The 113461-nt window shown below is 33.5% G+C and overlaps 15 protein-coding genes across 23 annotated transcripts; 6 read left to right on the top strand and 9 right to left on the bottom strand.

Moving 5' to 3' along the window:
- Positions 1–1516: 1516 nt before the first annotated feature.
- LOC111020278 (acyl-CoA--sterol O-acyltransferase 1-like) lies at positions 1517–3045 on the bottom strand. Its single transcript, XM_022296894.2, has 2 exons — positions 2697–3045; positions 1517–2377 (listed from the first exon to the last, which is right to left on the bottom strand). Exons 1-2 carry the CDS (start codon positions 2968–2970, stop codon positions 1545–1547), a joined length of 1107 nt encoding a protein of 368 aa, XP_022152586.2. The 5' UTR covers positions 2971–3045; the 3' UTR covers positions 1517–1544.
- A 6418-nt stretch (positions 3046–9463) lies between these two features.
- On the top strand, positions 9464–10740 carry LOC111020333 (acyl-CoA--sterol O-acyltransferase 1-like). Its single transcript, XM_022296977.2, has one exon. The coding sequence runs from the start codon at positions 9530–9532 to the stop codon at positions 10622–10624; it is 1095 nt and encodes a 364-aa protein (XP_022152669.1). The 5' UTR covers positions 9464–9529; the 3' UTR covers positions 10625–10740.
- A 3276-nt stretch (positions 10741–14016) lies between these two features.
- On the bottom strand, positions 14017–15345 carry LOC111020279 (acyl-CoA--sterol O-acyltransferase 1). The gene has a single exon (XM_022296895.2). It carries the CDS (start codon positions 15145–15147, stop codon positions 14101–14103), a length of 1047 nt encoding a protein of 348 aa, XP_022152587.1. The 5' UTR covers positions 15148–15345; the 3' UTR covers positions 14017–14100.
- A 5855-nt stretch (positions 15346–21200) lies between these two features.
- On the top strand, positions 21201–23276 carry LOC111020251 (Protein kinase superfamily protein). The gene has a single exon (XM_022296860.2). The coding sequence runs from the start codon at positions 21505–21507 to the stop codon at positions 22867–22869; it is 1365 nt and encodes a 454-aa protein (XP_022152552.1). The 5' UTR covers positions 21201–21504; the 3' UTR covers positions 22870–23276.
- Positions 23277–29686: 6410 nt separating this feature from the next.
- Positions 29687–44333, bottom strand: LOC111020369 (transducin family protein / WD-40 repeat family protein). Its single transcript, XM_022297021.2, has 22 exons — positions 43730–44333; positions 42884–42938; positions 42651–42773; positions 40118–40214; positions 39699–39735; positions 39484–39589; positions 39341–39398; positions 37962–38059; positions 37676–37795; positions 36661–36703; positions 35348–35469; positions 35145–35272; positions 34489–35041; positions 34236–34328; positions 33495–33680; positions 33205–33418; positions 32393–32481; positions 32110–32274; positions 31406–31528; positions 31019–31301; positions 30331–30569; positions 29687–30251 (listed from the first exon to the last, which is right to left on the bottom strand). The coding sequence occupies exons 1-22, from the start codon at positions 44044–44046 to the stop codon at positions 30156–30158; spliced, it is 3345 nt and encodes a 1114-aa protein (XP_022152713.1). The 5' UTR covers positions 44047–44333; the 3' UTR covers positions 29687–30155.
- Positions 44334–47992: 3659 nt separating this feature from the next.
- Positions 47993–51736, top strand: AGL15 (AGAMOUS-like 15). Of its 4 annotated transcripts, none has more exons than XM_022296913.2 (8): positions 47993–48753; positions 49794–49869; positions 50125–50189; positions 50279–50378; positions 50482–50511; positions 51146–51187; positions 51285–51445; positions 51596–51736. In XM_022296913.2, the coding sequence occupies exons 1-8, from the start codon at positions 48572–48574 to the stop codon at positions 51681–51683; spliced, it is 744 nt and encodes a 247-aa protein (XP_022152605.1). In that variant the 5' UTR covers positions 47993–48571; the 3' UTR covers positions 51684–51736. The 4 variants fall into 4 exon arrangements, with proteins under 4 accessions (XP_022152605.1, XP_022152603.1, XP_022152604.1 ...); XM_022296911.2 differs by having other exon boundaries at positions 47996–48753; positions 50476–50511; XM_022296912.2 differs by having other exon boundaries at positions 47999–48753; positions 50482–50517.
- On the bottom strand, positions 50862–53684 carry LOC111020287 (UPF0496 protein 4). Of its 2 annotated transcripts, none has more exons than XR_015792842.1 (2): positions 52270–53684; positions 50862–51801 (listed from the first exon to the last, which is right to left on the bottom strand). XR_015792842.1 is itself a non-coding variant. In XM_022296909.2 (2 exons), the coding sequence occupies exon 1, from the start codon at positions 53254–53256 to the stop codon at positions 52327–52329; it is 930 nt and encodes a 309-aa protein (XP_022152601.1). In that variant the 5' UTR covers positions 53257–53683; the 3' UTR covers positions 50862–51801; positions 52322–52326. The 2 variants fall into 2 exon arrangements, 1 of the variants encoding a protein (XP_022152601.1); XM_022296909.2 differs by having other exon boundaries at positions 52322–53683.
- A 7716-nt stretch (positions 53685–61400) lies between these two features.
- Positions 61401–64538, bottom strand: LOC111020370 (Plasma-membrane choline transporter family protein). The gene is made up of 5 exons (XM_088127572.1): positions 64291–64538; positions 63821–64138; positions 62518–63432; positions 62089–62322; positions 61401–61991 (listed from the first exon to the last, which is right to left on the bottom strand). The coding sequence occupies exons 1-5, from the start codon at positions 64447–64449 to the stop codon at positions 61818–61820; spliced, it is 1800 nt and encodes a 599-aa protein (XP_087983698.1). The 5' UTR covers positions 64450–64538; the 3' UTR covers positions 61401–61817.
- A 2868-nt stretch (positions 64539–67406) lies between these two features.
- On the bottom strand, positions 67407–73329 carry LOC111020267 (protein RETICULATA-RELATED 4, chloroplastic). Its single transcript, XM_022296876.2, has 8 exons — positions 72737–73329; positions 71620–71688; positions 70229–70360; positions 69947–70000; positions 69794–69838; positions 68997–69136; positions 67910–68035; positions 67407–67806 (listed from the first exon to the last, which is right to left on the bottom strand). The coding sequence occupies exons 1-8, from the start codon at positions 73244–73246 to the stop codon at positions 67758–67760; spliced, it is 1125 nt and encodes a 374-aa protein (XP_022152568.1). The 5' UTR covers positions 73247–73329; the 3' UTR covers positions 67407–67757.
- Positions 73330–76134: 2805 nt separating this feature from the next.
- Positions 76135–79347, top strand: LOC111020374 (large ribosomal subunit protein uL1c-like). Its single transcript, XM_022297026.2, has 7 exons — positions 76135–76593; positions 76997–77176; positions 77274–77328; positions 77904–78031; positions 78453–78536; positions 78626–78751; positions 78844–79347. Exons 1-7 carry the CDS (start codon positions 76228–76230, stop codon positions 78979–78981), a joined length of 1077 nt encoding a protein of 358 aa, XP_022152718.2. The 5' UTR covers positions 76135–76227; the 3' UTR covers positions 78982–79347.
- A 430-nt stretch (positions 79348–79777) lies between these two features.
- SIG4 (sigma factor 4) lies at positions 79778–83760 on the top strand. 3 transcript variants are annotated; one of them, XM_088127782.1, is made up of 6 exons: positions 79778–80354; positions 81331–81561; positions 81904–82044; positions 82469–82669; positions 82920–83027; positions 83184–83760. In XM_088127782.1, exons 1-6 carry the CDS (start codon positions 79896–79898, stop codon positions 83460–83462), a joined length of 1419 nt encoding a protein of 472 aa, XP_087983908.1. In that variant the 5' UTR covers positions 79778–79895; the 3' UTR covers positions 83463–83760. The 3 variants fall into 3 exon arrangements, 2 of the variants coding, with proteins under 2 accessions (XP_087983908.1, XP_022152696.1); XR_002602659.2 differs by having other exon boundaries at positions 79780–80354; positions 82469–83027; positions 83184–83225; XM_022297004.2 differs by lacking the exon at positions 82920–83027 and having other exon boundaries at positions 79785–80354.
- An 871-nt stretch (positions 83761–84631) lies between these two features.
- On the bottom strand, positions 84632–87290 carry LOC111020358 (uncharacterized). Its single transcript, XM_022297010.2, has 5 exons — positions 86826–87290; positions 86389–86466; positions 86015–86114; positions 85686–85828; positions 84632–85121 (listed from the first exon to the last, which is right to left on the bottom strand). Exons 1-5 carry the CDS (start codon positions 87129–87131, stop codon positions 84912–84914), a joined length of 837 nt encoding a protein of 278 aa, XP_022152702.1. The 5' UTR covers positions 87132–87290; the 3' UTR covers positions 84632–84911.
- A 1149-nt stretch (positions 87291–88439) lies between these two features.
- Positions 88440–93094, top strand: LOC111020359 (receptor-like protein EIX2). The gene has a single exon (XM_022297011.2). It carries the CDS (start codon positions 89475–89477, stop codon positions 92550–92552), a length of 3078 nt encoding a protein of 1025 aa, XP_022152703.1. The 5' UTR covers positions 88440–89474; the 3' UTR covers positions 92553–93094.
- Positions 93095–93240: 146 nt separating this feature from the next.
- Positions 93241–100594, bottom strand: LOC111020346 (WD-40 repeat family protein / notchless protein). Of its 2 annotated transcripts, XR_002602658.2 has the most exons (14): positions 100300–100594; positions 99667–99748; positions 99473–99562; positions 99264–99389; positions 98724–98851; positions 96569–96768; positions 96043–96106; positions 95534–95644; positions 95136–95273; positions 94380–94522; positions 94259–94313; positions 93949–94005; positions 93631–93858; positions 93241–93519 (listed from the first exon to the last, which is right to left on the bottom strand). XR_002602658.2 is itself a non-coding variant. In XM_022296994.2 (13 exons), the coding sequence occupies exons 1-13, from the start codon at positions 100456–100458 to the stop codon at positions 93775–93777; spliced, it is 1437 nt and encodes a 478-aa protein (XP_022152686.1). In that variant the 5' UTR covers positions 100459–100594; the 3' UTR covers positions 93241–93774. The 2 variants fall into 2 exon arrangements, 1 of the variants encoding a protein (XP_022152686.1); XM_022296994.2 differs by having other exon boundaries at positions 93241–93858.
- Positions 100595–103501: 2907 nt separating this feature from the next.
- Positions 103502–108107, bottom strand: LOC111020326 (cycloartenol-C-24-methyltransferase). Of its 2 annotated transcripts, none has more exons than XM_022296971.2 (15): positions 108035–108107; positions 107860–107875; positions 107622–107739; positions 107098–107164; positions 106916–106989; positions 106737–106821; positions 106600–106655; positions 106304–106358; positions 106044–106091; positions 105702–105785; positions 105449–105565; positions 105271–105354; positions 104862–104987; positions 104571–104668; positions 103502–103862 (listed from the first exon to the last, which is right to left on the bottom strand). In XM_022296971.2, exons 3-15 carry the CDS (start codon positions 107702–107704, stop codon positions 103799–103801), a joined length of 1041 nt encoding a protein of 346 aa, XP_022152663.1. In that variant the 5' UTR covers positions 107705–107739; positions 107860–107875; positions 108035–108107; the 3' UTR covers positions 103502–103798. The 2 variants fall into 2 exon arrangements, with proteins under 2 accessions (XP_022152663.1, XP_022152664.1); XM_022296972.2 differs by having other exon boundaries at positions 108030–108048.
- Positions 108108–113461: the final 5354 nt, after the last annotated feature.

The raw sequence follows: 113461 nt of genomic DNA on the forward strand, positions 1-113461 counted from the left end.
TTCATCTCTATCTTATTTGACTCAAATTTATATGTTACATCTTTTTAAATTGACAATTTTTAAAATTATGCAAACCTTTTCATCATTATTTTGTTTGACTCAAAACTTTTAAATACTTCCCTTAGTTTTCAAATCTTTTGTTTAAGATCCTATGCATCATATTGAGAAACTATTTTAGTCAACTTAGAAAATTATTTTAAAAAAAATTGAATTCATTGCTGGTGACATAAGTATATGTGGTTTTAAACAATTATCCTTGTAGATACATATTTATCAAATAAATAAACAAAAGATGTATTTGTCATTAGTTTGTAAAATAAAATAAAAAAAAAAGAAGCTTTTTGACGTAAAATTTTTGCAATTACAAATTACTAATCTTTTTCTATTGCTTCCAAACGATGTATGTCGTTTATTTTCTTTTTGAAACCTGTAAGTCAAAAAATATTAAATTAATCTCAATGTTTTTGCTTTCTTAGATTCTTCACTTAATTAGATTTTAGTGTGATAATATTTGACCAGGTATCACTCAACGCGATCATAATTTAAAGGTTTAAATAAATATTATATTTTGAAAAAAAAGAACATACGTTCGATCTCTTAAAACCCATTTGGTAACGTTTTTGTGTTTCATATTTCACATTTTTTAGTTTCTTAGAAACATTTATTTAGTAACCGTTCGCGTTTCTCGTTTTTTATTTAAAAAAATGATTTCAAAATTGTGTAGAAAAACATAAAATTACGTTGGGTCAGTGATAAGAAGAATGAATTTTAAAAATAAGGGATTGAATGAAAACTATGGTGTATTCCAAAAACATATATATACAACATAAAAAATATTGAATATTTAATTACTTAAAAAAAATTTTCATATAAAAATTTTATTTTTTAATCTCAAATTTTAGAGAATGAGAAACAACAATAAATTACTACCAAACATGTTTTTACTTATTTTTTTTTATAAAAAAATATTTATCAAAAATAACTCTATTTTTATTTATTAAAAAAATAATAAACGAGAAACAAGAGCGATATCAAACAAACCTTTGATTTTTACATTTTTTTCGTTTGTCCCTAAATTCTCATAAGCTATGATTAAGTTTGGAGAACTAATTTAATTTAATCCTTGACATAATTTTTTCGGTTCTTTTAGTGCTCACTCTGGCAAAATATGTTCCATAATTTTTCTAAACATTTTAAATAGAAACAAATAAAAAGCAAAATGTACCTACTAAAAACATTTTTAAATACATAATTAAATACAAACAAATCAAGCTTGTAATGAAAAATACTCGTTTGGAACCTGACCACTAAATATTTGACAATGCATTATTATTTTAAAAAAATTATATTTTTACATTTTTCTATCTTAATTGTTAAATATTTACGGTCGAGAGAAAAAGATTCATCTTAGAGCGAGCATTTTCTACCTGAAAATTTAACTTGTTAATATATTATTATTATTATTATTATTATTATATATATATATATATATATATGATTTTTTTTCTTTTCGAGGTGCTGGTGAATATTTTATTGAAGATGCCTCATGTGGCGAGAAAATAGAAACGACTAGGAATATTGTTCTTTACAAACGTGCCCAAGAGCGCGTACTCTTCAACCACCCGAACATCGGCCCTACAGTCGTTGATGAACGGCGGAAAGAACAGCCAAAAGCAAGTCGAGAAGAAGAATCCGACCGTCAGAGGAACGGACACCGCCGGAGGAAGCGGCGGCAGCCGCCACTTCTCGATCCACAGCCTCTTCACCACCATCTCCGCCGCCAGACAACCGCCGTGAAGAACGAAAAACGCCGAGATCTCCCACGACGGCGGCCACGCGCGGGACATGTAGAAGAACATGAACTCGTGCATCGCCGCCGACGCCAGAAATGTGGCCGCCACGGCGGCGAGTGGGGCCCATTTGGGTCCGAGGAATCTGGCGGCTGCGCGTAGGGCGGGGCGGTAGACGGCGGGGCGGAGGATTCCGGTGACGGCGAGGTTCCAGCGCCTTCCCCAGAAGTCCTGGAGCGAGGTGGTGAGGTAGGGGCGGTGGAACATGGGGTGGAGCTCGACGACGCCGCCGAGGGAGGAGCGGACGGCGGCGGCGGCGGCGGCGAGGGAGAGCTCGAGGAGGAAGTAGATGTGGAAGCAGAGGAGGAGCCAGAGGAGCTTCTGGGGGAGGAGATCGCTGAAATCGTAGGCCCGGACCAGCGCCGCCACGAGCAAGATCTTCACGGCGTAGTTTAATAGAGACTCGTGGTGGTGATGGGATTTTATAATTGCCTCCATTGGAGCACCTCCATTGCAATTTTCCGAGCCTTTTTCAAGTGGGTTTTGGTTGAATTTGATGGGGAGAGAAGCCAAGGCACAGAAAATCCCTGTCCAACAAATGATTAAATTTAAGTTAGCAAATTCTCGGATTTGGGAGCAATTTAAACATCATCTCATAGTAGAACTATTGATTTCCTAGTATATAAAATTCGGGTTTGGTAGCAATTCAAACATGATATCACTATAGAACTATCAATTCTGTAATATACAAACACATGATATCACAGTAGAACTATCAATTTTTTTAAATTGGAATTCGGCAGCAATTTAACATGTCAGTAGAACCATTGATTTTACTTTTTTTTTTTTTTTTAATTATATTCGTGAATAAGAAACTTATTATCATTTTCATTTCATACGACGTACCTATGGAGATCCTGGGGTCGGCTAGAGGGCCCTGGTCGACGGCAAAGAGGAGGAGTTTGAAGTTGGCGAGCCAAGCAACGAAGAAGGCGGTGAGGCCGCCGAGATGGAGAGAGTGGAGATTAATGGGGAGGTAGAGGAAGAGGGAGATCACCGGGAAGAAGAAGATGAGTCTACCGGTTCCCGGTCGGATTATTTTTCCGACGCCATAGCAATAGCAGAGAGAAATCCATACTGAAAACCAGACTTTGAAGAAGTTCAGAAGCTCATCCTCCATTTTCTTTGGCTCTCTCGCCGGAGCGCCGGTGGCCGGTTTTTTAACTACTGCTGCGCTCTCTTTGATGACGATCCAAAGCTTCGTAATTCTTTTACCACTAATTTTAATAACAATTTAAGTGCGGTAGAAAATTGTTGTATTAAAAAAAAGGAAAAAGAAAAAGAAAAAGCTTTTGCGTCCTTAGTGGAGAGTAGGATTTCAATTTTTGTTAAAAATAAAAAATAAAAATCATAGATTTTTTTAGATACAAGATGGAATTTTATATCTAATAAACAAATTTAATAGGAACCTTTAATTTTATGTAAAATGACTTATTACACATCTTAGAAATATATTTGGCACATATTTTAAAAGTGGAATCTTATCACAAATAAAATTAAAAGTCTAAGGTGTCTGCTCCCTTAAAATTTTGGTTCCTATAATCATTAAATTTTCAATTAGATCCTAGTAGGTTTTTTTTGTTAATGATCTATTTGTTTCTCCAAAATTGTGAGTGATTTAAAATCTATAAACGAATTTAGTTAAAATAGGATTTCATAACATTCCCATTTGACTTTGTCTTATTTAAGCTTTGTATTAATAAATAATATTAAAAATTTATATTAGTAAATTTTTTATTCTTTCTCTACTCAACCAGTACTACATTTTCATTTCAAATAAGATAAAAGAATTTAAAAGGATCGTTTCTTATTTATTTTGTACATTGATGATATTGATGCACGATTTGGACATGGGTCCGAAATTGAATGGACGAATAACTGTCCACATAAGATATTATTTGAACATTAGTGTAGTGCTAAGTATAAGACACTCTAATCTTAACTTAAACAAAGTGTTATCTCACACTTCAAACCTCTCCTCTTATTTATTGAAGCCTATTCGGCTAGTTCGGTTGATTGACTCGATTAGGTCTAGCGGCTCGTTTTGATTGATTTTCAACTGATAGATTATCTCTAGTCAAGTTGAATTTCATATTCCTTTCCCAACTAAAAAAAAGTCAGGAACGTTAAAATTTATCGTTAAAAAATAATCCTCGATACTAAGAAAGAAGTCACCTCCAATATGATTACTCAACCACCGCCTTAGGTTATAATTTATAATTTAGCTTTAATTAAATGTTTAATGCAGTGAATCAAAATATTTTCTATTCTTTTAACTTTTTCAGTCCAAAAATATTATATTGATTTTAAAATAAACAAAATCCATTCATGAATAATGAATAAAATAAGAGGCCTTAAGTGTATCGTGACCTTTATTAATTTCATGCTCACATGCATTGAAAATGACAATTTGTTTTTGTTTACTGTTATTAGATATAAAAAAATATCAATAAAATGTATTTATTTATTAAATATAATAGGAATAAATAACTTGAAAGTGATCACGAATTAGGCTATGTTTCTTTCACTCAAACGATGTTGGAATATCTCATCTTCGACTATTAATAATTAATTATTAGTGTTATGGATAAAGTAAAATTTTTATCTACGAATAAATTAGAGAAACACCTAATAAACCATAGATAAAATATAATTTTGATACAAATCCATTACAGAAAAATCTAGAAAAATCTAGTAAATTGGTTCAAGTCATCCAAAGTCTTTCAAATTAGAAATGATCTAAAAGATTGCATTCTCGAGCACAAATTATTTAGATACAATATATCGGTCATGCACCATGATAAATGCATAAATATATAAGAGACCGATGCAAAAGGATTAAGAATTCACTATTTTAATATTCTTGAGGTCTCCATTTCTTTTTTTTTTTTAGAAATTTTGAAGAGAGATAAAATATTCGAATCTTTGGAATATAATTTAAGGAAGGTTTGTTAAACGACATGTTATTTAATTAAAATTAAAAACAATCTTATATTAAGTTTTTCTACCCCGAAAGAATGAAAAACTTTTTAATTGAATTTTTGTAATAACATGACCTTGAATAAATGATAACAATGAAAGAGATTCATTAGTTAATAATAACATTAAAAAAATGTAGCTCTTGAACGACTAAGTTACATATATATATATTTTTTAAACCAATCTTTGTGAGAGAGGGTTGCTTTTATTTTAATCCAAAATAATTAATTTATAGTTCAAAAAATTTTCAGATAAATTCAAATTATTTAATTTGCTAGCCTCTACCTTATATTGTGTCTTATTTGTTTCTTTTTTTTTTCTTTTTAATATTGGTTAGTATTACTTCTTTGTTGTAGGGTTATTTTATTAAGTATGAGTTATTAAGTCTATGTTTGAATGGTGCAAGAAATAGGTTTGTTAAGTCAATTTATTAAACCTATGTTTAGGAAATAGGTTTGTTAAATCAATTTCTTAAACATTATGTTTAGATACTACTTTGTTAAATCTGAATTTATTAAAACGTGGTGTTTGGTGAGTATGGTGAGTAGATATTGAAATTATAAGAAATAATAAATAGTTTATATATTGATTATTTAATTGAAATAATTAAAATTAATTATTGACAAAAAAAAATATTTGGAAAATCACCTTATTGAGAATCACTTAAAATAATTTTAGAAGAATCATTGCGTATATTTTAAAATTAAAGTGATTAATAATCACTCCAAACATGTCAAAAATAGTTACTCGATGTTTTATAAATCTTAGATTTCATCACAACCAAATACACCAAAATGGTACAAAATACAAATTAATTTTTTTAATATTAACTCGATGTTTTATAAATCAACTATTTTTTTTAGACATATAAATCTTAACTTTTATAAATCTTAAGATTCATCTCAAACAAACTTCTAGAACCAAATACACCTAAATCGTAAAAAAATACAATTTTTTTAAAAATATTAACCCAATGTTTTATAAATCAACTCTTTTTTTCAGACATAACCCACAATCACTTCCTAACTACTATTTCTAAAATCAATTTTAACTGATTTTTATTTTCTCTAAAATCAATTTTTTTATTTGCCTAATATCAATATTTTAAATGGTGTGTTTTAGAGTGGTGTTAGAAAGAGTAATTAAAAAAAAAGATTTAAATATAACTATTTTTCAAAATCAGTGTCCAATACCTTAAAAATCAATTTAAAAGTGATTTTAAACTTTCTTAAAATCAAGTTTTTTAATTTGTCAAGATCAATGAAAAAATGACTGATTTTGATAATGGCAAAAGTGAGAAACACGCCGAAAAAAGGTGATTTTGTCATCACAAACCTGCCCTATAACTTTCAAGTCAATTAAAAAATTTTATCTTATAATTTTGATTAAATTACTAATTCATTCTCTGAACTTTTAAATTTGTGTATGTAACATGTCTCTGAATTTAAAAAAGTATCTAATAGATTTCTAAATTTTTAATTTTATGTACGTCGCCAAACTATAAAATTGTTTAATAGGTCCATAAATTTACAACTTTGTATCTACTAAATCTTAGAAAATTCAAAATTTTAAAAAATTAACATATATATAAGATATAAAATTGAATTTTGTATCCAACAGAACCATCAACTTTCAATTTTATGTCTCATTAGTTTGTAAATTTTTAAGCTAGAAAATATTAAATAGTCCAATAACATATTAAGCACAAAATTGAAAATCTATACCTATATCATGGTTAGGAACTTGTTAGGCACTTTAAAATTCGGACAATTATTAAACACAAAATTAAATATTCAAAGACCTATTCGATACTTTTGAAATCATACCGTCAACTTGAATACAGTTTAATTAACTTGATAATACTTACAATTTCGTATCCCCACCTCAACATGTTATATTAAAAAAATATTTTTAAAAAATTCTACTGACTCATTATTCGCAAGTCCATAAAAGTTCATGAAGTAAGTTTACAACTTTACATTTAGGTATAATTTTTTTTTATTATAATTTTTATTTTGTTTGAAAAAACAATGATAGTAATCACAGCGAAATTAATCAATTGTTAACATGGCACGGGAACCACCTGCTCTCGCCAGGTCAACTCCGAAAATAAAAAATAAAAAATTCCTTTTTCATTATAAAAATTCCCACGTTGGAGCTTTTATATTGTTATTTTTAGAAATTTCCGCATCTAAGTTGTATTTATTTAATTTTATTCTTAGTTAAATAATGGAAGAGAAGAGAGGTGAAACCATCCTTGGGATAGTAATATTTATTACTTATACTTAAAATTTTTTAATAGTTTTCAACTTTCGATTGTATGTTTAATAATAAGTCTATGAATATTTAATTTTGTATCTCTCGATCCTATGATGCATTGAATAAATTATTTGAGGATTATATGACAAATTTATTTTGAAAAATTCAACTATTTGGTGATGTAAGTCTGATGTAGACATGTAAGATTTGAGAGTTTATGAGCTATCAAAATCTTTTTAAAAATATAGAAATTAAATAGACATAAATTTAGAAATTTAGAGACTTATTACGATTTTTTTAAGTATAATGACTTAATAGAGACAACGAGGATAAATTTGTAATTTAATAAAAATATTTATTTTTATTTTTATTTTTTACTTTTATTTTTTAATTAAAGTTTACCCAATGTCATTAGTAATTAGCTTTAAATAATGAGAAGTCAATATGACAAATTATTTGTGGTTGCATATTGGAATAGCTGCACAAATCTAACCGCATATTATATGCGTTTAAGCCTCCTATTCTTGTACTTCTTGAGCCCTCTATTCCTCATTTGATAGTGGGTATTGCCTGACCTACTAATACAATATTTCATATACAATATTTCATTTGGTTACGGATACTCCTAATATACTATGTTGTTTGAGTCTCATATTTCTTTTATATATATATATATATATATATTTTAAAACTCGTGGAAGATTTACTTGTTGTTTGTTGAAGTTCTTCAAAGAGGTTTCAACTTCAAAGTTTTTTGATTTTCGGGAACTCTTCCATCATTTCTTAGAACATTAATTGTGATATTGATCGCATGAGAAAAACGATATCTAAATATATATTTACAACCAAAGACCCTCTACATAATTTTTAAGGTAAAGCAATGATCTACATCATTGTCAATAACCGAAGAGCATTGTCTCGATCTCCTCCGTGCGAATTCAAAAGGATTAGTTCCTACTGTAGGAGAGTTATAAATTATGAACCTTCCACTCCACAATGATTGTTAATGAGTAGTGGTGGGCCTCTAAATTTTGGATGGTCCTACGTGGGTTTGGGCTTGGTTGACTTTCACCACATGACACAATCTCATAGACTTAGTTAACTAGTTTGTTGGAATTAGTACATCGATAGGCTATTTAGACAGTATAATTACATAAAAATATTGAATGATATAAAATTTACACTTTTGTCACGAAACAATTCAATTTAAGATGGTATCCATTACTCAATTTACTAATATATCCTCTTGTATCCCACCTCAATATTAATTAATTTTTAAAATCCAAAATTGGTTACTTGGAGGTTGCATTTTAAATCCCTTAAATTTTGTCTAATTAGACTTTCCAAAATTAAAAAATATCAAATCTCCAAAATCCTCAATTATTGAAAAAATTCGAAAACCTCATCCCTTCGACTTTCTTCTTACTCTGTTGTTTTGTTTCCGTCCATTCCTTCGTCTCCGGCCGCCGTATGCGTTCCTTCTTCTCCGACCGCTGCCTCCATTCTTCTTCGTTGTCGGAACAGTCTGTCTAGCTTCTCTTTCGTCTCCGACCGTCTGTCCATTGTTTCCGTCCGTTTATCCCGAGATTTCTTTTTTGTCGTCAGGCACCCAACCATTCGAGCCTTCCATTTATCCCGACCATTGTCTAGTCGCCGATCGGAAGGTTTGTAGGCTATTTGTTTTGTCGTCGGCCACACGCACACGCACACGCACACGCACGCACACGCACAAGCACACGCGCGCGCACACACACAATATAGATGTCATAAATAAGGGCAAATTTGGTATTTGAAAAAATTTTAAATCAAGAAATTTAAAACTAGAAAATTTGTAAACATTGGAGATTTGTGAAAATATGTTTCCAAATAATTCATGGAAGACATTATGTCTGGTTGGTTTTGTCACAAGCCAAGTAGAATTATTTGATTTGCCAACATAAATTTGTAATTCGCCTCACATTTGAAAAATATGATTTTTTTCATTAGTTTTAAAAAAATGATGTGATAATTTGTTATTTATTATCATTTTAGTACAAGTCAGATGAGAATTCGAATCGATGATTTCTTATAAGAGATATTTGCTCAAATTTATCCTCTAAAACACCCATAATTTTACAAGTAATTTCAAAAGAGAAATACTTCGCGATAATCCTTCATGACCCTTTGCTTTGCTACCACTATCAAATTTTTACAGGTAAAGAAAAATGCACAAATTGTTTTTTAATGTTTTTCAAAAGAAAAAAGCACTGTCAATTATTTTATGGTTTTCCAAAACACACGGTTAATTTGGAAATAAACAATTCCAAAAGTCCTCTATAAAAAAAAATTTTGATTATTTTTATAAAATAATAATATATCAATAATTTCCCTCTGGTCTTTACCCTCTCCCTCCTCCTACTTAAAGTTGTTCAATAATCACAAATGAGTTCAAATCTTAGGAAATGGAAAATGAGATTATCAACTTCATTAATGTATGGCTCACAGTCTGTGCATCCCTCTGCTACTGCTACCTCATCGGAAAAAATGTCCGCCCCGGTGGCCGCCGCCTGATTTCCATCTTCCCCGTCGTCTGCCTCTTCCTCTACCTCCCGCTCCGCCTCTCCTCCGCCCATCTCGGCGGCCCCACCGCCTTCTTCATCGCCTGGCTCGCCAATTTCAAGCTCCTCCTCTTCTCTTTCGCCGGAGGCCCTCTATCTTCCGATCCCCCTCTCCCTCTCCGGCGATTTCTCGCCGTTTCCTGTTTGCCGATCAAGATCCAACGAAACCATCTTCAAATTTCCCAAAATGGAGAAAACACATCTCCGAAATCGAGCCCTAATGCCCCCCAAATCGAAACCCCACTACCCTCAAAATCGTTCCTCAGCTACGCGATTAAAGGTTTTCTAGTGGCGTTAATGGTGAAACTCTACGATTACAGCGAATTTATGCATCCGAAACTTGTTATGTGCATCTATAGTTGGCACATTTACTTTCTCCTCGAAATAATCCTCGCCGCCGCGAAATTCCTCGCCCGGAATCTCCTCGGAGCCGAGCTCGAGCCGCAGTTCAACGATCCGTACTTCTCCACTTCGCTCCAGGATTTTTGGGGACGGAGATGGAATCTGATGGTGACGGGCATTTTGAATCCGACGGTGTACAAGCCAACGATCCGGCTGGCGGCCCCCGTCGTCGGCCGGAAGTGGGCGCCGCTGCTGGCAGTGCTCGCGACGTTTTTCGTGTCGGCGATGATGCACGAGCTGATCTTTTACTACTTGGGCCGGATGAGGCCCGATTGGGAGGTGTCGCGATTCTTCGCCGTCCATGGGGTGGCTCTGACGGTGGAGATTTTGGCGAAGAAGGCGTGGCCGGAGAAGTGCCGGCGGGTGCCGGCGGTGGTTTCGGTGCCGTTGACGGTGGGGTTCGTGTTCGTCACCGGAATTTGGATGTTCTTCCCGCAGTTCGTCCGGTGTGGGATCGACGTCAAGGCGTTCGCCGAGTACGCGGCGGTGAGCGATTTTTTCACAAAGCGCCTCTTTCTCATCGGCGAGTTGATTTGATTTTCTGACCACAGAAACGGTTACAACTTACAGTACGTCGTGTAATAAAACTATTTTTTTCGGTCATAAGTTTTAGAAATTTAAATTTTGACTTTTCTCTAGCAGAATTTAACCTACTGTTTGTCCTTTCTTTTTTTTTTTTTGGTTAAATTAAAATTAAAATTTAAATATAATACAACTTAAGGTTTGCCTAATTAAGTTTTCAATATTTAAAACGTGTTTAATGGGTACCTTAGTCCTATTTTTATCCCTCTGACATTTTTATTATCAAATACTTTACAAAATTATAAAATTAAAAAATTGGTAAGACAGAAGTCTAGTTCAAAAATCCGTGTTATAATTTAAATTTCTTTTAATGAATGGATAGAGACATATAAATAAACAAATGTTCAAATGTTATAATAGCGTTTTGGAGAATGTTGTAATCTCAATTTTAATAAATTTGAGTGATTTATCAAGGTTGAGTACTGTATTTGGTTAAATCACATTAAAAAAAACATTTATTTGGCAATTCCTAAAACTTAGGTTACACATATTTAATTTATTGAGCTGTATTCTTTTATTTTTTTTCCTTGTTTTTGGTTTGCGTGTTTGACTTGAATTTCATTTCAAATGAAGTTTTATTTCTTACTCTTACAAATTTGCGAGTAATAACTCCAATATACACAATAATACTTACTAACATTTCAAGTGAATTGATTTTGCAACTATTATTTTATTTTTGGTGAGAGCTTGGAAAGAAAGAATTGAGATTTTTAGGGGATCCATTCTTGTCTAATAAGAACCTAAATTTTTAATCTTAATTAAACACTTTTACAGTCCGGGGACTTACACACAATTAAAAATTCAGAGACCTATTAGATATATTTTAAAATTCATAGAGTAAACTAGTAATTTAACTACGATGAAAATTTTTAATTCAGGTTGGTGAATGCCAAAATTTTAAAGATGTGTTTGGAACTAATAAACAAAATTGATTTTGAAAAAATCAGGTCAGGTGATTTTTGGATTGCATGAATCACATCCCAAAATTAGGACATTTAAAATTCTAAAATTGCCCTTACCTCTATTTTTGACAATGTATGTTTTTTTTTTTTTTTTTTCATCTCTTTTCCTTCCCTCTATTCCGTCTCCATCTCAATGATCTCTATAATTTTTCTCTCTGATTTGAAATTTTTGGACACGGTCCTTTGGATTCTTTTATTCAGCGATAGGCGTTTTATGTTTCTAATTTTTAAATCTTACCTTCGGTTTGATTAATTGTTTGGGAAATAGAAAATTTTTGGCTTGTGATGTTTGTTTTAATGATTTGGGATTTTGAGGAGGTCTGTCCAGCTCCCCACTTTGCCCACGTTTATCTCGTTTTGAAATTTAGAGGGTCTTGAGGCTAAAAGGGTCCATATATATTGTTTGTTTGCTATCTGGGAATTTACGTTATTTGTTTGCTAGCTCATGACACACCAAGGTTCTCTAAATTTAAGATGGAAAATTAGAAATACGTGTTTACCCAATTATTTATGACACTTAATAAAAAATATGGCTTCAAAACTGGTTCAGATATGCCATTGAAAGAAGCTTTAACGAAACGGTCCAAGTAATCATGTAAATAAAATTTTGTCATTCTTAGAAAATTTCTAGCTTTGCCTCTATCTACAGATCTATTGGTTGATGATAGTTTGGCCCAAAACTTTGGCTTAATTATTAAATGCAAGCCAAGTATCATGAACCATTATGTCACACTTTCTTGTCAAAGGAAGTTGACATGTAAAAGAGTTTGAAATATTTCAAAATCCCACACATATATCTCTAATTCTCTACACTTTTTCAATATAATACTTGTCCGATCCTTCTAAACTTTTTTACGTTTTTCTAGCATTCTCTTAAACTTGCTAGGCTTCTCTAGAATGCTCGAGGGTCGTTTGCACGCTTTAGGAGTATTTGACTTGAAAAATTCTATTTAAAATGCATTTTAGTAGTCTGCTCGTTATTTTATATCTACATTGTCAAATCATCACTTCTTAATTTAATTATCATGTCACGTTAACGGTCCCTTTTTTTTTTTTTTTAAATTTAACATATGGGGTGAACCTTTAATTTTTTTAGTCAAGAACATTAAAATTGGTTGAATTAAAAATCATTGTAATTCAAATTAAATTTTTAGTTAACATGAGCATATTTCAGTTGTAAATGACATCTATTCATCATCTTCAAGTTGGAGGTTGAAATTTATGTATACTCTTACTAAATTAAACCAAATGTAATAAACTTCTTCTAAATGTAGGAGACTTTTTTATTTTATTTAGTGAATTATTTGGTTGATGCCACGTGTCCTTCATAATACCGTCCGATTAAGTGAAGATCACAACATGCAACCATCCACCCATAGGTCCCATTCCATTACTTCCATACAGCATACTGTACCTAATCTTATCTCGAATAAAATCAAGCCACTCAAGTTTGCCGATTAAATCTGAGCCGTTGAAATAGTATTCTGTATACTCGCTTGAACTTGACCTTCAACAGACGACTCTCTATTACACGATTCTCATACGTACATCCCTTGCTTGACACTTTTAACTTTTTTTTTTAAATACACTTCTGGTCTATCAAGTTTGAAATTTTGCATATGTTTTATCTCTTAAATTTCAAAAACTATTCTTTTTTGACAATTATAGTAATATTATATAATTGTTTTGGTAATTAGAAAAGAATTTACATCTTTTTTCTCTCTTCTTCTTCCTTCCCTCTTTTCTTCCACTCTCTCCCTTTTCAGGATCTAGAACAAAGAGAAAGCTTTCTTCGGAAGAAAGCTCTCCAATCTGGAAGCTCCCATTGTTCTTCTAATTTTGGAAGTTGACAATGTCAGTGAAATTCATTGGAGAAGAACCGCATGAGAAAAGGAAAAAAGAAGAGAGAGGTAGGAGATTTCAAGATTACAATGGCACGATACACTCTCTTATTGGTCTCTCAATTTCTCTCAGTAATATTATTCAATATTGCTCTATACAGAGAGTTAGATCTAGATAAATTAAAATTTTTATTTTAAACCTACATCAACGAGATAGCTACATTTAATAATTTTTCAGGTCTAGTAAGGCTCATTATTACTTCAACCAATTCTCGAATCCTCAGTCCACATCTATAATGCATCTAAATGTGGGGCTAAGGATTCCTCTACAACCTTTGTCCACGTTAGGCGGATTGGTTTCATTTTTCATTTTTTTTATTTTTTCCAAAAAGTTTGCATCTTCGTTATTTATATGAATTTTTAAAATGGGTGGTTGATATACTTTTGAAACTTCCTACGTGTCATTTTTGTATTTTTCGTGAAAAAATATTATTTAAATGAAAAATGGTGAAATATAAAAACGGATTTAATGTTTTGTCCAATATTACGACCCCAAAAAATTATATTTATTATCATTTATCACCAATTGCGGTGACGCTTTTGATTGGTTTGGTGAAAAATAAAAAACTCAACCGACCAATGAGAAAGCGCCGTTCTTCACGAAACTGACCAACGCGGCGTACTCCTCAAACGCCTTCTCGTCTATCTTCAACCTCACGAACTGCGGGAAGAACAGCCAGATCGCGGTGGAGAAGATGAACGCCACCGTCGCCGGCCCCGACACCACCGCCGGCAGCCGCAGCTTCTCCGGTAGGATCTTCTTCACCATAATCTCCACCGTCAACGCAAATCCGTGGATGAGGAAGAACCACGTGATCTCCCAGTTGGGCATCATTCGGCCCAAATAGTAGAAAATCAGTTCGTGCATCATCGCCGAGACCATAAAGGTCGCCATCACCGCCGGCAGCGGCGCCCACCTCCGGCCGACTACGCGGGAGGCGAGGCGTACGGTCGGTCTGTAAACGGTGGGCTGAAGAATGTTCGTCGCCGTCAGATTCCACCGTCTCCCCCAAAAGTCCTGAAGCGAAGTGGAGAAATAGGGATCGTTGAACTGCGGCTCGAGCTCGATTCCGAGGAGATGCCGGCCGAGAAACTGCGCCACGGCCAGGATAATTTCAAGAAAGAAATACACATGCCAGCTATAGATTAACAAGAGGATTTTCGGGTGAATTGAATCTGAGAAATCGTACAATTTCACCATTAGCGCTACGAGTAAGGCTTTAATCGCGTAATTGAGGAACGATTTAGGTTGGGGATTTAGGGTTTCGCGGCGATTAGGGCTCGATTTTTCCTGTGAATGGTTTCCATTTTTGCTATCGTGGATCTTGATCGGCAGGCAAGCGACGGCGAGGAATCGGCGGAGAGGCAGCGGCGGGTCGGGGGCGAAGAGGAGGAGCTTGAAGTTTGCAAGCCAGGCGACGAAGAAGCAGGTGGGGCCGCCGAGATGGATGGAGGTGAGGAGGAGAGGGAGGGAGAGGAAGAGGGCGACGACGGGGGCGACGGCGGAGAGGCGGCCGGAGCCGGGAGGGAGGAGTTTTCCGACGCGGTGGCAGTAACAGAGAGAGATGCAGACTGTTAGCCAGAACTTGATGAAGTTAACTATCTCTCCCTCCATTTCTCTCTCTCTCCTCTGCTCTTCTCTTTATCTCTCTAGAAGCTGGAAAAGGAAATGACTGATACTAGCAGATGAATAGGGCCCTGATTTGCAATTTATAGGAGTTTCAAATCCCATTTTTTTGTCTTAACATTCCCAATTATTCCCCTTTTGTCCTTGCTAGTTTATTAGCACGTGCAACACGTGTGGTATTGGTGTTTTTGTTTTAATTGGATGAATATATTATTTTATTCATGTGATTTGATTTAATTTGTTAGTTTGTATCTTTACAAGTGCTCGGTGTACTATTTGTGATCGTCTATCAATTTAGGATCATATACCTATACGTTATTGGTGTCCGTTAACTTCAATCTCTTGTGTTCTTTGTTCGAATGAGATTGAAACACAAGATCATCTTTTCTTAAGTGCATGTTTAATAAATTTGTTTGAGATGATAGTATGGTTGTATTGAAGGACTCCACACATCGTATTTTTTATAGAATCAGAGCTAACATGGATCTATTGCATTAGTAGAAGTTGTTCATCTCGATGTAGAGTATATGGATAATTGCTTGAGTCACATCTATTTCTCATATCTAGAGAAAGCATAATTCCAAGATACATGGGTGCTTCTCGTTCTGTCCCAGTTAAATTTATCTAGAAATTTAGCTCCCATCTCTTTTAAATAGTAATAGATAAAAAGACGTTTCAAAAGTATTGAACTAAAATAAACAAAAATAGAAAGTATAAAAATTAAAAGGAAGGTTTCAAAAGTATCGAAACTAAAATAAATATAAAAATACAAAAACTAAATCTAAGGTTTTAAAAGAGTTAAAATTACAATATCAAAATACTATTCAATAAAAACAAAAAGCCCCACTATGCTATCATTTGACCATTAGAATAATATGTGAAGGGCCTCAAAATGGGAAGCCCATTAAATATCGTGGACTATCAGAAGCCCACTATGCACATTTTAAATGAAAATCTGAATAATATTCCTTGTAGGTTTCTTCAAATTTTGAAAACTATTTTGAACCAAACATTTTGGCTTTTGCTGTATTTTGCCCTTTTTTTTTTTTTTTTGAGTTAGATGATGAGTGTGTTAAAGTGTCCTCGTTCTAAACCACCTAGATTTATATCACCAATAATTTAAAAAAATTATAAAAGATTACGTAATCTTTACAATCAATCCGCCTAACGTAAACATGGTTTAGCAGTTAACACATTGAAATTTTGCCAAATAACTTGAGCATAATTTAATTGGTTAAGACATATATCCAAATCAAAAGATCGTAATTTTGAATCCTCACTCTGTATTAGAAAAGCACTAAATTTTTTTTTTGTTTTTAATAGTTTAATTAATTTTAATAAATAACTAATTACAGAAATTATGATTCCTTAAAAAATAAATATAAATTCTCTTATTTTGTTTATTATACTTGTTAACTTTTTTTACTCTACCATATGGGTTGCTATTTAAAATATGAAATAATTTATTTCTCTTATATATTTATTTTTTAATTATTTATTATTTTAATCAGAAATATATGTCTTGACGAATTGACCTGTACTTAGCTTAACGATGAGATATATAACCTCTGTATTTTGGAGATGAAGACAAGCATTGTATTCAATAGACCTCAAATATTCTTTTCTCTCGTCTCTCCATATACTTTTAGTTAAAAATATATATCCATAATATACTTAATACTATATTGAATAAATGAGTGAAAATACACTAAACGTAAACAAAATAGAAAAGTTAATCGTTTTCCTTTTATATATATCTAAACAAAGTTGTTACTTATTTCATATAATTCAACTATCACGACACGGATGGAAGATGGATCTCCAATTAATCTCAATTCTTAATCTAAGGAGTGATTGGCTTGACTAATTGATGACATTAACATTCCAACCCTTCATCTAAGCTTAGGATTCAAGGTTTTAGGTTTCCTTTTTCATCTCTCACTTCACATCATAATCAATAATTGTCATCTTCTTTTTGAAAAGCTCTCTTCTCATTGATAAATCTCCTTCAATCTCATATTTTCACTTCTTCCCATTTCAACCTTTTTAGTTTCAAAAAGTTACGTGTCTCCCTTTTATAGAAATGCATAAATCAGATCCGTCCAACTCAAACGTTGTTTAAATTAGGTTGGTTCATAAGTTTCCATTAAATTAACTTTTTTTAATCTCTAAATTTTAAGAATCTCAAATATTTAGCCCTATGTTCTTCGTTAAATTTCAAATTCAGTCTTTACTATTAAAAAATATTATTTTTGGGTTAATGAAAACATGGCATTATTATTACTTCATTTATTGTTCATGTATCCTATCTAAGTTTTTGCTTATACCACATGAACCATTATTCAAATATGTTATTAAAGATGAATAACTAAAATTAAAATGTTTGTCGGTAGGTTTGATGGTCACTCAATTAACAAATATATTAAGTTTTTAAAATGGGCTTTGAGGAAAATCGATGGATTGTCTTTTAACTCCTTTTTTTTTTAGCATAAACGAAAGTATCATTTTCAACACATTTTGAGCATGCATCGATTTGTATAGTTGAACAAAAAGTTTTAAAAATAGATTGTTTTTGTCTGTTGATTGATGGAGTTATTGGACGATCAGTATTAATATAGGGGTCATATTACGATGTTAATCGTGTAACACTATAGGATAATAAACACCACGATTAAATACTATTGTAATTATACTCGAAATCAAGATCGCAGTGTTCATAGTATGATTCCGTTACTAAATATAATGCAAACGACGGAAGATGAACACCGTGATCTTAAACCCTATCGTCGTAGAGTTATGCAAAGAAAAGATCTCGGTGTAACTTTATCGGATGGAAGAACACCATGGTATTGTTTACGATTGTGATGTGTTTATCAATCCCATCCATTACGCGATGATCCTGGGGGTACGATCTTGTAACTCCAATTTGCCCCCATCAGCCGAATCATGTTTCCATTAGAGTAGCATTAATAGATATGATAGTAGATGAACTATTTAAACCTATTTCTGAAAAACTCAACGGCAATAATATATCGTTTTAAAACGTAGGGACCAAATGAACCTATATAACTAAAAGTTTAGGGACTAAAAGATTTTTTTTTTAATTTTAAAATAAAAAGAATAAAATCCAAAAAAGAATCTTTGATGCTTTAAAATAAAGTAAAATCCATATTCCTAGTATCAAAATGAAATGAACTATAGATATGTTAACATGGTAGGATATCTATATATGTGTAGGCTAATCTTAGAAATACAAAGAAAGTAAAAAATTCAAATAATTACAAAAGTAGTCTAAATTCAACCATATGATTAGAAAAAATTACAACTAATTTGTATATGATCCCCCCACCCCCACTAATCTCCCCTAACTTTACATATTAAATTGGTAAAATAAAATTTAAAAATTTCCAATTGCCATGAAAGAAAATTGAGATGGAAAATATATTTGGTATGGTGGGGTTTTATCCCAACTAAAAAGAGGAACATAGAGTCAAATCTTGATTGATGATGCTAAATTGTTAAAATGGGTCTTATTTGGAAATCATGTCGTGGAAAATAAAATGTCATTTGGTAGATGGATATCAGACTTGTTGGCCAAGATGGCTTTTTGTCTATTATTAGAACCTTCGTTCAAAAGAAATATTTAGATGCTTATCGGTCAGTATATATATATATATATATATATTTTTTCTGATGACCACAAATTTTTTAATAAATAGAATAGAGAAATGGAGAAAAAAATATTTGTTTCATTTTTTTAAAAATAAAGTCGTCAAATTTGTATTACAAAAAATGGATACAAATCACTCAATAGTATTGGTCCTAATTAAATAATACATACTAACTTTTAGATTTAAAAATTGTAATAATAAATAAATAAAATAATGGCCCATAAAGGAGTTTGGATTTTCACTTTTTTGGAGGTTACTTGCAAAAGGAGGAATACTTTTCCCATATGACAACTCACATTTATGAAATTTAAATATAACTTTAAATAGGAGTGAGGATGCAAACTCTATTAATGATTTTTAAGTTCTAACAACATCAAGGGTGATTCGAATTTCCGACCTTTTGATCTAACTATGATTGAAGTCGATGTGATGATATATATCTTAATAGTTGAACTATGATCAAGTCGGTGATAAAGAGAAAAATATAAAACATATGAAATTGGTTGTTCCAACTATAATCTACGATCGATCCATATATATAATTTGTGCTCCATTAGATTCTTTTTATTTCGTTGATAGGAACTAGCTACCAAAATGGATTGGAACTTAAGGCATCAATTTAGACAATTTGGGATGAGGAGGTTTCCAAATAAAATGATTACTCTATCTTTCTCGATACAACTAATATTCAAAATGTTTTTAAATGGCTAAATAACCTCTAATTATTGCTGAGTTAAGCTCGTTTTGGCAAATATATGTTCAGTTAAATTATACTCATATTGACATTTTGTACTGAGTTGAAAATATCTTATATTTTTTAACTTAATTAATTGGACAATCTACCCAATTAAATATCTATTCATTTCATATAACCTAACCTAGCTATAACAATGTAATCGATAAAAAATATGAAATTATTATAGAATTCATTAATAGTGCCACATCCACAGCTAACCATCTCAATAAAATAAAAAATATTAAATTACAATTTAAACTCCTAAATTTTAAAAATATCTAATATGCCTGTAAACTTTCAATAACCTGTCTCTCAATTTTTAAATGCGTCTAACTTTCAATTTTGTATGATCTACCAGTCATTTTATTTTAATTCAACGCTTATTAGATGTAAAATTTAATAGTCAAAAAATATATTAAAATATTTTTTATATAATTTTTTAAAAATTTTACATGAACATATTTATAATGTATATTTTGACCCAAAAAAAAAAACTACCTAAGAAACCAAAATTGAACCTTTTTAAAATACTAGTTAGTATCACGTGCATTGCACGTGGTTATAAACATTTTAATATAATATTTCTAACAATTTAATCTATAGAATAACAACTCAACAAAACTTTTAAATGTACTAATATTTTGTTTCAAATAAAATATATTTAATATAATATTTCTACCAATTTAACCTATAAAATAACAACTAAAAAGAACTTTTAAATGTTACTAATATTTTGTTTCAAATAAAATATATTATTATTTGTTGACATTTTCAATAAAAAATAGTACAGTCTTCAAACTAAAACAATAAAATAAGAGGTATAAAAAACATTGAATGTACTATAAAATTGAAATAATTAACGTGGTTATCAATTTTTGATAATCAAGTCTATTGTTAATTGAGACATAATAAATTAAATCAAATTATGAAACTAAAAATTCGAATAGTAGTGAAATAATTTGTTAGATTGTCAAAATTATAATTAAATATTAAATGATTGGAACAAGTAAAATTACTTATTTTTACTCTTAAGCTACTTTCTAAAATTGAAAAATCAAATATATTTTTTCTACTTTTAAAAAGATAAATATAAATGATACTCCACCATTTAAATATTATAATAATTAAAAAATACAATCTATACCTATTGACACAATTATTAACAACTTTCTTAATCTAAATATGAATACAAAACTATTAGACAATTTAAAATGGATGATATGATTATATATATTAAGGTAGTATTATGCAGTTAAAAAAGAAATAATGTTTTGATATTAAAAAACTAAAAATAAAATAGATACAATACAAAAATTGAAATTTATGACATAAATATAAATTAAACCAAAATAGTAAATAAAAAAAATATAATCAGGATCTGCCTCTTTCCTCTTAAATTTATTCTTTCATCTTAAATTTATTAATTATTAATTGCTAATTGATACAGTATAGATTAGAAGCAAAATTGAAAGAGTTTTTTTTTTAAGAATTATAATTAGAACACGAAAAAGTTATATACACAAATGAATAAACCATACATCTATTTTTTTTAATTAACTTTGAAATAATATTATTATTTTAAATTTAAAGTTTCAGTTTGATGATTTTTTTATTTATTTTCTTTTCCATGGGAAGATGGAAGTTGGAGCGAAGGTGATGAAGATGAAAAAATGGCGTACCGTATATACGCAGATTGCTTTGATTTGATGTCTTTTGTTTTCTTCCTCATTAGATTACACTTTCTTTTTCTTCTCATTCAGCTTCGGGATTCCAATTCCAATCTCTCTCTTCTCTCTCTCTAGATAACCATTTGATTTCCATTCCTCAGAATCGCAGCAGAATTCTGATTTCTGAGTGAGTTGCAGAGTTCAATCACTCGAAAGCCCATCTCTTAATGCCAAGGAGAAGAATCCGCTCATTCATCTCCAAGCTCGATTGATGGGTTACCTTTCTTGCCGAGCGGAATCTGCAATTTCGACTTCCAATTCGTTAACCCCATCGTCTTCTAGAAATTCGTCCCACAGACGGGAGAAACCGATTAAGATCCAACAGTTCGATTACAGTGATCTCGAGGCCGCCACCAATGGCTTCTCCGACCAGAAGCTTTTGGGGAAAGGCAGCCATGGATATGTCTATAAAGCCGTTCTCGGCGGCCGTCTTGTCGCGGTTAAGAAACCCTCTCGAGCCCTAGCTCCTACTCCTCGTCCTCGTCCTGCTTCGTTATCGGCTTCCATGGCTTACGAAGTCACCAACGAGGTCGATAATGAGATCGAAATTTTGTCCAAAATTCAGAGCCCTAGATTGGTCAATCTCGTGGGTTTCACCAACGATTCAAAGGATAGGCTTCTGGTGGTGGAGTTTATGAGCAATGGTACGCTTTATGATGTGATTCATTCGGGTTCCAGACCTCTTTATTGGGGTCGAAGGATTCGATTAGCTTTACAAACTGCTAAGGCCATTGAAACTCTCCATGCTTCAAACCCTCCTGTAATTCATAGAGATATCAAGTCTGCCAATGTACTGATTGACAGGAACTACAATGCCAGATTGGGGGATTTTGGGCTGGCGATTCAGGGCCATGCTGATGATTACCGGCTCCGCTCGACGCCCCCGGCCGGCACGATGGGGTACCTTGATCCTTGTTATGTGACCCCTGATAATTTAAGTACAAAAACTGATGTGTTCAGCTTTGGGATTTTGATGTTGGAGATTATCAGTGGAAGGAAGGCTATTGATGTTGGATATTCCCCTCCTTCCATTGTTGATTGGGCTGTTCCTCTTATAAAGAAAGGGAAGCTAATGGCCATTTATGATCCAAGAATTGCTCCCCCTAAGGACCCCATTGTTAGAAAGCAGTTGGCTGTGATTGCTGCTAAGTGTGTGAGGTCTTGTAGAGAGAGGAGACCTTCCATGAAAGATGTGGTTGTTTGGCTTACTGGGTTGAGCAAACTGGTTCCTCTTCATTCTTGGAATAGCTTTAACAATCCATGTATGATGGTGGAGACCGTGGGACGGCCAGTCGAAATGAGGAATTCGCAACAGAATTTGAGAAGTCATGGTGTTGAAGATGGGGATTTGGATGTAGGTGATGCAAAAGTCTTGCAGCGAGATATCAAGAACTCGAGGAGAGTTTACTCTGATTTGGGGTTCAGTAACAACTTGATGGATCTCATGGCTTGCATTGAGGAGGAGTCTGGCTTCCGGGAAGAGGCTAACCGTGTCGGGTCTCACTCGAGATTCTCAAGCCGGTTCTTCAGTTCAAGATTCGTTACTGGAAAGAATCATGAACTTGAGGGAAAATGAAAACTTCTGAGTTATGTTCTGAGGAGGTGACTTGTTTGCTCACTTGAAGCTTCAATGATCAGCCTGTTGATGACACACACACAGTTCAATTTTCAAAACTTTGGTTGAATCATCTATGGCTTGTGATCTTCTCTTTCTTGAAAGTTTCAAATTGTAGGTAATTTTTTGGCAGCTTGATTTTCTTCTGAGTTCAATCTAATGATCTCGAGCATGGTTAATTCTAGATCATGGGCACATTGCTGATGTTCCCCTTATTTGTTAATTCTGTTATTTCTTGCTCATTGTTCGTATGTTATTGTAAATGGAATCTTTATGTATGGTGAAGATTCTTTCCAATGGCATTCAAGTTGTATCACGGTTCAAAAGTTTCTGATTGAAAGGAAGAAAGTTCAAAAATTGCTCTGTTATATTTCTTGTTTTCTCTTCTCTATATGTCTTTTTAATAAAATACAGGCATTTCTCAATACTTCCTTAGGTGCCATAGATTCAATGTATACGAACCAGATGACCAAATGTTTCTCTTCTTCTGCTGGATTATCTTCATTTTATGTTAACTTCTTTTTTTTTTAATATCCGTGAGTGTCCGAGTTAGTTTGTGTGGATCTTAACTAACCTTCCGGGATAACTGTTTGACTCTACTACATTTGATTGTCAAGAAAATTCATAGGATATTAGGATATTAAACCCAGGCAAGTAGTCACCATGGTTTGAACCCATTTCTTCTAAGCCCTTTACTATTTACATTGGTCCTCACTGACACTAGGTCAACCGGCCTAGTGGTTTCATTTTATGTTAACTGAATATAGAGAAAACTGACAATAGGCCAACTGGCCTAGTGGTTTCATTTTATGTTAACTGAATATAGAGAAAAAGGGGATGGAATCGTCATTCGTTGGCCCGGTGGTACATGAATTTCGGAAGGATTGGTGGTTGTCCGGTGATCAATTGAGGCGTGCGAAAGGTAGTTAGGAAGACATTAATTTTATATTTTCACAAGAAACAAGAACTCTTCATTGATTTGATAATTGGAAAAGTTACAAACTTTTAAGACTCTATTTAAGAACAGAAACTTCTAAACCCTGAAACCAAAACCTTAAAATTCCAAACAATCAAAACAAGTTACAGAAAGAAAAGGCTTCCGAACAAAAACTAATCTCAAGAAACGAATAATTGCAAAAGAACTTTAGAAAGAGAGAGATAGCACACCAAAAAGCTGCACAGGTCTTTACTTAGAAGCAAGTGAGATAGGTTTTCTTTTGCCCTTTACTTAGGATGAAACAAATCCTTTCCTTGTGGTCCTGAGAGGCAAATTCAAACCTTCACAATTCTCCAATTCCACTGTTTCCCATTTTGAACGTTTTGTCTTTTTGCCTCTGCAATAGGGTGAATATGAAGCCAATGGAAGAAGCTCATTGCATGGTCCAAAGGATAGAATTCTAAGAAGAGAATAAGGATCATCTTTTGTCCAAACACAAAAATACACATAGAAACTGACAAGCAAGCAGCAGCTTCTTCACCCAAACAGTTGATTGGTAATGTCCTCTCTGTCTCTGTTCTGATGATACCCACTTGTGAAGTTTCTTCCTTCTGAATTCACTAGTAACCTACTGACAACACTATTCACATGCTCCACTAGTTTTACGATGATCTGTTCTATGGAGTTCATTGTGTTTCTTACCGTTTCTTTGTTTTGTTTTTCACTTTCCAAAAATCATTTTGAAATCGTTGCCTAATTTCTTCTACAGATCTCCTGTTTTGGTAGTTCTTCCGACCCTGAAACCTTCTTAAACTTGCTGGTTGTGCTTCCTTGGTATAGTTAGTTTGTTGTTTGTTTATTTAATTTTTTAGAAAGAATAAGGTCCAACTTTCACCGCTCAACACTACTAAATGGCCTATTGCTATATTGTAGAACGGCTTTTTTCTCAACTTGAAAGTAGGTTTTGATTCATATGAATACATCTTTTGAAACTTTTATCCAAGACGAAGCTAGACAGTTACCTGAACGAGTATTACTATATCTCCAACTAAGAGATTGTGAGTTCGATGCCCCACCCTCATATTTACTCAAAAAGACGAAGCTAGACGGTTGTCTTATGAAATTAATTAAAACGTGCGTGAGATTTGGACATCAATGAAAATTCAATTTTTATACATTCTTATAGTAATAATTATTGTTGTTATCATAGAGCATTCATTTTCTAATACTATAATCTTCATATCAGTGTGCTCATCTGTATTTTAAATCATTGCAACTCCCAAATCACTTAGATATTATAGCTGTTTTTGTACAATATCTTAAAATATTGTCAATAAAAAGACAAAATAGCTTACTATAAGTCTATAATCTCTCTCTAACTTATTAAATTATGATTTATATAAATGAAACTCAAAATTTATGGATGTTTACACCATTATGTTTACTTTTTCTCCCTCTCTGTACTCCAACTTTAATTTTAAATTGGTCTCAATAGTTTAAAAAGATTTAGGTTAAAATATTATTTTCGTTCATATACTTTCAACTTTGGTAAATTTTGGTCTTTGTACTTTTATAATATTCATTTTGACTTTGTATTTTTAACTTTAGTTCATTTTAGTTTACGTACTTTTAAAATGTTTGTTTTATGGTATACTTTTTAAAAGTGACCATTTTAGTTCTTTAATTTGATTTTTAATTTCATTTTTTTTATGACAATTGTAACACGACATTATATTTCTTGAAATGTAACCATGACCCTTATTATATTAAAGAGTTTTTGATATGCATAAAATTTGTATTAAAATTTGCAAATATGGATCAAAATAGTCACTTTTTAAAAATACACTAACCAAAAAGAATATTTTAAAAGTACGTTTAATAAAATGAATTAAAGGAAGCACCAAAATAGTATTTTAACCAAAATTTTATTATTAGTCTACCATTTAAACTCTGAATATCTTTGAATCCCAATTATGCTTATGATGTACAATAGTTCATTTAGTTTCAACTCTTCCAATGTTCACTTTTTTGGTAAATATTTAGCTTTTATAATTTTAAAATGTAATAATTAAGTCATTGAATTAATTTATAGGAAAACAACTCACATGAAATATGGACAACTAAATAGAGTCAAATTATTTATCTAGTCTTGATTACAATAAGATTTTTAATACTAGACGGGATCGTTACAACTTTCTAAAGTACGAGAACTTTTCGTAATATTATAGACCAAAAAGGTGTAAACTTTTTTTTTTTTTATAACAATTAAAGGCTAATTTGAATGATGATGTTGATCCACCAAAAAAGGGTACAATTTAGAGGTTTTTTCACGAAAACATTTTCAAGAGTATGTTGGACAATGTGAACCTTTTTTCTTCTTGCTTTTTGACTTTTCCTCTTTCATGTTCTAAGATCTTCATATCATCTAAAACATGTTCATTTCTTGTATACGATATCGAAACGTATTCAAAAATGAAAAATCAGAAATCAAAAGATTAAAATATACTTAGTTTTTTCTTAAATAAATCTTGTTACTCTCTCTTCTTCTTCCTCTTTTTTTTTTTTTTTTAATTTTGGCATCCTGTAGTTGTCCTATTAAGTTGGATTCATCCATATATTCCTTGATTTGAAATTTTATGCTCTCTCACTTGCTTTAAGAAATATCACAACCCCACCATCTTCCATTGGCCAAATTTGCCAAAATTGAATGTCATCAATCATAAAGCCAAGATGGATTATTTCATTCTCCTAAGAAGTGTCATTCCTTGATTAGTGAAATGTCACTTTCTTTATTTTTTTCCTGAAAATAATTGAGAATGAAGAGATTCAAATCACTCTTGATATTAATTAAATGTGCTAGTTGGTCTCCATGAGAATAAATATAATTTGTTTTTCTAGAGTATTATATTAATTATAAATAAATATATGAGATTCGACCGTACTTAGAGAGAGCTAGACACTAATGTCAGACTATTCAGTCGTACTCATGATATTAATTAGAGGTTTGTGTTCTCGTTACAATGAATGTCCTTTTAATTTATCTCAAAATGAGTCTCCCTTTCAACCATTTGGCAGAAAATAATAATATTTTCTATTGAAGATCTTTTAACATCATATAAAAATGAAAAATTTTCTAATAACACCCAATTAGCCTTCGAGATTTAGTTGAATTAATGTCGCATCGAACAAGTGATTGAACTAAGGATTATAGTTGTTAAAAAAAAAGGAAAAAACAAAACAAAGAAATTGTGAACAAACAAGCCCCTAAACTGGATAACACAAAACTAGAAAGAAGCTGCCCTCTAAAATTAATTAGCTTTCTAAAATTTCAAAAGTCCTTTTGAAAAGTGAAGAACGATACCGAGAAAAAATAGACACAAAAACAAACTCTCGTTATCAATCAAAGACTTAGCAACGCGTGTTACGAACCAAGCAATTTGAACACAATATAAGGACTAGTTGGCAAAATTTGAAAGGTTAAAAAACAGAGTAGTTGCAGCCAAATAGTAAAAGACAGCCATAAATACAACAAAATGGAAAACCAAAAAACTTGGAAAAATCTATAAAGGCAGTGTCTGTTGAGTGTTAGGCATTTGCTAAAAGCAAGAATTTCAATATTCTCTTCCACATCTCAAGGCTTTAACAGCTAAGTTTGTTTTCAAACTGCACATGCCTCTCCTTTTGGACTTTAGATCCAATAATTTTCTACTTTGAAATCATTGGGATATTTCAAATCTTTTTTCTATTAGTTAACAATTAACAATTAGTCTAGTATATCGACAAGTGTATTTGGGTTCGACATTGACATAAGGGATGAATCAACATTTTCATTGTGTCCCAAAAAAATTTGACAAAATATCACTAACGTGGACATAATATTAATATTAACCAATTTTAAGTTATTTAAAAAAGTGAAATGCTTATTTGTTATAATTTTTTTTTTCAAAAATGTCCAATGCATCAATAATTTTTTGGATATTTTCATAAATTTGAGATCTTGATATTTCTATCAACATCAAACGTTTGAAACTTTTAATTAATCTGAGAAGTTTTGAAATATTGAAGTTCTTGATTTTATACAATGTATTGTAGACCGTTATAGGTGCTTAATGTTTTGTTAAGAATATAATGAAAAGATTAAAGTTGTTTTCTTCGTATCATAATTTTTATAGTTATACAAATTTAGTTTCAAGAGATTCTCTATGAGTTAAAGTGATAGAACTAAGCTTTTAATTTAATAAATAATGTGAAATATATATTTTTAAATTTGAGTCGTCACTTTTGTAAATGCATTATTAGAATCACATGGAATTTGATTATGTGTTCATAGCAATCAGAAAAATGGTTGGTTTGTTTGATTATGACATGGGAACCCAAAAGAAATTATGAGACCAAGTGATTTTTTTTTCTTTTTCTTTTTTTTTTTTATAATTATAAATCTTGATGCTTGGTGGTCTTTTTCCTTTTCTTCTTCATTTTTATGAAGAAGGAGAAGTGTAAAACTACTCAACAAACAAAAAGGCAGATATTTTCTCTGTTAATTTATATATATATATAAGACCACTTTTTTTTGTTATTAGAGCTTTAGTTGGTTGAAAATTAGGACTTTGAAAATTGTGGTAGTAAGGTTTTACCAAAATAATCAATGGAAAATGAGAGTCAATGATACAGTATTCCTAATTTTTTTTGTTTTAGTTCTCAATTAGTTAAAAATAATAGGTTTAGATACTATTTTAGCTATTTGACTTTTGATTTTGGTTCATTTTGGTCTCTATAATTTTCAAAGTCTATATTGATTCGTATTTTCAACAAATTTTGTTCATTTTAATCCTTGTACTTTCAAAATGTCTGTTTTTTCGTCAAAAGTGACAAATTTAGTTCATATTTACAAAATTTTAACACAAATTTTATGCATAATAGAAACTCTAATATAGATTTAGAGCTATATTTAAAAAATTTAGTGAATAAAGTGTCATGATAAGTTGGATAAAAATTAAAAGCAAGGGAACAAAATTATCACTTTTTAAAAGCACAACGACCAAAATAGACATTTTGAAAATATAAGGACTAAATTGAAAAAAAAAATTAAAAATACAGGGACAAAATTAAACCAAAGCCAACGTGCTCCAAAATAGTATTCAAACCAAAATAATATTATTTGTAATTAACAAAAAATTGGTACAAAGAGTCTATCAACAGTTTGAATCTTACTATCTTCAGTTATCTACAACAATTATTATCTTTAAAAAAAAAAAGTTATCTACAATTATTACCCAATAAACTTTCAAGTTCACATCAAATGTTTCATATGATATATTTTGAGATATTTTAGATTCACTCATTAATAATCTTAATTGGAAATTGTTTCTTAATGGAAGTCATTTTAGTGAGAAAAGGTTGATCAAAGAGATTAAAAGAGTGGGTAGGAGTAATTTTACTAGTAGAGTTAAACATTTATAATTGGTTGTAATGAGAAGAAAACAAGAGATCTTTAAAAATTCTCTTATTGTTCTTATAAATTTAAGATGCTCACTTAGATTAATTTGGGGGGAAAATACCAATCATTCACAGATATATAATCAAGTTCATGAATGAATACATGATCCTAAGAAGCAAGAATAGAAGTCCAAGTAAACACTAACATAGCTCACAATTTGAGGAGTTACAAATCTGCCCCCAAAAAAGTAAAGAAATTATGTGGTCCTTTCACTATACAAACCACTTCAGACAAGGCACTAACTTTAAATTGTAGGCTGTTTCTGATTTAATTCTTCAATGACAGACATAAATTATGATTTGTAGAAAACCAAGTTTTAAGATAAGATAGAGAAGGCAGAAAAGTTAAAAATTCAACTAGCTTTCAACAAAATTAGGATATGTCAAATGGAAGGTACAATGAAAAGACACTCTAACAAGGAAGGACCTTATGCAAGCTAACAAATGGCTGTGAAACCCGACTCAGGCTGTATTTATAAAACCAAGAAAAATAAAGTAATTAAAAATGGGACTTTCTCCTCAATTCTAAACTACAAAATAAAGAACAATCAGCAAGAGTCTACTGTTATCCTTGAGCTATCGTTTGCTAACTCTTTCAATAGAGACGGGAGAGGGGGCGGGGGACACGATTTGAAAACCAGACAAGATCGTAGAGGAGAACATCGGGGCAAAATCCGGCAGCTGCAATCAAGGGACACCATTCTTGTGTTTGTGTGTATAAGGATTGGTGGCACAAGAAGGGTAGCTATAAGGTGGGAAAAGAATTTCCAAAAGAGAAAAAAAAACCAGAAATTACTAATTATCATGTGTCGCCCTAACTCAACCTCATATTCTGCCTTGTCTTGATCATTCGTTTCAGTGTAGCCAGCCAGAAGCTGCACTCATCCCACTCGCTTGTGGTAAGAAGCACCTATATAAAGGTATAAATAAGTGTATCTCATTCTGGATTTAAACAAAAAAATATTGTAAGAACTGCATAAAACAAATACCTGGATTTGTAGGGCACGACCATAGTCGCCACTATCCAGAGCCTGACAGAGCTGACCAAGCTTATCAGCAGCATTTTTAGATATGTCCCCGCTGTTCAGTTTGCTAAACAGTGCACCCATCTTCCTTGAGTTGTCTTCAATTTCCCGCTTTTTACCTGGATTTGCACGAGCACCTCCCAATGCTTCTGAGGTCTCGTTGAAAAGTCTAGACAACGTTGCTATGACAGGCTTTTGATGAGCTGCAGCACATTAACCGATTATTGTATCTAAACATAAATGTATGAGTAAAGTGCAAAACGGAACAAATAAATCCAGATTACATTATCATACACTAACATGGAATTGTAATGAGCATGAATTGCAGGAAAATGGATAACAGAATACAAGAATATTTTCTACCACCTTTCTTTAAAATATTTTTTCTCATCCTTTTTCTTTTCTTTTCTTTTTCATATGTGGACGGTACAAGCATTCACGATAGAGCTGAGGTAAAACTTCAACTACATGGTCCACTAAACTATAAAATGTCAGCAATGCTAGGTCCAGTAAATACCAAGCTGATACCTAATTAGCTTACAGTCCTTGTTCGGGCAATGTTGTAAAATATTAAAAACCAAACCAAAAGTGAATATGGGACCTTAGATGAGAGTTTTTATGTTTAAGAAATCAAAGTAAAACTAAAAATTACCAGGTACGTTTGAAGTATCTGCAGTCTGCACAGTTGGTGGTGGGGCTGGAGGCGCCACTGCTGGCTGTGGTGGAGCAGATTGTGTAGGACTGGGTGGCTGAACCGAACCCATTCCAGGAAGCTGAACAGCTCCTTGATTAGGAACTGGCATGAATCCCCTTGACGGAGGAGCAGGAGCGACAACCTGAGGCATTTTATGCCCAGGAACTGAGTCCATGTGCGATGGGGCAGGACCAACTGAAGTAGCTGATTGTATAGGTTGATAAGTAGGGTTTGCCATTCCCTGAAATATTTGAGAAACAATTATTATATTATCGTTAAAAAGATATCTTTCACACTAAAAATGATAAGATTTTATGTATGCTTCAATAAAGAAGGATTACGAACAGGGTACAACTGAGAACCCAAAGTGGGCGGCTGTTGATATTTTTCTACATTTCTCAAAGCAGGAGGTGTTGCAGGAACAAATGGCCTTGGAGCAGGCTGACCCGGGGGTGCAGTGAAATTTGTCTAAAACCAAAAACAAACCATTATTGTCAGACTACCCAGTTCCTAAAAGAAAGTCGAGCATCATCAAGAAGCAACATCTTAAATAGGAAAACATAGTTTTTCCCACAAAGATCTTCGAAGAAATGTCAGTCTAAATACTGGCATTAAAAAAAGAAAAAAAAAACAGAGAGACCCGAACTTTCATGGCATTCCTCCAAAGATGTGGCAGTTCAATACTAGATTAATGTGGGATAACAAAGTAGGCAAATGCAATGCTTTCATTGACTTTTTCCTTTTTAAAATAACTTCCCAGCTTTCATATTTTCAGTTCTGTTACATTTTTAAGATTGTTTTAGATTAATCAGAATCCTATTCATATATGAATTCCCTAGTATCATAAAACCCTAATTTGTTTATGTCCAGATTCTTTCGATTTTTAAGTTTTTGTTCAAGTCAAGTTTATTTTTCTCAAGATAAAGTTGCTAACTTTTTCCAAAATAGTGAAATGCAATTAAAATTATTTTCCAGCAGATTTTTTTTCTTTCTTTTTTTGTCATAGCTAATGGAGTCGAATATAAGATTAAAGAATCAACAAATAATACCTCTGGAGCCTGTGGTGCCTGCGAAGGAAGAAATAAATTAGGCTGTGGTGCAGGCTGATATGGTAAAGGAGCACCGTATCCTCTCGCCCCATATGAAGTCTGGGAATAATTATCATTGTATGTAGTGCTAGGCACATTCTGTTGGAATTGTGCTGAAGCAGACTCCTAAAATATCAACAAGAAAAGTTAAATGCAAAATTCCAAGAAGCAAGGCAATAGATAGCCAGGTTCAAAGCAGCCAAAACCAGAAAACATATGTCATGAAAGAAACAAAATAAGACACCTGATAATAATGTTTGGTGGCTTCAGCACCATACACGTTTCCACTTGGTTGCTGAGAGTAATCAAAAGTCGTTGCCTTATCATCTTTATCTGTGACAAGGAAGTAACGTTCTTGCTCAGAAAATAACATCCAACTCCAAGCCACCCACTCTCGTAATCTGTCTAACCCCACACAAACTCTTGTAGTGGGGGATCCTACCTCAGGAATACACATAAAAATAAAAGAAACATGTAGTTTGCATTTATAGCCTAAAATTTTGGTGCCAACCATTTGGTAACATTGGTAGCTCCAGTCCAAGTGATATAACAAGTTAAAGTTTAAAACAAAATAAGACATATAAGTTAAAGTCTGAAGCTTTTCAACTTTATTAGTATTGAACTTAAAGCAAAACTAATAACTTGACCAGACAGTCAACCTCAAAAATCCAAAAACTTGATCATCAAATGAGACCAAAGAAAATATTTGTGATTATAGTCTGAAGTATACTTATCTTTAGGCCTTGAGAACTATCAAAATGTTAATTACAAGATAATAGTTCAAACTTGTTAAATAAATGCATTAAGAAACAACAAGGTTAAATTTATTGTCCAAAAGGTCATTAATCACTCAAATCATACTTTTGAAAAGAGTTATGGTAAAAAAGATAACTACTTATGCCCTTGGGCTTACTGAAAAGTTTGAGCTTTCAGATTGAAATCTCATAACCATTGGTGAAACCAAGCCAATAAAGGTCCATGCCTAAAAAGAAAGTAGAGTCAAGAAATCAGGATATTGCATGATAAAATAACCAATTTTTTAATGACAGCACACACCAGATTCTGTAGAGAGGGAAATTCGATCTCTCAAGATCACGAGTTCAGGTGTCAATTCTTCAGATCCCAATAACTTAATGTACTCCAATGCCGTTGTTAACTGTCCTTGACTTGCCAATATTTCAGCATATTTCTCAACAAGCTTGCATAAAGTTACACTAAATCGCTTTTGTCCAGTGGCCAAAGCAAGCACAATAGTCTTTTCCATCAAGTCCTAACCAAAACAAAAGGTTTGTTCAATTCTATAGCCCAATGCATATGTTCAATATTGTCTCTTAAGGTACACTTACCTGAAGAAGATCAACATAAGATTTCCCTTCACGCTCAGTAGACAAGCTCCTCGACCAGATTTCAACAGTTTTATCAATATTTCCAGCACATATATAGCACAGAGTTGCTGGAAGTGTATAACCGGCAACCATAAGTTTTGAAGCAAGAGTATCACAAAGCATGGCCCATTCATCTTTTTGTGCAAACTGTTGATTAATACAACGACAACAACATTAATGTTGCAACATAGTTATAATATCCTTAAGACATTAATTTTTTTTAGAAAAATCAGATACCCTTGAAAATCAACATGAATACAGACATTAACTTCTAGAAGATTCAAATGATTGATAAGCAACATAATCTAGTGTGATCTGCTTCCAGAATCTTCTGGACAACACAGACCACAAACGAAAACTAGAGCTTTTTTAACATAATTACCAACATGAAAGTAAAACTATAAAGATTTCTATAGCACCTGCTAGTGTGCTGAGGGAATTTATTTCCTGGAAATAGCAAATAACCACTACTTAACATAAAAGGAGACAACATGTCTGCAAAGTTAAAGCAGACATCGAAGAAACTCGTAACAGGTGAGTACAAGTCCAACATAATTTTCTTTTCAGTGACCAACTTTCTCACTGTGTCTTATAAATATAATGGATCAAGATCCTTTGCACACAAATTCTAGCAAACAAATATTGACATCACCGTTTTTCTTATAGAGACAGTTTTTTTCCAAATTAAATATAAAAACTTACACTGCAGAGAAGGGCAAGTGTTTCTTTCCAGAATTTCAGGGGCCTTGTATTCACAAGACTCAAAAGATCATTGTTGACCATTGCAGAAACAATCTGATGGGAAAAAAAACATAAAAAAATTAGCTCGTGGATCCTCAACGTCAGGGACAGTCAAGCTTGTCTCCGACTTTCCTAAAGCTTCACAATCAGAATAGTAAAATAATAAAAAGTTAATATTTTCTACTTCATGAGAACGGGATAAAGTTTCAGCCACCTTCAAGTACGGTGAACGGGACATTTTTAGATATTGATCTCGTGTATTCTCCCACAAGGACCCACCACCAACATGAGCAATAACCAAGGCATCAGCCATTTTGTTTGCAGATACACACAACCCAACAGCCCCCTTATAGTCACCTACAACCAATGCCCGCTGCACACTATCAGCAAATGATGAATCTCCATTGTCATCCACTCCATCCTCAACTTGGGGTTCTTCAGCAGCAAGAACAGTATTCACAGCAGCATGGTTATCACCAGAGATCGATACAGGTGTATCAGCTTTTGGACTAGGGAGGTTGTTAAAGAAGTCCTCCCCATTGTCTGATGGAAATAATGGGGCTTCCCTACCACCCCCATATCCAGTATTATCTGCTGCTGTATCGTCCAGACGGAGAGCATCTACATCCTGGGAAATTTCTCCTTGAGAATCTTGTGATTCAGTTGATACACTAAAACCAAGATGGCTGAGCAGCTTTGTCCTTGCAGTACCATCATCTTCGAACATGACTTTCAGGAATCCCCATGTTTCCCGGTCATCCTCCAAACTGTTTAAGACATTAAACTGTTAATCGCCACTTCTTCTATTGAGAAAAACAGGAAGCCAAAAAGAATCAGAGATGGAAACAAATTTTAAGGTCAATGACATACTCGGATTCTTTAGACTTCTGTTCGCATAAAACCCTGAGAGAAGAGCGTTCACCATTTTGTATCGCAGCTTCAAACTCAGATGAACGACTAACCAAACCGTGCTCCATTACCAAGTCATGCACATAAACCTGGAAATAAATACAGGGGTGAAAAGGAATTATAGCCATCACGACATTGAAGTTGACCACTAAATAAAGAAATACCTCTGAAGTGCTAGCTGAAGCACCAGCAACAGGAGTCCTAGGTTGAAATGATACTATCTTTCCTCCAAATCCAAAAGAGGCCCCAACTGGACGTTTATACCACTTTGGTGCTCTCAAAGATACTGCATAGAATAAATAATCAATATAAGAAAATATTAGGAAACCAACAATCATGTAGGAAACTGAGGACAGGAAAGAAGAAAGAAAAGAAGAAAAAAAAAGCAAAACATAAAGGTTTTTTTCATGCATCCATTATATTTAGAGTAAATGATCGACCCCATATCTGCAAACCAAAAGTATTACAAAAAATATTAAAAGGGAGGGATGGACTAATAGAAAAGGTTTTTAAAATAGAAACATAAACTCCATTGAAGTAGGTTGTAGGAGACATGAGACCGGACCAGAGAATCTAAAGGAAAATTTGCAAAAGAACTACAATGTAACAGGATCAAATATACAGGTGGCTAAATGGTCCTTTATAACTTATGCCTAACAAGAAACTACAGAATAATCCTACTCCAAATGCTATCACAGTCCAGATCTTTATCACCATTAATCCTTCAATTTATTTCTAGCCATCACTTTCAAAAATGCCATAAGAGATCAAGACCTACAAGACTTTCCCTTTCCTTTTAGTCTGCAAGCTTAGCAAGATAATATAGTAAGAAAAAGTATTCACATATTAAAGCGCAACTCCAAAGATACCACAAGCTTTTACTGCTTGGTTCAATAATCTGACTTCATACTTGTCCGAAGGGGATTTCCCCAGCCCACACGGAGATGGTGGGACCTGAAGTGATTCTGCTAATGATGGCCCAGAAAGTGCAACTACAGTGGGTGAAGAGCCTGGGTGAATCTCTTCTGTAATCAAGGTGTTGAAGTTAAAGAACCTTCTGTCTCAGTACCTATTCTTGTCTCACATAGCAACCCTCTACCTATAAGATTTTTGATGATCCTACTTCCTCAAAACTAGGGGGAAAGACTAATTTAGATGACAACTTTACTACTTGGCTGAGGGCCAACAATTTTTGTATTTTTCCAATTCCAATTAGAAAGAAAAAGGCAAAGGGATCAGATAATCAAGTGAAAGAAGTTACTGAGCATGAATGGATTTCACTATGTTATAATGATAAATAATAAATTTCCAATTAAACTACAAGAGCCAGTGGGCCATGAATGCAAATGAAACAAGGGAGCCAGTGAAGAAAACAACAAAATCAAATGTACTAAGATTATTTCATAGTACAATTATGCGGGCATGCACTTTAAACGAATGAAAAATGAAGGCACACGTGCACTAAAAACTACCTTACCTGCACCAAACTCATTCTCTCCTACACCATAACGGCTGCAACTCTGCAAAAAAAGAAGAAGAAAAGTAAAATAAAACAATAAAACTAATGCCATAAAAAACTATGAAAATGAAAGAGGACTTGAAACATTCAGGCTAAATTTGTTCAGCAATGAAAAGAAGGCACACAAATATGAATAACGGTGGTTTCATTTTACACAGAAGAGCAGTTCTCTACATTAATAGCCTTTGTAGGTTCACTTCCATATATTGAATAACGATTTGAAGAACATATCTGACAATTGAATCACTCATGACTAAGTTAAGTTTTACATTTCTCTTATCAATAGCATGATGCCCCTCCATCCATATTTCTGGTTCTTAGGAATAGGACTTATTATATGTGGCGAATGGTGTAAGGACTGCATGTTTCATCCTTCCCTGTACAATTTCTTTCTAGTTGAAATTCTTCCATTCATAATTTTTCCTTTTTTTTATAACTTCAGTCAGAGCTTTGCTCTCCTATACTCAAAGGCACCCGTGTCTGCCCCAAAGCCTAGACCCGAGAGACATCAAGGATTTTTGGTATTAAGCTCATGAGACCTCTAAGCCAATATGACCAAGAGACGCCAAGCATTTGTCAACCTGGCTGCCCCTTGGGGCTTTCCATTCATAAATTCTCATTGCAAGCTCTCGTTCAATGACTATAAATCGAACTTTTCCTATCCACCAATCCCATTGCACATTTCTCAAAGGCATCAGCATTCCCGATAGTATCTCCTCCATCTCAACTACCGGTATAACAACACCAACCTTATTTTTCATATATTATTTAATATAAATCACTAATGTTCTTTTGCCACAGTATGCATGTTTGTATTCCCCCCAATAAAATTTAGAAAAATTGGGGTGGAGGGAAGATGATCATCAAACACTCTCAGAACTCATAATTTATACAATTAATTTTGAGGGGAATTTTAAGAAAACCTCGAAAAGTAAAACTTCATGGATACACAACAAGCTCTAAAGGGATGTACCTCAATATTATATATGCCAATTTTCCCATCAAATGAAGAGGCTGATATAACACCAGGAATTCTAGGATACCAATGTACATCAAAGTTCCAGTTGGTACTAGCAGGCAATTCACACACAATCTGCATTAGAAGGGAGTTAAATCAGAGTAGTTTCCTGATTGATGCGTATGTTCGAGCATCTAGTAATAAAGATGTTGAGTGTAGAAGAATGCAAAGCAGAAATCAAATTATCAAAAAAAATAATAATAAATAAATAAATAAATCAAAGAACTACGACTGAGCTTACATCTCCAGAAACAGTGTCCCAGCAGATAGTTCGGTTGTCCTTGGCACATGTTAGCAAGTATGAGCTATCAGTGGGACACCATGACATTGCAATTACACCTGGTTTACGAGCAAAGTATTTTAGGAGGTCATTTTAGCAAGAAAGAAATAAGTAAACTTCATGGAAACAAGAAGATAATCAATTCATCAATGGTAGATGAAGCAACAGGTAGGAATTACGAGTCAGATTTATCGCATTCAAAGGGAACTTAATCTACCTGTTGCAAAGCTTGCAACTACTTCATGAATCTATCTGATATTGTTATATATACAGCAATTTTTGGAAACCTCGGTTACTTGAAAGGAGAAAAAATAAATTAATGATTCACCTACTACTATCCAAAGCGTGATGGGAATAATTTCATTGACATTCTGTAAGATGAGATGAAGAGAACAAATAAGTTGAGTTTTACCATTTGCAAATGTGAAAGCATCTAATCTTCACTTTCAACCTGTCTCAGGTTATTGTTTATTGTTCAATTTATCGATGACAAAAAAATTTCCAATGTTTTTAACAGACACGGACAAGCAATGCGCTCATCCTCAACTCCATTTAACATGAACAATGTATTGAAAAGTCAAAATAACCACCTTTATTTTTAGGCAGTAAATATCAATGATAATAGGAGCTCAGAGCGCAAATAGTAAGCAATTCTCAATCTTTTAGTCACACAACAGGAGTTAAAAAAAATAGAAAATGTGAACATGAGACAACAAGCAGAGATCTAACGGGAACAGATGGCACCCTACAAACTATAACTCACTAGAATAAGATTCCAGATATTTTTCTAGGACAACAGTTTTTTGCAACAGCCAACAGCAAAGTTTCTATAGCCACAGCAAAATGATTCATTAATATGCTAGCCTGGCACTAGAAAGAATCTGCTGCTTTTCTTGTAGCATAATCATGTTCTCCGTAATAATGTTAAGAAATTTTATTGTTGATTCTTTTGAATCGCATCTCTATTGCTTTATTGTGTAACAATGCAACTGTAAGGCACAGTATTGACATACCCAATACGAAACAAGATTATGGAAAAGAGAATATCATGTGAGATGCCCTATGAGTTGGAAATGGCAGATTTTAGTTAATACTATAACATGACATAAACTTTTGTAAAATAAAATCAATAATACCAGCTATTTACTTCCAATTTAAGACAACACTACCAGTTATAAACGCATGAAAAAGCAAGAAATCAGTTAGCAGATTATCGGGTCACATCTGACTAAATAATAGTCGTTTACCATTTTGACATGTTATTCTGTAAATGTGAGAACAGATAGAGCTCAAGGGCAGAAACTACAGATATAACATAAAATTTAACTTTATTATCATACCTCTAGTGTGGCCAACAAACTCTTTAACTGGCGTCATTATATTTCGCATATCCCAAAGCTGAAAGCAAAATAATATGTTAACTTGAAAAGAGTATCAAATCTTATACAATATTTAAGAGTATAATGCCCATGGGAATCATCACCCTGAGAGAAGGAGAATTATCATCATCTGATGCAACAACAAGTTGGGTCGCAAGATCAGGATTCCACTGCAGCACCGAGCAGCGCCTTCTAGTGGAATCTGAAAAACTGAGTTGACAGGGACAATAAAAAATTTATCAAATGCAACCCAAAAGGTTTGAACTCCATCTCATTGCATAATTTAAGACTCTGAATTAACAATTCACTTAGAACTTACCTTATAACTGGTTTCTGCTTCTTCAGGTCCCAAACAACTGAATCAAGAAGAGTTACAAACAAAATGTTAAGTGAAAAGCAATATATTTATTCTTTCATTGAGAATACGATATTTGCTAGTTTTTTTGGTGTAAACCTCTTCCCTCCCCTGCCCCTTGTAATTATACTCTATTTAATATGTGTCAATCTGAAGAGCTTATTTTTGTAGCTTACTTTAGTCTGAAGGTTGAGGCTTTCCTTCCCCCTCTTTTTGTAATTTCATTCCCCATTAAATCAGTTTTTAAGAGAGAAAAAAAATCAAATCCAAAATAATAATAGTAACAGGTTTTCTTTGAACAAGAAACCAAGTGAAAAAAATACAAAGGACCTACAGAAACAACAGCCAAAAGAAAATGAAAGAAACATGTTTCCTTTCCTCACCTGTTGTTCCATTATATGAAGTGGAGGCTAATATATGTTGAACCTTGCTATTCCAAGATAAGAATGAAATTTCACCTTGAGCTGCAGAGCCACTACCCTGCATAAAGATCGAATGAACAATTTAATATTCATTTGTTTTGATGGTTATAATAACTTGACAAAAAGAAAGGTAGAGGGGGGATGGTAGCCAATAGATGACTAATAGCATTGTGAAGTTGACCTTTTCCTGACATGTCAAAATACAAAGACTAGAGATCTGATGTAGCAGTTAATATCTAACTCAGCTAACAAATAGTTAGTTAGATCTGTTAGTATAGTCCTACCTGGCTACCCCGAGGCAATTATTTTTTTCAAAGGGGAATAATTCCTTCAAATTTTACCTTTTATATAAAGGATTTCATTTTGAAAATATGAGAATAAAACAGATCTGGAATTATTTGTAAGAGTGTAAGTACAAAAGTCTACTTTTTATGAGTTACATATCTTTTTAAAAAGAAAAAATTACAAACCCCACTAAAAGAAGAAATCCATCTCCCCCATTGCAAAGATTCTCATTTTTCTCTCCAGCAAAATAATCAAAAGAGAAAAAAATAATAATAATAATATATATATAAAAAGTAAAAGGCATGGGAGGTCATGTAGAGGCACTCCAAAATGAGGTCTTAGATAGGCCTCATGTAGTCCTAAGGAAGAATTGCTGATTGCCCTGATTCAAAAATCCTCAAGAGTGACAAGGAAAGGCAAACTCTTGGTCTGTAACAACTCTACAATTCTTGTCGAGGCCAATATGTCCACAACTTCCAACTTCAAAATAAAAGTAGAATGAATTGCTGTCAATTGCTGCCTTCTTTAGGAGTTGTTCTCAAGAGTCTAAACAGTAGATATCTTCTTTGACTAAATACATGGACATTTTGGAAAGAAATGAGTTTAAGTTGGAGGCTCATAAACAAAAATACAGAACTTAGCTCAGCTTTGAGGAACCAACTAAAGTCATGTAGGAAAATGACCAATTCGCATCAATTGCTTCGTGAAAGATAGTAATCGATTAAGACTAGCTGCCGTAAAAAGCTCAAGAGACTCAGATTAGTTCAAATGCTCGGGACCTAGGGGCGTAGTTGCTATTTCACCAGGAGTGAATCATGCTAGGGCTATTTTCCACTATTAAGACTCCTAACCCTTATCTAGTCTTCTTGCAATAAACTACAATTAGATCTTATATGATGACATGGTCCCCATATTGTACAAATACTCAATGGAGGGGAAAAGGGGAGCACCACCAGAGAACCAGTAGAGTAAGTTAACCAACATAGCAGAAAAAGAATCTGCTAGGGAAGGGATTATTGGCAATTAGTTGTTAGTGAGAGAGAGAGAGAGAGAGAGAGAGAGATTTGTGCTGGAAGGTAGTTGATGGAACAGGTCTAGATTAGAAAGAGATTTTCCAATCGGACAAGTATCAACCTGTACTTGAAAGATTCCCATTTTCTGGTTAGTGTACATTGCTTTGTAACTTAGAAGTTTCTTCAGAAGTCTATCAAATCCACAATAAAAATCAGTGTCACTAACCACCTCAAAACTGATAGACAAACCAGGGTAACCAAATAGGAGCTTGGATAATTCACTTCACTGCCTGAATGTGCATATACTGAAACAGGACCTATACCTTCTTTCTAAAGGAAGAATTTGCCTTCAATCACACAAAGAACAAATATACAAACAAACCAAGCTCGCTTGGTAAACAGTTTGCCCACATCTTCTCCATCTAACTTTGCAGGTGAAAACTCTGATTAATTCTTTTTTGGAAAACGGTGGTTGGTAGGGTTCTAACTAAATTGATCAAATGAAAGAAATCTACTATTTCCAAAGGAGGTAGGTTGATCCTAGCTCAATCGGTCCTCTCAAATGCTCCCACTTATCTTCTTTGGTTTTTTAAGCTTTCTTGCTCTCCTTGCAAAAATATCAAGGAGCTCGTTAGGAATTTTATTAGGTAGGGGCCAAAGTGTGGGTGGGCTATTTAACCCTACCACATTCGTCAAGAAACTTCTAGGATATTTACTAATATAGGTAAGTGGTTCCTGTGGCTTTAAAAGAATCATGACTTCCCATGCTTGATGGGTAGAAAGGAGATGTCTTACCTCCTTGCATTTGTTTGTATCTCTCTTGTTATTTTGGAATGAAACTCTCGTCTCTTATACAAAAAATAAAAAGGAAAAGAACGATGATTTCCATATAAAACTTGAGAGACATATAATAACTGAACTAATGGTGGGTAAATACATTTTATTTGTAATATCTCTCAAAAAGTTGATATCGACAACAAATTGTGAACCGAAGTTTTGCAATTTTCATATAGGCTATTATAAAAGGGAAAATGTGATTTCCACAGCATAAGATTACATCCAAAAATGGGACAAGACGTCATCCCCAAAATAGCCAAGACTATCCGTAATGATAACCCTCAAATTTGTGTTAACAAGAAAACTGGATACTTGCTTGTATGATCTAATAAAAATCCAACAATGCAACACAGTCAAACCTTCAGAGGTGGAAAATGAATAGGTTGTGCGGGGTTGGCTAAATCCCATATGCATATTTCACCATCATCAGCTCCAGATGCCAGCAAGTTTGGCGTAATTGTATTGAATTCTAAACCACGCACCTGCAAGAGAAAAACATTAGAGTCGTCAGTTGGAGAAACTGTATGGTACTATAGCAATGAGAGAGTAACCATAAACTCATGTGAGCATTTCAAATTTTGCAACTACTTACAGGCCCTTTATGCCTTGATAGATGTCCAACTAGAGGAGTTTCGCCTGCCTCAGGACTGAAAAATTCAGGCAAGAAAGTGTCAAGATTATTGTGCAGTAAAGAATGCTAAACCTTACACCCTGACAACTATAGTAAGGTATCCATAAAATTTAGCTAATAAAAATATATCTTAGTACAAATATATTCATTTCAAATGGTGCGGAAACGACACTATTGTTCATTATTAAATGTGAACTAAAATTTTACCTCTTAGAAATGGATCTCGTAAGGAGATTCTGGGATTCACATGGATAATCAATCATAGGAAATATTAATAACGCATTTATTAGCATGTTTCTTGACCTATCAAAGAACTCTAAATTGGGATAGAAGAAAAGGAAACTTAATTATTTACTGTGACCACTTTCAGATTTATTTGAACCAATGTTTTGATTGATGAACATTACGGAAACCTTCCGATCCATCAACCTTCTCAGGATGCATAGGCAATCCAACCAACTCATAAACTTAAACCAATACAGGCTAAACCATTACTCATTCCAATCCTTTGTAGTCAATCAATTCTCATGCTACACACTTGTGCTAAAATTTCTTCGACTAACTCTCCCATAGAAAACTCAGAAGGGGAAAGAAAACTCGAAAATCCAACTGCAATTAAATTAGTACATTTCGTTGAAGCCAACTCGCCGAATAAGCACCCGTTACCTATGAACTTCTAAACTCTACTTTCCCCATTTACCAGCAACCGGAAGGAGAAGGATACATTAATCCCACTGCGGCACAGATGCAATCCATATTCTTACAAACATATTGATCCAAGAGAAATGCAAAACTAAGTCCAATTACCGGATCAGCGCAAGAGGGTTCCAAATATCAATGTTCCCGTCGACGAGTCCGCCGGCAATGAGCCCGAGAGAAAATTGTTCAGAGCCCGATCCATTCTTCCCCCACGAGAGGCGATTGAAGCGTTCAGAGGTTGGTGAATCCCCAATTACCTGGAGGTCCTTATCATCAGACTGAAAATCGAGCTTGAAGATCTCGAGGTTGGCGGATGAGCTGAATGACAGATCCACTGCACCAGCCATCGTCCCAGCAGCCATGTACGGCGCGTCCGGTGCTATGGCAACGGACGCCGACCGATTCACTCCCTTTACACACGCCATTGAAAACCCAAACAATTACAAACAAACAAACTACACCCAACCCAATTGAATTGCTATCACCAATCTACGTATGCAGTTAACACCATACGAAAATGGAACAGAATTGATCGACGGATCTGGGGAAATTTCTGAAATTTCGAAGAGTGTGTGGGAATTGAGGGTTGTGATGGGGTGTAGTTTCGATCTGATCTGTGAAATGCGAGTGAAAGTGAGAGACTCGCTATTCTCTCTCCTCTTTCTCTCTCTGTATTTCGCTTCCTCTGTGAAATTTTCACACAATATGATGAAAATTTTGGGATTTTTGAAGCTTTTATTTTTGACGTTTTCGGGAGTTCAATTAGCGGGTTTGAGGAGCTATGATCCTCTGCGGAATGGAACACCTAGGGTTTATTTTAGTCAACGTTTTGGAAGGACGACTGCTTCGTCAGCCATCCAGTCTGCAAGTGACATCTGTACGGTGAAGCCATGGGCTTTTCTTGGAGCCCAATAAGATCCATTGCTTATAAAGAATTATGGGCTTTTTCTTGAGTTGGGTTACTGAGTGGGCCTGTTATGAAAGTAAGACGCGATTGAAAGCCGGATTACGGGCCAAACCTTGGCCCATAAATTATGTAGAACCTTATTTGTTAATTTTAACCCTATGCTTTCTACTAGTTTTTACACTGAATAGCACTTTTGAAGGTTTCAATTTTTCATTTTTTAAGAAATGATTTTAAAGGTTTCGATTTTGTTTTTATAGTTTATTCAAACTTTATAAATTATTTGTGGTGTTATAAATTTGTTTTGTACAAAGAAATAAGACAAAATAAAACAATATGCGAAAAAATAACATATAGACATACTAAAATGAATGTTTTGAAAGTGCAAGGACAAAAATGAACTAAAACAAAAAGTATCGAGATCAGAATAGTATTTAAAAATAATAATAAAAAGATTTGGGGAGGGAAAAAAATCCAATGGAACTCTCTAAATACACAAGACAGAGAGTACTCTATTCTAAAACACAGAGAAACAGTAATATACTGAATCCCAAATAGTCACTTGTCTTTAAATAGATGGGCAGTGACTTTACCATTTGTTGCAAGAGGTTTAAAAGGGTAAAAACAGAGAGAGATAAGTCTATTATCTTTACCATTTTTCCAATATATCCTTGAGGGGGAGAACCACAAATGAATTATACTTATAGACTCATCTGTTATTAATGAGGAACAAAAATAGTTACTAAATGCAGTTATGTTTTAAAAAAAGATAAAACAATAAATAATAATCGAAAACGTTACTAAATAAGCACCTAGTAATTACCACGTGTTTTTTTTACCAGTAAAAGAGATGCATAAATGTAGAAAGAAGATAAATTTTACATTTTTCAAAAAAATAAATAAGTGTCAAACTTTTATCAGTGAAATAATTATGTTAGTCAACATTTTAATGACTACCACTGCCATTATATTTTTTACAATTATGAGAGAGGAATGCATGAATGAAGAGAAAATATAGGTTTTTTTTAAGAAATAAATATTTGACAAATATTTAAATGGTAGTTAGTAGATAAATACATACTGACCATGTAAGCCATGAATTTATACACGAAGGAGTAAAATTTTACCTTCTAACTTTTTTTTTAATATAATCCGTCCAGTCTAAAAAATCGAGGGGAAAAAACATTGAAATCTCTGTTTTTTATATAAAATTGTTTTGAATATAAGATAATTAAGAGGGGAATAAGGTCTTTAGATTTTCTTTTTCTTTTTTTTTATAATTTGTTTTTTTTAAATGGGGGAATAAAGTCTTTAGATTTTTTACTATATGTAAAAATGTATTTATTTAACTTCTAGATTTTTCAAAATATTCTATTTTAGTCATTGGCATTTATAATAAGGAAAATTATCTATATGAGACAAAGAGAGAGATTATTAAGTATCTTAATTTGTGTCAGCCTATTTTTTATTTTTATTTTTTTTTTCAATTGACTCCCACTGCATCCATGTAAAACTATAAATACATAATATAATTATTAAAATAACATTTTTTAGTACGCTAAAAAATCATTTAAAATAATTATATTAAAACAACATTTAAAAAAATTGTTTTTTTAGTACATTAAAATAACATTTTAAAAAATTATTTAAAGTAAAATATTAAAATCATCCATTTTGATCATATAGATGCATAATATAATTATTAAAATAACAATTAAAAAAACTATTTAAAGTAAAATATTAAAATATTTCCCAACTAATCTACATTTTTTAAAAGTCTTATTTTGGTTCATATGCTTTCGTTTTTTTGTCCTCTCAAAACATCATTTTTAGTCCATGATCATACTACTTTTAAACAAGACTAATTTTTGGTCTATATTTGTCAAAGTTTAATACAAATTCTATACACAATGAATAGAAGATACAACAATATTTCAAGAAATTTGTTGAGAATAATGTTATATTTAAATTGCAGTCAAATGAGATAACATATAAATAAATACATAGAAAAACATGTATTTTCTAATAGTACATTATCAAAACAACGTTTTAAGAATCTTCAGGCTAAATTGGATAAAAGCCAAAAAAACAAAAAAAAAAACTAAAAATTGGTTTATTTTTTTACTACATTATAAATAAGGAAGAGAATAATCTGCAACTGCAACTCACAAGGGCACTAATATTAAGCAGCATTTATATTTATGGTTAAAAACCAAAGTCAAGAGAGACCTTAAAAAAGAAAAAGAGTTTCTTTTTAAGTAATCAATATTCCACATTCCCAACAATGAAAGGTGAAAAAGAGAAAAAAATAAAAAGGTAAAACTTTAAGGTATAATTTGGATATTCGCATGACTACTACCACATATGGATTGTCCAAGTGGCAGAATCTAATTGGTATAAAAGAAATATATATATATATATAATATTCAATCTACACCTTAAAATTATTTTTTTAAGAGTACAAATTAATTTATACAATAAAAAAAGTCTTAATATAAAATGAATGAGAAATAATTTTTCAATTACAATAGAATGCCAAATAAAAATAATTATAAGAAAGAAAAAATTATAGGAAAATACTTGGCTTTCTCAGGAATTTTGTCCTTACCACCGTTAAATATCAACTAAGAGAGAAATATAAAAACAAAAAATGTTTTAAAAAAATAATGAGTTGTCAAATATTTAATGGGAGTAAGGATAGGTTCCTCCTTATATTTTCCAAAATTATATTGTTACATGTTTAAGAAGTGAAAAGAAAATCATCACAAAAATAAATTTAAAAATAGATTTAAGATAACTAAAGTGACAATTTACTATATATAGGTGGAAAACAAAAAACTAACCAATCAAACATAACTCAATAATTAAGACATGATCAATTTTTTATATTTTGGTTGAAAGTTCGAAATTTTCTTCCTTAATGTAACGTGATATATTAAAATAATCACAATTCTTAAAAAGGATAAAAAATTGACTCATGTTGAAAGAAACCAACTTCTGTTTTGTTTCAAGGATGATGACATTATTCACCTTTTCCTTTTTTTATCAATTGATTAAGATATATCTCATCCGTCAAAATTCAAATTCTTTTCTCTATATATTATTAACTAGAAATACTTATTTTTAATAAAAACAATCTCAACCATCATCCATCAAAAATTTAAAAAATACATATCAAATTCACACCGAGTAATCAAACCTGTCCAAAGAAAAAAAAAACTAAAATTCATTATCGAAGTTCTAAGAAAGGAGAGAAAGTTGGATGCTTATTTGTTCGAATCTTCGTCCTCATATTTGCAAGGAAACTTCAAAAAAAAAAAAAAATCCAAAACCCAAATGGGAGGGAAAATCCAAAACCAGAAACCAGGAAAGAAAAGAAGTGGAAATAGGCACCAGCGAGCCACGCCTATATTTGGCAACATATATACTAAAAGCAGCAACCATTAAATTGCCATATACAGCATTCAAGTAATCAGTGGAGAGAGAGAGAGAGAGATGGAGGAGACGACCTGTCAAAGGACTGAGCCAGAGCCAGTGAGGGGGGAGGAAGAAGAAGAAACAGAGGAAGAGGAATTTGAACAAGAAAGAAAAAATGGGGGAAGAGAGAGAGAGAGAGAGAGAGAGAAAGGAAGTGGGACCCTCCCAAAAGAGACCTATAAACACCGAAAACACTCTAAATGTGGCAAAAGGAGTCATGCATAACTCTATATAGTATACAGAGCCATGCAAGGTTGCCGTTTCCAGCCCCTTCTGCCATTTGGGGTAAAACGCTCTCTCACCCTCCTTTATCTTCTCCTCTCTAAATTTGGTAATCTCTTACCCTCTTTCCCAAGTTTATCACACCCCCCAAAATGGCTAAATATTGAACCCGCAAAGGGGAAAAGGGAAATTCCCCCAAAAACCACAAAACAGAGGCCATTTCACAACAAGGGTTTTCTTCTTCTTCTTCTTCTTCTTCTTTGGGGGTTTCGATTCCGATTCCGATTCAAACCTGGAAATTTGGGGATTTCGATCATCTGGGTGTTGGGGATTTAGGGCATTTCGAAATGGGTCGGGGGAAGATTGAAATCAAGCGGATTGAGAATGCCAATAGCAGGCAAGTCACGTTCTCCAAGAGGCGAGCTGGGCTTCTCAAGAAGGCTCAGGAACTTGCCATTCTCTGCGATGCTGAAGTTGCTGTTATCATTTTCTCCAATACTGGCAAGCTTTTCGAGTTTTCCAGTTCTGGGTTTGTGTTCTTTCTTGCTTGTTCTGACTTCTGTTGGTTCTTGGGCGTTCCCTTTTGGTTTGGTTTGGTTTGCATGTTGGAATTTGAGCTCAATCTTGTGGGATATTGACATCTTTTCGTTTGCAAATTTGCATGTTCGTTTTTCCTGTTCATTGTGTTGCTGAATACACTGCTGCATTTTAGAGAGCCTTTGGTTTTGAAGAGGAGGCTCTTGGGTGGTTTTACTTTACTCTTTTTACATTCTTCATTTCACTTTCTTTCTTGTCAATACTGTTGTGAATCATAATTCCAAGTTTCATGTAGTAAGTTTAAGTTGGGTGCTGCTGAAACCTTTTACAGTATAGTATGAGGATTTTCTAATTCTTGAACATGCTATAGGCCCCTTTCTTAAAATATTTTGTGATGTATGTGAACTTGGAAGGCTTATTTTGAAAGATATTTTGAGTGTTTGACAATGTCTTTCGAGGCAAGAAAAAGATGTGGCTTTCCCAGGTCTACTCTGACTGGACTTAGACTGAATCTCATGACTTAGTGTAAATTCTTCTGAATCGACTGGACTTCTCAATCCTTGTTCCTTGCTCTTGGCCGAAAATTTCTCCTGGATTCTTTCATGCTTTTCCTGGGTGCTCAACTCTGTTTCGTGCGTTCTTCCATCGCTGTCATTACTCGTAGCAATGTCGAGGTTTGGCCATAGAAGAACAGTGGAAGAGAAAACTTATAAAAGGAATCTACTTCTTCATTCATTGTTCACTTTTATGCTCATTTATGACTCAACAGACAATATTACACGATACATTTATCAGCAGGAGAGGAAGTAAATCTCGTTGAAGTCAAAAATCCATGTGTCGTCTAGTTTGCTATTTATCAATCATCATAATCAAGAGCTAGAATGTTTTCATTTAGCAGTAGCTAAACTTAATTGATATGTTTATTGAAGTTAAACTGAAACTTGAAATGACAAGAGCTGGCTGTATTATAAGTTTGAACAGGGAGGAGTAAGGTGAAGCCTAATCCAGTCTATTTTATCCTTATTTGGGCAGCATGAAGCATACTCTTTCAAGATACAACCGATGTGTAGATTCTTCAGAGGCTGCGGTAGACGGGCGCAAGGTTGAGGTACTGAGTGATTTATATCTATTTAGATTAAGGAGATGCCTAGAGAATATGATAATTTTCCATCACATTCTAGGAGACAAGGTTGATAAATAATGCATGCATAGCCTTTTTTTTCCCTATATTTTCGATGTTTGATTGTTACCGTTATGGATTATGTCTGGTTGGCTGTTTATTTTATTTGGACATTCTCGAAAATTAGTGCTTGACAGTATATTCAATATTGCATGCTTATTCTAACGGTATCTTCATCTCCAGAAGCAAGAGCACGAGGAGGTAGACATTCTAAGAGACGAAATAACAACTCTACAAATGAAACAATTGTACGTACGCCATCTATCTTCTCTTGACATGTTATTTTTAGAACGAAGATGCCTCTTTTTATACGTATTTCATCATGTGGGCTCTGCAGACAGCTATTGGGAAAGGATCTGACTGGCTTAGGCTTCAAAGAATTGCAGAACTTGGAGCAACAACTAAATGAAGGGCTATTAATGGTGAAGGAGAAGAAGGTTTGGGTTTGATTTTGACTTCCCTTTTCCTTCTGTAACATGAAATTTCAAAAAATAATTGAAGTTTCAAGCCTTGATGAACCTTCTATTTTTTTAGGAACAGTTACTGATGGAACAACTAGAGCAATCAAGGGTACAGGTGACTTAATGTATTTTGTGCTTTTATTATACACGCAAGTTAGGATTAGGCTAATCCTTGAAGAGTGGAAGCACAGAGAGAGAACTTAGATCAATAACATACTAAAATCATAGAAGGAACTAACATGTCCGTATTTACGATTCGAGGTAATAGCTTAGAACACGATAGTTCACATTTTGATGGTCAAATAGCTCATGTAGTTATCAGTTTAGCTTTCGATGACAATAATGTGTAATCGAGTTTAAATCCCATTTCGGTCTCTAAATGTTTATATTTATTTTGTTAAGTTTTGCTACGTTCCTGTCAAATTTAGAAAATACTTGCTTTGGTCCGGGTTGGCCCTCTGTTTTCAAATTTGGTACTAGACTCAATATACTTGACTTATAACACAAGTTTGTATGATGCTCACAAAATTTTGGTTAAATGCAAAACAATAATTTAACAGTAAGAACCAAAATGGATTTTAATGTAAACTAAAACAGAACATTTAGGGACTAAAATGAAGTATACACAGCGAGAACTGCACTTGGAGCGATAGTTATGACAAAGGAAATTGTCAACCTCATTTTCATCCCAATCCATGTCTGATTACTTAAAATCTCATGGGTTGTTCATATTTTCATTTCAGGAACAGCGAGCGATGCTGGAGAATGAAACTTTGCGGAGACAGGCAAGCAGTCATTGTTAATACTAACTAGTAACTTGAATATCAATTATCATCATAAATTTACTAAGGCATGAGTTTTGATGATTTTACCTTACTGTAGGTCAACGAGCTTCGATGTCTGTTTCCGCCAGTTGACTGTCCGCTACCTGCTTATCTTGAATACTGCTCCCTAGAACAGAAGAACATTGGCCTTAGAAGCCCTGATGCGGCCTGCAACTCAGAAATAGAAAGAGGAGATTCAGACACCACCTTGCACTTGGGGTAATGTCTTAAGTTATGAACTTGTTCAGTCGGCATCTTAAGAATACGATATTACAGATAACAGGAAAATGGCCCGTACTCCCCGTGTTCGATCTTGCATGATTCTCTACTACTGCTTGAGTTCTTAAATTTACCCTTCCTGTTGCCCAGGCTGCCATCCCATGTGTATTGCAAGAGAAAGGAGGCTGAGAGAGATACTCATTCCAATAATTCAGGGAGCCAAATGGGTCTACTCTGACCGGATTGCTCTTATTCATTCTGATTGATTAGATGGCTGCACAGACGCTGACGAAACGAACCCGGTTTATCAGTTTCATCTCCACCTTTAGAAAACTGCAAATATTTCTTTTGTGACTCTGAAACCATTGAAACAGAGAGAGTTAGAGATCCCAAAATTAGGAGATTATTAGAAAATGGAAATGACATTGTTGTAGTTAGTTTTATTAGATCTGGGAGGAGTACATTTTTTTAGAACTTTGTAAACTCTAGTCCTCATGTAGCTGCCTATAGAAGGAATATTTAGCTATTCTTTCTGGGTTATTTGTTAGCTGCTCTGTAATTTTTTCTGCTTCACTTCTTCAGTGGCTGAATCAAATTTGGAATGTCAATCTAAAGTTTCAAATGTGTAATGAATGAATTCTAATGAGCCCTCTCTCTCTCTCTCTCTCTCTCTCTCTCTCTCTCTCTCTCTCTCTCTCTCTCTCTCTCTCTCTCTCTCTCTCTCTCTCTCTCTCTCTCTCTCTCTCTGAGTTCTGCAGAAAGAAACTGTTCAATAAACTGGTACCATAATTATTTATATTGCAATTCAAGAGAGAAGTTTATACATAATATAGCTCAGAATCAGAATTCAATCTGTAAAAGAAGAAACAATCCAACCATGGCTATTGATTTATCTGCCTCAGGCAATCAAGCAGTTTACTTCTCTCTTCCAGAACGTCAGAGAAGAGCGAATCAACTTCTTTCCTCAAATCATCCATCTCCTTCTCAAGAATCTCTAATCTTTTCTGCAAATCTTCAGCTGCATCTCTGGTTTTCCCAGCTGCCATGGAAGCAACTAGAAGCTCAACTGCATCATTCGCCTCTTTAACTTCCTTCAGCCTCACCCCAGATTCACAAATTTCTTGGTGAACAATCGAATCCAATCTGTTCAAAGAAGAAACCCCCAATTTCCCAGCTGATTTCCTCAACCCCATTAATGGTTCAGCATTTCCACTCAATCCGGAAATCACAATCCCACAAACCCACAAACTAATCTGCTGCATAATCATCAAAGAGCGATAAACCACCGAATCTTTTCCAGATTTCGCAACTTCCAAACAAATTTCTCCAGTTCCGTCTCCCTTGATCGAGTCCCTGGTGAAGCTGCTGGATTCTATAGGTTTAAGACGATCAATTGCAGAGGAAGGGGAAGAATCCACCAAGCTTAAAGCATGAGAGAGCTCCAACCGAACTTGACCCAGATGAGAAAGGGATGAACTAATCGAATTCAAAAGCTCCAGCAATTTCAAGGTGTATTTCAGAAAGTCATCTCCTGAAGAAGCGTCCTGTTTACGAAGTGGGTAGTCGATTTCCACGATCAACTTCGCGAAAGCCCTGTGCTGAACACGAAGCAGTGCAATACATCTCTTGATCCATCGAAACGAGAGGATTTCCGACGAGGGTTTCTTCGAATCCAACCCCAAATCGTTCAAACGAATCGAGACTTCGGAGAGAAATCTATCAATCGCAGTCGATAACGCTTCCGATTCATGGTGCTTGTGATCTTCCAGTTTGGAGAAGAATTTGTCAATTGGGTGTACCAAAATAACCATCAAAAGAGCGAAAAACAGCAGCTCGCGATTGAATCGATCGCGATCGCAACCAAGGAAGAAGAACTTTAAAAGGCGAATGCGAATGCGAAAGCAAACATGTGGATCAACTGTGGAGGCATAGAAAATTTGAATCAACGGTCAATTGGGGTTATCTATTACAGGAATCTCCCAAATTTGAGCAACTGAGCCAGGTCTCTGGTCAAGTGGGAAACCTTGCGTGAGCTTGTGAAGCAGTCACGAGGAAAGCATCAATGGCGGAGAACGCATCCTTTTTCCCGCTAGTTGAAGCTTTTAATAATAGGATCAAATAACGTGTTCGACTTGATTACGCTGATTTGAAGAACAAAACTTGGTCGATAGTGTGAAAGTTCACAAGAAATAAAATTTTCTTAGAAACTGAGTTGTTGAGTATCATTGATGTGTTTGAAAAGATAGATGAAGGGAAAAAATAATAATTCTTTTTGACCAATGATATATATAGTTGAGTTTAGAAAATATCCATGAGTGGATTACCGTTCAAATTTCAAGCAAGGGGTAAGAAATGTTCTTTTTATTTTGTTTGGTTTGACTTTTATAACTTGTAATTCTTTTTTAGTTCAATACATAAGAATTAAAAATTTCAAGAAACACAAACATTTATGATATTAGTTGGATATGATCAACTAACTATCCCTACTTACTTATGTAGGTTGATATTAATGCTACTTCCATAATGCATACGTTAATTAAAGATATTTATGAGGGTTAGAATTTAGATAGGAAAACTTTATGTATAAGGCATTGATGCAAAGGTTTGATAATATATTTTGATCCGTATGTTCTATTCTATATTTATATTTTAGACTACTCTATTGATTGTCAGTAATATTTATGGCGAAAGTCTCGAAAGATTATGAAAACTCCTTTTTGTTCGTGAACAAACAAAAATAAATATCGAAAATTTTATTATGATTGGACCAAAATATTTTAAACTCTTTTTTTTTTTAAAAAAATTCAATTATGGGGTAGGGGATCAAGAATTTACTTAAAAAACAAACAAGTATTAACTACAAATTATGCTACGAATTATATCGTTTAACTAAATAAACTTTTTTACTATAAGTTTCTTAACAAAACAAGTTAGTTAATCGCGGTAAATAAGAGCATTCTTTTAGATGTAAACTTTATTTTAGGATTTTCCCCTCTAAATATTTCAATATTAATTAAAATGTAGTTCTAAACTCTTAAAATTTTAATTATTCTCCATCATTTTTAATTAAAATTGACTAAATGACCCATTGTAACAAAAATCCAACACATCTAATTTTCCAGTTGCTAAAAAGAGTCCTAGAAATCCAATAAAAATTATTTGTTGCCCTCGAAAACAACATTATACTAATAATTTGTCTACTTTTGAGCTAAAATAATGTATAAAATGTAACCTAAATTCATGTTTTGCTTAATCAATATTATTTATCACACCCACACCCAGTTATTAAAGCATAATGTAAAAAGACACATCTTAAAACTCATTTAAAAATATATGCTATTTATAAATTATATTTAATATTTCAAAACTCATTTTAAAATAGGGATACTGCTAGAGTATATCTCAGCATTTAAGGTATCCTTTTTCTTCACGGAAGTTGAATCCTCCATCTTCACATTTGTTGTACTAAAAAAAGGATACTCACTCACATTTGACATTTGTCTGATTAGAAGTATTTGTCGAAAATAAAATTATGGGTTAGAAGTAACTTTGTCCCAAATAAATATGGTCGACCATTTTCGCGACATCTAATAGTTGTGGACATTTTCTAAAGCCCTATATTTATGGGTCATTTCTGTCATTAGCCCAAGATAGAAACATGAGTAAGAGCCCATCTTACAATACCAGCTGGTCAAGCCCAATTCTATATAAAGTCCAACACCGTAGTCAAGTCAAGCCCAAATCTCTAGCCCTCAAAATAACATTATTTTCCCCTTTTCTGAAAAAAAAAGAAAGAAATTACCTTTTTCTATTTGTTTCCTAAACTGCCTAACCAACCAAATTGGGAAATTGAAGTGGATGGCTAAATTTTGCCACCCGTTTTTTAAAATGTCTATTAGTTTTAAATTTTGCACAAATGGTTAAAGGTTATTTTTGGAGTTTTACAAAAGAACGTAATTTTCCAACAATACCATTTTCTATGTCTTTTTTGGCTTTTTCTTATATTCAATCACGTAACAAACTTTGTTTTGAATTCAAAATGATTTTCCTACATTCAAGGGATTTCAAGTTAATTATTTTAATTACTTTGTTTTGTATTTTAGTTAATTTAAACGATTTGTGTACAATGATTCATTTATCATCTCTTCGTTATGCAATTGTTCTACTGTATTACTGTATCTTCTTAATGTATATATACATATTTGCATCAATTGGTATATAAACCTAACCACTAAGGAGTATATGCTGTCACAAGTTATTTGTATTCTTGTTTTCCTATTTCTTTATCATTTAATAAATCATCTACAACAAAAGTAAATTAAAAAATTGAAAACTAACATCCCATAAATCAAAACGATTAGGAAAATAGGTGATGCCTCTTAAATTTGTAGTCTTTAGGCGTGTATCGTCATCAGATTCAATTTCTTAAACTTCTTTTGACGATGAGTTATTTTTCTTATGTTCGTCGGTTGATTCATTATTCACTATTTCATTATCTTCATTAGACTTTGTGTTGTCCTTTAAAACATTAGAAAATTTATCAAAATTAAAAGGTCAACAAATGTATATACCAATTAAAGAAAAATCAAAATTAGAATTCAATACACGTATATATCACCATGAAACTCAATTATGTCAATACATGTATATACCAATTCAAGAATTAACAAAATATGAAAGTCAATACAATGTATATACAACTATACAACTCTAGAATGTCAATACATGTATATACCAATAATTACCTCACTAACACATTCTTCCTCAACTATCTTGAGACCCTTTCCTTTTCCTGAAATATACGAGTACAGTTAGCTCATTGAATGTAATTTGTAAATATTACTGTAAAAATTAACAAACAAGAAATATACATCTTTTTCACTTTCTAAGTTGATTTTGCACGATTCCTTTGAAGTTATATCAGTAGCTTTTAATAATTGTCGAGATGTTCCTCCTCTAACTTTTATCATATTTATAGATTCTATTTAGAATTTAAGCTATATAAATGTAGTAAGTTTGTTGCAGTTGTAGATATATACTTCTCAGATTAGTTATAAACAAAAGACACATATCGGTCCCACACTTGTATTTTTTTAGATACCCTAAAATATAGGAAAACCAAAAATATCTTTTTAAATACCCCTAAAATACGCAAAATCTAAAGAAAGGGTCTTACCTTCCTCAAACAGTGGCTAGAAGATGGAAGTTGGGCGACAGATTGGAAACATATCGAAGCGGTAGTAGGTGGATCTGGTCTGGGGCGGTCGGCGGATCTGGTCGGGCATCGGGACGATAGATCTAGTTTGGGACGTGGCGCATCAAGCAGATATGGTACGTGTTGCGGCCAACGGGGAAGGTGGCAGCGGTTGGTTGCGACGGCGATAGGTCTAGTTTTGGTTCGTGGACGGCGGCGTGAAGGTGAGCGGCGCACAGATCTGCTTCGTGAGGTGAGCAGCAAGAGGAGATGGTGACCTTGAAGGTGAGTGGCGAGATGGTGGCTTGCGGATCTTCTTCTCGGACCCGGTCAAGATCCGAACCACTACTAGACTAGACTAGTCGTTGAGTGACGTAGTGGTTTTTTCTATTAGTTGCGATGCGAACAGGCGTTTACTTATGAGATTTGTTGAGTAGGCTTGCGTTAGTTGTCCGCTATAAGATAGCTAGTTTTGGGGCTTTCGACATAAAAAAGCCGATCCGGCTTGGCTTCGCTATCGCTCATGACTTGTATTGTAGTCCTAGTCTTGTAGTCGGCCTGGAATGCCTTTGTAGTTTTTCTAATGCTAATGCCTTCTTCCTTCATTCATTTTCTTTTAGTTGCGGTAGCTCCCGCGCCAGCAAGATACAGACGGCGAAGCCAAAGCAATACTAAACGAGCAGCCGCCCTAACGAGACTCTTAGTCAAGCCTAAACGTCCTTATTGAAAACTAAAGCGCTAACGAGCAAGCAAGAAAAGGCCCCTTCCTATATCGAGAGATAGGCTAAGGCGCCTTTACTATCTAATAGTGGGCCCCTCTTTCCTTTTTTGTTATTGAAAAAGGGACAACTTTCTCGCTTGTTGAAGACGATAGCTGTGGGGCGCATGCAAAAGGTGGAAAGAATGTGAGGACTCCTAAAACCCTAACTTCTCTAACTCAAGTTCAGAAGTAAATTTTATCATTTACCTAGTAATAATCTTATTTATCCCCTTATTTTGAAATTTTAGAGGGGTAAAGCACATTTTTAATAATTTTTTTTGTTAAATCAACTTTCAAATTCTGATTATCAATTTTAAATTAGATTTAAGTCAATTATTTAAATTTTATTCATTTGATTAGACATAATCGATTTCCTAAAATAAAGGTCGTTATTTTTGCTATTAGTTAAAAATCCTAAATCCCTATGCCTATATATTTAATTGGTTACAAGGCTATATTTGTCTACAAAATATTTTAGAATTTAATGGAAAAAATCAATTAGCCATTATTGCAATATTTCATAAGTTTGGATATTTTTTAAAACGCATTATTAATTTTAGTTATTCTTCCAATTGCCTCAATAATTATTTAAGTGCACAGATGAGGCTTCAAACTCATGACTTCTTAGTAAACAATAAGTATCAATTACAGTCAAGGTAAGTTCATGTTGGCGTGAAATTTGAACCTTTTAGCTAAACACTTAATGTATTCTTCGGTTATAAAGACTTTTTTAGATCACGTATATGCAAGTTCTAATTAGGTAAAAAAAAAAGTTAACGACATTAATGATAATCTTCACGAATTGTGGATTCAAATCCCACCCTGATTTGAGTTCTAATACTTTTCATGAGAAAGAAAAAGGAATCATGAAAAAGTTGAAGAGTAAAATGATGCCCTAAGGCCCATTCAACATGATTCCACCTTGACATTCTTGGCAAGGACAAAAGCTAAAGCTTTGCAATCCAAAAGCAAAAAGCTAAAGCTTAGCTTTCAATGGGTTGTCAAATTCTTTATCCTTCAACAAAATGAATCCACCACTAATCACTATGAATTCATCTAATGGCCACTAAGGTACTTGAAAAAGAGACTTTAAAACAAAACAAGTTAGAATCTCAACAACTTAAAATATTAAAATTTTGGTGAGTGTGAGATTGACCACTTAATTTACTTGATCTAAATTCTAAAATATTTAAATTTAATCCAATTGTGATAGGATTTTAAGGATTTTTTACATCCCTAATTTAGAGAGTAACTACATGGGTTGACCTAATAATTGGAGAGCAAAGTAGAGCAATAGATTCAAATTTTCATAGTGATCATGTTTATGCAAAAAACTGGTACGACCTGGTCAAGGTCGGCCACGTGGAAGAACTCGGCCTACTCCAGGTATGATGGTTGGAAGAGCTTGACCTGCTCTAAGTATGACCGCTGGAGGAGCTTGGGTGTCCTGGAAAAGAAATGACCAGCTCAAGAGGTCGAGGTGGCTAACTGGAATGAGCTAAAAGACCACTTGGTGAGAAAAGACCTGCAAAAGGAAATAAACACTCCGACGCTCAAGTCAATTTTGAGTCCGACCTCAATATGAAGATCAAGCTAGAATACTATACCTGACTGAAGAACGAAGTGCCCTATTTATAGGTTGAGGTACCCGACAAGGAATCCGACCAGCGGTTGAGTATGTCGGGACCAAGGTCAGTGTGTCGAGAGTATCTATTCCAGTTCATACTCTTGTCATATGGAATTTGGCTAAAAATGAAAAGTCGTTCTTCCCTTGAATGATCTTCAAAGAAAACCTTCAGATCGGCATTCAAGGAAGACCATGATGAGGTCGACCATTAGGCAAGACCTTTAGGTCGACCCTTAGGGGTGCTTTCAGGTCGACCACCAAGGAAGACCATGGTGAGGTCGGTTCTTAAGGAAGACCTTCAGGTCCTGAAGGCCTCAGGTTGGCCATCAAGGAAGACCTAAGGTCGGCCACAGACCTCAGGTCGACCACCAGGAAAGACTTTCTAAATCAGACCTTTCTCTATCCTGCACAAACAAATCAAATATCCAAGATATAATTTGCTTTTCAAGTTTTTTTTTGGCATGAATTTAGCCTTAAGAGTTAAAATAGAATTGGAACAACAACTATATACATGATGACAAAATTCTCTTGTACTTTTAGGAAGAGAAAAAGAATTTGGGGAGTGATGAACAAATTTTGGATAGTGTTGAGTGGTAAAACTTGGAAACTTCTATCATATCCAAAGCCACAAAAATTGAAGTCTATCAACAACTGAACTGCTACAAACTTCAGTAAACAATTAAATTGAAGTAGCGCCTAGGCGCCGCGCTACAAAATTCCACCTCAAATATACATAACGCCTAAGTGCCACCTTCCCTAGATAGCTGCTCTTTCCCATGGAGACAAAACTTCACTCTTACACATTTTGAAAAATCAAAAGATTCAATCATGTAATCTTAGTCAACAAGGGTATTCTTGTCCACCACACTTTCTGACTTTTTTTTTCACCCCTCCAGACAATCGAGTCATTAATTCTTTAAAAACACTGTGATGAACCATATTAAATAAGAAAAATATTTTCGGATATAGTTTTATTTTGACTACCCATCTTATAAAATTAATTTTCTTAGAGAGATATATATTTTTTATTTTATGAAATATTAGAAAAAAAAATCTAAGCATTAAAAAATAATTTGAGTTTTCATTACATTAGCATCATTCTAACAAAACGAGATTTATTAAGATAGATATTAATTTTTTAATCTTTTTTATTATTATTATTATTATTATTATTTTGAGTTTAGGTAGGGACTTGAACTTTTGATTTTATAGTGAAAATATATAATTTAAATAATTTTTTTTAGTATAAAAAACACGGAGATAGAGAATAGGCAATTCAGTTTATACCGTTTGGTAACGTTCCCGTTTCTTGTTCTCGTTTCCAAATTTTATTAAAAAACTTAAGTATTTTGCAACTAAATACGTTTCTTATTTCTCAATTTTTGGAACATTCTCAAAATTATATAAAATTTTGGAAACAATAAAACAAGTTTCTTGTTTCTAGTTTCCGTTTCCAATTTGTTACAATACATAAATATAAATATTATTTGATCACCATTGAATTCATGGGTGCTGGACTATACAATTATATATTTTTTTGTTAAAAATTAAGAAAAAGAAACAAGAAACGAAGACGTTATCAAACGACCTTAATTACTGAGCCAAACTCATATTGACTTGCTTTAACTAGTTGAGTGTTAGACAAATTTTTTTGTTACGAATATATTATTGTTACATAATCTTGTTTTCTTAAAAATGCCATACACAAAAAAACATGTTCTTCGCACAAAATAATAAAAATAATAATAATAATAATAATAATAATAATAATAATAATAATAATAATAATAATAAATCCATTTTTTAAGTTTGCTTTCCTTTAAAGCAAGTGGTGGAAAAGAAATATTTTACCTTCATATCACATCACGTTTTATTCTTATTTGGGTAATGATTAAACGTATTTCTAATTTGGATTATTAAAAATATATATAATTCAAATATGAATATTTCACCATATTTCTTTATTAATCTTTTTTTAATAATGAAAAGTCAAAACCCTCCCATATTTAAGCTAAAATCTTTAGATTGACTTTTGGAAATAAAAAATACATGTATAAATAACATGAAACAAAATTATTACTATCAATTCGAACATAACTTACCTAGTCAAAACATTAACTGGCAGGAGAAATAAGATTTTTTTTGGACAAGGGATCAGGGTGGTTTTTCTTGGAGATGGAAAATTCGTCCGTCGGGTTTTATCAATTTGCAGACATATCTTTATTTAAGAACAAAGAACGAGATATTCACATTAACGAAAGGAAGGAGGGCAAAGAGATGAGCACTTATCAAGCAACTTTCCTTAACGAAGTCATCTTGGAAAAATGTGAAGGATTTTCACTCGTAGAGAATATCGAAAATGCAACACGAAACCTTACCAAAACACCCATTAGTTTCTTTATTCAAAGATTTAAGAGATTAATTTAAGAGATTGTTACATAAGGAAACACAACTACAATTGAATAAAACAATGGTGGGTCTTACCTAACAAGATGACACGAGAGAGTGAAAAGCTTCTTGCCACAAAGTGGTGGGCCCCACTTTATGCTTGGAAATGAGAATATCCAAAAACATTTTATGGGCAATTTTTTTCCTTTTCCCTTTTGGATAGGAATCTCAAGGGCACTTCCACACTCTTCTCCCCAATAATGGTAGAAAGTTGTGACCTTAAAACATCTAAAAGCAATATCTACAGCTTCAAACTATGGCCTAAGGAGGAGGAGTTTCCAAGTTTATTTTGAGTGCACTAATTTGGGTCAGAAATCAGTTAGCTAAGCTTCAATGAGAGTGGTTATGTCCTACTCTGACGTGGCATTCTAGGTGTCATGATTACGTCTCGGTTCGACTTTATTAAGGCTTGACGATCCTTAATCGTATTGTCGAAGAGTCGTCCATCGGGACTCTCGGCGTAGCAAACGTAATAGCAACTCACGCATGCATGGGGCAGCGCCATTGAGATCCTTGTCTGTGTAATTCAAAATGGAAGAGTTGAGTTGATATGAGATGAGTTAGATAAACAGCTCTATTTGAAATGAGATATCAAGCAAGGAAGAAGCACAAACCATTAAGTATCCGATGATGAAGCTTAGCAAGGAAATGGTGGCTGTGAAACCACGGTGCACTGTAAAAGTCCAAGTAGCTATGGCAATGACGCAGATGGAGCCGCTACAAACCCCTGTGAGGAAGCAAATCGAGCTCGTTATGTCTGAGTCGACGATTGGTACCATGTTTGTCATCTCGAAGAGCTTCCAAGTGTCTTGCGATGCCCGCACGAAATCTTTTCCATACGATCCTATCTGATAAGATCATTTCCATCACCGATCATTTCGAGATTTGATCATCAAGTAACAATATGAAATGGACATGAGCATTGTCTAGCTTAACAGATCCTTGAGATCATATGACACAATCAAAACTGACAGCATCCTAAACAAGAGAGACTTGAGTTCTAGTCTATAAAGAGCAATGAAAATGGAGGAAACAAACAATACCTGCACAAAGGCCCAACTATTACCACGTCGGAAGATCGAGTTCATGACATGGAGACAACAATGAGCGCAAGAAAACATGAACTCATCTTCCCCCTCGAGCAAATTCAGACCCCGGGCGAGTATTCGAAGAGCTTCGATGGTTGGCACAAAGAGAGAACCAAGAGAAGCACTTCCTAGGTTTCTAGTCAAGGCTCTTTGTAGGCAAAATTTAGTATTGCACTGCATTCCTCTAAGATAATACAGAGAGATCACCCTACTAACAGTTATATTAGCAACATTTCTCATAACCTCAGCAGTCCAAAGCAAGCTAAGTACTAAAGCAAGTATAGTCAAAGGGGGGAAATAAAAGTTCAATGCTCCAATCACAGCCAAAATCCAAAGAGACATCCAAAGAAACCCAGCCCCAAGCATCCAGTACGTTGGCTGATTCAAGTCGGGAAACTTGCAAACAGGCTCGAGCGATTTGACGAAAACCTTTGAACAAAACCCGATTCTCTGGGAAACCCAACAGGCATATAAACCATTTCCAATAGCAAAAGCAAGAAAACAGACTCCCACACCTTCTGTGGCAGGCATCTGAAAACAAACTAGGAGAATTCCAGCTGTTAAGGACATTGCAAAGGAACACCATAGAATGAAATGAACCATGAATCTAGGCCACAACCTCACAGCCTTCTGCCAAGCAAATGCAAGAGTAATGCTCAAAACAGATGCAACTTCAACTTGTGGGAGGAAATACTGAAGAATCCTCTTCTCTTTTCTCTTTATAGAGTCTGATGCATATAACAGCCCTTGAATCCCTTTGAAAACAAGGAAACAAACCAGCCCAACAGCCAAAACGAAGTGCAGAACAAACAGAAACAGAGATATTTTATTTGTGTATGCTTTTGAATTCAGGTTCACCTCTGCAGGTTGCTGCTTGCCAACAAAAGAATGGGGCAAAATAATTAAAAACAAAAAAAAAGGATCAAACTTGCAATTATCTTCATTGAAATAACAATTTACTTTCAAAACTTTAGTATGCAAAATTTAGTCCTTTACAATGTAAAACCCCCTTTAGGTGTAATGGAAGTTTTTACATATATAGATCGGCAAATTGCTCGATGAACAAATGTATTTTTAAAGTGCAAGGACTAGATATTGACAGAATTTTCCACTATATAGCCACGTATCAAAATCCAGGGACTACATTTTACCAATTTTAAAGTTTATGAACTAAATTATTACATGCTAAAGCACCCGTCGGAATGTATTTTCTAGCATAGTTTGTTCTAGTAAAGTCTAGAGGAAGAGAGATATTTACCTGTGGGGTTGAAATAGAGCGAGGCACAGGAGACTGATGAAGGTGGCCGGAAGGGCCGGCGGAGGGCGGCCGAGGAGAAGGAGTGGCAACTCTGCCTCCACCGTTGATGATGACTCTCAAAGGGTTCGTTGGATTCAACCTATGCAACATTGCCACGTGCAAATCTCCCGGATTATCCCTCTCCATCACCTGTTCTTGAGGCAAAACACCTAATTTTTCCCCTTTCTCCACATCCTCCACTCTCCCCTCTTCTGGTAATTTCCTCCCATTTCCCTCTCTCTCCTCTTCCTTCCTCCTCTCTGTTTCCCTCTCCTCCACCTACCAACCAAACCCACAACAAAAAATCAGAAACAAAAAGCAAATACCCGACATATTTTAGCACTCTCAAAACAAGGAACAAGAGAGATATAACAATAATAAAAAAAAATACCCAACAGAGGAAAAATCTCAAGATATATGCTGAATCTTACTGGTTCAGCAGCACCCATCGGAGATCGGCGGCGGCGGTGGCGGCGGCGGTGGCGGTGGCGGTGGTGGCGGGTGGACTGGAATGGAGAGGATTTGTATCTTTTTTTTGTTTGCTTTTTGGTGGGTGGATGTTCTCTTGGTTGCCTTTTTGCGACTCGCATCAGAGTATCAGAAAGGGAGCAGCCTCAGCATTTCCGTTTCAAAGCCCACGCGCCTGATTTGGCGCGTGCGATCCACGGACCAATAGTACAGGACCGTAGTAAGTGAATGTCTGACCATACGTTTAAAAAACCCACGCACGTGCTTTAACCTGATAAAATTATAAATATAATCCTTAAAATTTTATAAAATGTAATAAATATTTAAAGTTTCTATTTTGTGTAGTTTTAAATTTAAAAGTGTCTTCTTTTCTCAAAATAAATAAATAATTTAAAAGTGTCTTCTTATTTTAAGTTTTATGTCTGAGACCTTTACCTAGTAACATTTTTTTTTTTAATTTATGTACTTGTTATATCAGGTTTGTAATAAATTAGGAATTTGTTGAATAAAAAATTAAAAAAATCATAAATTTATTATATATATATATATATATTTTTTTTTTTTTTAATTTGTGAATCCATTGGCCGTGGGAGGAAACGAGGATGTTGGTTTTTTTTTTTTTTTTTTTACTTTGATGGGAAGGAAACGACAGACGAATGTATTTGTGCCACGTTGGGTTTATTTATTTTTTTAAATATTTTGGTGTGAGAGTTTATTAATTGGAAAAATTTTTGAACTTTGTTGTGTTTTAATTTAATACTATTAACTAAAGTCTCGCATGTGATTTGTTTTGCTTCCTTATTTGAACTTTATAACGGTATTGGATCTTGTTTGTCACTATTGAACTTGCAATTTGTTGTTTTTTTTAATTGAGATTAATTGATTGAGTTAAAGGTTTGATTTATGATTAATTTTAGATTTGAAATACGTTTTGAGTCATATTTTTTATATAAATAATAATAATTTATGTGGATAGTCATCTAATTGCCATGTGGCGGATACAGGGTGGGCAGAGCAGCAAGTTTGTCTTGGATGCCCGTTCCCCCATAGAAATGACCTGCAACACTTAGCCAAATTCTGGACAGAAAGATGAAGACGTTAAAGCAAAATGAAAGTCTACCACCTAGATCGTGCACGCCTGATAGACCGACCTTCGGCCCAACACACCCAACTATCGATTGGATTCCTTGTCGTATATCCAAATTTATGAATAGGGCACTTCACTCTTCAATCAAGTATCACATTTTAGCTCGGTATCCATACATACTAAGGTTGAACTAAATTGACTTCAACATCAGAGTACTTGTTCCATGTGTAACTTCTTCCTTACCAAGTGGCTTTCTAGCTCTTTCATGATATCCAAGCTCTTTTCCTGATATCCAAGCTCTCCCAATCAGCATACTTTGACCAACTCAACCTTGATTGACATTTGTTGCACAAACATTGTCTAAGTAGCAAGAGCTTACTACGCAAGCATTACTAGCAAAGTGAAAAAGGTTAGCATCGAGATTCAATTAGTCCAACTACTAGGTAAAATACAAGTTAGTTAAGAAGTTACTTGATAGCTCGACACAAGTGAATTGAAAAATCATTTAACTTAGGTGAGTCACACCTAATCCAAATGAGATGATAAAAAAGATACATATAGCTTAAGTGGGTTTCAAACATACTAAAGAGAAACTGGGTATAACTCGACCTTGGAGTTTGGTTTCAACGAGATTAAATTATGTATTGACTAAAGTTGTCTAGCGAATATAAAGTTATAAATAAAATCAAGAAGCTAAAAAAGTCATGAGTCATGAAGAGATCACATTAGATATCATTTAACCATCTTGTTGTGTTAAACTAAACAAAATATCGAAGAAGGCAAGAAAATTCACCTAGCAGTATGTCATCATGCTCTACACCAACTTAATGCATTATATCGACAATCTTATTACCTGACATGTCCCATCAAGTTACAAATTGTAGAACATCATTTTAATAAGTCACGCCAATATAAGATAACTATTGTCTTATCCCGAATACTTAGGTTAAAAAAGATAAAATTAATATTCAAACTGAAGCAAAAAGTTGAAACACTTAACAAATGAACAAGTTACATAGTGAAAATTGAAAATTGAAAATTTTACCAAATCATTTTCACTAATTGGAAGGGATTTTGACTGGGGTGACGGTAATTTTCCTGAGAGAGAGAAGATAAAGTCACAGGGTGTGTTGGTGATCGTTCAATGGGAGGGCTCCACATGTACGTAGCAGAACGTGGACAACACAACAGAGGGTGATGTTTTTTTCTGCGACATTTAATTAAAAAACTTTCCAGACTGTCCCCACCACGTGGACCCCATGAAACGGTCAAAATCTTACCACTTGGATCCACCTCATCTTGTCTCGTTGATTGACGTCATCATCTAAAGTTTCCGAAGGAGCGATGTTAGGGTGCAGGCACCAACACAGTAATCCTCCTGCTCCCTTCTCATGATTTGTCCATCGTCATGAAGATTGATGTGTTCTTATTACAAGATTTAAATACTATTTGAGTACTACTTTCGACTTTTTCTAATTTTATTATTTTTACTTTCAAAATATCTATTTTCAAACTTTAACCCATGGATTTAACGTTGTCCAACCCATTTTTTTTCAATTTCTTTTTTAGATTTTTTTGTTTATGCTTTTATTTTGTAGAACAATGTTTCCTTACCACCTACAACATTTTATTTAAATTATTTTTTTTATAACAAATAATATATATTATAATTTAAAAAAAATCTTATTCTCTTCATTTACATCTATCTAAATAATAATAGTTCAAAATATATATTTAATTTTCAAAAGAATATACCTAAATTAACTTTTAAAAAAAATTAAAGAAAGGTAAAGGCTATATATTCTTGAACAAATTCAACCCCACCGCTAAACTCAAAAATGAAAAAATCTTAATTATTTATTAGTAAATAGAACAAAGAGATTGAGGGCCATGGTGGTGGCTACTTTCTCATGATTTTTTTTATATATTTTTTTAACTTCTAGATCACATGATCATATATTAACAAATTAAGACAAATTGTTAATATTTCAATAATCAGTCAAGATGGAGCAATTTATTACTTAAAAATTATTTGTCTTTGTACTGAGGCTAAAACAATAATTGCATAAAAACAAATCAATCATACCGCTTATGCTTCAGTCTAAACATCCCAAATATTCATCTTTTTCCCCCCTTTTTTGTTTTTGGAGAATATCTACCACCATTTCCAATAGATTTCACAGATTCAAACTATTCCATATATAAAACTTGAGAAACGCTACTTGAAAAAATGACCATTTTATATATAGGCGCATTGGTCTAGTTAAGACTCATCCATGTTGTACTCTACTAACCTCGACCGTCGAATAATTTCTCAAATGAAATGTGTCCTTTTTTCCCATTCTATGCTCTCGATCTCTGAATCCCGATCCACCTTGCGTAATCCACCCACCTGAGATAAGTTCACATAAGCTTTTTTTTTTTTTTTTTAAAAAAAGAGGGATTAAAAAAGAATACAATCAGGTTCGAGGGATTTCAGGCTGAAGAAATCTCACATCAATGACCCCAAGAAAGTGTTGCCAGTTCGAATGACAAAACAGATTGCACTCAGAGCCAACTTTTGTTTGTGCAATAAGGGCTCTAGAATCCTTTGCTCAATTACTCCTGCAAGTACTTGGTATCTAAACAAACAATAGAAACACACTTTTTTTAGTACATTATAACTTCTGTATTATGTAATTTAAATAAGTATCAAGAAGGATCTGTGTTAGCAGATATTAGAGGGGTAAAATAGTCTTTTCTCTTGAGTTGCGAGTTTGAGGAACTTGCGTGGACATACCAGAGTTATTTTACTCGGAACTTTTTAAACAAAATGAGTAAGAAAAGAAATCCTCGAAGGCAAATACCAGCATTATATACTAAATGATTAGTATATATTATATTGATAATTGGTATATCGAGGCTTATCCCTTATATTATGCTCATGGACTACCCTACAAACTAATCTTTTAAGAGGCTTTGTCCACTTTAAAGTCAGCCTTGAGGAGACAACAAGAATTTTAATTAAGGGCTTGAACCCAAGACCTTGGAGGGTATCTCTAAACATCCTAACCCTTACTACCACTGCCACTCTTAAGGAATAAATTTACATCGCTCTATTCGTTTACCCTTTTAAATTGTAAAACATTATTTCCTCAATTTATCTTAATACTCCTATGTGTGTTGTATCTCATTAAGCAAACTAATTTTCGAGCTTACCCATAATAGGGAAAGATGAAATTAAATCTACTTAACAAACTTTTGGGTCTATTGGTGGTCTAACACACAATAATATTATCAAATACATGTGGCTATTGAGCATAATTTTTTTTTTTGGGATATCCGTGAGTGTCTGGGTCAGCTAGTGCGCACCTCGACTAATCTCACGGGACAACCGTCTGACCCTATAACATTTGGTGTCAGGAAACACATAAGAATTACTAATTTCTAGGTAGGTGGCCATCATGAGATTTGAGCGCATTGCCTCTCAATTAACTTTAGCCCCTTTGGAGCAATGAGCAGAAATTTTAAATAACCAATAAAGTGTAATAACCATATTATAAAGGAAACAAATGCTACACATTGAAGTGAAAAGTGCAGTACCTTAGATTGCTAGAAACTGCCATATAAACCCCATAGGCAATGCTTGTTGCAACTACAGGCAAATCCTCTGCTTCCACGGCATATGATTTGTCAACCATCTTCCTCATATTTATCAAGGCGTTCGTTACACCCGTGCCCACCTGAAATACATAGTCCATAAGGTCTACATTTCCATCCATAATTTGATCTGTCGAGTGATATCTTCAATATCATAGGAGCACCAAGTAACTTTACATGATTTCTTGTGAACTCATAAATTATTTCATTACTATTTTATTTATAGAAACACACAGTCGGAAGTACAAAAACAACAATGAATGTGAGCATATAACATAAAAATTATAGGTACCGACATCGAAATTCCAATCTTCCTATACTATAACAGAAATTACAATCCCCTTTTCATTATTTTGTTAACTAAACTAGTTTATTTATATTTTAAATGTTTTATTTTATTAGTATCTTTTATTTGGTCAAATAAGTGGTTAGATTGACAAATGCACTTATAAATTATTTCTTTACTTTTTCATTTTTAGAGATACAAAGTTCAGAATAAGAACAAAAACAACAACGAATATATGCATGCTGTATAAAAGTATAGGTAAGGATATTGGACTCCCACTCTTCCAATACAAACATAAATGTTCAGAAACCAGAATCGTCTATACGATCCAAAGTTTTTATCATCGAGCGAGATTCCAAATGACAGCAGCGGCCCACTGGGTATGTTTAAGAGGCAAAAGAATTGCTTAAACCAAGCCAAAGGCACAACAAATCAGGGGAAGGAACTGGCTTACCAGAGAAGCAGTAGTCCCTACACCGAATAGCTTGGCCCCATTACGCTGTGCATAATAACATATGTATTCACATTAAGTGGAAAAAATAAAAAATAAAAAATAAAAAAGCATTCAAATTGCTCGATAAATTCAGCTCAAACACACGACACATACCACTACTGCACCAACTCTCTGAAGAAATGAATACGAGGTACCCGCCAAAGCCACCTGCAGAACAAGAATTTTCACTTGGGAATTTTATCGAACACCTGGTGTTCATTGCTATGCTTGAAAACTCAGAGACCAAAATGCCCATATGAAGAATCAAAATAATAAAAAATCTTGACATGGGTATTCATGTTGAGAGTAGAATGTACATTATACAAGTGAAAATTTGGGAAAAAAAGACTGCAGACGAGTTTTCAATGGTTATTTGGATTAAAGGGGGAGTGTTACCTGGAAGGCGTTTTCAGGGCAGCCATAGAAGAACTTGGCGAGAGGTCCAGCGCTGATTGCTAGAGGAGGTTTGAGAGAGACGGTGGGAGCAGGAAGCCAAACAAGCATGAAATCTGCTATAATGGCCATTATCTGTTTTCATTTTAAGGAAAACTAAAACTTAATTTGGTAATCATTTCTGATTTCTGGCTCTTCATTCTTTTTTGTTAATTGAACAAAGAAACAAGACGAAATTCTTAAGTTACAAAATTACTTTAAGTTTAATTTTTAAATATAGAATCTTGAAAATTTATTAAGTTTATTTTACTTGTTGATATTTATCATGTTATTTATACATCGGAACAGTGATAAAGTCCTTTAAATAATAATAATAATAATAATGATAAAGTAAGAGTTTAATTAGTATCTTTTGAAATTTTTTTGAACTATGTTCAGAATCAACACTTAAATTATTTAAAAATATTACTATGATTGTCTATCAACATTTATTCCAGTCAAGGAAAATAAAAAAAGTCAACATTTATCACATAAACGCTTATTATCATTATCAATGATTTTTTTTGAAAAACTAATAATATCTTTACAATTATTATTTAACTAATGCATACTTTTAAATACTTAACAAAGCAAGAGAGGGACTTTCACCCTCTTTGAAGAAAACCACACTCATAATTTTTTTTTCCCGTAATTTGGATTAGAAAGCTAAATGTTGTATCTTATAAATTATTAAATTTACCCTTATAAATTATTAAATTTACCCTTAATCCTTTTTTTGGGAACAAATTTATCCTTCATCCATTAGTTTAACTTTTTAGATTCATTTGTAATTTGATCATATTTAAAATGATATCAAAATAAGAGACCATGTGTTCAGACCAACCTTGAATTCATGATTTAATCACGTTTGAAACTAAATTAAAATTACTATAAAACTAAAATTATTCTTACATAATATATTTTTGTTGTTAGTTTTTTTTTTTATAAATTCATGGACTAAAATAGTACTTAAAACCAAGGTTTTAAATGTTGATATCGATGAAAATGTTGAGGTTTCAATTTTATAAAAATATCGATAAAATGTCAATATCGATTGATATTTCTATAAAAATTAGAAAAATAAAAAAAACATAAAAAAAATATTTAAATTAACAAATAAACATTTTCCTGTTTCTAAATTAATTAAAAATAATTCATATTAATATTAAATATATATTAGTGACATTTTATTGATATTTTTCATATTTTATCGATTTTTTTATTATAATAAAAATCTCGGTTCATGTCAATATTGAACTTATGAAAATATGGATATGTCCATAGATATGACTTAGGATATTTAAAATTATACTTAAAACTCGTTTGGTTTACTAACTTTAGATGGGAGCACATACCACGTCAGCACAGACAAAATCCAGCTCCTTGCTAAAGTTCTCCTTGCGTTTCTCCAACTCAGCAGCAGTCTTGAGGGGAAAAAAAAGACAACCATATTAATTGTGATATATTATAAATTAATACAATATCTTTTTGTGTAAAAGTTTTGAATAGTTTTTGCCTAAATATATGTTTTCTTTTCTTTTTTAGAACTTTATTTGAACAAGTGATGAGATTAATATCTCTTAAAAAAATACTGCTTAAATAATATAAAATAAAAGGTAAAAAACAATAAATCATATAAAATTCAATCAATAAAATACTTCAAATCATATTATTCAAATTTAGCAATTTGATTGATGAATTTCATTGTTAATGTCAATAGAATGAAAAAAGAAAAATTATAATTGAGGATATTATTCCACTGCTTATTCATGTCAGTCCATAGATTTATGAGGTAAAATTTACCGTATTGATTGAAATGAAAATACTTCATATTTTAGTTTAAGAGAAATTTCGATTATTTTTAAAAACGTAAAACTTTTTTGTCGAAATAAAATATGAAATTTCTTAGTATGTTTATCTTAAAGTTTAAATTATATTTGGATTATATTATTTTTCTAAAATTTTGAATGTAAATACCTCTTTAATTTAATTGTTTTTTTTAAATTACATTACATAGTAGAGAAAGGTTTCGATCTAATCAATAACTCACTGTACACCAATTTAAATTATTTTGTTCATATATTATTCTCTTTACACTAATAGAGGTTAACCACCTAGTTACATTATCAAATTGAATATTTGATTGTTATAATTTGAGTTTATTTAAACATAAAATTTTATTAATTTGTATAAAATTTGTGTAAATATAGATCAAATTAATAAAAAGTACCAGGTAAAAAAGAATTTTTTGAAACTATAATACAAGAATTAAAATGAAGAAAAGTTAAAAAAGAGACAAAAATAAGCCCATCGAAACTAAAATAAAAATAATTAGACTAAAATAGTATTTTAATCCAACTTTTTTTAAAAAGAATTAAGGACCAAATTTGAAAATTATGTATCTATGTTCCTAATTTTCCATAGGATAAAATTATGTAAAATTGGGTGAAGGAAAAAAAGAAAGATAAAGACCTTTGTGAAAATCCCGACGCCACATTCCATGGCGACCTTAGCCATGAACAAATCGTCCGCCAGAAGCCGCTCTTTAAATCCGCCGAACTGCAGCAACCACCGCCACACCGCCGACTTCTCCAACTCCAGAAACCTCTCCACGATCACCGCCGGCACTCTCCCGCTCTCAATCGCCGCCGCCAGATCCTTCGGCAGGCTCTCCACCGACCTCCCCCCCTCCGCCAGCACCACAATCGCCTCCGCCTTGTTGCGCTCCCGATCCTCCTCGCCATCTCCATGTCCGCCGCCGCCGCCGCCTACGCCACCGCCGCCGTCGCCGGGAGGAATTCCGTCGTTATAGGCGAATGCGACGGAGCTTACGCGGCGGCGGCGGGGGGGAGAGAATGCGGTGGAGAGGGAGTGGAGGCGGAGAGAGGGAGCGGCGGTGAGGATGTAGGCGAATTGCGGCGGCGGAGAGGAGCGGAGAAAGGGAGGCGGAGCGGAGAGATTGGTGAAATTTCTGATCGCCATTTTTGGAGGGAGAGAGCGGTTTCTGGCTCCCTGTTATTTCACAATCTCATCTACACTGAATTTGGTGTGGCTGAGAAACTGCTGAAATAAACACACTAATCAAATGTGTGTAGCCCATTAGAATACTTTAAACCATACCATATCAAACCGTTTTTTTTAATTATAATAATTAAAAAAATCAACGCTCTTAAAAGTTGAATAACTCAACTTATAATGATATAAAAAAAAAAAAGAACTACGCTTATAATTTTCTATCTCATCCGCCAATAAAATGGTTAAAAATTTGAATCTTCAATTTCACGTATTGTTAAATTGAATTTTCTTTTCAACTTATTAAAGTGATTGAGACATAAATACGGTTTGTATTCATATTATAAATGATAAGGATATATGATAAAAATTAAAAAGCATGTTTAAAAGAGATAAAAAGAGAGATTTTTTTTAATACTTTTTGTCAAAAAGTATGCGATAGGTAAGAGAAGTATTGCTCTTAAGTTTAAAGTAGATAATAGGAAAACTATTTGCTTACACATGATTTAATGACCTTTTGAATTTGGCTTTTTTTAGTGGATCCATTCAACTATTAGATGCAATAAAAATGAATCAAAATAAGAATAAATTATACATTAGAAAGTTGAGAGGAGATTTCTAATAACGGGTGTGCATACATCTTCAGATAATATTTGACATTAAAATTATATTTGAAACTTGGTTGTGTATGAAATTATTTTAAGTCAAACCAAAGTAGTGAGCTTTGACAATTCGGACAAAAATATTTTCTTAGTTTGAGAGTTTAACCAATTTTTAGTATACAAGATGAAGACGGTGCAAGAAAAGAAACAATGTCGTACCTCATTAGTATTAAGGTAGATTGGTTGTTGTCCGACAATTAACCTAATTAGTATTTGAGTAAACATGTAATTTGAAATCATAAATTTTAGTTATCGTGTAATTCTAAAGTAAGGAATCTCGTTGAGACATTGTAGTAGACGTTCACAAAAACTTTCTAACGAATCTATAAGATTTTTTAAGTATTGACTAAACGTGAAGTTTGATACGATCTTTAAAATTGTAAAACATGTTTTTAATTATTCAAAAGTACTTTTTAAAATCAAATAATTATGGAACATGATAAGATAACATTTTAGATCAGTTTTGAGTGACTGAGGCCACACGTGTTTGTTCGACTAGATGAGATAAACATCATATAGTATTGTTAACTCTGCATAAAAAATAATGACCTTTTTTTTAGTATCATTGTAACCTTCACTCAAACTCTTCACATGAATGTGTGTACCCTTTTGAGATACCAATTTATGACAAGTAAGCGGCAATATTGTCTCAACGAGTTCCAATAGTGTTTTATTGTACCATACTTGCATCCTTATTTTGGTTAGTATTGCCCTCAAATGCACGTGTACATCTAGCCATTTTTTTCTTTTTTCTTTTCTAATGATCATATGTCGACGCACCTAGACATTATGGAAAGAAGATTCAAGACTATTTCTTTAGATGCCTCGAGTCCAAAATCATCGATTAACTTAGTAAGAAGCAATTCATAAACTTTTTAAAAAGGGTAGCATACTTTTACACCTTGAAAATATATGTTGGTAGACGTCTTCATCTTCTACAATCATGAAATTAATTTTAGGTAGGTGGCCGTCATGGAATTTGAAGGGAATGTTAATTTACTCTAGTTTCTTTGGACCAATGAGTCACTTGTACTAGTTGGCAAACCTAAATATATAGACAGGCAGACTCTCCGTCCTATGGCTTAGCTATGAAGTTTGGTTGATTTGACTATTCACGTCAGTTTTGAGTGATTGAGGCCACACACGTGTATGTTAGATGAGGTAATAATCACATGGTTGTATTATACACTTGTCTTTAACATAAAAAATAATGACTTTTTTTTTTCAATTTAAGGAATTTATATGCCAAATAAATAATAATGAAATATCTCTCTTTCTAATTATTTCTCATTTAATAAAATTATCCTAGTGATATTGAGAGAATGAGACATCCATTTGTTTTTTCCTTAAAAATCTGAATTATTGAGGAGAATTCATTGGAGTGTGGTCTTAAATTGATATTTCCACCACATAAATATTTATAATGATATATAACTTATATGAAATTGATTGAATTTAGGTATTATCCTGTTTTAGCCCACCTAGACATAAATTAACTATATATATATTTAGAATTATATGTTCAAATCTCCCTCTTGGTTTTAATTTGAATAATAACGTGGTTTATTTTATTTGAATAATAATATACTTTTATTTCTCATTGTTTAAAATTTTAATCTCAAAATAAAAATGAAAGTAGAATCATGTTTCAAACTAATTTTCATATTCTCAACCAATAACATATTTTTTTAAGAAATATAAGTACAACTACGATGCTTCATCTCGCTATCCAGTTTTTTCTACTATTTTTGTCACGTTGTACTAAATTAAACTTTTATTCATTCAGTAGACAAGTCATATTTTATTAACCATGTAAAATCAAATATTAAGGGATCAAATTTATAAGTTAATCCAGAAATATAATTTTAACAATATTACATCGTTACCAATAGATTCGAACCTTCTTCTTATTACTATTTTTCATTACAATGAAAAATGTGTGGAGTGATAAACATTCGACTTCATAAAAGATAATCATTACTTAGTTGTGTTGAATTAGCAATTGTTAACGTATAAAGAGAGGCATTAATCATTAATTACTGGTCGGGGGGAATTTATATTAAAAATATTTATTAATGCATTATTTTTCTAAAGTATATATTTTTTGCTCTTGAAAGAAAATAATTGATTGCAACCAAAAGAAAAAGAAAGGCAAAATTAATGACCACAAAAATTCTAAAGAAATTGTCCCGATTTCCCCTTCTTATCATCTCCACATTTTATGGATAGAGAGCTCCAAATCCCGACTTTCATTAGGTAGGAGAAAGCGCGAAAGCTCACTCTCCATCTATGGCGACCTGCACTTCCACTTCTCCTTCTTCCCTCATGCTCACTTCTGCTTCTTCTTCCGTACACCCCCAAGACCTCGCTTCCTCCATCGTCTCCTTCAAGGGGAAACCTCAATTTTCCACCATCAAAGCCTTCTCCTCCGCCCATTTCCTCTGCAGACCGAGGAGATCCACCGATTGGATCTTCCTTCATTTCCAGCGGCGAGCGAGGCACCATGTGATCGTCGCTGCTCTCGCTGCCGAGGCGGGCGTCGCGGAGGCGGAGGCGGAGGCGAAGGAGGAGGAGGGGCTTGACGGGGCGGCGGCTACCGTCGCTGCGCCTAAACCTAAGAAGGGGAAAGCCGCGTTGCCCCTTAAAAGAGACAGAGTATGTTCGAAATCTTGTAATGTTTTGATCTGGGTGTGAATTATAATTTGATTGCGGGTTGTGTTCTCTTTCGTTGCTTGGAGGATGTAACCACTCTGGATTGGTCTAACGGCCATGATACTCGTGAAAAAGTAAAAGAGTTCTAAGGGAATGAATTCAAATCACGGTGACATAACGAAATATTGTAGGATTAGGTAATGGTCTCGTAGGATTAGTCTGAGGTGTTTTAAAATGGTTGTGGTGGACTCTTGGGTGTTTAAACTTTACGAGTTTAAAGTTGGCCTCGTTTTTTGGTTGCTGCAGTCATCAAGGTCATTAGCCAAGTTCCCTTTTCTTTGTCTTTCTTTCCATGTGCTCATTTCATGATTGATGTCTGAATTCAGTTTGTTATGTGATATGTCAGAGGAGATCGAAGAGATTCTTGGAGATTCAAAAACTGAGGGAAAACAAGAAAGAGTATGACCTCAAGACAGCAATATCTCTGCTCAAGGAAATGGCTAGCACAAAGTTTGTAGAAACAGCCGAAGCCCATTTCCGGCTCAATATTGATCCCAAATACAATGATCAACAGCTGAGAGCAACCGTGAGTTTTTGTTTTATAAATCATGATTCCTTTATTGGTAAGGAGTTGTAAAGAATATTTATATCATGAGGTAATTTTTTTGAATGCATTGATGCAGGTAAATCTGCCTAAAGGGACTGGGCAGACTGTTAGAGTAGCTGTTCTTACTCAAGGTAGTTACTTTTAATGCTTGAGCAGCTTTCTCTTTCTCTTTAACTTAATACACAGTTAGCTTTAGTAGTGTTTCTTATGCAATGTTACTTATGTTTTTTAGAACAAAAATTTAGTAAAAATATGTTTGGGAAACTATTTTTTAAAAGCTTTTTTTTTCATATGTTTTCATGGATGACCCGATTTTTAGAATAAGTGAAGTTATTCTTCCTCTCAAAATAAGGAGTTTGTGAATAAGCCATCAGATCATAATGTTTTAAAATAGTTTTTACAATAGTTAGCTAATCAAGCCCAAACTATCTTGATTGCAAACAAGAAACTTTCTGGAGTTATCTTCGTGTTTAACTCTAAGCTAAGTTTGGGTAGTAGAGTTTTTACCATAATTTGAGGTTTCTACCGTGTAGTTGTTCTTAAGTGGTCCGTGGATGGGTGAAGTCCAGTCTCCTGGCACTTTGATTCCTGGTCAAACCAAACAGTAGGATTTTATGCATCTAGACTCCTTTTTCTCGAGTGGTTACTTTTTCAGAAATCTTTACTGTGAAGGTTGCAATTATAAAAAGTTGAAATAAATATACAGGTGAAAAATTCGATGAAGCCAAAAATGCTGGAGCAGATTTGGTTGGTGGGGAGGACTTGATAGAACAGATAAAAGGAGGATTTATGGATTTTGACAAATTGATTGCTTCCCCAGACATGATGCCTAAGGTGTTGCTCTGACTACATTACTTTAATCTTTCTTTCAATTATTTTTTGAGATTTTTATAATTTTTGCAATCGATAAGTCTTCCTAAACAAGTGAATTAGATGTTTAGAGAGTTAGAATTACACTGATGATCCTGTTTATGTAATGTAAAAAGAAAATGAGATACATGAACACCAACTAAACAGTTACACTGGGTCTTTTAATCCATTTTGGTCATAGATATAATTCCTAGATTTTGTTGATCAAAGTGCTTGCCTCATGCCTAAAGCCAAATTTAAATCATTCTCTGAAATTGATGAAGTCTCTTTGTATGCAAATGTTTTCTAGCCTTGTATAATTGTCATCGGAGTAAAATTTTGATTACCCGTATTACTATAATGGAATAATTGATTTCCATTTTCTAATCTTCTCTACTTGTTTCAGGTTGCGAGCCTCGGTAAGCTCCTGGGACCACGGGGACTCATGCCAAATCCAAAAGCCGGTACTGTAGCAACTAATTTACCTCAGGTATTTATAAACTTCTTTTGGTACCTGCAGTGCATCTAGTAAAAGAAATTCAAGACTTCATCTAACCCATGAACTAAGCTCAATTTCAGGCAATTGCAGAGTTCAAGCAGGGGAAAGTTGAATACAGAGCAGATAAAACCGGGATAGTTCACTTACCATTTGGAAAAGCCGACTTCAGTGAAGAAGACCTTCTCATAAACCTGCTTGCTGCCATAGTACGTCTTCCCTTCTTCTCTCCATAGCTGTTAGTCTCTAAAAACGCGTCTCGATAATTTTCCAATAAGTCATTTTCTGCTAACTCTGACAGAAATCAGTGGAAACCAATAAGCCATCAGGTGCAAAGGGTGTATACTGGAAAAGCACTCACATCTGCTCGTCGATGGGGCCTTCAATTCGGTTAAATATAAGGGAGATGCTTGACTTCAAGCTTCCCTCGAGTGCTTGACAAATGACAAACCTGTAAATTTCTCCTGTTTGTTAGAATCAGCCTCTCGGGGATCCACTGGAATATAATGCCCAAATGTGAGCAGCATTGGAAGGAAGATGATAGAAAACACTAGGATGAAGAATGAGGAGGAGACATCAGAGACTTATGATCACACAGAAACAAGCATACTCCATAGTCTTCTATACTGACTCAATCACTTTGTATTGCTCGTGTTAAGTTCTTATTGATCTAATACACTTTGATTGACCTCTTGGGTTTTCAGAGTAAAAAAGTTTAGATAAATGTGTACTGGAATGTATTGCCCAGTTGCTGCTCTTTTCCATGGGCCATTTTGGAAAGTGGTTGTTTTTTAGTTCTCTTGCATATTGAGTTCAGGAACCAAAATAAAATTGTGAAACTAACTTGAATAATGCCATTTACGATGGATTGATGGCAATTATTTTTTGAAATATTTTAAAAATACAAAGATCGAAATAGACATTTAAAAAATATAGGGTATAAAATAGAAAAAATGTAAAACACATGGACCAAAACGAAGTACCGACGGTATTTAAACTTTTAAGAAAACAATTTCAAATAAATATTTTTAGATGATTAACCTTGTAAGTTAGAAAATCTAATCTTGACTGGTTGAATGCACTCCTAGAGGGTTGATCTTGATGCTAAAATCTTAATGGACTTGATAGTTTTTTCCACAACCTGTCCTCAAAGGTTGTGAATGCTTCAATGACATCCGCACATTGACATCCCAATCTCTTAACAATCCTTCTATCCATTCGCTACAAGAAAAGAAAACTTTTGTGGTTATTTCCAAATGGGAAGCAAAAATATCTAAATCCCAAATATCCAAAAACTCCAGACTTTTATAACTCCTTTTTCCCATTTTTTCTTGTTGATCCCTCTCCCCACTCATGGCCACTGCCAGCAGCTTATGTTCATTGCCCACTCAATCCCCAACGCTCCCATCCATCTCTCTCTCCTCACTTCCATCGCTCAAAACCCATCTTCCCCCACAATCCCATTTCCTCTTTCCCCCTTTCTCCACCAAGTTAGGGTCAAATTTCGACTGGAATGAGACAATAGCCGTCCTGCCGCCGCAGGAGACGGCGGTTCTGGCGGTGGAGGCCGCGAGAGAGCATGTGCTGCCGGAACCCACTTGGGTCTCTGAAACTTGGAGCTGTGGAAAGCTTGAGAGAGTGGAGGAGAGCTGTGGGGATGATGGGTTTGTGGGTTGGAAGAAGAAGAGAAGGAAAAGGAGGAAAGAGGTGGGGGAGAAAGCTGAGGAAGGTGGGGTTGCCTTGTCTAGTGGCCCCTTGAGGCCTGGATATTTGACCCCAAAAGAAGAAGCAGAGCTTTGTCTGTGTCTCAAGGTTGGTTTTAGTAAGATTTAATGTGGTTTTTTGTCCTTGTCTGTGCCACCATTTTAGTCTTTTGGGAGCTTACTTGAAGAGATGACATATATTTGTGTGTATATTTTTGAGACCGTGAGTATCTGGATCAGTTTATGCACACTTCGATTAATCTTAATAGATGCTGCAATAAAAAAATTAGTAGAATTTTAGAATTTTAGATGGGTGGCATGCACTTCGACTAATCTTAGGAGACAATTAATTATCATAACCTGCCACGAAAGAACCAGTAGAATTTTAAAATTTAGATAGGTGGCAACGAATTTAAACTCATAGCTGTATCTAGACTAACTCTATGTATACTTCAACTAATCTTAGAACCATTGGATGCCCAGTAATGAAAGAACTAGTAAAATCTTAAAATTTTAGGTAGGTGGCAACAAATAAACCCATAGCTTTTTTTGTTTGAAAGAAACAATTTCATTGATGTATGAAATTGACCCATAGCTTTAAACTCTACTTTTTTAACTTGTTAGTGGTCATTGTTTGCTTGTATATATTTCTCTTTAAACCCATAGCTTTAGACAGAATTATTTCATTATATTATGATTTTCACTTGGTTTTAAAACTAGGACTTAAAATATATGTTTTGTTCTTCAATTTTTTAGTGTTTAGAGCATATTGTATTTAATAGAATCTGATGACAAACTAAATGCATGTGGCTTAGTATAGAACAAAGTCTATAGGATGTCCACATGAGATTTCTTGATAGTGTAATATAGAAATCTAGCAGCAAGGATCAAAGTGAAAATTTATATAAAGGTGAGAGGCCAACAACAAAATGTTTGACAATACAAGGATGAGAATGAAAGAAGTATAAAAATTTAGGACTAAAGTAGAATTCAAACCTTTGTATTAATACACTTCAAATCATGTAAAATTGTTTGCCATTTTGATACATGATGGTAAGCTTTTGCACATTATTTACACTTCACAGGAGGCAGCACAGCTTGAAAAGGCAAAAACTAGAATCATGGAAACTCAAGAGCATGAACCTACAAATAAGCAATTGGCCATTGCCACGGGCACCAATTTAAGGTGTATAGATAGGATTCTTTGTAGAGCAAAAGAATCAAGGGATCGGCTCATTCAATGCTATAGCAAACTAGTCGTCTCGATTGCTGCTCCATATCAAGGCAAAGGATTAAGCCTTCAAGATCTCACTCAGGTAGGTTGTTGCACATATAACCTCTTTTGGATTGTTTTTATTCTTTATTTTTTTTTGCAGTTTACTAATAGGATCCGATTACAAGAAAATGACAATGTAACTATATCACAATTATCAAAGAGAGATTACAATATCAATAGCCTTTCGAGAGGGCTATCTCTCTCCCAAGACTCTTACTAGACTATTCCTGAAAACTATCCTCCCTTCCTCTCTCTAATTCCTCTATTTATAACGGCCACTTCAACCCTAATTAATTATCATACTGTCTGCAACTAATATACTAATAATATTTCCAACACATTTTACCCTCACATTTACTTAAAATGTTTGTTTGTTTTGTAGGAAGGAAACATTGGTCTTCTTATAGGGGCGGAAAGGTTTGAACCAAATAGAGGACATAAGTTATCGACTTATGCTTATTGGTGGATAAGACAAGCTATAATTCGAGCCTTAGATAACAAGTCGAGACTTGTTAGATTGCCGGTAAGATACTGTATAAATTCCTCATTTTCACAATTAGATCATCATACAGAAGATATTAGAGAAGTTTCAAATGATAGTTGAATCTTGCTCCATTAGAAGGAGCTCGTCTGTAGGCTTGTAGCCAACAAAATCAAAACTAAGTCAAAGTTATGACAAGAAACGTATAAAGTAACCACCAAGAATAAGACATACCAAGGTAATAAGGAAGAACTTTTAGTTCGAAACCTGATTTTGTTCGTGTAAGTTTGCTTTCTATTTAGGATATTAATTGTTGTATCACCTTTTCACAAAAAATGGAAAAATAAATCTGTATAAAAGTTTCTTTTTTCGTTTCTATTTCCACAAAGTTTTGTTAGCTAAAGATTTTGAGTTGTGGAAGGTGAGCTGGTAATTAGTGAATGCTCGGTTAGCTCGCTGTGTGCAGGGTCACATGGGCCAGATGGTAGCAAGAATAGCAGAAGCAAATAATCATCTTGGCATTAAGTTATCACGACTGCCCACCCACAAGGAAATTGCCGAGTCGCTCAACGTTCGTGTTTCAACGGTAAAATTGGTGACAGAAAGGAGTAAGCGCCCGATTTCGCTCAATCAACCAGTAACTGATCGAGGTTGCTTAACCCTGCAGGTACTTCTTACCAAAGTCAAACTTAGTCTTTTGCCAAAGGGGATACGCCCTTTTTCATGCTTCTTGCCACTATTCTACAATAATTTACAACATTTCACTCATGATCCTCTATAATTGAAGTAATGCCAAAGTTTTTCTTTTTTTGGGGCGCTCTCAATCGGAGGTTGACTCCTCAAAGGGGTCGCATATCAACTAGTTATTTTTTCAGTTAGATTAACTCTTAGGATTTGCTTATTCTGGGATGACGAAGAATAATGGAGTTTTGCTTAGAAGAAGTCCAATCATTCTCTCCTGTTCTAGTAAACAAATGCCAGTGTCTGAGTCATTTTATGCAACATCGACTAATTTCACACGACAGGTACTTGACTTTTACAATATTTTACATCATAAAGCTCAAAGTATAATCCGTCCTAGATACATAGCCACCAATACCATGGTTCAAACCACCTACGAGTTTTTGTTTCAGTGATAGTTATGGCATATTGAAATTCTCTCTTTCTCAATGTTTTGCCAGGAGATCATGCCAGGGCCAGACAATTTGACACCAGAGAATATGGTAATGAGAAAACTGATGAAGCAAGAACTGAGGAGGCTTCTTAATACTCTTAGCAAAAGAGAAGCTCACATAATGAGATTGTACTTTGGCCTTAATGGAGAGATTCCACAGTCTTTTGAGGAGATTGGAAAGTCAATGAACCTCTCGAGGGAGACGGTTCGGCGAGTCAATATCGCTGCATTGTCAAAACTAAAGAAAACTGACATTCTAGACTATCTTAAAGATTATGTAGTGTAGATATTTGAAACTATCATGAAAAGTTACAAGAAAAGCTAAAGATAGACTGGATGAACTATTGGAAGGATTTGTACAGTGTTGTCAAATTCAATTGTATGCTATCTTTGAATCCCTCTTTGGTGCAGCAAAAGGAGTTATATAAATGGTTGCAACCAAATTGGAATTGGTTTGGTCGATGTATATAGAAGTTCAATTGATCGATCAAAGAGTTGATTCTTTTGTATGAAAAATTGACCTGTTGGTTGGTTGGTCAATATAATAAATAAGAAAACGTATCGATTGATGATTGCATTACGCATTTTTAGTGTTTTGTGATTTTTCAAATACGATATGGACAACATGTAAAAATATTTTATGGAAGTTAGAAATGTTGATCCTAGGCACCTACTTGAGCATAGCTCAATGGACTAAAGCATAAAGCATATGTTCTCAAACTTTGATCGGAAGTTTGCATTTTTACTTCTGCATGTTGAACTTAAGATAGGCCTTAACATTTTAATATATAATTAACTTATCGATATCATCATTCGATTTTAATACATGGATCTTTCTAACTTAAAGAATTGATAGTTTCTTTTTTTTTTCTAACCGAGAATTGATAGTTTCTTAATCCTAGACTATAAACAAGTATGGACAATCGTGCTAAGATATCTTATATCTTTATCTAGTTGATGATAGATGTAGGATGTAACATTTTAATATATAATTAACTCATCGATATCGTCATTCGATTTTAATATATTGATCTGTCTAACTTAAACAATGGATAGTTTCTTAATCCTAGACTATAAACAAGCTAAGTTTGGACAATCGCCTTAAGATATCTTATATCTTTGTCTAATTGCTTATATATTTATCTAGTTGATGATAGATGAAAGTGAGGATGGTTATACTTATAGTCAACCTTTTCATTTATATACTTTAGGTGAATTCCATTCATTTAGGTGAACTTCATTGTTGTCGAGAATTATGTTAAATGAAATAGCCTCCATGTTTTGGTAGTATGAACATAGTTTACGGTTAAAGCATTATCTATCTATTTTAAAGGTAAAAGGTCAAATAGTCTAATCTACACATTGTTAAAAAAACGTAGTTCATTAGCAAATCTTTACTTTGTGATTCAACATAACTTACAAAAGCATTTTAGATGAAGTCAACAAGAAGTTCACTTTAACAAATGATTAACTCATAAATATGAGCAATCATGATTAGACCATTGGAACTATATTTACAATAACATTGAACCACAAGTATATACCTTGCAATTATCCCTAAAAGAAACTGCAATATTTTCTTCTACCAGGAGATTTGGGACAGGAAATAGCATTCAGCTCTTACACAGACATTACAGGAAATAAGAGCATCCAAAACCAAACAAATAAAGGCTTCATATGATAAATTCCAAAGCTCCATCAATATGCTCTTCCTTGGAATACAGACTTTGTATTCCTATTCTGGCCTGTGTAGATTATGGAGGATGTATAAAGAAGCAGACGACAGGAAAATGCAGACGGAATAACTCAGTAGATCGAGACCAGTGGCTATTGTTACCATCTTGCTTCTCTCGAACATTTTTACTAAAAGAATCATGACAATAACATGTCCTACTTTCGTCTTCAATTCATCAAGAGAGCTGATTTTCATCCATTTTGGTCTCTCCTGCAACCAATAACACCAGAACTTCAATGCCTTCTAGTGGGGAGAGAGAAAAACAAATGTACAAGTAGAGAAATTGAACCCAAAAAAACAAAATAAAAAACGTAGCAATTAGGCTCACATTCATTCTCTGTTCCAAAAGTTTCAAGCCAATACCAATACCAAGATTTTCATCCTCACTAAATAGTGTACAACCAATAATCTCCGTGGACCATTAGAGATTTTATCAAGTTCACTGAGAATTCTCAATTTTCATTCGGTAAGTGACTTGAATATATATAAAAGATTAGTATACCTTAACCTATACATAAGCATCTTGAGTTCGAATCTAATTGATATTAATAGTTTACATGTTAGCAATTCATGAATCAAATTAATATCTAAACCCAACCTGGAAGAGAATGTTAAGAATAAATACATATATATAAAAGATTAAATATACTCTAACATATCAATTCTAAGGATCCAGTGATGATTTAATACTCATCCAGAAGGAAATATAGTGCTGGTGAATGCATACTTGAGGACGTTATTGATTTTCTTAAAAGTAACAAGTTTTTAACCTACCTTCAAAGCAAACATTCCAAACAGCGAGGATCCTTTCAGGGCACGATCAACAAGGGGAGGTGCATCAGGAGACACATTACTGATGAACAATCCATATAGGCCCATCCCAAAGATTAACATGACAGTTCCAGCAAGATATACATCTGCATGTGGTAATAATTGATTATCGTTTTATGAACAAGAGATGCCTATGGGTTTGTTCAAGTGACACTAACAACGTAATTTAACACAAGGAGGAAGACAAAAATCGTGCTTTTAAATGAAGTTAGCACCTTTATACTTCCAGCTTGAAAAAGAAATATAGTAGAGAGAATATCCAAGGATCTTACCAATTGCTTCAACTAGTCGCAGAACCATTTGTCCGGTGTGAATCCCTTTGACACAGCTGGACCAGTAAACTTTATATGCATCACAAATATAAACGCAGCCCTTCAGACAAGCTAACAGCAGTCAAACTACACGTCCAATTGTGGTATCATAGATAAAACATATAATCTTCAATAGAAAAACCAAAATGATCTTATATAACACTTATGACCCCCACTAAGTGAAATTTCTACATGATTTATCTACAATATGTCCAAAACAAACAGCATGCAAAAGGAATTTAGTTGCATAGTGAAACAGTTTTATCTATGTATAGAATTCAATGACTTCTGTAGCAATTTCTTGCAAGAATTAGTTGTATGTAAGGAGAAAGTACATTGAGAAAGCACAGGAATGAACCGGCCAGTGAACCTCCAACAGCAAGCAGTGCCAAGAAACGGAAGTCAAAAATAGCCTGTTAACATCAGATAAGACAGATACAGTCGTTAGCCCAGCAAAGAGTTGAAAAATCAGACTCGAAAAAGTACTAAAAAAAAATTAACACAAACTCGGCATCATAATACTAGTTCATTCCCATCAAAGTTACAATAAAGAAATCATGCTCGCATAAAAGCCCATCAATTCTGGAATTAGTCAATCAAATTGAATAAGTTCAATTGGGACATACACATAATTAAGTCATAGTAGCAAAAAGTGACCCAATAAAATACGATTTCCGTTTCAAAGTATTCATGGATTGATTTACAGTCAGGAAAAGGTTACCAACATGAAGGGTAGAATTTAAAAACCAAATTGAATAAAAAGAACAATCACCCTCTCGATCGAGGATTCAGTGGATTGCATAAACCCAAGAATCGAGTGAAAAGCACCACCACCGCCACTGGGGTTGGCGAAGGCGTAGTTGAAGTTCGAGTCCGCCGCTCTGGAGGGTTCAACCAAGGGAGCGGAAGTTCCATTAGAGGAAACCACGTTATCAGTGGGCGATGACGCTTTGGCGGATTTAGATTCGGAAGATGAAGAGCTCAAAGAAGCACAAGGATAGGGAAGTCGACGGCCCACTGGGCGGTGGAACCCCAAGGAGACAGCGAATGGAGCCGTGGAGATGGCAGAAAGCGCCATTGGAGAGATGGAGAAAGAGAAATGGGGGCCAGGATATTTATTTGGAAGGCAAACAAATGGGGAATGGAGATATTTTGATTGATCTTCATCATCTTCAACTTGAGAGTTGAAACCGACATTTTTGTGCTTTTTCAGCTTTCTCTCGCTGAGCTCTGAGCCTCTGATGGAACTTGATTTACCGCCACAAATTCTTCCCTCCCTTCTCACTACCCTTTTCTTTTTCTTGATTATTTTCGTCCGTAAACTTTCAATAAAAACTCTAAAAATATTTTCTTTTCCTGATTTAAAATCAGGATCTTTTGGTCGGAAATCACGACGTAGACATTACCCACAGTTAGTGAAATTTCTTAAAAAATTGTAGAGAACTATTTCCTATTTAAATACTTTTTTAAAAATTTCCTAATTAAAGGTTAATTCTCTACAAATATATCTTCATTTAAATGGTTAAATTTCCACCATAAATCTCCATTTTAAATGAAAAGTTCTTAAATTCCATAAGAAATTACAACAACAAATTCTAAAATTTAAATTTTACAATTCAAATTGTCAATAAAAATAAATCTCAAAATTTAAACATCACAGTAAATTTCATATACAAATATTTAGGTTTAGGATCATTTTAAATATGTATATATAATAATGATAATAAATAAATAAATGGGACGAAGGCAGGGAATGGAGATGGAAAACATACTTCTCATCCTCATTCCCGTTTAAGTCACATGGAAATTTCACTCCCTATCCTCGCCCCTTAGGGTGCTTAAATGGAGATTGGGTCTTGTAGAGAAAAGTAACACCCTACTACCAACCTCAATCTATATAGTTATGATATAATGACCAACACACGAACTAGTTTAGCCGTAATGACACCTATCTTTGACTAAGAAGTCATGAAATTCATCACCCTATTTGTTGTACTAAAAATAATGATAATAAATAAATAACTCAACTTTATACGTAGAAAATTAATTTTTTTTCCCTCTAAATAGTTGGGTGAGTTTTTTTCTCTCTTGAATGATAAAATTATGATTTAAATTTCTCATCAACTTTCAAAATATATATTTTAGTTATTAAATTAGAAAAAATAAACATTCTACCATCAATTATTCAACATATATCTAATTTAACATTGATTGGTACTCACTAGAGTCACATAGATTTTATATATTTATTTATTATTTTTTTAGTTCGACATTGAATTATCCACCTTAAGAACAATAATGAATATTTTATCTACTAAATTTTATTCAAATGGACGAAATTGAGTAAAAAAATGAGTACACATTATCAGGTGATACAACAATAATAAAAAGATACAATTTTTTTTAATGAATTCATGTCGATTGAAATAGAAATTTTGAATATTAAAACCTAGAATGAGATCGTATGCCTTTCGGAAGATAATTGAAATAATTCTTTTAACATATGCCTCAATAATTCCATGTCTTTCACATGCTAAGGGTTTTGTTTTACCTTTTGTGGGTGGGACTTGGGAGATGGAATTGATAGCTTGAGGTTCGGCTTTTTTTATGCAACCCATGTGAAGCATGTGTGCAAACAATTATTAGGTTAGCTTATAAAGCTAATATCTAAATTTTGATTAACGTACCTGTTTAGTCCTTTGACTTTAAAATATACTTCTATACTGTCGAATCGAGCATAACTCTTCAGTGATTGACATATACCTCCAACCAAGAGGTTGTGAGTTCGAACCCCCTCCCCAACATGTTATACTAAAAAAAATATATATGTATACTTCTATACTTTCATCATCATTATTAACTAAATGATAATATGATATGGATATATCTATTACACGACTGCGCTAATTTTGTAAAAATATAAGAGAATCATCTTTGTTTATAAGTCCATTGCTAACCTAGACAATATAATTATGCACAAAAGTCAAGATGAGAATCATCTTCTCTCTCAAAATTATCAATCAACGAGCAAGTTCCTAAGTCATGCCTGAGAAAACAAAGGAATTTTTAAAAGACTTTGAATACCATTGATCTGGAAGAGTTTTAATAATTTTAAAAACCCTAAACTTCCGGCCTTTTTGTTATGGTTCTAGCCACCTTGTTCAACACTCTTTATTTAAATATACCTCAATATCTACTTCTGGTATGTTCTTATTTTATATGAGACAAATCAAATTTGACTTCATATGAAGGATCATAAAATGAAATTACGTTGTTCGTCAAGAACAATCTTAACAAGAGCAAGTGCAGCAAGTGTGGTAACGAAACTGATTACAAAAGAGAGTAAAACGACCACTTTAAAGTTGCCTTTTTGGAAGATCTGTTTGAAATCCGAAAATTTCTTGGCAACGTTCGGACACCTATGTCAATGGAGAAAATCCCAGTTCTTCAGTTAGCTTTTCCAGCTCTCTTATTACTCGCCACTGAACTTCTCTGTAACATTAGTGGGAAGTCCGTGGGGTGTCTCGAATCTGATCGAGAAGCTTTGATTTCATTCAAACAGGGCCTTAACGATCCTGACAATCGACTCGCATCATGGAAAGGGGTGAACTGTTGCCAATGGCGCGGGGTGGGGTGTGATAATGCAACTGGAGCTGTTACTGCAATTGATCTTCGTAACCCACACCCTTTGGGCGATCATGGGTTCTGGAATCTTAGTGGAGAGATAAGTCCCTCACTGACAAAACTCAAGTCCTTGAGATATTTGGATTTGAGTTTCAACACATTCAATGATGTCCCAGTTCCTGATTTCTTTGGCTCTCTGAAGAAGTTGCAGTATTTGAACTTATCAAATGCTGGCTTTGGTGATATAATTCCTCCTAGTTTGGGTAACATATCTACCTTGCAATATCTTGATATGAAGAATTTGGATGTAGTAGTTGATAATCTTGAATGGGTTACTGCACTTGTGTCTTTGAAGTATCTTGCAATGAACAGCATAGACCTTTCAACAGTGAGATCAGACTGGCTTAAGATATTGAGCGAGCTTAGAAATTTAACTGAGTTGCATATGAGTTATTGTGGGTTATCTGGTGCTATTTCATCTCCCATGACAGTCAATTTCACTTCTCTTTCTGTCATAGATCTATCTGGAAACAGAATCCATTCTCAAATACCTAATTGGCTTGTGAACATTAGTAGCCTGACCTCCATCAGTATGAGTTACTGTCATTTGTATGGTATAATTCCCCTCGGGCTTGGTGATCTACCGAATTTACGCTTGTTGGACCTATCGGAGAACGGGAATCTCTCGGCGAGTTGCTCTCAGTTATTTCAAAGAGGATGGCATAGGGTGGAAGTACTTATACTAGCTAACAACAGAATTCACGGAAAGCTTCCATCTTCCATGGGAAACATGACTTCTCTTGCTTACTTTGATCTTTTTTTGAATAACGTCGAAGGAGGGATTCCGAGCTCCATCGGTAGACTTTGCGACCTAACCTTTTTCCGGTTAATGGGGAATAACTTGAATGGGAGATTACCTGAGTCTCTTGAAGGAACTGAAAACTGTTATCCTTCATTACGTCCACTGTTTAACCTGGAGTACCTATATTTGTCCCACAACAAATTGGTTGGTGGATTGCCTGAGTGGATAGGTCAACTTGAAAATCTAATTGAACTAAGTTTGGATTATAACTCTCTTCAAGGCCCCATTCTCGCTTTCAGGTCCCTTAAGAAGCTATCTACATTGGGACTAGCAGGAAATGAGCTGAATGGGACTCTCCCTGAGAGTATACGACAGCTTTCTGAGTTGTCTATTTTGGATGTTTCAAACAATCAATTGACGGGTACAATCTCTGAAGCACATTTCTCAAATCTAAGCAAGCTGAAAATCTTACATCTATCGTCAAATTCTTTGAGACTAAACGTCAGTTCCGACTGGGTTCCTCCATTTCAAGTCGGAAATCTCGACATGGGTTCGTGCTACTTGGGTCCTTCATTTCCACTTTGGCTCAAATCACAAAGTAAAGTGCGGTTCTTAGACTTCTCAAATGCCAGCATCTCAGGTCCTATTCCGGACTGGTTTTGGAAAATTTCAGGGAATCTAGCTCTTCTAAACTTCTCTTGCAACCAGTTAGAGGGACGACTACCTAATCCGCTAAAAGTAGCTCCCTTTGCAGATGTTGATTTAAGCTCCAATCTCCTTGAAGGACCTATTCCCCTTTCAATCTCTGAGATTGTTTCGCTGGAACTTTCAAATAACACATTCTCAGGTCCTATACCGAAGAATATAGGCATGACGATGCCGAACCTTATATTTTTGTCTCTAGCCAATAACCGAATAACAGGTGAAATACCAGACACTATAGGGGAACTGGAAATTCTTCAAGTCATTAATCTATCAGGGAATAACTTGACTGGTGAAATTCCTTCAACTATTGGGAATTGTTCGTTGTTGAAGGCAATCGACCTCGAAAATAATTATTTAGTAGGTCAAATTCCAGACACATTGGGTCAGTTAGATCAGCTTCAGACTCTTCATCTAAATGAAAATAGGCTCACTGGAAAGCTCCCACCATCTTTCCAAAATCTCTCAAGTTTGGAAACTCTAAATCTTGGGAATAATGGTCTTGTGGGTAGTATTCCTCCTTGGATTGGAACTAGTTTTCCAAATATCAGAATTCTTAGCTTGAGGTCAAATGCATTTTCTGGAGCAATTCCTGCACTTTCGAATCTAGGCTCATTGCAAGTCTTGGACCTGGCACAAAATAAGTTGAATGGCTCCATTTCGATTGGTTTTGGCAATCTCAAAGCTATGATCCAACCCCAGAAAACAAACCACTATCTATTCTATGGGAAGTACAGAGGCATCTACTACAAAGAAAATTATGTCTTGAATACAAAAAGCAAATTATTGAGATACACTAAGACCCTTTCCCTGGTAACTAGCATTGATCTCTCCAGAAACGAACTATATGGAGATTTTCCCCATGATATAACAGAGTTAGCTGGGTTAATTATCTTGAACTTGTCTACAAACCATATAAGTGGTCAGATTCCAGATAACATTTCAAACCTGATAGAATTATCATCTCTCGATCTCTCAAACAACAGACTATCTGGTCCCATTCCTCCAAGCTCAACTAAATTGACATCATTGAGTTATTTGAATTTGTCAAACAATAACTTGTCAGGAAAGATACCTGTTGGAGCTCAATTTGAAACTTTTCCTGTTTCATCTTTTGCTGGAAATCTCGGTCTCTGTGGAGACCCTCTTCCTGTAATGTGTCAAGACACTGAAAGAAGAGCAGATGGAGGGGGGAGAAAAGAAGATGAAAGCAAAAATGAAGTGATTGATAATTGGTTTTACCTGAGTCTTGGGGTTGGATTTGCAGCTGGGCTGTTAATTCCTTTCTGCATTTTTGCAGCCAAAAGATCTTGGTCGAATGCTTATTTCCAGTTGGTCGACAAAGTTGTGGACAAGGTTTCTCCATCTTGACGTGGAAGAACTATAGACTCTTAATGTAGGAATAATTGAACTACAAAAATTTCTTCTCCTTTTTGTTTTTGTGTAAGAAACAATTTCATTGATGTATGAAATTACAAAAGCCTCAAATTGAGGGATTACATAAAGCACTCCCAATTTGCTAAGAGGGAAGTGTAGCAATAGTAATGAAACATAGGGTAGGATTTACACCAAGTAATGACTGTGAATACTATAGCTTCAAAAAAGATATCAAAGGGGAGAGTTTTGTCTGTGAAGATACGTGGATTTCGTTCTCTCCAAAGGTTCCAAAGAAAAGCTCTCATGAAGTTTTGCCAAAGAATTGCCTTTTCCTTTTTGAAGGGGTGTCCTGTAAGGGTAACTTCGAGAAGGAGGGGAGGATTTAAATTTCTTCTCCTTGATTTCTTTTTTTCTTCTCCCCTTTTTCTTCGTCACTTAATGTTGTGATTTAGTATAATGGATTTAAATTTCATTACTCTAGTTACACCAGTCTTTCGTCTTCTCATACAGCATGTTCGAATCAATTTCATTTCTTTCTTAGATTTCCATCCTTCAGTACAAAAATTTCATTCCAAAGGTTATAAATCAATATTTTGCAAAATCTAAACTATGCTATATGCAACATTAGACTAAAAAAATTGTTCTTGGCAGAATCCAGAAGCTCAGAAAACAAGACAGATCCTCAGCAAAACTCAATTAAAATAACTGATATGGTTGCCGTGATACAATTTGGGTTTCTTTGGTTCAATCTTTGCATAGAAAAGAAAATGTGCTACACATATAACAAATAGATACCAATTCTAGAATATAAGTTAATATCTATTACTAGAGTCAAAAGATATAATAAGCAATGGAAATTACGAATACTGGTGGACATGTTCTCTAAACTGTAAGAATATAATAAACCAGCCAAGATAGAATAGCATATCAGGTCATGTACTGCATATTCTCCAGACAGTATCTGCAGCAATCATCCAAAGCAGAGTGAGCCAATGGTTTGAGACCGAACCCCAAAGCCTGCCAAAAACATCAGCAGCCATAGCAGAACCATAATGTAAGTGCAAAATCCAACCTGCATGACTGATTCTGCTACCCATTCTTTTGGGTTGTCTTAATCACTCAACATGTATGCCTTTTTGCAGTGCGATTGTGATGCATGCATCCGTTGACACGTTTTAAGACTTCCACATAATTGAATTGGCGCCCTCAGTTACTCTTAGCCCATCCATAGCTTTAGTACTTTATCCTTGCCTCCAGAAGCCACCTTCTCACCATCCGGACTCCAATCAACAGCAAAAACCTGCACAACATGAAATCAATTAAGAATATGGTGACAAGAGGCATGCATAAAAGAAGCCATGATGGGTCTTACAGATGGATGGAACTGTACCTCATCGGCATGGCCTGGAAGGTCCTCTTTTAACTTGTGTGTTCTGATATCCCAAATCTGAAAAAATAGAAATCAACATTTAGCTTTGAGTCACTTAAAGAAAACTCCATGAAACAGCCACAACTGTGGAAAAATGTACCAAATGCACTTGTAAAGCCACTAGTCCGTCCAGACACAATTTCAACCATTTGGTTCATTCACATTTTTCAATTGCCTCTAAACAATACATGCATCATGCAGCAACTCCACTCAAAGCATTCATTTCTTTGAAACTCTAGAAGAATTAGGTTAAACAAAAACATCCAAATACCTTCAGGGTGGAGTCTTTGCTGCCGCTTAAAAGAAGCCTACTATCAGCAGACCAACTGCAAGGGAAGAGATAGTAAGTAAATTACTGAATGACTGAATCACAGAAATTAAATGAAACAAACCTGATTTGATAAACAGGCCCAACATGACCCCGGAAAGCAGCAACAAATTTTCCCGTAATGCCATTCCACAGTTTCACAGACTTATCAAAGGATGCACTGGCCACCCATTGCCCATCGGGTGAGAAATAAACATGATTCACAAGCTGAAAGTAAACAATAATTCATGCTTCACTTCTGAAGAATGAGGAAAACTCCAAAATGGCATAATACACAAGCTTTTTAAATGTTATACTCATAGTCTCATATAAGCATATCATCTATCAGTATCAATATTGAAGAACATGGATGAATATTTAATGGACATGTTAATTAGAGTATTCTCCGGATATTTGTGACTTTTTTCCTATCCCTTTTGAACTTCTCTTGTAGATATTTTCCCTCAAATGCAGAGCCCAGAGGAGACCTTATAATTTCATACTGTTAAAATTTTACGATGAGCTTAGCTGAGGATTCAAGCAAATCAATGATGGAATGTGTAAAATACTTTTCAGCTTGACTGGTCTGATCAAGGGACTTGGTAGATTACAAAAAATAGATCAAACCTATTTCATGGATTGAGAACTAGCACAAGTGACAGTATCAAAATGATAGTGTTGCATGAAGACTTCTCCAGAGGCATGTAGTTAACAAAAGCTTTAGGAAATATGGTACATGGTGAAGTGAGGATGATAGAGAGCAGGACAATGACGAATGCCACGAAGGGATGCATGAACCATGATATTCCAGGAAGAAAAGGATATCGAAAAAGAAACTTACTTGTTGATGACCTGTCATGCGGGTTTTAGGGTGCTTGCTGACTGCAGGTTCCCATAGAAACATGGTAAAATCATCAGATCCTGAAACCAATCTTTCAGGGGCATTGCCTTTCATCTTATTATACCTTTCCAGAGCAACCTACAAATCATGGAACAGCAAAGTACTTGGTGATGAAGAAAGTTAGATGATTGGAGACTTGTGGCGGCCCAAAAAAAGAGTGGGTGTTCCAACCTTTCAGGTGAGCTAAACTAAACATGTTATGTTAACAATTTCTTTGATTTCCATGTAACAGAAACCAACACGTGCATACAAAATAATGTGTTTATACAATCATTTCCACACGAAGTATGGATGAAGTATGCTAGAAATACGATTGAGAACCCTCAAAACTATGTTACCTTCTTCATTTCCTCCGGGGAAGAGAATTGTTTCCCTGTATGATCAAAAGCACCCGTGCGGAGGACATATTCAGTGCTTAGTGCAAGAGAGTTAACCCAATGACCATGTCCCTGATACAATATCATATTTACAAATGATTACACTATGAGCAACAATGGGACTAGGACTATGAAAAACAAAATAAGTCCAACCCAAATCAACTTCTGAAGAGAACTGTTAAAAAATAGAGATGACTTATCAGTAATTCAATACCAAAAGAAAATACAATTTAAGAAAAGTTAAATCTCTTCTGTAATTATCAGCTCTTTTGAGATTTTTTTTTATAAGAAACAAAATGCATTGAAACAAAGGAGAGAATACAAACAAAGGGCAGGGGCCGAGGAGCACCCGCCCCCCAATAATCGAATTCAATAAGTAATATGATCCCAAAAGGAATAAATAGGTTCTAATGTTTTTTAAACCAAAAAAAAATTTAATTCATAGTACAGATCGGGGGTATGCAGCATACCTTTAATTCACGAATTAGTTTTCCTTGCTTAGTTTCCCAAACCTTGATGGTACAATCCTGAGAGCTGGAGCATTTGAGAGAGAACGTGTCAATTTCACAGCAGAGGAAAGATTGGGAGCAACAATAACAATCTTAAGAAAAAATTAAAAAGTAGCTTAATGCCGAAAGCAGATAATTTTCGAATATTGATAGCATATAAGTATAGAATGGTAAGGCACTTTTAGAGACTGAAAGAAAAGCAGAACTTTTGGTCTTTAGTATCATAATTTTACTCCATTGTCAGTTATCAACTGACTCTGGGCATGGATAGATATGGGAAGATTCCATTCATTATTGGATATAAGACAGTATATAGATCCAACTGAAGTACACTGTACTGTAGACCCACCTCCTCTAGATGTTCAAACTTAATACTAGCATCAAGCATGCTAGAATACTTCTATAGTGGCTCCTCTGTCTCTCTCTCTCATTTTCTTTTCATTTTATTTTTTGAAGTCAAGGAGACAAATAAGGAACATAATCATACCCTGTATATATAACTCCATCTCCGCCCCATTTGACACAAGTTATTGCAAGAGTATGGCCACTGAGACATATAACACATTTCTTCAATGAAACATCCCATATGCGTGCATCACCATCTTTGCTAGAACTCACAAAACGGCGACATGGGGCACTTAGATGCAAAGGTTCCCATGAAATACCAGTAATCCATTTTTTGTGGCCCTATAACATTAGTTTCAAAAATTAGTGTTAGCAATTTCACACTGGTAAGCCTATAAAAATACAAATAATTTTTATTTAATCATTGTTTAGGTATTATAGGTAATGAAAATTGTCATAAAGATGTAACTTTTGTCCTTATCAGTGAGTATCGTTCCAATTTTAGCAAACGTCCCTTATCAATGAGTAAATATAATCAGTCTTCTAAATATAATTTACGATAGAGCTTATACAATATGTTTTGCTAACAACCAAAAATATTTTTACACGGACACAACGACAAATCAATTTCCAAAACAAATAGGACACGTTAATTTTTTTTTATAAGAAACTACGCTTTCATTGAGAAAAATGAAAAAAGGTACAAGAAGTACAAAGAGGGCAAAAAGATAGTTCTGAAGAAGGAAGCCCCCTGAATAAAAGGGCTCCAAAATGCAAAAGAATGAATCCTAATGGATAATTACAAATAGGACACGTTAATTTTATATATATTTAATTTTTATTTTATATATATAAAAGACATTTCACTTAACAAAACAACTTTTTTATCCCTCCCAATGTGCCCCTTCCTCCCAATTAAAAAAATTGGGCCAGCAGAAACCCATTTCCGAATTTAGAAAAACAACATTTTTATCTTCCCAATGTGCCCCCTCCCACGTCTAGTCCTAATTTTTATCCTCTCCCATAATAAAGAAAACCTAATTTTCATATCCCAATGTTGCCCTCTCTTCTTCCCACTTAATAATCCAAGTCTTAGTTTTTATCCATTTCTTCAAAATAATGTCACCGCTTCCTTCTTCTCACCTGCTCTATCCTCCTTTGTTCTTAACTGTGCCACTGAGATGAACCACAGAGAAGAATGAAGGAGAAAACGGCAAAGAAAAATCAAAATAAAAAACAAGGGAGAAACGCCTGAAAAACAAAGGAAAAGCAGAAGAAAAGGTTAAAATGGGAGTGAAACCTAATGGGTTGGGCCTTAAGGCTGGTAGGCTGAAAGAAAGGTAAAAAATCTGAAAATCAAAGTCATTCAATGGACTTGGCAACTAGTGTGTCCTCTGCATGCCGCGCACATGGCCATTAATAAAAAAGAAATTCGGACACTTATTTTAGCTCATGAATAGGTGTCAGACACTGACACTCCTTTAAAATTAACATGTATGCGCTTCCTAGGAAAATGATATGCAGCAAGCAAATGGGTCCAAATTTTGAAACTACATATGTCCTACAACGTTTTTTCATATTCACAAGGGGGTCCAAGTCAGCTTTGTGAACTCCTTTAATTTCATAGGACAACTATCAAACCTTAAAACGGTTGGTTGCAAAGAAAACTCATAAGATATTCCCTCCTAGCCCTTCTACATTTTCAACTGTCCTAATAACCACTAAGTCACCCATGGTGGTTCACATGTCCTACAACTTACAAGTTACAAAACATTAAAAAAAAATGCAAGTACGAACAAATGAATAATATTTAACATCCACACAATCACTAAACTCATGCAGTTCAGAACTAACAGTCCTACCACAAAATCTATGTTGCTCCAAGAAAAAGTGATTGCAACTTTATATTATTTTTAACTTCAGATGGAATATTTGAAACAAAATAAGGTAACTAGGATTGCACAAACAAGTCCTAAAATATATAAAAAGATTAAATTTAATTTTGAAAAATTATAAATAAAAGGGCCGGCCCCTGCAAAGCAAACATCAATCTACGGTGGTTAGGACAGGGCAATGCAATTTTTTCTCAAAATTCTACTTCAAAAACTTGAAAGAACCATTGCTGAAAGAAAGAAAAACATATCAAAATTCAGAATAATATTATTTCAAAAGCCATAAATTTATACTTAGAAATCAGATTTTCATTTGACTGGTTTTGACACTTGACTGGGTAAAATACAGTAATCAAACTTAACAAACATGTCAAAAATATGGTCACACTGGGGGAAAGTCTTTACAGTGAGCGGATTTCCCAATGGTTTTCCCGTCTGTGGATCCCAGCAATAAAGTTCACCAGCTTTGCTCCCACTTACTAGATGCTTCCCATCCGGTGACCAGGCAATAGAAAGAACCCAATTTTTATGCCCTGAGAATAGAGAGCAAAACCTTCTGATTTTAGCCTGATATACAAACTATAGATATCAATAAATAACAGAGCATATTAAAATGCTCCCTAGTTAAAGCAGCGACCAAAAAAATACAAAAACACAGCATTTTTTCAAACCTTGGGCAGTACCATAATAGACTCCCAACCTAATCAACCATTATGAAACACAGGAAGTAAACATCTTTATCCTCTAGGGATGACAAATATATTCATTTCAGATAACTTGAAGTTAAAATTATTCAGTTTTCCTGCCATCTATTCATCAGAAACAAAATCAATGGCCAACATAGTATACATGATGAACAAAGGTTCTTATAAAATTTAATTTTTGGATCTAGTATTTTGAACAGTTGCAAAATTCAGTTGAAAAAGTTCAGCTCATGTTTCTAACCTGTACATGTGAATAGTGGTGTCTGCGTATTAAGGTCCCATAGCCGAACTGTAGTGTCACCTGAACCACTTGCCAACTGTCGCCCATCAGGGCTAAATGAAACAGAAAGAACGGCTTCAGCGTGACCTGCAATACAAGTGCAATGGATTGATTAAAACTTTACAGGGATAAGCAAATATAACTAAAAAAAGAATGAAATAAAAATGTACCAGAAATTGTTGCTGAACACCGACTAACAGGACGTATGCGGAATACTGCTTGTGGCTGATAAACTACATTCAGCACCTTCTCAACAGAAACTGCAAATACGTTCAAAAGATGATACTAAGCCTCGTGAACCAGAAAATTTATTTTTACCACCATGTGAACAGCTTTTTCAAACATTATTTGAGGAATCAATAACCTTTGTTTTTCTCTAAGTATGCACCAAGCGAAACAAGAAGCTCCTGGTCAGATATGTAAAAAGCATAGGGAAGCTTCTCCTCCTACAATCCCAAAACAAACTGTTATTTTGATATGACCGCCCTACCAAGACCATGCCATGCCATACACCAATTTGCATAACTAGTTCATTGTTTCTCAAACTAAAACATTTCGGAGGCCTAAACCAACGCAGGAACTGCATTAATCGTGAAAGAATAGTGAAGATAGAAAACAGTAACATAAAAAGTGCTCGGAAAATACTTCATCATAGGAATTAGTAACAGACTTGATATAAAAATGACACTCACACGCTTGATGATTAATAGAATGCTGAATTTTCAAGCTAATAAAATACTTAGAACAGATGTGCAACTAGTTTCGTTTGGAAATAAGAAAAGGTTAATAATTACTCATTAGCAACCTCCAAATTACATCATTCATGAGCCAATCAAAATTCTCAGAGAAACTCAGCTAATTCGAATTCAATTAAACACTTCATCTCCACGATCAAAGATGCATATTTTTAAGAACAAAAAGTTACTTTTCCCCGGAACTTAAATGTTGACAGGCTTATAGGGACGGGGAGGAAAACGCTACTTTTCCAGAAACTTACATTGTTGAGAAGTTTATTGACCATTTGCTGAAGCTGCTGAGGCCCTGCATTTTGGGGAAGATACATGGGAGCTCCCAAAGGCGTGCCTTCCGGGTCCGTCAAGAGAATCATGACATTGTTGATAGTTTCCCTCTGCTCTACATCCATCTCCGACGCCATGGGTAAATTGATTTCAAGAAACTGCAAAATTCAGGAACCGAAAAGTAGGGGAAATTGAGTTCAATTGGAAGAGACGAATTTGAGGGTTTTGTGGGTTTAGGGTTTTCCGGCGGGTTTTTTATTTTATACCTCTGCTCGGAGTCCGAATATCTCTCTATTGAATTTGTTCATTTGTTATCGGCATCGGCCACTTATATTTTGCCACGTCACCACCAAATGCGAATGAAATATACCATAGATGTTCCTTATCGGTTAATATATAATTTTAATTTCTACTTTTTTTAAATTGAAACCGGTTAACATTACTTTCACTCTGGTATTTATTTGCTTTACTATCTATTTTTTAAAAACGTTTTCAAAATTTGGCTTAATTATGGAAAAAATAAACACACTTTTCACATACTTGTTTGAGTTTTTTAATTTTGGTTAAGAATGCAATTCTGCAAATGTTTTTTTTATGTGAAATGTATTAAAATTTTGTAAATAAAACGAAATGGTTATCCAATTAAATTTTTGGATTTCATTCAAGTATATAACAAAAATCTCTATAATGGTTAGAAATTGTTTAAATTTTATAATAAAAAGTGGTTGTATTGTTAAATTATTATCTCGTTAACCATTACTCTTTTTTCTTTTAATTTTAAGAATGATAGAGATTCGAATATCCGACATTTTTTTTAAATGTCTTAATGAATTACATTGCTAAATTTACAAAATTAAATTATATCATCATAGCTGCTTTCAGCATGTGAGTTCAATTCTAACAACTTTAAAAGATTTGTCACAACAATTTCAAATGTTTAATTTTGACCACGTATATACTTCAATAATTTAATTGCAACAATCGTTTTATTTTTCTAGTTGAAAATTGTAACAAATTTATTTTTTAAGTTCAAGAGTGGTTCGTGGACTTTTCAAATGCATATATGAAGTATTCATACTTCAATTCTCAAGATATAAATTTGACTACATTTTATTAAAATGGTTTTTGCATTTCTCTTGCTATGATATTCTAAGAAAAAAAATAGCACTTTTTCAACAATTTCAATCATAAACATGACCACAATTTGCAAAATATTTTGTGAGCCATTTTGTATGACCTATTATTTGTTCAACTTAACTACAAAATCACCATAGATAGTAAATTCTAATAAATTGATCAATTACCAACTCTTTAATAAACACTCATTTATCATCGTCTCTTTTTCAATTAAAGAAAAAAACATAACAACATTTGATAATTATTTATTGTTAATTATTCTTTATATTTTTATTAGAAAAAGATATAGAAACATGTGGTGACAATTTTTGTTATTGTTTCCATTTTTATTTTTCAAAATACACAAACAAATATTGTTTTATCGTTTTTATTTTTAAATGCATAACAAATACAAGAAAAATAATTATCAAATAAAAAAGAAAAAACCTGATTTTGTTATTTCTAAAATGTCTACACAGTTTTAGAAACACTTTTAAAAAATGAGAACCCAAAGACATGACCAATTATTAAATGTTTATATTTCTCAAAAATTGAAAACGAGAAATGAGAACATTATCAAACGAGTCATAATATTTATGTTAATTGTTTATTTATTATTATTATTATTTTAATGCAACATGGTGGGGAGGGCTTATTGATTTTAGTTTTGGACTATATTTTGTAACCATTTATTATTTGTCAAACCGGCATAGCTCAAGTGGTTAAGGCACTGATCAAAATGTCATGAGTTCAAACCTCCACCCCCACATATTCTATTTAAAAGAAGAAAAAAAAAAAGTAACCATTTATTATTTATTACTCTCTAAAATTTTAAACGAAAAAATAAAAATTTTGTAAGGAAGAGAAAATTATAACAAAAAACAAAAAAGTTGATTTTTCTTACTCTAAAATTGATATAAAACAAGAAGTAGTTACGTGAATTATACAAAAATTTGAAAACAGAAAAAACAAAAAAACGAAAAACGAAAACATCAAGGAAGGAAACTTTAATTGCTTTTTCCTCTCTATCGTCTGTGATTGGGAGAACAAAGATATCCCATATTGAAAAGGTCAATTTGACTTTAATAATTTATATTGTTATTCTTTTTTAATACAACTATTGTTATTTGTTATTATGTTTTTCTCTCTCATATTTAATTCCATTATTAAAACTGTACGAAAAGTACCATTGTTAAAATTCATGAAGAGGTTTTTTATTCAAGGAACAATTTTATAGATTCAATTATGATGGTAGGTCGAGATATTAGGAATAGAAATATTAGGCATTAGATAATCATTCATTTTTCTCAAAATTTTGGAGACAACCAAATCAAATTTTATGTTTTTTTTTAAATTTTATTTTAGGTTAAAATACTATTTTGGTCTTTATACTTTCAACTTCGGTTTATTTTTATCTTTATACTTTCAATTATAGTTCATTTTAGTCCATGTACTTTTAAAATATTCATTTTGATCCCCGTATTTTTAAAAGGTGACCATTTTGATCCTCATCTGCAAAATCTCAACACAAATTCTAAACGTAATCGAAAACCATTTGATGTAAAGTCATAGTTACATTTGAAGTATGTTGAATGTAATATCATGTTGAAATTGTGATAGGAAAATGAGGTTAAAATAAAATTAAGGAGCCAAAAGATCACTTTTCAAAAGCCCAGGTATCAAAACAAACATTTTGAAAAATACAAGGACTAAAATGACCAAAGTTAAAATGACAAAGGACCAAAATGAATAAACCCTAAATGAATAAGGACCAAAATAATATTTTAACTAGTATTTTACCATTTTTTATTTATAAACTGCATAATAAAGTTAAGAAATAAATATAAAATAAATATTTTAAATATTTAATTTGAAGTTTTCACATCAAACATCCACTTCTTATAATTCAAAATTTTAGAGAGCAAGAAAAAAAAGAAATGACCAAATATGTTTCTATTTTTCTTTTTTTGAAAATAACAAATAGCTACCCAACACAATGTTGTTCTCTTTTTAGATTGAAAAAAAGAAAACCAAAACTAGAAACCAAAACCATGAAACCAAAAATAAGAAATAGAAACATTACTAAACGGACCCAAATTGTCCAAAAGAACGAACATCCCACAAAAGGCCATAGAGATATTCATGATAAGCCAGAATGGCTCAGCCTAACCTAGGAACCAAGATAACCCCACTTGAAACTAATTCCAAAAAAAGCACCAACAACAAGAAAGTAAACACAAAAAAAGAATAAAAACCCTAGAATGGAATTAAGCCAAAAACATATTCTTCAGGATGACTGCAACAGACCCCACAACTGTAGTAGCAGCAAATAAGATACTTCACTGTGCACTGTCTTTCAAATCATTCACTGGCTGAAAGTGGCTTCCGGGCCAAGAAAAAATACAATGGTGTAAATATCTCTTTCCTGACAACATTACGAAACATCGTATCAGTATGATCCTCGAACTTCTAGAACGGCATCTATTTAGTCTAAAATGTTTCTAATTGGTTCTAATGTCTGTTTAGTCATTAGGATAATGTCCCAGATGCTAATTTGTTTAACACTTACACGCCACGTCAATGGTACATTTTTTAATGAATAGGTCATTTCGAGCGTAGCAGAGTTAGTGTGCTACGACGTTATGACCTTGAGGACATTTGGAAGTAACATATCTACCAGAACAGATTTCCTCATTCAATCAATACTCATCCCTCTCCCACTTGTTTTCTCCAAAGAATGTTACTCTTACTATTAAAATTAGATGGATGGATGGACGGACCAAGATCTATCATGGTGCCAACGAAATTACATTCCAAAATCATTGTCATTTTCAGGGGCAGAAAGAAGGAATGGGGGCAAAAAATAAAACGATATTAAAAACTTGAGATTCTAAAGTTTCCTCTCATTTTTCACCTTAATTTTCAGAATTGAAATACTATATATGTGAAAGGTTTGGAAGGTAAAGATTTGCCCCTCTCTATGAAAATTTGACTCTGCCCCTAGTCATTTCGGGAGGGCTCCCAAAAAAACATTTATCACCATTAGTGGATCTAATGTAACATGAATGGAGTAATGGACATTCAAAAGGAAAAAAACGGGGCCAAATTCAAGAATATTGTAAGGTATACTCACTTTCCACCTTCAACTAGCCCTTCAGCTGCTTTCTCTAGAAAGTCTTGAACTCTCTGGCTACCCTTTGGGGCGAGTCGAATGAACTCCAATGCTTTAACCTACAAAAAGAAAAAGGACTTGATGTTTTATTAACGGCAAATGTCTCTCATATGTGAGGTAAAATTGTTCTTAGGCACTTGTTAATTTCATCCTGAATGTCTCTCATATATGAGGTAAAATTGTAAGGTTCTCCTTGATGTTTTATTGTTAAGAAAAAGGACTTGTCAAGGTCGCAGATCTCGTTGAGCTTACCATATTTTTAGTAATGAAACGTCCAATGGCTGTTAGACGGAAGCTACTCAGTGAGAAATGGCTTTTGTCTAAAGGTAAGTACCAAGGAAGAGGTGAATTCACAGCGAGATCTTTCTCCCAGATAACCTGGCATCATGTACTCGTTAATATGAGATCATTGCTTTAAACCACATAATATGTACATGACAGGTATCTTTGCAATTTAAATTAGAAAAAAGAAAAAAAGGAAAATAACAAGAGAAAGCCAATTTGAGAGGACTTGAACTCTCCACATTTGAACAACTTAGTCCCCGCGTTTTCTGCCACTCTTTCTCACATAAACCTGATTAATCAGGGGTCTAACAGTATGATGCCTCTCACCCATTCATGAAAATGGAAAATATTTCATAAGTTTTTTTTTCCAACGAACCTCAAAACCTGCTTGTTTTAAGGCTTCAATGCACTTTCCTGTCGACCTGATATCCGGAAGACCATCACCAATCTCAATTTCTGCCTACACAATTGGACTTGGTCAATGCAATCCATATAGGATCAATCAGTGGTAAAGTCAAAGAATCTGCAAGATAGAAGGGACAATGCCGGATTACCTTTATCTTTTGATGCTCTTGGTTATTTGGATCAAAAGAATCGGTCATGCACCATTCATAAGCAGCAAAATGTTGGCCAGGCTTTAGTACTCTGTAAATTTCCTTGTAGCACCCATACTGCCACACAAAAACAAAGTCAAGCGAATGTCTATAAAACACATACATACATCTCAATGCTGGACCATACTCATGGTAGACAAATAATGACCGATGTAAACTCAAATTAAGACTTCAGGATGTACTAAAGACCTACAGCATCTGGTGCGTGACAAGTAGCTTCAATTGCATATACTGCGTCAAATGAATTATCGGGAAATGGCATTTTCATGAAGTCAGCCTGCAGCAAGAAAGTGAATAAAATATCAACCTCTTCGTTTTTATAGATATTCAGGTTTGTACGGTAACCCCACTTTGAGTATGGAATGAACTTTGTTGGTTGAGTGGAGTTACGGTAGACAAATCTATAAAGGAAGGACAATCGATCAAAATTAAACTCTTGTAGACTTCCACCCTCTTCTAAACAAATTCACAATGAAATTAAAATCGTTAGCAAACAACTTTTTGAAAGAGTAAATTCAGTCTACAAAGAGCCAACCTTGACAAAATCACAGGTATTGTGCACTTTTGCAACACGATTCAGCTCCTGACAAAGTAAGAGAAACTTATGATAAATCTATGGGTTAAATAAGAGGAAAAGTACAACTACCTTGTCACAATAAGTCGATCATAACAAATCATTATGATAGCAGAATAGTGAAAAAGGAAAATCAACAAAATCTTACGATGATCAGTAAGACATTTCTAAGAAACAATGTTCCCGACATCCTTCAGAAGAGGACTAGATGAGAAAATTACCTTTCCTCTTGAAATCTGGTACTCATTGTTGTTCAATCCAGTGACTGAAGTAGAACTGTAACAGAGTGACGTAGAATATGAGATACTAAGAGCTATGAACATAAAGATAAAACAAAAAGAGCAAAACTTAAATACTCAATCCAGCACCAAAGTGTTCAGACTGTAAAACTTATAAACTTAATTTAGTTAGAATTATTTATAATTCCAATTCAGGGCAGGTTGCATGATATTTATTTTAGTATCAATCATCAATCATAGGAAAAAAAACTCAAAGTTGGTTTAGCTATGCATCACACCTAAATCTCGCAATTTCTCTCAGTGGTCCACCGATACCACATCCAACATCCAACACCTAGAACATATACAAAGTTATCATTCATTATTTGAAATGAATGAAGTAAGTTTCTCCATCTCTGTATGGACCAAGACAAACCTTCTGTCCAGGTTTCAAACCTAATTGTAAAGCAAGGAAGTGCTCGTGCCTCTTTATGCTCTCCCGCAGAGACTCGCCATTCCATCTATAGCGGAAAATAAGCATGTTTAGATTTGAGATTGTGAAAACAGACACACATTCTGGTCTACTGAATGAAGAAGGAAGATAATAGGTCATACCTAGGTGCAAAATGGAAAGACTCTCCCCAGCCGAACTCGTAAAAGCTCGTAACAAGATCATAGTATTTATTAACCTAAGAAGATACATGATAAGTCTAAAACCAAAACCAAAATGGCAAAGAAAACATGAAAATGAACAAGGGTGTGATTCTACTATATGAGAGAAGGCAATCTTCTCTTACCATGTCAGAGTAGTTGGCTTTTCTCTCCTCCTCTTCACCCCCATAACAAACATGGTACTTCTCATACCTGATTCAACAATGTAAAACTAACACAATGAAGTTATGACAACAAAGATATAGCAGACTACCATGAAAATGAAAAAGAAAAAATCAAGCCATTCATCCAATTCATGAAATCCTGCATAGTTCTCTTTTCCCACCGTGGACTACGTTTCATAACGAACAACATTGCACAGTACACAATCCTAGAATTCCATGTTTCGTTCAAATCATCTACATCTAAAATTAATGAAACAGATCAAGGCCCCATATCCCGATTACACAAAAAAAAAAAAAAAATACAGAACATGCAGTAGCTCAGGCGTAGAATTCGAAGACAGATGACACTATAAGAATGAGCTAGTTGGTTTGGCTTGAAATAATAGGGGAAAACAGTTGGGGAGGAACTCGAACCCCCATTAACAGACCATCTTAGCTCGAGAAAAAGAAACTTGTGGGTACAGAGAGAGAAAAGGAATGTTTACTTTTCAACCGCGGAAAGGACCTCGCCCTTGTCCAACTTGCCGCCGAGGCCCGATGCAAGATCCAACGCTCCAGCTTTCGACATGGCGGGCGGCTCGGAAAACAATCAGTCTTGGAGATCTAAAAGAACAAATTATGAAAAAAGAAGAAACGGAATCAGAATCAGAATCATAATCGAGAACTTTGGCTGTGCATTGTGTTGTTGAAACTCGAGAGAATCTGGGTCTTGAAGAACATTACGTCAAAAGCCGACGATCTGAGAGATGGCAGAGGATGAAGACGTTAGTGAAAAACGAGAAGTAAATAATGAAAATCCGAAAGGAATCTTCACAGAACAATCAATGCCGGACGAACAAAAAAAACCCAAAAAGAAAAAAAAGAAAAATCTGGCATAAGTAAGAATCTTTTTCCTCACTTCTGGTCAGGAACAGCGCATACTCCACGTTTGAGCGAAATTTAACCTTTCTTCGACGCAAGCAGGTTTTAAATATCTACATCATCCTCTATAGAATTGTCGATATCTCAATTTTATTAAAATATCTATAAAATTATCGATAAAACATCGATGTTAAATATCTTTTCAAAAATTAGAAAAATAGTCATACCTTAGTGATAAATAATTGACATATATCTCCCATCACAATCCTAAATTCAATCTCTCATTCCACTTGTTATATTAAAAAAATTTAAATTAACACAAAATGTTTCATATTTTGAAACAAGTTAAAAATAATTAATATATTAATATCACGTTTATATCAATGAGATTTTGTTAATATATTTTTTTTTATATTTTGTCAATTTTTTATTTCTAATATTATGGAAATGTCGATTTATTTTTTAGGTTGATGTCGAACTCATAGATACATAAAAATGTCAATGAAAATGTCAAATATGTCGATAAATATTTAACACTAAATGTGTTTATGGAGAATAAATATAATAAATTAGTTTAAATATTAGGGTCTCCTGGCCTAGGTCATTGCTTAATATTGAGAATTTTTTTTTTTTGGCTAAGGTAATATTGAAAATATTAAGAAAGGGTCCCGTATTTATGTCTCACCCTTTTACGGTAAAAGTTAATATTTAAAAAGGGACATGGTGAACTGGATTATCATGTTGCCGCGTATTTGAAAATACAAGTTTTTTTAATGAAACAATAAATTATTGTAAATTTAAATAAAACACATCAAATAATTTTACCAAATAGTATCATGAAATTCTAATAATATACCAAAGATGCATAGCAACAATCGACTTCAATGATTTTAAATTTTACAAACAGTAAGTTCTGACGATAAGTAAACTCATTTTTAGAAACTAATAGATAAAAAATTAAATTAATGTAAGCAGGTTTCTGTAAGGATAGAAATGTCAAGGTTTTGGAAGGTCTATAAAAATATCGATAAAATATTGATGTTAGATAGATATTTTTGAAAGAGCTATAAAAAAAATTTTGGTAAAAAATATTTAAATTAACAAATAAGTATTTCATCCTTTCAATATAAGTTAAAAATAATTAATAGAAAAAAAAAAACACTTTTGGTCCTGAGGTTTGGATGCGATGTTAATTTGGTCTAGAGTTTCTAAATGAATACTTTTGATCCCTTAGATTTGAAGTAGATATCAATTTGATCTTTCAAATTACACACTTCTAATCTCTAAAGTCTGAGAATTGATTCTAAACGGTCGTATTCTTCAACCCTTGGTTGTCTGACAATTAATAGGTGATTTTGGAAATTTCTAAATTACTTTTTTTTTAATGATTTGTAAATAAAATATTAATTTTTACATAATTATGTTACGTGAGCTGGCATTTTGAAATTTATTTTATTGTCTCTTCATCTTCTTGCTACCATCACGCCCACCTTGCCGTTGTCGTTGTCATCCCCCGCCTCGCCGCCCACCACAGTGCTGCCGTTTCCCATCGTTGATGTTACTACTCACGGGAGAGAGGGAAAGCTCCTCCATCTCTCCCTCGCTCCAGATCGAGAGAGGGAAACTCTTCCTTCTTTTCAGTGGACGTCGACGACAGACGACGATAGGTGACGATGGTCAACGATACTGACAGTGGACGGCAGTCAGAAGATGAAGAGATAATAGAGAAGAAATAAAAAGTAACAAAATTATTTAAAAATTAATATTTTTTTAAAACCGTAAATTAGAAAAAGACCAGTCACCTGTTTATTGCGACATATTTTTTAATTAAATCAACTACAGGGACCATGAAACTTGCCATTTCTCAGTATTTCACTCATAAAAATACGTACAGAATCATGGCTTAGGTATCACCGAAAGGGTAAAATAATTTTTTTAGTACAATAATTTGTATATATGAACTTTCAATCTCGAAAAAAGAAGTATGTGTCGATTATGTGCGAGCGTTGCTCATACTGGTAAACCATATAAATGTAATAAGTGAACCCTTTTAATTTTAGTCTCTTATTTATCTTGGTGTCAAAACGTATTGAATTTAATATGTATTTTTTAATTAAAAATAAAAAGACATAATTTAAGTATCATCTGAGGTTAATATCATCTAAAAAAAATTGATCAGACTTTTATAATAAAATGTAACGCCATAAATCTTACCATTCATTTTATGAATAAATTAAAAAAAACTTTTAAATTAAATATTTTCACATTTTTTTATTGTTAATTTCATGAATGTATTTAAAATATTAGTTTCACAGGTGTATTTAGATTTTTATTTTAAAATTTATTCAAATATTAAAAGTGAAAAATAAAAATCATAAATTTTAAAAGTTAGCGTTTCGAATAAAGAACCTATAAATATTTATGTGGTAATGACAACTTTATAAATGCAGTTCATTATTAATTTAAATATATTTTTATATTAATTTTTTTATATATAAATGAAGGTAAAACTATCCCTATTATACTTTTTATAATTATCGGAGCAATTAATTTTCATTTACCAATTTAATTTTATAACTGTTATAAAAAATAAAAGATTAACTTAAAAAATGAAAAGTTATGAGTTTTAAAATGAAATGTCTAGGATGAATGTAAAAATATATTTTTTTAATTTTGATTGGTCATTAATATTTTAGGTGGTAAAACTAACATTATTCTACTTTTCATAAGGATGGGAGTAATTAATTTTTATTTACTAATTTAATTTTATAAACATTATAAAAAGTTTTGAAGATCGAGGAGTTCGTTCACATCTGAAGAAGTCGGAACAGATGTGCTCACGGTTTGACAAAGTCATCGGCATTTTCTGGAAGTTGGAGGTGCTCTGGACCGTCGGGGCTTTCTTCCTTAATGGGAGATGATGTTCGTGCGTGCTAATTTTTTTAGTTTTTTAATGTTTCTGTCTAAGAAAAATGGGAGAGAGACTTGGAATTTAATAGAGACCAACAGGTAGAAGAGGGAGAAACTTAAAATAGTGGAGATCTGAACTTTAAACAAAAACAGAGAGATAATATTACTCTTGACAGTTTAGTTATGCTTGCATATATGTGCCCTTAAGTTAGGCTCGATTTTCACATGACCATGAGTATTTAATTCTTCAATCGGTGGTCATCTACTTTTAAAAAAAATAAAAAAATAAAAAATAACCCTATGAGTTTTCTCCCAAAATTTAAACATCCAAGTATTTAAAAAAACTCTTTGATTTGTTTAGCACAAAAAAACTCTCTGATTTTATCTTGAAAAATAATGGTGTCAGGTTATTCTTCAATCCTCATTTGTGAAAGAAAAAAAAAATCAATAATAGTAAATATAATTATATTTTTATTCAAGAGTAGATAATAACCTTCATGCTATTTTATTAATATTTGAAATAATGAACATTACACAATGAGAGTTTAACGTGATTTCAAGTCTCAATAGATCTTATACATATAATCTCTAGAATTATGGGTTTGAATTTATTTTCTCACGTTAGTATTGATTTTTTTTTTTTTTTTGGAAATCACATAAATAGTAGAAAATAAATATTTATTTTTTTCAATATAGCAAAAAATTAAAAAGATTACAAAAAAAAAAAAGTATTATTCAAATTAAAATCAAACTCACATCTAATGCAAAATATACCAAGAAAAATCAAGCTTATGCTATATTTGAAAAGAAGGTAAAGTTGTGACATTTTTTAAAATGCTAAATTCATGTTTTAGTCCCCCCATGTTTATGTGTTCTTTTATTTATTTAATCCTTATTGTTTGAAAAGTTTCAATTTTATCATTTATATTTTAACATTTTCTAATTTAGTTAGTCGTTCACTATTGATAAATGTAAAAATTGGAGCTAATTGTAAATTGAGATGACATAATACTTAATAAATTGTACAATTAGAGGAGAAAAAAAGTCATCTAACCGAAGAAAATTCCTAATGCATCCTCTAAATTTCTAAGGAACTAGTAGAAATATTAAGTTTTTTTCATCTTAATTATTTTTTCCCTCTAAATTTCTACAAGTTCGTTAAGTATGATGTCGTATAAGTTTATCATGGTCAATTTTAATATTTACTAATAGTGAGAGACTAAATTAAAAATGTTAAAACATAAGGGACTAAATTGAAGATCTTTAAAAAATATACAATTAAGTCGTAAAAAAAAACTCTAAAATATTAGAGACTAAAATATATATTTAGTATTTTATTTAAAATATGTATTAAATTTATGCTCAAGAAAAAAAAAAAGACTATAATAAGATAAACTTGCAACCTATTAGAGATATATATCAATTATCTGCTTTAACATATTTAATCCTTTTTAATACTTAAAAAAAGCTTGACTTCAAAGGGTAAGGTTAACCATATTCAAGATTTAAGTTAATAGATTATGATATATTTGACAATTATATTGGTTTATATTCAATCTTTACTGTAACTTGAGAATCCGAGGAAATTCTTTAGGAGACTTGCTCTATAACTGGTAATGTGAAAATAGAAATCTAAGAACAAAAAATTCAATAAAAAAACAAATTTGTATTAACGTATATATTATAATTTTTTTATTATATAATTTATAATATAGTATATTTTACATGTTTTTTAATTTAAAAAAAATGAATTTAGAACTTGAAATAATATATTTATAAAGTTTTTTTTTATCATTTCGATGTATTTTTTAATTTAAATTTAAAATCTAAAAATATTAAAAAACATAAAATATTGTATTTTCAAAATTTTCACTAATCGAATCACATCATCGAAATATAGTTTTTAAAAATAAATTTGCCGAAAGGATATCTTAGATTTCATTAAAAAAAAAGAATCTAGATGGCATACGAAACAAGCTCTTAACTACTCCTCAATTTTTGTAGAATTTAGGTTTAAATACTATTTTCGTATTTTACTTTTAACTTTGATTTATTTTGATCCATGTACTTTCAAAATTGTCTATTTTGATAAATGTACTTTGGTTTGGTTCTTGGTTTTTAAACTACTATTTTGGTCTCCATTTATAAAATTTTGACACAAATTTTATATACGATAAAAATATTTTACTGCAAATTCATAGTTACATTTAGAAAAAATTTAATGAGTGAAATATCATACTACAAATTTAATTGAAATAAATGGGATGAAAATGAAATGAAGAGATATTATGAAAGTACGAGGATGAAAAGGTATTTAAATCTATAATTTATTTAGTGGGCACGGGTATTAAAGAGTTAAAGTTGAACATATCTCTTGAATTAAATGTTTGAGATATTAATTTTCTTTTTAAATAGTGCTCCTTGGTTTAGCCCTCTATACGTCATTAAATGTTATTCCAAGCAACATTTTGTATACCTAATTGTTGTACTATTAGAAAAAAAATAGAAAAACATTTTAGAGTTATTTTCAAAATTTTTAAAAGTAGTTTCATCC

Source organism: Momordica charantia, assembly GCF_013281855.1.
Source record: "Momordica charantia cultivar OHB3-1 chromosome 8 unlocalized genomic scaffold, Mcharantia_2.0 BLBB01000008.1, whole genome shotgun sequence".
Lineage (NCBI taxonomy): Eukaryota > Viridiplantae > Streptophyta > Magnoliopsida > Cucurbitales > Cucurbitaceae > Momordica > Momordica charantia.

Coding starts and splice junctions, on each gene's coding strand:
- LOC111020278 (XM_022296894.2), bottom strand. CDS start 2,970: ATGGAGGATGAGCTTCTGAACTTCTTCAAAGTCTGGTTTTCAGTATGG. Junction 2,378..2,696: donor CGACCCCAGGATCTCCATAG/GTACGTCGTATG, acceptor TTTGTTGGACAG/GGATTTTCTGTGCCTTGGCT.
- LOC111020333 (XM_022296977.2), top strand. CDS start 9,530: ATGGAAAATGAGATTATCAACTTCATTAATGTATGGCTCACAGTCTGT.
- LOC111020279 (XM_022296895.2), bottom strand. CDS start 15,147: ATGGAGGGAGAGATAGTTAACTTCATCAAGTTCTGGCTAACAGTCTGC.
- LOC111020251 (XM_022296860.2), top strand. CDS start 21,505: ATGGGTTACCTTTCTTGCCGAGCGGAATCTGCAATTTCGACTTCCAAT.
- LOC111020369 (XM_022297021.2), bottom strand. CDS start 44,046: ATGGCGTGTGTAAAGGGAGTGAATCGGTCGGCGTCCGTTGCCATAGCA. Junction 35,470..36,660: donor AGAGAATGAGTTTGGTGCAG/GTAAGGTAGTTT, acceptor TATTCTATGCAG/TATCTTTGAGAGCACCAAAG. Junction 30,252..30,330: donor GTCGTGCCCTACAAATCCAG/GTATTTGTTTTA, acceptor ACCTTTATATAG/GTGCTTCTTACCACAAGCGA.
- AGL15 (XM_022296910.2), top strand. CDS start 48,572: ATGGGTCGGGGGAAGATTGAAATCAAGCGGATTGAGAATGCCAATAGC. Junction 48,754..49,793: donor TTCGAGTTTTCCAGTTCTGG/GTTTGTGTTCTT, acceptor TTATTTGGGCAG/CATGAAGCATACTCTTTCAA. Junction 51,188..51,284: donor ATGAAACTTTGCGGAGACAG/GCAAGCAGTCAT, acceptor ACCTTACTGTAG/GTCAACGAGCTTCGATGTCT.
- LOC111020287 (XM_022296909.2), bottom strand. CDS start 53,256: ATGGTTATTTTGGTACACCCAATTGACAAATTCTTCTCCAAACTGGAA.
- LOC111020370 (XM_088127572.1), bottom strand. CDS start 64,449: ATGCGAGTCGCAAAAAGGCAACCAAGAGAACATCCACCCACCAAAAAG. Junction 62,323..62,517: donor ATAGTTGGGCCTTTGTGCAG/GTATTGTTTGTT, acceptor TGATCTTATCAG/ATAGGATCGTATGGAAAAGA. Junction 61,992..62,088: donor TCATCATCGGATACTTAATG/GTTTGTGCTTCT, acceptor TGAATTACACAG/ACAAGGATCTCAATGGCGCT.
- LOC111020267 (XM_022296876.2), bottom strand. CDS start 73,246: ATGGCGATCAGAAATTTCACCAATCTCTCCGCTCCGCCTCCCTTTCTC. Junction 70,001..70,228: donor GCCCTGAAAACGCCTTCCAG/GTAACACTCCCC, acceptor CTTGTTCTGCAG/GTGGCTTTGGCGGGTACCTC. Junction 69,137..69,793: donor TAGGGACTACTGCTTCTCTG/GTAAGCCAGTTC, acceptor TATGTATTTCAG/GTGGGCACGGGTGTAACGAA.
- LOC111020374 (XM_022297026.2), top strand. CDS start 76,228: ATGGCGACCTGCACTTCCACTTCTCCTTCTTCCCTCATGCTCACTTCT. Junction 77,329..77,903: donor AGTAGCTGTTCTTACTCAAG/GTAGTTACTTTT, acceptor ATAAATATACAG/GTGAAAAATTCGATGAAGCC. Junction 78,032..78,452: donor CCCCAGACATGATGCCTAAG/GTGTTGCTCTGA, acceptor TACTTGTTTCAG/GTTGCGAGCCTCGGTAAGCT.
- SIG4 (XM_088127782.1), top strand. CDS start 79,896: ATGGCCACTGCCAGCAGCTTATGTTCATTGCCCACTCAATCCCCAACG. Junction 81,562..81,903: donor GCCTTCAAGATCTCACTCAG/GTAGGTTGTTGC, acceptor TTTGTTTTGTAG/GAAGGAAACATTGGTCTTCT. Junction 82,670..82,919: donor GAGGTTGCTTAACCCTGCAG/GTACTTCTTACC, acceptor GGGATGACGAAG/AATAATGGAGTTTTGCTTAG.
- LOC111020358 (XM_022297010.2), bottom strand. CDS start 87,131: ATGGCGCTTTCTGCCATCTCCACGGCTCCATTCGCTGTCTCCTTGGGG. Junction 86,467..86,825: donor CTGAATCCTCGATCGAGAGG/GTGATTGTTCTT, acceptor TGATGTTAACAG/GCTATTTTTGACTTCCGTTT. Junction 85,122..85,685: donor TTGGAATGTTTGCTTTGAAG/GTAGGTTAAAAA, acceptor TATTGGTTGCAG/GAGAGACCAAAATGGATGAA.
- LOC111020359 (XM_022297011.2), top strand. CDS start 89,475: ATGTCAATGGAGAAAATCCCAGTTCTTCAGTTAGCTTTTCCAGCTCTC.
- LOC111020346 (XM_022296994.2), bottom strand. CDS start 100,458: ATGGCGTCGGAGATGGATGTAGAGCAGAGGGAAACTATCAACAATGTC. Junction 94,314..94,379: donor GGGCCTGTTTATCAAATCAG/GTTTGTTTCATT, acceptor CTTCCCTTGCAG/TTGGTCTGCTGATAGTAGGC. Junction 94,006..94,258: donor GCAAAGACTCCACCCTGAAG/GTATTTGGATGT, acceptor CTATTTTTTCAG/ATTTGGGATATCAGAACACA.
- LOC111020326 (XM_022296971.2), bottom strand. CDS start 107,704: ATGTCGAAAGCTGGAGCGTTGGATCTTGCATCGGGCCTCGGCGGCAAG. Junction 106,822..106,915: donor TCTTTCCATTTTGCACCTAG/GTATGACCTATT, acceptor TTTCCGCTATAG/ATGGAATGGCGAGTCTCTGC. Junction 103,863..104,570: donor GGGCTAGTTGAAGGTGGAAA/GTGAGTATACCT, acceptor TAATGTTGTCAG/GAAAGAGATATTTACACCAT.